The sequence below is a fragment of the Budorcas taxicolor genome, chromosome 3 (genome assembly GCF_023091745.1).
Source record: "Budorcas taxicolor isolate Tak-1 chromosome 3, Takin1.1, whole genome shotgun sequence".
Lineage (NCBI taxonomy): Eukaryota > Metazoa > Chordata > Mammalia > Artiodactyla > Bovidae > Budorcas > Budorcas taxicolor.
In genome coordinates, this window is record NC_068912.1 from 20,255,567 (window position 1) to 20,394,036 (window position 138,470).

The window sequence follows — 138,470 nt, forward strand, 5'->3', positions numbered from 1 at the left end:
AATTTTTTATATTTCACTTTTTCTGTAACTTGAATTTTTAATGACATACTAAATAAGAAGTCTCTGGGCATTTTCCCTTGTGTACTGCATATATGCTGTGAAATGATTCATATTGTGTATATTGGTTTATGTCCACTTGTAAGATAAACATCTGTTTCCAAGTCCAGGGCAGACAGTGCCCTTTCATGTTGTATATACTATGATTTTGTATGATATTTGCTTAGGGATTTTGGAACAGTCCCTTATACTTTCTCCTTGCAAAACATTTATTAACTTTGTTGCTAATTGCACAAGTTTGTCTGAAACAAAGTGGCATTTACCATTTTTTAAAAATGAGGGATGTAACTTGATCTATTTTATCGGTGAAAACATCTGTGTCATTCTGGAAAACATTACTTTGCATTTATTCCAGAAAATTACATTTCTTGGCAATGGGATTATGTATTTGGGTCAAAATTGACTTGAAAGCTTTGTTTGCTTTCCAAGTCACTGACAAAATTTCCTAATAGTCAGGGAGTAGTGGGGAAGGGACAAATGGGTGCTAACCCAATAAAATCCAATATTTAGATATTTGTAATTGTACTTCCTAGTCACCTTTTTTTTTTTTTTAATTTATAGCTGCTTGGATGAACCTTACCACATTTAAAGCCACATAAAAATTTATATGCTATATCTGCACTGCAATCTTGTTTAATAGCTAGTTACCATTACTATGTAATTTTGAAGTACTTGTTACCTTTTTTTACTACGACTTCTTATGTGTCAGTGTATTTCTTTTGAGTGAATGATTTTCTGTTTTTTGATGAATTGGAAATAAAACACAAGAAAGTGGTAACAAAGAAAATTTTAATTTTAACAAATGTAAACAATAATATAGAAATTACATCAAGCTATCTTGGTCGAGATAAACTATATTGATAACTAAATGAGAGAAATGGATCTATGTAATCTTTGCAGTATATACACAACCTATAAGAATTCAAAGATGCTCAATAGCATAATGGGATTTCTGTTAAAACTAGAATTAAATTTACATTAGACAATTTGTGAAAGCTATGTGAAATTAAATGAGTAGATACTTATAAAGCAGTTTGGACCGTGTCTAGCTCAAAGTGCTCAATGCTTCCTGTCATTAGAAAATAAATCTGCACAGTCATCAGTTCTCTACTAAAAACCTCTCACTGTCCCGTTTGATCAAAGGAAGTTATAGTTAATCTGCTTCACACTGCCTCCTGTTTTGGCTGCCGGTACCAGACCAGGAGTTTGGGTGAACTCCGGGAGTTGGTGATGGACAGGGAGGCCTGGCGCGCTGCAGTTCATGGGGTCGCAAAGAGTCAGACACAACTGAGCGACTGAACTGAACTGAACTGAAGCAGACCATAATCGCCCAGATCGTCTCACACTACCAGTTCTATGGTGGTGGTTTAGTCGCTAAGTCGTGTCCGACTCCTTGCGACTCCATTGACAGTAGCCCACATCTCCTCTCTCCGTGGGATTTCCCAGACAAGGATACTGGAGTGGGTTGCCATTTCCTTCTCCAGGGGATCTTCCCCAGCCAGGGATTGAACCTAGGTCTTCTGCAGAGATTCAAAACTTACTCAACTTTTATTGCCAGGGACAAAGTTCCTTAAAAGAGGAAAAAACTAGAAAAGAGTACAAATCTCTAAGTGAACTTTACGCGTTAGCGCACCTAAAAAATATTTACAAAATAAATCTTATGCAGAACGGCCAACCAGGCGAATCCGCCACCCAGGGAAGCTTTTTAGTAAAATTGTTTTTCATTGACGTCACACGATCATTGACCTCTAACTCAGAAGAGGCGGGATTAGGAAGACAGCTGGACTTCTTTCTCGCCCACCCTCCTCCACAGGACGGGCTGGAGGCTCAGTGGCCAGCCCGCCCTCTGATAGATTTTGGATTTCATTGGTCAGTTTTCCCGAGGAGGCTGGCTTTGAGACTGACCCCGCCCCAGAGGCGGGGTCTCTCCGCTGTAGGGGCTGGGGACGGTGGGGGTTGCTGCAGCCGCCATCTTGGACTCCGCGGTAGCGGTGGCGGCAGTACGGCGCCGCGTCTGGGGAGTGGCTCTTCCCTCCCCCTCCCCCCCGGTTCCGTGGCGGCGGCTCCTCCCACTGGGGGGGGTGGTGCGGCGGCAGTGGCATCTACGGCCATGGCGGCGACTACTGCTAACCCCGGTGAGGAGACGGAGGTCTGGGTTGCCTGTAAAGGAGGAGGGGCTGAAGGGGTTGGCAGCTGGGGAGACCCGGGGCTGAGGGGCCGTAGTTGGGGCTGAGGGCGCTGGGACGCGCGGGGGCGGCTATGGGGCGGTGGGGGAGGGGAGTAACCTGGGGGAGGGGCCGGACCCGGGGGAACGGGGGAGACCCGAGGTAGAGGGAGGGAGCAGGTGGGTGCTCGTTGGGGATTCCTTGCCCGGAGTTCTGGTGGAGCGCCAGTCCGCGCGGGGCTGGCCCGCCTGCACTCTTGTGGCGGCGTTCTGGTGTGCGCTGTGCTCTTTCAACACTCTGCCCACTGTGGACTTGCTTGATGCCGAATTACTGTGGGCAGAGTGGCTCGTTTTACTTTAAAAGTAGTTTGGGCTTATAAACGCTGGACCGCGTTGCCATTTAGCTGAGATGTTACTTCCAAACGTTTAGATTTTAAAGTTTCAAAATCTTTGAATTTATACTCAGTTTATTACAAACAAACAAACAAACCTGTACTCCCCCTCGAGGGGGCTAACCTTTGAAACTTGCGTTTATTATTAAGAGGTGCCTCTAGTGTCATAAGCTGCTGAAGGCTGAGGTTTGTGTAGTGTTTGAGTTTCAGGATAAATCTTGCCAACAGCAAGCATCCGGGACCCCAGGTTGAAATCTTGTTAGGTGGGTCGAGGTAGTCTCCATTCTTTAAGTTCAGTTCATGCTGTGTCTCAATGAACGTCTCTTCTATAGTGAGGACTTGAACATTAAAAAAAAATTTAACCAGTCATGTCTCAGATAGAATAGGGTGTAGTGCAACAGGTCTGGACAGATCAGATTTTGAAATCCCTAGTCCCAGTCCTCTTCCCAATACATTACAGTTATTAGTCCCTAGGAAGTATTTCATTTTAGGGATTCTAGTTTACTTTGCTGACCTTGGCCATTTCTTAGAAATCCTTATCTTTGATAGCTTCAGAAAAGAAGTAAGAGGTGGGGATGAATAACTTGAAAATGTAGTGGGAGGGCTTCACTGCTGTTCCCTTGTTAAAATTTAAATGGATTTTTTTCGTGTCTCTGAAAGGCAGCAGTATTTTGCAATACCCCGGTTTTGCTATTACAATTGAATCACTGTGAAATTTACTGTCTTTCCTACCATGTTTCTGGGAACAGAACTATTTAAAGAAGTTAATTTGCCACATGTCAATATCATATTTTAAAATCTTTTTAGTTTTTTCCTTTTAAAGGAAAAGGAGATAAAGTTAATGGCTAAAATTCCATTGCAGGAAGTGCTGTGTGATGGAATAAAATTGGAAAGATGCTATTATTATGGCAAACCTGACCTTGAAGTAAAATGACTTATCTGTTAACTGGGGAGTAAATAAACAAGATTTTAAACTAACACATTGCAAAATACTTATATAACCATAGTCAAGTTGCAAAGCATTTCTCTTATTAAGAGGTGGCGAAGTAAAGTTTAGTGCATATGTCAGAAGCTTTTTTTCCAGCAGTGTGGGTGGGGTTGCTTTATTTTGTTTTGTTTTTTAAAGAACAGTAACCAGAGGGACAATCTCTTAACCACATTTTCATTAGCTGATCAATATCAGCTTAAATCTGTAAGCGGAAAATAGTATTTATTTGTACAGAATGCTTGCTTATGATGGAACAGTTATTTTGTTTATTGCCCTTTGGCAGCCTGCTTCTGCAATTTTTATATTTCTTTTTGATGTTGGAGACTTCTCCCATAGCTTCCAAGTTATTGATCCCAAGTTCAGCCATGATGTTTAAATCAGAAAGTGCATTTTCTTCCTTCAGTTCTCCTTTTGCCTCTTTGTATCAAGAGGAAGAGATCAATTATGGACTTTTGGTAGCCTGTTGCATATGAGGGCCATAAATGTAGGGACACAGGGTGGAAATGTTCTGAGCTCAGTGAGAAGATAGTAAATAGCTTTCAGGTCTGAATTCCTTGTGCTGGTCAAACCTTTTTTTCTTAGGGTCATTTTAGGGACTAGAGACATCATACATGTTTCTTTGAGTTTTTCTACTTTGTCTTTTTGCTAGTTAAGTTTCTCTATGGTTCTTGTTTGTTCTTTTTTTCACATATGTCTGCATAGATTTTTGGTAATAAGTATTTAACTCTTCTAAGCTTCCTTTAAGGTAAGCCTTAGCATTAATAACAATACTTGATCTTTTTAGTTGTGTTTATAGAGTTTGACTTAGAGAGTGTTGGTGGCCTTACAGAGACTTTCAGGAGACCTGGTTCCTTTGCATTTTTTACTATGTATGTCTTAAAATGGTGCTGGATCAAAAGAAGAGTAAGATATGGTTTATACTGTACTGTCTGGGTTATGTTGAAGTAATAGTTCTAATGTGGTGGTGCCTTTTTTCTCTGTAATTGATAATTTTTCTTACTCATTATTTTTTTAATATTTCTGTTTACCATTGGGAAGCAGACGTAAGTGGGTAGGTGGTTCATGAAGTCTTAGGCTATATCTTTCTTGTCTGTGGAATACTAACAGTTTTGAGAAACATGTTTTAAATCATGTGATTTGTAATGCATTGGCTAAGGCACTGGTTGGGAACAGATTAGTTATTTGATTTATACTTCAGCATTCAAACCAGAGATGTGAATGAGTTTTTAGTAGTGCAGGTTTTTCCTCCCTTGATTCTGGTATTCTCTTTAACAGAGACCTCTTTTTGTGCTATTAGGTACCATTTATTGTGGGTGCAGAATGGGTAGAAGGCAAAGGAAGGAATACATGTTTGGGTTTTTAAGGCTGACATTTAGGAAGACTTTTTCTTTTCACATAGTTTTTAACCTCCTTAGATTATAGTTTTAAAGTAAATTAGCTTAATTTTTATCTATTACCTTATTTTTTTCAGATACCGGAAAATAGGAGTTTATGCAGTGTAAAATTAAGATGCCAAGATACTTAAAAAATTCTATTCTATTGCAAAAAACTTTTTCAGAAGTATTTAAATATATTTTACTGATTCAGCAATTGAAAAACAGTTAACATTTTTGAAAAAGAAACGTAGCCCATGTACTTTTTATTTTTAATTTTTAAAAATATTTTTACTTTTTGTTAAATACGTTTTACTTAGCTAGTTATTTTTGGTTGTGCCAGGTGTTTGTTAGTGCATGTGAGCTTTCTCTAGTTGCAGCAAGCAGAGGCTAATCTTTGTTGTGCTGGACTGGCTTCTCACTGCAGTGGCCTCTTCTGTTGTAGAGCATGGGCTTTAGGCACTTGAGCTCAGTAGCTGTGGCACATGTGCTTAGTTGCTCTGTGAGATCTTCCCAGACCAGGGATTGAACCAGTCTCCCCTGCATTGCTAGGCAGACTCTTAACCACTGGACCACTAGGGAAGCCTCTCCACATACTTTTTATGCTATTCGAATTGTGACACCAAACTGAATCTTTTCTGTTTTGTTAGAAATTAAGAAGTAGATACTGCTGCATTCTTGGAACTCTAGTTTTCTTGTTTTTGAAATAGTAGTCTCTCACTTTAGTTATTTGCATTCCAGTCTTACTTCTCTACTCATCACTAACAGATGAGAATAATATGTTGTTTTATGGATGCTTTGTGAAAGTCTTTTGTGGTTCACTGCTGTGGATGACTTTCTTCTAAGATATTAACAATGGGGATTTCCACAGTGCCAAGTGATGGTTGATTTTCAAAAAACTAAATTGCAACACTCAAGGAAACTAAACCCCCTTTCCCTTGATTTTACTTAGGCTGTGACATTTGGGGCATATTTAATTTCAAAACTGGTAAAATTTGAATTCTTGATTGGGGAAACTGTCTTTGAAACCATGGTGGCTCAGCTGGTAAGGAATCAGCCTGCAGTGTGGGAGACCTGGGTTCAATCCCTGGGTTGGGAAGATCCTCTGGAGTAGGGAATGGCTACCCACTCCAGTATTCTGGACTGAAGAATTCCATGCACTGTATAGTCCATGGGGTCGCAAAGAGCCAGACAAGACTGAGTGACTTTCACTCACTCGCTTTTTTCCCTTCAGGCTGTTTACAATGGTTATTTTAAATGTTAATTCCCCTGGTGGTATAGCCCTGTTATAGAGGTGAAAGGGTAACATTTCTGTCAGTGCTATCCAATGTCGCTATGGTTGTATAGCTGATTCCCTTTAACTGAAGGGATGTATTTAAAGCTCTTGTGAAATGCAAGGCCTGAACTCAGTGGAGTTTCTTTGGGCCCATCATTCACAGACAATGATAGGCCCTGCTTGTAGAGCTATTTGTTCTTCAGAATGCTGCTTCACATGCCATGATGATTTGAATAAGTAGACATGAACGAATGTTGAATTTGGATTCAAGATAACCTCTATCATGAAATTTCCCTGGCGGTCCAGTGGTTAAGACTCCAAGCTTCCAATGCAGGGGGCACGAGTTGGATCCCTGATCAGGGAACTGTGATCTCACTGGTTGTGTGGTGAGGCCAAAAAAAAAAAAACCCCTATCATTTTATGTGTAAGGAAACAAACCTAGAGAAAGGAATGGGCACATTTGTTAAACATGTATTAAGTTCTTAGCGTATACCAGGCTGCCCGTTTCCTGTTTTGTTGGCTATTATGTATGTTAGAAACCATCTCTCAGTTTCCAGATAAATCATCTCAGTTTGCATCTGTTTTCATCATTTGTTTTGTATTTGCCTCTTCACATTTTTCTGTAGTTGAGTAGACAAACTAAATTTATTACTTTAACAACTTTTCAAAAAAAGGTTTTTGTTGTGGACCATTTCTGAAGTCTTTATTGAATTTGTGACAATATTGCTTCTGATTTGTGTTCTGATATTTTGGCCATGCAGCATGTGGGATCTTAGCTCCTCAACCAGGGATCAAACCTACACCCATTGCTTTGGAAAGTGAAGTCTTAACCACTGGATGGCCAGGGAAGTTCCTGATTTCAACAACTTAACCACAATTTAATTTTCATGACAGCAGGACCTTTATCTCCCTTGTTCACCAGGGTACCCTACTGCTCTCAGGGGTGTCTAGTATGCTGAGTAAGTATTGAATAAGTGAATGTTGTAAAACCTGGCATTGGAGATTTATATCTTTATGCACTGTTAACATGAAAATACCTTTGAAAGGATAACTAATTAAACAATAACATCATGAATTCATTTATAATAGCTAACATTAATAATTATAGGTCACTTATTCTAAATATATAATCTCACTTAATGCTCATATATATTATCTCATTTAATCTTTGTAAGAATCCTATGAGGTATGAATTAATATTCTTGGTTTTAGATGAGGAAACTAAGGCACAGATCAAATGATTAGTTTGTCTGAAGTCACATAGCTAGTAGGGGTAGAGACAATTTTGGGGGTGGGTAGAGACATTGTGATTGCTGGCGTCCATCTACCCCAAATTTTTTAATAGGCATTTTATATACCGTTTTAGCCGCAGTGGAAAATAGTATGAAGTATGAAGGTTCTCATTTCTTTACATCCTCACCAAAATTTATTGTTTGTGGTATTTACACAGTCAGTATTCTTAACTGCTACATATAAGACTTTCTCCATTGGACTTAAAGTCACTTTCTACAGAAGTGTAGCACAATTGATTCTTTTTAAGGAAGAGGGTGGGGTGTTGTCTTTTTTTGTAAATGAAGGTGAAATACATTTAGCAGCCAGCATAGCACAGTTGCTTGGATGGAGAGATGAGTGCACAGTGCTGAAAAATTTGCTGGAAAAGTTTTGCAGTTCTTAAAATCTTTTCTGTAACATCCTTTATTCATAATTGTTTTTCAGCTCTTTAAATGACTTTAAGGTTCTTACTGGAATCTTTCTCCTGGTTCTTAATAATCTATAATTGTGCCTTTTTGATGAACTTTTTGAATTTGGCTTCAGAAACAGTGCATTGCTCGCTTTTTTTCGCTGACTCCCTTTGTTCCTTAGGCCTGCTCATATTCTTTCTCTTGTTCATTATGCTTCTCCAAGTCTTACTCTTATAACTGGAACTCTTTAGTTAGTAAGCCAATCAACTTCCTTCATTTCTGTTTGCCCATCCACCTGCCTCAATTAAATATTTATTTGGTAACTACTATATCTCCTTCCCTTCATTTATCTTTTCTGTATTGAAGACTGTCCAAAATGTTTATTGCTGTCTTTTCACAGAAGCTTATTTTCTGTATTTTCATTGGTCTAAAAAAAAATCTCTTTTTGAATAATCTGAAAAGTCTCTGATGCTGGGAGGGATTGCAGGCAGGAGGAAAAGGGGACGACAGAGGATGAGATGGCTGGATGGCATCACTGACTTGATGGACTTGCGTTTGGGTGAACTCTGGGAGTTGGTGATGGACAGGGAAGCCTGGTGTGCTGCGATTCATGGGGTCGCAAAGAGTCGGACACGACTGAGTGACTGAACTGAACTAACGTGTTATTTATTATATATATATACACAGGTATATGGGCTTCCCTAGTGGCTCAGCAATGGCAACCCACTCCAGTACTCTTGCCTGGAAAATCCCATGGATGGAGGAGCCTGGTAGGCTGCAGTCCATGGGGTTGCGAAGAGTCGGACACAACTGAGCGACTTCCCTTTCACTTTTCGCTTTCATGCATTGGAGAAGGAAATGGCAACCCACTCCAGTGTTCTTGCCTGGAGAATCCCAGGGACGGGGGAGCCTGGTGGGTTGCCATCTATGGGGTCACACAGAGTCGGACACGACTGAAGCCACTTAGCAGCAGCAGCAGTGGCTCAGCAGTAAAGAATCTGCCTGCAGTGCGGGAAATGCTGGAGACAGGAGTTCAGTCCCTGGCTCAGGAACATCCACTGGAGGAGGGTTTGGCAACCTGGTCCAGTCTTCTTGCCTAGAGAATCCAATGGACAGAAGAGCCTGGAAGTCTACAGTCCCTGGGGTCACAAAGAGTTGGACAAAAAAAAAAAAACAAAAAAAGAGTTGGACACAACTGAAGTGACTGAGCACTGTACAAGTATATGGCCACTCCAGTATTCTTGCCTGCAGAACTCCATGGACAGAGGATCCTTCAAGGCTACAGTCCATGGGGCTGCCGAGAGTTAGACTTGAATGAGTGACTAACACTTTCCCAAGTTTTATATATATGTGTGTCTGTATGTATATGTGTGTATATATAGATATGTAATCACCAGTATTTCTTTCAGATTTGCTGCCCTTCGTAACTTTTCCTTATCTTTTATGACTATCACAGTTTTTCCAGTTCCCCAGGCTAAGTTAGAAGTGTTTGGATTCTTTTATGTTTTTATCAGATTTGTTATCATATCTTGTTTTTTTTTTCCATTAAAAAAAAGCATTTTAGACATATAAGAATATTAAAGCATATAAAACATTTTAACTATATAAAATATATACTTAAAATAGATTTGTTTATTTTTAAATTAATTTTTATTGGGGGTATAGTTGATTTACAATGTTATCTTAGTTTCTGCTATTTACAGTAAAAGTGTATTTGTCATACATATACATATGTTCACTCTAGTTTAGATTCTGCTTATACAGATCATTACAGAGTATTGAGTATCGTTCCCGGTGCTATGCAGTAGGTACTTAATAGTTATCTGTCTTATATATGTTGTTGTCTGTGTTCGTTGCTAGTCGTTTCCAGCTCTTTCGCGACCTGACAGACTCTAGCCCACCAGGCTCCTCTGTCCACGGGATTTCCTAGGAAGGAGTACTTCTGTGCTGTGTGCTCAGTTGCTTCGGTCGTGTCTGACTCTGCAACCCTATGGACTGTAGCCCGCCAGGCTCCTCTTTGCCTAGGGTTCTCCAGGCAAGAATACTGGAGTGGATTGCAGTTTCCTTCTCCAGGGGAGTCTTCCCGACCAGGGATTCAAGCTGCACCTCTTGTATTGGCAGGCGGATTCGTTACCACTGAGCCACCAGGGAAGCCCCATTTATATGTAGCGGTGTGTATGTGTCAGTCCCAGTCTCCCAGTTTATCCCTCCCCTCCTTTCCCCTTTGGTAAGCATAAGTTTGTTTTTTACATCTGTGACTCTTAAAATAAGTTTATTTAAACATATATATTAAAAGTGGTTTTAGTAAAAATTCTCTGTACATTTATTTAAAGACTTGGTTTTACATGATTTGTTATAAAAACAGCAGTATTCTACCCCCTTCTCTGGTGACATCTGTTTTTCTTTTCTTTTAACCAAACTTTTAATTTTTTTATTAAATGTCCCAGAAATAGGAGATACAAGTTTTTAAACTGAAGAAGCCAGAACAATGAACGAAAAGTCACCTACTCAAGACACATTATTATGAAATTTCAGCATCAGATACAAAGAGTATTTTATAAGCTCCAGAGAGGAGAAAATTGATCAGTGAAAAATAATAAGCAATCAGATGGTTTTGCTTCTCCGTACAGTAATCACACTGGGAGATAGATGACAGTGGAGTGATGCCTTCCAAATTCTGAGGGAAAATAATTTCCAAGTTAGAGTTCCATAGCTAGGCAAACTATCAGTGAAGTGGAAGAAAGATATTTTCACATACTCAAGGCCTCCTTTATACTCTTTGCCTGGAACTTCCTAGAGGGTAAGCCTTACTGGTAGATGAGAGTGTAGCAGTAGTGTTAGTCGCTTCAGCCGTGTCCGCTTCGGTGACCCCATGGACTGTAGCCCGCCAGGCTCCTCTGTCCACGGGACTCTCCAGCCAAGAATACTGGAGTGGGTTGCCATTCCCTTCTCCAGGGGATCTTACCAACCCAGGGATCAAACCTGGGTCTCCTGCGTTGTACGCAGATTCTTTTACCGTTTGAGCTACAGGAAGGCCTGTACCAAGAAAGAGGACACATGAATTACAGGGAAGAAGCAGTACAATAGGATACATCCCTTTCACATACATTGTTCTTAGTTTCCCTGTTTTCAGTTTGGTAACCTCACTTTCAGCTTTGCCTGGTGTTCCCCAGGCCAGAGGACCTCTGGTTTAGTTTACACTCTTCCAGAGAATAAATCAATTTTTGACTGGGTTGAGGAGGGGCATTTTCCCTTTTGGAAGAAACAGGGAGAGGATCTGGAAATTGATCTGCTGCTTAAACAGTTACTGAACTAATCCTTATTTTAGATTTCATTTGCTGTCCCCTCTACCCTCCCCCAGAAGCACCCAGAGTCACCAGTTACCAAGTCTGGGGCATTCTGTTATGTAAATAGAGTTGGTTTTTTGCTTTGCTTTTTCCCTACTGGTTTAGAATTCAGTTCTTATGGGTCTACCAAAGGTAGTGGTCCCAGTTTCCATAAATTTATTATTATTTTCTTTCACCCATTTTTTCCCCCATTTATATGGTTCTCTATCTTGTGTAAAATTGTTTTTCTCCTTTATGTAATTTGAGGTGGCTGGGGCAGAAGAGAGTAAAAGTAGGTGTATATACATTTAAAATACTGTTCTTACTCAGAAGTTACGTAGTTTAAAATTTTAGAGGTTCCTTTACTTTTTCATCCTGCTATCCTAATTTAGGCCTAATTTCACCTCATTTTTGGTTAGTCTAATTTGTTTCTCTGCTTCTATTCAAATTTTAAGTCTGTCAGATTGATCTTTTAGTTTATATTTTCTTGTCACTCTAACTTTAAAGATATGTTTTGTCTTTCAGTTGCTTATTGAATCAGATTTAAGACTTCATCTTGACCTTCAAGGCCTCCTCACAGTTGGGTAGCACTTGACATGTTATATTTTCTGCCGAATACATTCTGTGCTTCTTCATAGGCCTGTTTCCCTACAGCTCCTTATAGCTGTTTTCATAACCCCCACCCCCCATTATGATTTGCTCATCTTCTTTTCTGTATATGGGAGGCCTTTTTCCTCTTCTTCACTTTTTCTGAGGTTCAGCTTGACCTGTCTTTCTGAAACTTCCTGGCTGGCTGGTTGGCAGCTTTGTTTCCTTTAGTTTTTCCTTCCTGTTGAGTACCTTCTCTGTGCTAGGGACTGTGTCAGAGTTTAAACCACCTCAGTTATCTTTTCTTTCTCTAAATTTCTCCAGCTCTTAGATCCCATTTAAACCTATTATTGAAAGTATGGAATTTATTTTTTAAGGAAAAATTTTGTTCTTTCTTAGAAAAGTTACATATACTAACTTTAAAATTTGTAGGGTGAAATAGAAAAAGTTAATAGTGTAATATATAAAATAAACTCAGCCTTACTAATAATAGAGAAATCCACATCAAACCAACAATGATAATCATTTTATACCTAGAAAATTAGTAAAACTTTGAAGGATTGCTGAGATCCAGTGCTTTTGGAGCTATGGATAATTTATACCATTGGTGAAGTTCTTAGTTGGAATGACTGAAATGGCAACCCACTCCAGTACTCTTGCCTGGAAAATTCCATGGATGGAGGAGCCTGGTAGGCTACAATCCATGGTGTTGCAAAGAGTTGGACACAATTTCACTGGTTCAGTGGTCTTCGAGAGTAACGGGCAAAGTTTTAAATGTGCTTTTTTAGATTCAGAAAGTCATTTTCAGAAATTTTTTGTTGTAGGTAATCTTGGCGTATGTGCTTAAAAATATACAAGGATATTTGATGAAACATTATTTATGATAGTGATAGCTTGAATGTCATAAGTGCGTGTGTGTGTGTGTGTGTTAGTTGCTCAGTTGTGTCCGACTCTTTGCAACCCCAAGGATTGTAGCCCGCCAGGGTCTTCTGTTCATGGGATTTTCCAGGCAAGAGTACTGGAGTGGGTTGCTATTTCTTTCTCCAGTCATAAATCTATGTTCTGTGAAATACTGTGTAACTGTTAAAACAGAATGAACTAACAGTATTTATTGATGTGATGTACCTTCTAGAATACATTGTTAATTGGAAAATAAAAGTTTCAGAATAAGTATGATATGGTTCCTTTCCCCTTGTTATGTAAAAATTGCTAAGACCCTGTAATATTTAGTGTAAAGAGAAGATCTGGAAGGATTCATAACAAAATGTGAACAGCAATTTCCGTGGCAGAAATTGGGGTATATGTACAAAAGACTACTTTGGACAGTTTGTTTCTGTATTGTTTGAATATTTTGGGGGACTTCTACATCTTATTTTCTGTATACCCATATTTTAATACATTACTTTTGTAATGTAAAAATTAGTAATGGCCATATCAGTTAGCCTTTTTAGTGTTTGATGTATTTTTACAAAGCTCCTGTTTAAGGAGTACTTAGAGTATGTTAGGCACTGTTCACATTTAGTATCTAATCTTCCCTGAAGGTAGGTACTGTTACAGCTGCATTTTACAGATAAACCCTGAGAGATTAAAAAATTTGCCCAAGGTCATACATGTAGTAAGTGGTAACCCTAGGATTGGAATCTAGATTTCTATCACTTTAGAGTTTGAGCTATGTTCTCTCAGATTTTCAGTGCATGCCACACACACAGGTACATGCACATAAATTTTCTTTTTAAAAAATTGGAATCATGCATTTTCTGATTATAAAAGTAATATATGTCTAGTGTAAAAGATAAAACAAAATGGATATGTAGGAAGTCAAATATAGAAGTCTCTAAATGCCATTCCAGAGATAACCACTGTTAATAGGTTATTGTGTAACATTTGCTGTCTCCATTCTAGCCATGAGGTCATCCACACTATTTCTAGAATTTAACAGGCATGCTCTCACCTCCAGGCGTCTGCACTCTGCCTAGGATGCATTTCCCCCAGATACCTGCATGGTTTATTCCCTTACCTTCTTCTGACCTTTCTTTAAATGCTGCTTTTTCAGTGAGGTCTTCCCTCACTATCTAAAATTACTTGAACTTTATATACATCTGTGTTGACTCCACTAGTTTATTTTTCTCTATATTTATCACTATATAACATATTGTTAGATCAAACCAAATGAAATTGCTATTTATCCATTTCTTATCTATAAAATGTCAGCCCAGTTTATATTTTGTTTCTCGATTTATCTTGCTCTTCTACTAGCATGCAGAATTCATAAGAGTTAGGATTTTTGTCTCTTCTTTTTGTTTTATCTCTAAGGCTTGCAACAGTGCCTGACATATAGTAGGCATGCAATAAATATTAAATGAATTCTTCCAGGCTTTTGTTATGCATATAAGCTTATTGTATATAATTTTCTGTAGCTTATGTTTCCATTTTTCCATAGTCATATATGGTGAATAGCTTTCCCTTTCAGTGATGTAGATCCACCTCAAACATTTTTTATATATTAAAATTTTTTTATTATGGGAAAGTACATATAACATAAAATTTGCCTTTTTAACTTTTTGAAAAATTTATATAATTGAAGTACAGTTAAATTACAATGTTGTGTTAATTACTGCTGTACAGCAAAGTGACCCAGTTATACATACATATATATATACACACACACACTTTGTTTAAAACTTTTTAATATATTTATTTTGGCCATGCTGGGTCTTAGTTGCAGAACGTGGGATCTTTGATCTTTAGTTGCAGCGTGTGAACTCTCAGTTGCAGCATGTGGGATCTAGTTCCCTGGGCAGGGATCAAACCCTGACCCCTTGCATTGAGAGCATGGAGTCTTAGCCACTGGACCACCAGGGAAGTCCCTCTTTTTTATATTCTTTTGAACTATTTTTCAGTGTATAGTTCAGTGGTATTAGTATAGTCATGTTGTTGTGTAGTCATTATCATTCTCCATCTCAAGAACTTTTTCATCTTACAAAATTAAAAACTCTAGCTATTAAACAGTAATCCCCTGTTCCACAATTTCTCCAGTCCAGGCCACAATTCTACACTCTATGAATCTGATTATTCTATACAGGTACCTTATATAAAGCAGAATCCTGTAGTGCCTATCTTTTTGTGAGTGATTTATTTCACTTAGCATAATATTTTCAAGATTCAACCATATTGTAGCATATTGTAGAATTTTCTTCTTTTCAAAGGCTGAATAGTATTCCATTGGATATAGATGTTGTATTTTTAAAAATCCATTCATCTTTATCAACATTGAGTTGCTTCTTCTTTTTGGCTGTTGTGACTAATGCTGCTTTGAGCATTGGTGTTGTACAAGTGTCTCTTCAAGATCCTGCTTTCAATTCTTTTTTGTATACACCCAGAAGTGAAATTGCTGGATTATATAGTAATTCTATTTTTAATTTTTTGAGGCATCTTTATTCTATTCTCAATAGTGGTTGCAGGTTTTACATTCCTACAGTGTACGAGAGTTTCAACCCTGTACATCCTTGTTAACACTTATTATTTTTTTCTTTTTCATGGTGCCATTTTAATGGGTGTGAGGTGATACCTCATAGTTTTGATTTGTGTTTCTCTAATGATTAGTGATGTTGGGCATCTTTTCATATGCTTATTGGCCATTTGTGTATTTCCTTTGGAGAAATGTCTGTTCACGTTGTTTGTCCATTTTAAAATTAGGTTGTACTTTTTTGTTGTTGAGTTGCAGTTCTTTATGTATTCTGGATATTAATCCCATATCACATAAATGATTCACAAATGTTTCCTCTCATTCGGTGGGTTGCCTTTTTACATTGTTGATAGTGTTCTTTGATGCACAGAAGTTGCTAATTTTGATGAAGTACAGTTTATCACTTTTTACTTTTGTTGCTTGTGCTTTTTCTATATCCAAGAAATTACCAAACCCAATGTCATGACGCTCTACCCTATGTTTTCTTGTATGAATTTCATAGTTCTAGCTCTTACATTTAGATCTTTGATCCACTTTGAGTTAGTTTTTGTATATGAGTAATGTAAGGAAGGATACAACTTCATTTTTTTTTTCAACTTCACCTTTTTAACATGTGAATGTCCAGTTTTCCAAGAACCATTTGTTGAAAAGATAGTCTTTCCCCATTGAATGGTCATGGGACCCTTGTTGAAAATCATTTGATCGTGGATGTGAGGATTTATTTTGGAGCTCTGTATTCTATTCCATTGGTCTGTATGTTTTATATCAGTGATACACTTTTGATTATGACAGCTTTGTGATGTATCATCATTTTAATGGGGAGTATCCATTATTTCTCTCTATCCATTATTGAAGGCAGTTATAATCCTTGGGCTTGTAATAAAAGACATGCATAAAAGAGGTTTTGTGTTTTGAGTTTAGGTGCAGTTTATTATCAATACAATTTGGAGGTAGATTTTAGGAATAATGAGTAAAATTTTAAAAAATGTATCCAAAGTGGTTCATATTTATACAATGTAGGAATACAGTGAATTATTGTTACCAGTATTTTTTTTTAACATTTCAACATCTATTCAACTTATAATGCTGCTTTTATTTTTTATCATTTCTGTTTTCCTCACTCATGTTTTCAGTGACTTAGTTTTATATTATTTCTTCTATTTCAGGAAAGAAAGTCACATTCAAGAAGTGACTTTTCTATAAATCTGTGAGATTGTGTTGACTGATTAAATATTTACTAGTTTGGTTTTTTTTTTTGTAATTTCTATCAAATGGTGATTTTAATAGAAGGTGCTTGAGTTCGGTACACTAAGAATACTACTTAAGTATGCTACACTTGACATCACACTAAGTTCCTCTTCCATTTAAAAGGAGCTAATCTTAGAAAATTAAATCCAGAGTATTTTGAAAGAATCATGCATCATTATTGTATTAGTTCCTCAGGCCTGTAGTGATGAATTATCACAAGCTAGAGGGCTTAAAACAACAGAAATTTATTCTCTCGCATCTCTGGAGGCTCTAAACCTGAAATGAAGGTATTGGTAGATTTGGTTTTCTCTTTTCTAGCTTCTAGACACATCATCCAGTCTCTGTATCTAAATGTCCCTCTCCTTGCTTTTGTAAAGATAGCATTCATTGGATTTAGAAACCACCCTAATCCAATATGACCTCAATTTTCACTAATTATATCTTCAGAGACCCTATTTCCAAATAAGATCACATTCTGAGTCTCTGTGGACATGCATTTTTTACATTCTTCCACCCACTACAATTTATTGAGCAACATTTATTCCAGGAATTCAAGCATTGGTCAACCTGAGAAAACCTATGTCCGTGTCATTATCAAACTAAAGGGAAAGAAAAATGATTGTATTAATAAATACTTTACAAAAACATTTGTTTCTGATTAAAAAAAAAAAATCCACTCCACTGCAATAAGCAGCCTACTCACTGTAATTAGAATAGCTTCCACTGTCCACAACTAGAGGAAAGCCCACACAGCAACAAAGACCCAGCACAGCCAAAATAAGTAAATGAAGACAGAAAACAAGTATTTTGAAAAGAAGATCTATTATTGGAGCTTCCAATAATGTTAAGATGTTAATGTTATAATGTTAAGATGTCAGTTCTAAGTTAATGTTTAGTCAGTGCAATTCCAATAAAACAACCCAACTTAAAAAAAAAATGAAAATGATTTTTTAAAAAAGAGTCTTAACTTTTTTTTTAAACATGGACCTCTACGACTGGTGAAATCTATTGAAGCCCTTCAACCTCATTGGATCGCTGTGGAAATAAATGAGAGGCACACAAGTTGCTCAGCACAGTGCCTGACACACAGTGAGGGCTTAGAAAAAAATCACTAATTATCCATGCATTCACTGTAAAACCAGGAGTAATACTTTTACTTTGAGTCTTCAAAAGTTCTTGTCACACTTTTGTGTTGCACCCACTCCAGGATATTAGTAAAAACCTCCCCTGGTCTGGGCCAAGTTGGAGCCCTTAGTGAGGAGAGGAAAGACACAGGCATGTGGGAGGAAGCTTTGGTGAGCTGGTGGTGCAGGGCCCTAGGCCCCAGGCTCACCCTGCAGTGTGGCTTGCTGTCCCTATTGAACCCTTAGCATGTTAGTGTATAAAATAACACTATATAGTGTTATGAAAAAATCAATTTTATTAAAAATATAGTTACCAAAATAAGAGAAATTACAAGTTTGTAATGCAGTAATTAATGTTTCTTTATTAACACAATAAGGCCTAGTGACAAGTCTAATAATTACTATATTCTCAAAATTGTATTGAATGTAACAATTCTGGATGTTTGTATTAACTATCATGTGATATGAAAATATCTGATTTCTGTTGATGACAAAGTCACAGATAACTGCTGAAACTACTGTGTTTTACCTTACTTTCCTGATTGAAGGAAATGCTAAATTTCAGTTAATGATTATTGAAAATAAAACTTTTCTTCGTCCCAAGTTTATGAGTAGGTTTTAGCCACTGACCCACAGATCAAGAGCGCTTGCAATAATGCAGTAAATGAAGAAAACTAAATAGTGTATAAGTGTATAAAACTAAATATTGAATAAGGCAAGGTAAAGTAATCATTCCTTACAGATGTAATTATGTATTAAGAAAATAAAAAAAAAAATCCAGTAAACTAAATGCTTTTAGAGAATTCAGTAAAGTTATTTGAGTACATAAACACACTGAAGTCAGTAGCTTTCTTTTATTCTAGCAATAACCAATTAGAGGTTGTAATGGAAAAGATTTCATTCCAAGATATAATAGTATTAAGAGCTATAAAATACCTAAAAATAAGACTTATGTGAGGAAGACTGTAAAATTTTATCAAAGGGCATTAGGAAATGTCTGAATAAATGTAAGATGTACCATATTTCTGGATGATGAAATGCAGTACCATACTACTGTTCCTTCAAAGTTCTTATATAAATTTAATGTAATTTAGTTAACCTTAAGAGTTTTTTTGTTATTAGAACTCTACTTAAATTTTAAATTTCAAAAGGAAGATGAAGTATATGACATTAAAAGCTTTTTAAAACTTTTAAACTTTTTTTGAAATGATTTTAGATTCATATTCAGTTATGAGAAATAATACAGAGATTCTCTACCCTTAACCCAGTTTCCCCCAGTGGTTGTATCTTGCAAAACTATAGTATAATATCATGAACAGGATATTTATATTGGTACAGTCAAGAGTGGAGAAGGCAATGGCACCCCACTCCAGTACTCTTGCCGGAAAATCCCATGGACGGAGGAGCCTGGTGGGCTGCAGTCCATGGGGTCGCGAAGAATCGGACACGACTTCACTTTCACTTTTCACTTTCATGCATTGGAGAAGGAAATGGTAACCCACTCCAGTATTCTTGCCTAGAGAATCCCAGGGATGGGGGAGCCTGGTAGGCTGCCGTCTGTGGGGTCGCACAGATTTGGACACGACTGAAGCAACTTAGCAGCAGCAGCAGCACAGTCAAGATACAGAATATTTCTGTCATCATAAGGGTCCCTTGTGGTACCCTTTTAAAGCAACATCCGCTTTCCTCGTACTTCTACCCTCTCCTTAATCCCCAGCACCTACTAACCTGTTTTCTATTTCTGTAATTTTGCTATTTCAAGAATGTTCTATAAATGGAATTGTACAGTATGTACAATTTCTCCAGTCTTTTGAGTATTACAAATAGAAGTGTATAAACATTTGGATACAGGTTTTTCTATAAATATAAGTCTTCACTTTTCTGGGATAAATACCTGCAAGTGCAGTGCTGGAATTTATGTTGATTGCATGTTTGGTAATCAACCATGGTAGTTTTTAAAGAAACTACCAAACTATTTCCCAGAGTGGCTGTACTATATTATATTCTTACCAGCAGTATATAGTGATCTTTTTTGTATCTTTCCTATTTTTTATTAGTATTATTTGTAGCCATTTTAATAGGTATGTTGTACATCTCATTGTGGCTTTAGTTTGCATTTCTCTCATGTCTAATGACATGCCATACACTTATTTACCATTTGTGCATCACTGATGCAATGGACATGAACTTGGGCAAACTTTGGGAGATGGTGAGGGACAAGGAGGCCTGGTGTGCTACAGTCCATGGGGCTGCAAATTTGGACATGACTGGGCGACTGAACAACAATCTTTGGTAAATTGTGTGTTTTAGACTGTTGCTTTATTACTGTTGAGTTTTGAGAGTTCTTTTTATATTCTAGTTCCAAGTCCTTTGTTGCAGCGTTTTCTCCCACTGTGTAACTTGTCTTTTGATCCTCTGACAGTCTTCCCCAGAGCAAAAGTTCTTAACTTCAATGATGTCCAGTTAATCAGTTTTTCATTTCCTGTATCATGTTTTTGGTACCAAGTCTAAGAACTCTTTGCCTAGTCCCTAGATCCTGAAGATTTTCTCTGAAAGTTACATAGTTTTACATTATACATGTAAGTCCATGATTCATTTTGATTAAATTTGGGGTAATTTAATAAGGGGTAATTAAATTTGGGGTACTTTAATAAAGTAATAAGGGGTCAAGGTTTGTTTGTTTTTTCCCTAAGGATGTCTAGTTGGTCTAGCACTATTTGTTGAAGAGACTATCTTTCCTCCTTTGAATTGCTTTTGCACTTTTGTCAGAATCATTTGGGCGTATTTGTGTGAGTGTTTCTGGGTTCCATTGATGTAAGTGTCTGTGACTCTGCTAGGGTTGCACAGTCTTAATTATTATAGTTATATTAGAGGTCTTGAACTCAAGTAGACTCTTTTCTCCCACTTTGTTTTAGCTGTTATAGTTTTTTAACCTTCCCATATACATTTTAGAATGGTCATGTTTATGTCTTCAAAAATATCTTGGTAGTATTTTGAAAGGAATTGCATTAAACTTGTGTATCAGTTTTAAGAGAATTTATATCTTTTGTTGAGTCTTCCATTCCATGAATGTGATAAGTCTCTCCATTTGTTTAGATCTTTCATTTCTTTCATCAGCATCAGTATACAAATCCTGTGCATTTGTTAAATTCACATTTAATTATTTTTTGAAAGGGTTATGAATGGTTTTATGCTTTAAAATTTTTATGTCCATGTATTAATTGCTGGTATATAGAACCACAGTTGAGTTTTGTGTGCTTATCTTGTATACTGCAGTTTTGCTGAATTTACTTGTTTGTTCTAAGAGGTTTTTTTTGTTTTGGTAGGTTCCTTAGAATTTTCTACAAAGACAATCATGTAATCTGCAAATGGGGGTAGTTTTTTTTTCCTTTTTCATCTGTATGGCTTTTATTTCCTATTCTTGCATTTTTTGCACTGGCTAGAACTTCCCATACTGTGTTTAAATAAGTGATGAGAGTGAACATTTTTTTTCCTCGTTCCCAGATCTTAGGGAGAAAGCATCGTCTTTCACTGTTAAGTATATGGCAACCTGCTCCAATATTCTTACCTGGAAAATTCCATGGACAGAGGAGCCTGGCAGGCTACAGTCCATGGGGTTTTAAAGAGTTGGACATGACTGAGCAAGTGAGCGCATTCACACACCCACACACGTACACAGTGGTAGTTTTTCTTTTTTCCGTTTTTTGTAGATACTTTTGTCAAGGTGAAGACATTTCACTTTAATTTTTCTGTTTTTGTCAGAATAGGTGTTGAATTTTAGGAAATACTTTTTTTTTTAATAGCCCATGGGGTTTTTTTTTTTCTTCACTTTTGAAATTCTTTTTTTACCCCTCCCTGTTGCACTTCCCTCTCACTCTGCAGCAAATACTTTTTATACATAGGCTGATATGATCATTATTTTTCTTCTTAGCCTAGTAATGTGTTGATTGATTTTAAGTGTTTAACCAGTTTGCTTTTCTTGAGTAAATCACATACAGTTACACTGTAAAATTCTTTTGCATATTGCCAAATTGTTTGCTAAATTCTATTTGCTAATATTTTGTTCAGAGTTTTTGCATCTGTTTTCCTAAGGGATATTAATCTTGGGTTTGTTTTTTGTTTTTTTTACTGTCTTTGTTTGGTTTTTGTATCAGATTTATACTAGCTTCATAAGATCAACTGGTAAGTGTTCCCTTCCTCAACTAGTTTCTGGAGGAGATTATGTAACATTGCTGTTCATTCTTTAAATGTTCAGTAAAATTCTCCAGTGAAATCATCTAGACCTAGAATTTTTTTTTTAAGAGTTCTTGAAATATGGATTCAGTTTCCTGGTAATTATGGGACCATTCATGTCACCTGTTTTGTGTTTGGTTAGTTGTTTTGGTTTGTGTTTTTGTTTCTTTTAAAATTTAATTTTTTTACTTGTGTGGCTTTGTGATCCTTTGTTGCTGCATGTGGGCTTTCTCTAGTTCCTCTAAGACACAGGGGCTCCAGAGCACAGCCTCAGTAGTTGTGGCACATGGGCTTAGTTGCCCATGATGTGGAGTCTTCCCAATCGAACGCACATCCCCTGCTTTAGCAGGTGGATTCTTTACCGCCGGACCACCAGGAAAGTTCAGTTTGAGTTTTTTAAGGAATTGATCCTTTTGATCTAAGTTGCCAGATTTATTTAAGTTAGTATTCTCGGTTATCTCTTCGATTTCTTCGGGGTCTGTCTTGATAATTCCTCTTCCCCCCCTGATTTTGGTAGTTTGTGTGTTTTTGGCCTGGTTTGTCAATGTTATTGATCAATTTAAAGAACTCTTTGTTTTATTTATTTATTTATTTATTTTGTTGGCTAAGCAATGTCTCTGCTTTTTATTTTTTTATTTTTTGTTTTTTATTTTTTTTTAAATTTTTTTTTTAAATTTTAAAATCTTTAATTCTTACATGTGTTCCCAAACATGAACCCCCCTCCCACCTCCCTCCCCATAACATCTCTGTGGGTCATCCCCATGCACCAGCCCCAAGCATGCTGTATCCTGCGTCAGACATAGACTGGCGATTCAATTCTTACATGATAGTATACATGATAGAATGCCATTCTCCCAAATCATCCCACCCTCTCCCTCTCCCTCTGAGTCCAAAAGTCCGTTATTCACAGCTGTGTCTTTTTTCCTGTCTTGCATACAGGGTCGTCATTGCCATCTTTCTAAATTCCATATATATGTGTTAGTATACTGTATTGGTGTTTTTCTTTCTGGCTTACTTCACTCTGTATAATCGGCTCCAGTTTCATCCATCTCATCAGAACTGATTCAAATGAATTCTTTTTAACGGCTGAGTAATACTCCATTGTGTATGTGTACCACAGCTTTCTTATCCATTCATCTGCTGATGGACATCTGGGTTGTTTCCATGTCCTGGCTATTATAAACAGTGCTGCGATGAACATTGGGGTACATGTGTCTCTTTCAATTCTGGTTTCCTCGGTGTGTATGCCCAGCAGTGGGATTGCTGGGTCATAAGGTAGTTCTATTTGCAATTTTTTAAGGAATCTCCACACTGTTCTCCATAGTGGCTGTACTAGTTTGCATTCCCACCAACAGTGTAGGAGGGTTCCCTTTTCTCCACACCCTCTCCAGCATTTATTGCTTGCAGATTTTTGGATCGCAGCCATTCTGACTGGTGTGAAGTGGTACCTCATTGTGGTTTTGATTTGCATTTCTCTGATAATGAGTGATGTTGAGCATCTTTTCATGTGTTTGTTAGCCATCTGTATGTCTTCTTTGGAGAAATGTCTATTTAGTTCTTTGGCCCATTTTTTGATTGGGTCGTTTATTCTTCTGGAATTGAGCTGCATAAGTTGCTTGTATATTTTTGAGATTAGTTGTTTGTCAGTTGCTTCATTTGCTATTATTTTCTCCCATTCAGAAGGCTGTCTTTTCACCTTGCTTATATTTTCCTTTGTTGTGCAGAAGCTTTTAATTTTAATTAGATCCCATTTGTTTATTTTTGCTTTTATTTCCAGAATTCTGGGAGGTGGATCATAAAGGATCCTGCTGTGATTTATGTCTGAGAGTGTTTTGCCTATGTTCTCCTCTAGGAGTTTTATAGTTTCTGGTCTTACATTTAGATCTTTAATCCATTTTGAGTTTATTTTTGTGTGCGGTGTTAGAAAGTGATCTAGTTTAATTCTTTTACAAGTGGTTGACCAGTTTTCCCAGCACCACTTGTTAAAGAGATTGTCTTTACTCCATTGTATATTCTTGCCTCCTTTGTCAAAGATAAGGTGTCCATATGTGTGTGGATTTATCTCTGGGCTTTCTATTTTGTTCCATTGATCTATATGTCTGTCTTTGTGCCAGTACCATACTAAAAATATGGAACGCTTCACGAATTTGCGTGTCATCCTTGCGCAGGGGCCATGCTAATCTTCTCTGTATCGTTCCAATTTTAGTATATGTGCTGCCGAAGCGAGCACTGTTTTATTTTTAAATTGTTCTTCTGTTTTACAGTTTATTATTTTGTGTCTTTCATTATTGCTTTCTTTTTGCTTGTTTTGGGTTTATTTTGTTCTTTCTTTTTCCCCAAAGTAATTTTAATTCAGTTTCAGAAAAAAGCTGTCATATGAATTTGGATTAGAAAACATGATAATAAGAGGTTTGGTTTTTCAGGAAACACAAGGAAGAGAAATAACCCTTAGCAGGTTCAATGACAATTTTCTGAATCTTCCTCTTGCATCAAAGCTATACATCTCCCCAAAGCACCTGCTCCAAGAGTTAGTTTACTCTTTTTATCTCTGTATACCTGGGACAGGCTACTTCTCTTCTGCTTCAACCCCTCTTTCAGTCAGAATGTGTGAATGCTAAAGACCTTGAGCTCTGACCAGTGAAAGAACCGTCCTTTAAGCCAGCAACCCACAGGCCAAAGCCCCACTCCCAGTCCCTACAGCAGAGGCCACAAAGCTGACATTGTTTCTACTGTCTCAGTGAAAGTCGCTCAGTTGTGTCCAACTCTTTGCCACCCCACGGACTATACAGTCCATGGACCTCTCCAAGCCAGAATACTGAAGTGGGTAGCCTTTCCCTTCTTCAGGGGATCATTCCAACCCAAGGATCAAACCCAGGTCTCCCGTGTTGCAGGTGGATTCTTTACCAGCTGAGTCACAAGGGAAGCCCTCCACTGTCTCAGGAAGAAGCCAAAAGCTGACCCTCATCATAAATCAAGACCTAACATGAAGAGAGAATGAAGGCTCCCAGGTCCAGAGTAGGCTGCAACCTGGGGGCAAGAAAAGGGAACGTTTGCAGTCATTCTTCTTTAGAAATAAGGGGAAAACTGGACCCCTTCCATTATTGTGGTTCTCTAAGGTACTCTACTGCTAAGCTCCAAGAAGATCTGCAAGCACAAACCTTTTCCTAGGTCCCACATCAAGTGTCGGATCCCATTCCAGGTGTGATACAGGAGAGGGGAGACGAGTGCAAATTTGGCTGGTGATCAGTGCTGGTCCCAAACATACGGGTTTCTCAAGAGACAGGTAAGGTGGTCTGATATTCCCATCTCTTGAAGAATTTTCCACAGATTGTTGTGGTCCACACAGTCAAAGGCTTTAACATGGTCAATGAAGCAGAAGTAGATGTTTCTCTGTAATTCCCTTTCTTTCTTTAAGATCTAGCAGATGTTCGCAATTTGATCTCTGGTTCCTCTGCCTTTTCTGAACCTAGCTTGTACATCTGGAAGTTCTTGGTTTTTGTACTGCTGAAGCCTAGCTTGAAGGATTTCAAGGCTTCATCTTCCGATGTCATATCTTTTTGCCTTTTCATGCTGTTCATGGGGTTCTCAAGGCAATAATACTGGAGTGGTTTGCCATTCCCTCCTCCTGTGGACCACATTTTGTCAGAACTCTCCATTGTGACCCATTCATCTTGGGTGGCCCTGATGGCATGGCCTGTATAGCTTTGTTGAAGCTTATGCAGCTTCATACACAAACCCCTTCATCATGACAAGCTGTGACCCATGAAGCAGAAATGTTAATTAGACCCTGGTGATTGAGGTGTCAACTGAGGTTTTCTGTACCTTTGCTGATTTTCTAATTGTTCTGTGTGTTGTTGAGAGAGGGATGTTGAAGTCTCTCAGCTATAACTTTTCTCCTTTCTGTTCTGTTTCTGTTTAACATATTTTGCAGCTTTGTCGTGCATGTACACCACATGTTTCCTTGCTGGATTGAATCTTTATTATATAATGTTCTGCTTTGTCCCTGGTAATTTTATTTGCTTTGGCGTTTACCTTTCTGTGTTGTTCAGTCACCAAATTGTGTCTGACTCTTTGCGAACCCATGGACTGCAGCATGCCAGGCCTCTCTGTCCCTCACCGTCTTCCAGAGTTTACCTTATCTGTTATTATTAATATAGACACTTCTGCTTTTCTTTGATTAATATTTTACAAGATGTTTCTTTTCCATTATTTTGCTTTCGCCCCACCTACACTGTTCTATTTTAAGTGAGTTTCTTGTAGACAGCATATAGTTGCTGTGTTTTTTAAGTTGCTCTGCCAATCTCTGTTAATTGGTGCATTTAGACCATTTGCATTTAATAAAATTATTGAAGTGTTCGTGCTTAAGTCTGCCATTTTATTTTTTGTTTTCTGTTCGTTTTGATTTTTGTTTCTCTGTTTTCTTTTTCCTGTCTTCCTATAGGTTATTTGAACATTTTTAAAACTTCTAAAGAGTTGCACATGACTGAGCAACTGAACAATAACAACAAATAATGTTTATTAGTGTATCTTCTTGAATAGCTTTTCCACTAATTGCTATAGTGGGCCTTATGTTATATATACATATACATAATTCAGCACAGTCTGTTGATGTCATTTTACCAGTTTGCGTAAAGTGTTGAAATCTTACCTCCCTTTACATTCTTTTATCCTCCCCATTTATAATTTGCCTTAAATTTCTGTATTTACATTTAGAAGCATCAGTGTTGTCATTTTTGCTTCAACCATTATATATAATTTAGGAACTTCAAAAGGACAAGCACAGCCTATTGACTTTTATTAATACAATGTTTTTTTCCTTCTTTCTTGGTGTTCTAAAATTTCTTCTGTTTAATATCCTTTCTTTTTGGAGAACTTTGTTTAGCTATTCTTTAGGATAGGGTTGCTGATGACAGATCCTCCTTAGTTCTCCATCAGCAGAGAATATGTTTATTTTCTGCTCATGTTTGAATGATGTTTTCACTGGGTAAAGGATTCTGGATTGGTAGTTTCTTTCCTTCAGAACTTAAAAAATATTATGCCACTTTCTTTTGGCCTCCATGGTTTCTGATGAAAAATCTGCTATCTGAATTATTTTTCCTCTCTTAAGTGTCATTTTTCTCTAGCTTCTTTCAAAACTTTGTCTTTAATTTTTTTATGTTTAATTGTGATCTGTGTTGAAATGAGTTTCTTTAGGTTTATCCTTTAAGGGTTGCTGAACTTCTTGAATCCATAAGTTACATCTGTCACCAAATTTGGGAAGTTAGATGTTATTTTTCAGCTTTGCCTTCTTTCTCCCCACCAGGACTCAAATGACACAAATACTAGCTCTTTTGTTAGTTACACAAGTCCCTGAGCATCTCTTGATTTTTTTTTTCCTATTCATTTTCTTTCCCTGTCTGTTTTCTCTTCAGTCAGTCAGTTCAGTTGCTCAGTCGTGTCTGACTCTTTGCGACCCCCATGGACTGCAGCACTCCAGGCTTCCCTGTCCATCACCAACTCCCGGAGCTTGCTGAAACTCATGTCCATCGAGTTGGTAATGCCGTCCCGCCATCTTATCCTCTGTTGTCCCCTTCTCCTGCCTTCAGTCTTTCCCAGCATCAGGGTCTTTTCCAGTGAGTCCATTCTTCGCATCAAGTGGCCAAAATATTGGAGCTTCAGCATCAGTCCTTCCAGTGAATATTCACGACTGATTTCCTTTAGGTTTGACTGGTTTGATCTCCTTGCAGTCCAAGGGACTCTCAAGAGTCTTCTCCAACACCACAGTTCAAAAGCATCAATTCTTTGGCACTCAGCTTTCTTTATGGCCCAGCCCTTACATCCATACATGACTACAGTTAAAACCATAGCTTTGACTAGAGGAACCTTAGTCAGCAAAGTAATGTCTCTCTACCTTTCAATATGCTGTCTAGGTTTGTCATAGCTTTTCTTCCAAGGAGCAAGGATCTTTTGATTTCATGGCTGTAGTGACCATCTGCAGTGATTTTGGAGCCCACGAAAATAAAGCCTGTCACTGTTTCCATTGTTTCCCATCTATTTGCCATGAGGTGATGGGACTGGATCACAGATGTTTTCTCTTAGGATTAGATTAGGTGATTTGTGTAGTGTTCTTTCATTTCATGGATTCTTTCCTTTGTTCCCTCCTTTCTGCTGTTGAGCCTATCCACTTAACTTTTAACTTCAATTCATATTTTCAGTTCTGAGATTTCTATTCAGTTCTTCTTTATATTTCCTACATATTTGCTGGGACTATTTTTGCTGAGGCTATTTTTTCATTTGTTTCAACTGTGATAATAATTGCTTGTTGAAGCATTTTTACCGTCCCTGGGTCAGGAAGATCCTCTGGAGAAGGGAATGGCAATCCACTCCAGTATTCTTGCCTGGAGAATCCCATGGACAGAGGAACCTGGCGGGCTATAGTCCATGGGGTCACAAAGTCTCAGACATTACTGAGTGTCTATTATTATTTTTGCCATACTCACTTAAAATCTTTATCAGATAATTCTAACATCTGTGTCATTTCACTGTTAGCATCTATTGATTACTTTTCTTGAATTTAAAATCTTCCTGATTCTTAGAATGATGAGTGATTTAAAAAAAAATTTTTGAAGCCTGGACATTTTTGTATTCTGTGATATTGGCCTTTATTCAAAACTGTTTTATCTAGCTTTCATGATACCACTTTAGCAGAGTGGTATCAATAATGGCGCTACCTTGTTATTATTCAATAGAGATAGAATTCCAGGTTCCCCACTAAGACTATTTTGACACTTGAGGTAGGACTTCTTACTGCTGGATATGGATGGGAGTTACATTTCCCTACATGGTCTCCACTGACACTTGGGAGGGACAGGTGCTCATTTCTGACAGCTGGAAATGAAAATTCCAAGACCCTACTTGGCCTTCTCTGACACAATCCCAGGAGGGGTTTTGAGGTACTTTGTTACAGCCTTGCAAAGACAGATACTTAGGTTCCCCACTCAGCCTTTGCTGACGGATTAAAGGCTGGATCACAGTTTTCCTCTGGTGTTTGGCTGAGGTATAGTAGTAGTTGTTTAAGAATTCTCTGTCCTGGTAACCTTTTCGCTTTGCTGGTCCTTTGTCTAGAGAGACTAAGCCTTTAAGAAAAGGAAACCCAGGAGAACTTATCCCCGTACATTCTTCACATCCTGAAGTCTTTAGCTGGTCTGCTTTCTTCTGTCTACCTTTCAGAATGTTCTTAAGTTTGTTTTATGTATGATGTCTAGAACTTTTAGTTGTGCTTAGCAGGAGGAATAGGGAAAAGTACATCTATTCCATTGTCCTGAAAGCAGAAGTAGTGCATGCCATTTAATAAGCACATTTTGTAAAATAAATTAATGGAGAATGGAGGACTTTCCTATTTGATAACTAAAATGTGCTATAAAAAACACTTTTTATCAAAAGTGTTCAGTATTGACACAGGAGCTGAAAAGTATATTAATATACAATAAAAGTATAGAAAGAGATCAGTTGCTTGTAGACACCCAAAAATATAGTAAAGAGAGTCATTTCAGATAAGTGAGGAAAGGATGGATTAACCAGCAAATGATGTTAGAATAATTAGCTAACTATTTACAAGAAGATACTCAGTGTTCTGCCTTATGCCAGGTAGGCAAAAGTAATAAATTTCAGATGGATTACAAATCTAAATGAGAAACACAAAAGTTTTATAAGGATGTAAATTCAAAGATGGGGAGCTTTTCTAAGCAAAACAGAAATCCAGGAATTATTTAGGAAAACATTGATAAGTTTAACAACATAAAATTGTAAAACGTTATATGTTTAAAGGCTGAGGTAGGTGATGGAAAATATTTGTAATACATAATAGGCATGCATTATTATAAATTGATATCCTTTAATATCTTTTATATACTGATAGATCCTGTAAATTCTTTCAGTTCAGTTCAGTCTCTCAGTCGTGTCCGACTCTTTGCAACCCTGTGAATCGCAGCACGCCAGGCTTCCCTGTCCATCACCAACTCCTGGAGTCACCCAAACTCTTGTCCATTGAGTCAGTGATGCCATCCAGCCATCTCATCCTCTGTTGTCCCCTTCTCCTCCTGTCCCCAATCCCTCCCAGCATCAGAGTCTTTTCCAGTGAGTCAACTCTTCGCATGAGGTGGCCAAAGTACTGGAGTTTCATCTTTAGCATCATTCCTTCCAAAGAAATCCCAGGGCTGATCTCCTTCAGAATGGACTGGTTGGATCTCCTTGCAGTCCAAGGGACTCTCAAGAGTCTTTTCCAACACCACAGTTCAAAAGCATCAATTCTTTGGCGCTCAGCTTTCTTCACAGTCCAACTTTCACATCCATACATGACCACTGGAAAAACCATAGCCTTGACTAGATGGACCTTTGTTGACAAAGTAATGTCTCTGCTTTTGAATATGCTGTCTAGGTTGGTTATAACTTTCCTTCCAAGGAGTAAGCGTCTTTTAATTTCATGGCTGCTTTAGAAAAAGATATATTATTAAGTATAAAAATATCAAAGATACATCAACTCATTGATTTCAGAGGACTAATGTAAAAACACATAATAAGAATGAAATACTGTACCATTTTTGCCTGTCAGTTTTGGTGAAATTACAAAGTATAATATCAAGTCCTGGTGAGGGAGATAGGTACTCTCATATCCTGTTAGTGGGAGCAGAAATTATAGCAACCTTTTTGGAATGTAATTTGACAGTACCCATCATAATTTTAAGTGCTTATTATATACCTGGATACAGTGAATTTCATCTCTAGGAATCTGTTCTAAAAAGCAGAAGAGAATTTAAAGTTGTATGTGTAAATGTTTTATATACTTATATTAGTAAGTATAAATACATTTGCTTATTTGTAATAGTAGATAATTAGTAATAGTAAATAGAAACAATATAAATGTCTGTCAACTTGGGGAATTGTTGAATAAGATATGATATATTCATACACTGTGAGGTTATGAAAAGGGATGAGGCATCTGTCTTGAGTGTGTGTGTGTGTGTGTGTGTATGGATATCTTTGATATGTATTTAAATGCTAAAAGCAACTTTCAGATCAGGATTCTTATTTTTATTAGGAAAAATGCCTCCTCCCCTATCAACACACATGTCATGTGATGATGGCCATATCTGTTGGTTGGCAGGAGACTTGCGCTAAACATGTTTCCTTTCATTGCATCATTTTTCTCTCCAGATTAGCTCATTTTCAGCCTGGAGAAATACCTCTTCTGCTTGGCCACCCTGAAGTTGCTCTTAATTTTTTTCTTTTAATATCTGGTTTCACTTTACCCATACCCAGCTTCTCATTTGTAATCTGTTTTGTATACTTTCTGTATGCTACATTTTCAGGGATTTGTACAAAAACATCAAGAATCGTTGTATACAATATTTTTGGCCTGTCTTATGGACTCTCACATAAGGTTAGTCCCAAAAGGCCATCGGTCATCTTCAGCAAACCCACTGTAATCAAATGTGCCCATTTTTGATCAGAGAGATAGATGTGTATAATCTGAGGGGAAAAATAAGAGATAAACTGAACTCAGCTGTTAAAAATGGTTGCTTCTGGAGTATGAGATTGAATTGATAGGAGAGAGGAAGGATTAAAAAGAGGCGTCATAACAAAGGACTTAAGAGTTTTACTCTATGTAAGTATTTTGAGTATTGGACTTTAGGTGATTTTTTTAATTTTCAGATTGTTCTGCATTTTCTAAATAAAATAAATCAGAGGAGCTAAGTTATATATATTTGTTGCATGAATGAAATATGTAAACCAATTTGTGTCTTTTAGATTAATGTTGGGGAAGGCAATGACACCCCACTCAGCACTCTTGCCTGGAAAATCCCATGGACGGAGGAGCCTGGTGGGCTGCAGTCCATGGGGTCGCTAAGAGTTGGACACGACTGAGCAACTTTACTTTCACTTTTCACTTTCATGCATTGTAGAAGGAAATGGCAACCCACTCCAGTGTTTTTGAGTGGAGAATCCCAGGGACGTGGGAGCCTGGTGGGCTGCCGTCTGTGGGGTCGCATAGAGTCGGACACGACTGAAGCGACTTAGCAGCAGATTAATGTCACTATTACAAGCTTTTAGAAGTGGAGGCTGCAGAATATAGCGCCACCTCTTCCAAACTGTATGAAGTTGGGGCAACTGAAGTAGGGAAATCTTTTTCTAGAGTAAGAATTCAAGAAAAGCAATCTAAAATGTGCATTTGAGTTTTTTGGCGAACTATTGAGATATCATCCATAGCTTCAACCTTTCTTCTAGCTAGTTTGATAGTGATGATGATGATAAACAAGGACAATCTTTCTAAAATCTGTGTTTCTGTTTTTCTCTGACAGAAATGACATCAGATGTACCACCTCTGGGTCCAGCCATTGCCTCTGGAAACCCTGGGCCTGGGATTCAAGGTGGAGGAGCCATCGTCCAGAGGGCTATTAAGCGGCGACCAGGGTAAGCTTGAGTGTAGTGTGTCATGAACACTTCTCCTTTAAACCGCCTAATTTTGTTAGGTACTAAACCCCTTTTCCTAACCCTCTTGCTTCTTTTAACTGCTTATTACACTCCTTTCAGATAACTTTCTTTAGTCCCTGGATTTTTCTTTGTGTGGAATTGATGTTTTTACCTAAGTTGCTTAGAGGCAGTTTTGGTTTTTTTTAAACCAAAAATCTCTGCAAGGTAAAGGACTATAGCTAAGCCCAAAGATTTCACTGTTGCTGAGAAAATATCGTTGCTTTCATTCAGCTTTGTATCTCCATTCTCAGAATCTTTTTGGTAGGCTTTTTACTTTCCTGAATTTAGAGAACGCTGAAATTTAGAATATTTTTCCTTGAAGTTATTGATACGTTGCCCTGTTGGGAATGCAGAGTCCATTTGGTTCCAGAATTATTTATGAAATGCCTAATTAGTGTAAGGCATTGTGTCATTGCTCCTAGAATACAAAGGTAAATAAGGCACAGTTTTTGTCTCTAAGTTACTTATGTTCTTAAAGGGATAATCGTCACACACATAAATGTAATTCAAGATAGAATACTCCAGGTTTGCTAAGAAAGGAACAAATACAGTGCTGTGTATTTCACTGTATGGAAAATCACCATTGGTTGGTAGAGGTTGGGAAAGGCTTCAGAAAAGAGATTGTTTTAGAAAGGCCTGGGAGAAGGGGTAGTATTTTACCTACTTTATATTTTCTATTTTTTCCTTTCTTTTGTTTTAAAAAATTCTGTAGCTAATGTTACACTTAGTCTTTAAGTTTCCTCCTACCTATAGTAATGCAAGAGTGTTCTCTCCCTTAAGATGGTAACAGAATAACATGAAGGCTTGCTGTGTCTCCAAGAAGCAATTAGTTTAGTGAGGCATAGGGTGAATAAGTAATTTACCCAAGGTTTTAAAGCTAGTAAGTAGAGGATCTGTAATGTAAACCTTGAGAGATTAGCTTTAGAGTCTACTCTCTTAAACACAGTGTTAAGATTATATATAATCTTAACAATTAGAATCAGAATCAGTATTAATATCAAAATTAAGAGATTGGCTGAGAAAGTTATATTGAAAGTGTACAGCTATTAGAAGTGGCAAATATGTATTAGTACAGAAAAATGTTCATAATATATTTAGAAAAGAGGTTACAGTATATGTAATATATCAACTCCTATCAGAAAAAAATATGTATATAACACATATGCATAGCCAAAAAACTGAAAGGATACTTATCAATTAGTCTGGAAGATGGGATTATGGATGATTTATTTTTTCTTTTGTTTTTAATTATTTCTATATTTTCTGAAGTGTTTGTAATATTGGTAATGAGGAAAATATATTAAAAGAAATAATACATTTTTTAAAAGAAATATCGGAAAATGTAGAAAGTTAGAAGACTAGTAAAGCAATCATCTTAGCACCCAAATTCATCTGTCATTAGTTTTTTTGCATAATTAATTCTTTATGTGTAGTTATAATCATAATTATATTGGTTTATATAGCCTAGTCTTTTGATCTAATTGTATAAAATAACTCTTTCTCCCATACTGTTACATATTATATAGAAACATAATTTAAAATAGTTACGTAGAAGGATGTACTTAATTTCTATTTTGGGACATTTAAACAATTTTGAAGATATGCTATTATATTGTAATGCTTAATGAGTATCTTTGTACATAAATTTTTTCTGAGTTTTTCTTTAGGATAGAGTCTTAGAAATGAAGTTACTGGGTCACATGAAGTTCTGACATGTGATCTGGGGCTACAGGGAGGAAGAAAAATGGACACTTTCAGGATTGATGCTATGTACTTCATATGTAATCCATTTAGAGGCCTATAATATCAGGTTATCACTCTAATGGAGATGCTAAGATCACGGGGTTAAGGTGGTAACATGAGTTACATTTTAGTTTAGTATAGAGATTAATAGGAGATTGCCTATCTCATTACCTATAATCTTGCCTAATCCCTTGAAATGAAAGTCACCTCTTTTTTCCACTAAGATGATTGATTGTGCTCCTCATATGATGCTTTCTCATTTTCACTTGTATATTTATATTTGTCTAGGAGAAGAAGCCTTTGAGGGCAAATCTTTTGTTTTCAACTCATCTAGTACAGTATCTGGAATGTAGCATGTGTTACATGTTCATTGGATGAATGAAGGAAAGAAACATTATTTAACAACCTTCGGGGAATTCTCTGGTGGTTCATTGGTTAAAACTGTGCTTTCACGGCTGCTGCTGCTGCTGCTAAGTCACTTCAGTTGTGTCCGACTCTGTGCGACCCCATAGACAGCAGCCCACCAGGCTCCCCCATCCCTGGGATTCTCCAGGCAAGAACACTGGAGTGGGTTGCCACTTCCTTCTCCAGTGCATGAAAGTGGAAAGTGAAAGTGAAGTTGCTCAGTCGTGTCCAACTCTTAGTGACCCCATGGACTGCAGCCCACCAGGCTCCTCCATCCACGGGATTTTCCAGGCAAGAGTACTGGAGTGGGGTGCCATTGCCTTCTCTGTTTCACAGCTGAAGGCTCATATTTGGTTCTACCTGGGAACTAAGATTCCACAAGCTACGCAGTATGGCCAAACAAAAACCCAACCTTCCAAGGTCTTAAATCACTTCCCTGTTTTGAGAGATATTTCAGAGAGCTGGTAACATAGCCTAGAATAGACTATAGAAATGAAAAATAAAGACCTGAATTACTTACACTAATGTTTTCCTTGTCCTTTTTGAGTAGATTCCTGCTCCTTTTGTGAGGTTGTACTCTGATGTAAAACTTTGACAAAGGTGGATTGCTACCCTAGGAAAATAAAGGTAGCAAGTAGGCACTCTTTTTAAAGAAAAAAATTATTTATTTACTTGCTAAGTTGCTTCAGTCATGTCTGACTCTTTGCAACCCCATGAATGATACCCCACCAGGTACCTCTGTCCATGGGATTCTCTAGGCAAGAGTTTTGAAGCAGGTTGCCATGCCCTCCGGGGGATCTTCCCAACCCAAGGACGGAACCCATGTCTGCTTGTTTACTTATCATTTATTTCTGGCTGTGCTGGGTTTTTGGTGCTGAGTGTGGGCTTTCTCTAGCTGTGGAGAGCAGAGGCTACTCTCTAGCTGTGATTTCTGGGCTTCTCGTTGTGGAGGCTTCTCTTGTTGTAGAGCTCGGGCTTTATGTGCGCGGACTCAGTAGTTGTGGCACCTGAGCTTAGCTGCCCTGCGGTGTGTGGGATTTTCCCAGATCAAGGATCGAACCTGTGTCCCCTGCATTGGCAGGCAGATTCTTAACCACTGGACCACTGGGGAAGTCTGGTACTCATTTTTGATCAATTTCTTTGCCCAGTTTGGTTCAACAAGGAAGAGGTAGTAAGTATATCTTTGCTTATGTCCACTTCCTCTTTTCCTTCTTCTTTTTAAGTGGGTGTTCAGATAGATGTGGGTTTAGAATTTTTATTTTTTTTTAATATTCTGCATTATCAGTAGGCTTATAATATTTTTTGTTGACTTTCCTCAGATTGGATTTTGATGATGATGGAGAAGGGAACAGTAAATTTTTGAGGTAAGATTGTAAAACTTTATCTAGATTTTTGATATTAAAAATTAGTTAATTATCATTATGACTCATTTTTTCGTCTTTAGACCTAAGGAGAGTCCTTCATCCTAAAACTAAAATTTCCTGTTATACCCTATACAATTTCCAAGCATTCTGGTAATAACTCCAGAGGAAAGTGCTCAATGAGAAGAGAATATAGAATTTATAAGATGCTCTGTATCAGTTACCTATAGTTATATGGCTTAAAAATAACAATGATATATTATTTCTTATAATTCTGTCGATTGTTTTTTCTGCTGATCTTGCCTAGGCTCATTCTTAAGACTGCATTCAGCTGCCTTGTCATCTGGGAACTGGACTCAGATGATAATGCTGGGCATCTCTCTTGCTCCCCTTTTTTTTTTTTGAGAGTGAAAAAGTTGGCTTAAAGCTCAACATTCAGAAAACGAAGATCATGGCATCCAGTCCCATCACTTCATGGGAAATAGATGGGGAAACAGTGGAAACAGTGTCAGACTTTATTCTTTGGGGCTCCAAAATCACTGCAGATGGTGACTGCAGCCATGAAATTAAAAGGTGCTTACTCCTTGGAAGGAAAGTTATAACCAACCTAGATAGCATATTCAAAAGCAGAGACATTACTTTGCCGACTAAGGTCCGTCTAGTCAAGGCTATGGTTTTTCCAGTGGTCACGTATGGATGTGAGAGTTGGACTGTGAAGAAGGCTGAGCGCTGAAGAATTGATGCTTTTGAACTGTGGTGTTGGAGAAGACTCTTGAGAGTCCCTTGGACGGCAAGGAGATCCAACCAATCCATTCTGAAGGAGATCAGCTCTGGGATTTCTTTGGAAGGAATGATGCTAAAGCTGAAACTCCAGTACTTTGGCCACCTCATGTGAAGAGTTGACTCATTGGAAAAGACTCCGATGCTGGGAGGGACTGGGGACAGGAGGAGAAGGGGACGACAGAGGATGAGATGGCTGAATGGCATCACCAACTCAATGGACGTGAGTCTGAGTGAACTCCGGGAGTTGGCGATGGACAGGGAGGCCTGGCGTGCTGCGATTCATAGGGTCACAAAGAGTCGGACACGACTGAGAGACTGAACTGAACGAACTGAACTGATCCTTAAAGAGGGCAGATTTGAGTTTCTTTACATGGTGATGGCTGTAATACAAAGGGCATGTCTCAGTCCAAGTGCTTCTTATCAAGCATCTGCTTTGTATTGACATTTGCTGTTGTCCCATTGGCCAGAGCAAGTCATATGTCCAAGTTCTGACTCAATATGGAAGTGGGCTGCACCAGGTAGTGAATACTGCAAGGCGTAATTAGTTGGGAGGTCATTAATGTTCTAATGTTGCCCTGTGATACTCACTGATTTCTCCTACAGAGCAGGAATTGGAATTTGTATCCTTGTAGTACTGAACCTTCTAGGGAACTGAAAGTGAACTTTTCAATATATTGATGAAGGAGTACTTTCAGAGAAAGAAAATTTCTGTTCTTGCTTAAGACCAGTTACTTGGCTTTGTGGGGTTTTTTTGGTGGGGGTGGGGTGGGGTTGGTGCTGTGTTGGGTTTTAGTTGCAGCATGCAGGATCCTCGTTGCTACATGTTGGAACTTTAGTTCATCATGTGGGACCTAGTTGCCTAACCAGGGATCGAACTCAGGCCCCTTGCATTGGGAGCATGGAGTCTTAACCATTGGACCACCAGGAATGTCCTTACTTCACTTTGTTTTTAAGTCAGGAAAGCAATAAGAGTCAAAAGAATGGACGATAACCTTGACTGCACCCTGCCTTTTTTTTCTTTTCAAAGTTGAAAATGCTACCTAGGTACTGTCTACACTGCAGAGTAACACATATTTGAAAAATAAATACAGGAGCCCTGTTCTTAAAAAAATTTATTTTACTATGTGAGTTTCTGGATTTTACTATTTGAACTAAGTTCTTAAAAGAAATATGAACATACTTTATCACAAAATTGTTAAACAGTGCAAGGTTATATGTAATGAAAGTACATCTTCATTTCACTTCATACCTTCAGAATCCTTCTCTTGAGACTAGTTTCCAGTTTATTAAGTATCCTTCCACGAATATTCAGTGCATATGTAAGTGTATTTAAATGCACATATTTGTGTGCATATATAGTCATTGTCTCCTCATTTTTTGTTTTTATACAGAAGATGCCCGTATTCTAAATTGTTTGCCATTGTTTAGTTTTATAGTGCTTAGTTGAGTCAGTGACATCTGTCTATCTATTATTATTGTTTTTGCAGTATTTAAAGTTAAAGCTAGTGTGTTTAGCTTCTGCCCAGCTGTGGAACACTGCCAGATATTCTCAAAAACAACAACTGTGACTTGGTTACCATAAAGAAATAGTTGTAAAATATTGGAGAAAGCCATTTTCCAAGAGAAGTCTTGAGCGTTAATGAGTGTCAGCAAATGTAAAGACGGGAAAACATTTCAATTTCTATGCAAGAATAGACTTTTTCCACACAGTTCCAGTGCACATTCCTCCAATTAGGAATTCCTAATTATAATAATAGATAAAATAGTAGTAGCAGATGTGCATATTAATGGGATAGAGGTAATCACTAGTCTTATTTATTCCTGTCATTTAGCTCTAGCCCTGAGTCATTGCTTCCATTCCACAAAATCTGGTAGTCACAAACTACACACAAATTTTAAAAGGTTTATTTGTCCTTTCCCCGACCTTAAAAAAAAGTTTTCATAATTGATCTTACCAAATAGGTCATTATGCATGCCCAGGAGAGTCATCACCAAATTTTTTTTACTTGATCATCAGAACTTTTTTTTCCTCTGGCCTCATGGCTTGCAGGATCTTAGTTCCTCAACCAGAGATTGAACCCATGCCCCAGGCAGTGGAAATATAGAGACCTAAACAGGAATTCCTGGTACATTTTTTTAATTGGAATTTTCCACTTTGGTCTGGGAGTGAAAGTCTTACTTGCATTGTATCTGTAAATCTATAAATCAGCTCGATACTTGGTGGATTAACTCAGTCTCCTTGGTGGATGCAAGTTGTAATTTATTACCTCTTTTCATCACTTTGTTCAAGTGTCATTTTGTTATATTCTCCACACAACACTATGAAATAATTTTTAAGAATATGAAGGATTTTAAATTCTACATACAATATCAGAGTTGCTAGTACTAAAATAATGCTTCTCAAACTCAAATGCAGGTACAAATCCACCAGGGGGTTCTTTACAAGATGAAGATTATAATTTGTTAGGTCTCGGATAGTGCCCAAGATTCTGCATTCTTACAGATTCCTAAGGGATGCTGCTGCTTCTGGTCTACTGACCACACTTTGAGTAGCAAGGACCTGGAAGACACATTCTTGAGATTCAGAGTTAATATGCAAATTATAGGTCTCTTTTTTCATTAAGAGTCTGTAGCGTGTGAGCTATAGTGTATTTTATATCTTAGAAACAAACAGTTTGTCCTTGAGCTGAAATTCCACTGCACCTCTGTGTCTACTCTCCAGTTATTTTCAGGGAGAATTTTTGGGGTCAAATTAGTTGAGGATTTATATGGCCTGTGAAGTATAAATTTTGGCTGTAATAGGAATAACTGGTTTAACTGAAAATTTTGTGAGTCTTACCTGTCTCACAAAGCCTCTTTCTGCCCAAAGCGGATGGATTTTTGTTATGTCCTGTGGCAGTGAGAAGAGGAAAATTTAGACCATCTGGAGAAGAGAGTGGTGTTTTCATAGTTAGATTTAACCTCCTTCAACGCATCCTCCTTTGCGGTTTCTGTAGTAGCAAACAGGATTCATCAGCTTGTTAAGTAAAAGTTCTTGAGATGAATGGATTGTGTTTTCTTAATCAAAGAGATACTGTTTGTTGTTTAAATCAAAATTTAAGACTTTCAGAAACTTTTGCACATCAAAGGAAGCCCAGTGGAAAGGTAACATATAGAATGGAAGAAAATATCTGCCAATCATATATCTGATGTGATACTTGCAGAACAACTGTAACAAAAAACAACCTGCGTAAATGAGCAAAGGATTTGAATAGGCATTTCTCCAAAGAACATACACAGATGGCTAAAAGTCACATGGAGAGACATTCAACATTACTAATCATTGAGAGAAATGCAAATCAAAACTACAGTGAGTAGGCCATTAGAATGCTACCAGCAAAAAATCCAGAAAATAGCAAGCATTGGTAAGGATATGGAGGAATTGGAACTCTTGGGCGCTGTTGGTAGGAATATAAAATGGTATGGCCACTTTGGAAAACAGTATGGAGGTTCCCTGAAACATTAAAAACAGAAATATTATATGATCCAGCAGTGCCACTTCTGGTAATATATCCAAAAGAATTGAAAGCAAGATCTTAGAGATATTTGTACACTCGTGTTCACTGCTCCATTTTTCACAGTAACTGAGAGGTGGAAGCACCCCAGATATCCGCTCACAAATGCAATATTACTCGGCCTTAAAAAAGAAGGAAATTTTGTCACTTACTACCACATGGATGAACCTTGAGGGCATTATACTAAATGAAATAAGCCTGTCAAAAAAATAAATACTGTATGATTTCACTTATGTGATGATGTAAAGTAGTCAAAATCAGAGAGACAAAGTAGAGTGGTTGTTGTCAAGAGCTGGGGTTGGGATGGGGACAGAGAGAATGAGAAGATGGTGTTCAGTAGCTATAGAGTTTGTTTTTCAGTGTGAAAAAGTTCTAGAGATAGTTTGTACACCAGTGTGAATATAATTAGTGCGACTGAGCCATACACTTAAACATGGCTAAGATGGCAAATTTGACGTTACATGGTTTTTGACGTAATTAAAGAAAAATAAAACTATCTCTAACCTCGGGAAGGTATTGACAGGGCAGGCAGCTGTGCCCTCATGAGCTCGACATCTTTTTTTGGAATGTTTGGTAAGAGTAAAGGAGACATTAGAAAACAGACAAATAATAATCATGGATTTTTAAGTTCTGTGAGATGATATTATTATCTCTATTGCTTTGTGCTGCCTTTTCAATTGGCTTTTTTGCTGAATATTTTTACCCCTTTCTGGTTCTCCTTTCAGAATGAAATAGATATAACAAGTGTAATACCTTGGATTAATCTTTTTTTTTCTCCTTCAGGTGTGATGATGATCAGATGTCTAATGATAAAGAGCGATTTGCCAGGTAATATAGTAGAGCATCTTGGTCCTTGTTATGGGACCAGGCAATTTAAAAATTCTCTGTTTTAATTTTTTCTCAATGAGAGTTAATTTCTCTGCCCAGTCTCAACTGGAAAATTAGTATTATAATTGTTGTTTATGGTCAGGTAACATGGCTTTCAGACTTATGGTGCCAAACTAATGGTATACTTAAACAGTGTTTTTATGTATGTGATAAATAGCTATACATTGTGCTTGCTGGGTGTCCACAGAAACACAAACAATATGAATTTCTTGGTTGCATTTATTATTAAGTGGATCTACAAAATCTGTACAGATAATGATTTTATTCTTTTAAAGATGACAGCAAAGACACAGTTTACACAAAGAGTGCAGTTTTTATTGAAATACATTTGTTTAAGTTACCTGTCTAGAGCATGAAAAATACTTTGGTTTATATTGAAAAAATCCTCTCAACTCAAATATATTCTGTATATTGTTAAGCAGTAAATTATTTGTTTTTTAAAAATTGAATTTGCAACCACATCAGAAAAGTGAATAATCCAAAATCCAATGCTTAACTAAGCAATTACTACTTATTCATTGCTAATGCTACTGGTCTAGGGCCCATACATTGAGAACCATTGATGTCAAGGGCTAAGCAATATCAGTCAGAGTAGTTTTAAACTACTCTGAAGCAGTGAGATGCCATCATAGGCTTTGAATGAAATGATAATGTATCAATATAAAATGCATATGAATTTTTCTCCAGTAGCTTTATATAGGACTCATTAAAGAGAAGCACTGTAGTCAAGAGGGTAAATGGGAGACCATTGAAACAATAAGACAGTGATAAAATCATGAGAGCCTGGGCTAGAATGGTGGCAATGGCAATACAAAAAAAAAGGAGCAGATTTAAAGGTTTCTGAAGAATTTGTAGTTACTTCAAATCTGAAATAGCTACTTATGAACACTTTAGGATGTGAATCATCTCTCAAATGAGAAGTTAATAGTAGATATTTGGGCAGTAGTTTTTAAAAAACTGCATTAGAAAGTGAAGCCATCAAATAATACTGGTGGTATGGGTTTCACAGTCTCTTGACTGAAATTCCAAAAAGCTATGAAAACATGACCTGAACTGTTTTAGTCTTCATTTGTCTTGCTTAATGTGAATATTTATTTGGGCTTCCCTTGTGGCTCAGCTGGTAAGGAATCCTCCCGCAATGCTGGAGACCTGGGTTCGATCCCTGGGTTAGGAAGATGCCCTGGAGACGGGAAAGGCTACCCACTCCAGTATTCCTGCCTGGAGAATTCCTTGAACTGTATGGTCCATAGGGTCACAAAGAGTCAGACACGACTGAGTGACTTTAAAATTTAATTCAAAATTTAAAATGTGAATATTTATACATTCTGTATTTTATTTGGAAATATTGAAGTAGATAAGGGATTATGGATCTGTATTGGTAGGAGTAGTAATAGTAATTTTAGATTTATTTAACTTGCAAACAACAGAGCTCATTTCTTTGTGGGCTCTTGGTTCCATGACCAGGGATTGAACTGGTACCCCCAGCAGTGAATGTGTGGAGTGCTAACTGCTGGACTGCCAGGGACTTCCCAGAACTCATTTCTTTAAGATTTGTTAAGCTAGTTCACCTCAGATATTCTTGTTTGGGATTCAGTAGAGGGTCTTCAAAAGATGAAATGAATTTTCCCAACTTTTTGAAAAAATATTTGTAGTTTGTTAAGGAATTACAATAACCCAGTAAATATGAAACTTTACTTAATATCACCTTTTTTTCTTTCTCTTGTCAGTATGCATAAGTTTTCAGGTGGTTCTTGTCATTACTGTGTTATTTTTTTGTCTCTTTTTTCCCCCCTGCTGACCATTTTCTACAAACTCTTTGTAGTTGTCATTTTTTAATAGCTGGGTTTTCAGCCTGTTAATATATCACACTTAAATATTTTTTCTTAATCTCTTTATATACATATACTTATGTATATATTTAAGATGGAATTGATTACTGATAAACTGAAATACCAACACCAACTACCAACGTGTTTCATCATTTGCCACAAACCCTTATAGTATTTCAGTTACTCAGAGAAATGTAGTGGTAATCCTTTGTAGCCCCTCCAGGGGAGAGGGAGTTGATCTAGGACCCAGCAACGTTATGGCTTTATTGCAGAGAAACGGGAAAGCGACACAAGAGAAATGTACCACTTCAAGATCAAATCACTGATAGGGGATATACTAGATACCTAGCTCTCAGTTTTATTTATATGATTCTCCGGGGAAACCTGGTTGGTTATTGTGTCTGTGAGCACACGTGTGCTGTATATGTGTTATAGAGAGAGTGTGTTTGTGATCACTGTTTGACTTTCTTAGCATGATTTACTGCTTGATTCTTTTTTTTCTCAGTATAGAAATAGCGTATGTGAATATTACTTTCTTTCCAGATTGGAAGCAGTATGTGAAAATAGTACCCCTTGTTTAGTTCTTATTCGAGTAGTAGGTCTGCTTGGTTTCTAAAGAGATAATGGGCTTTCTGTGCTCAGATTGTGTTCATTTATAACGAATATTGGGCTTGCTTTTATGTTGACCTTTGTCCTGTAAGTTACTTTTCCTTTATTCTGACAGATGGTTTGGTCGAGTACAGCAAGGTTCTTGTCTATATTTCCATTTCTCCCTCTTCTCTGCATCTGTTTTTTCTGTTATTTTCTTCCCTTCCCTTCCCCCTTTTCTCCTCCCTCCTTCCTCTTTCCCCCTTCCTTCTTTCCTTCCCCTCTTTTCTTCCTTCCTCTCTTTTTTCCTCCCTTCCTTCCTTCTTTCCCCCCTTCCTTCCTTCCTTTTTATTTTACATTTAGCTTAGTTCATTAATTCTGTTTTTAGGTCGGATGATGAGCAGAGCTCTGCGGATAAGGAGAGACTCGCCAGGTAGGAAAATGGTGTCTTTTAGCATGATGAAGTGGATGCTGCTGCTTTTTCTATCCTTTTTCTTATTTCTGCTCTTTTCTTCCCCTTTCTCTTCATGTTTTTCTTTGTGGCAAGAGAGGACAATATTTTTAGAAGTTTGTATATGACAGGAACTTTGGCTTCCCCCACCAGAAAGTGGGTGAGTTGAGGCAACATAAGAATTTAAGAAATTGCTATTAGTTTTATAGATTTCTCTTTTTATCTTTATCTTAGCACACTAAATTTCACAGAATAAAAAGCTTTTAGAAACAGTGCAACTGTGCCAGTTGATACTTTAGCAGGAAAATGCTCTTTTATCAGAAAGCCAATAAATATATCTGTGTTTGCAATTAGTTCCTAGTCTTTAGGCCTCAGTATTTACTCCACACACTTCTAGAAAGCTCACCCTTATTTTCCTGGGTACACTTGCAGCCTAGATTACTTTGTCTCAGCAGTACTGGTGTGGCTTTGGTGAATGAATCTTGTGGTTTCTTAGAAAAGCTTAGCAGCCTTGATGTGGCTATTTAAAAGATCAGTCTTCTGGATTTCAGTGTCAGAAACCTGTCAGATACAAGGAAATGGGTGCTTTATGTTTAAGAGTAAAATTTTATGTTTCTCATGCAGAGTAACTAAAATGGACCTACGCTGTGAGACCTATTGTTACCTCTTTCAGCTGAGTCACAATCTCATTTTGCTGCCATTTTAACTTATGCCTGCTAACGCTTTCCTGTTTCAGAAAACTGGTGTGGTATGGTGGGAAGAACACTGCATTCATTGGGAATGGGGGCTGCCCTTGGAAAAGTCAGTTAACTACTGGACATTAGTTTGCTCTAATCATAAAGAAGAGATTTAAGTTAGATTCGTTTTCTTTTTGTTTGTTTTGGCAGAGAACTTTTGTTCAGATAGAATCTTTAGTGGTAATAGAAGTCCGTAAAAAAGATAAAGCAAAGCTGCTCAAAACAGAAACAGGAATGCAGCTGTTGTTTGAGTCTCTCCTTGAAGTATTCCTATGGAAGATACTGAGGAACTATTAGGCTTTTCAGAAATCCAATTTGAAAAACTCTGAATTATACTTTTATAATTATATAATTAGCAGTAATTTTGCCCTGATTGTGGAGAAGGCAATGGCACTGCACTCCAGTACTGTTGCCTGGAAAATCCCATGGGCGGAGGAGCCTGGTAGGCTTCAGTTCATGGGGTTGTGAAAAGTTGGACACGACTGAGAGACTTCACTTTTCACTTTCATGCATTGGAGAAGGAAATGGCAACCCACTCCAGTGTCCTTGCCTGGAGAATCCCAGGGACGGTGGATCCTGGTGGGCTGCCATCTATGGGGTCGCACAGAGTCAGACACGACTGAAGTGACTTAGCAGCAGCAGTTACCCTAATTTTGAGGAAGTCAGTATTGGAGATGTGTTCTGCTTTCCCTGGTGAGATCCAGATTGTCTGTTTTCAGGCCTTTAAGCATCCTGTTCTCCAGTTCACTTTGTCCCAAATTGGGCATCATAAGGGACTTCTAGTAAATGGCATCTTATAAATCTCTTGAGCTCAGTGTACTGGCACTACACCCAGATAGAGAAGCTAGGGCCTTGTCCATTAGGGGGACAAGTAGAACTTCCAATTCTGCCTCCTAGTGTTGAGAATAAGAAAGATACTTAGAACAAACAATATTTTATAGACCAGGGGAGTCTATACTAATCAATTCTCATATCAACTGTGGAGCAACATACTTCTGTTGGAAAAAGTTGGTCATTTTTTGTTTTCAGCCTCTAAAAAGTTGAGTTGATAAATAAATCAGTCAAGCTGAGGAACTTAAGTGAATAAAATCAACAGTTTTAAAGACTGTCATTTCTTAAAACACTTTTTGTTCTGAGGGAGTGGTGATTTACATAGGAAGTGAAGTTTCCAGGAGTTAGATTTGCTGGTATCCGCTTGTACTCTTGTCTACCTTGTTAGTTTCTATTCCATGCTTGCTCTGCATGAGAAGCTTGGCAGACCTTACTCTAACATCTGAGACTTACGCACTACTAAATCTAAGTACTGCATTTCTTCAGCAGCTCACTTGGTATCCATGTCACTCTCTCTGCTCCCAAGTGGCCAGATATGACCACCTGGATGGGGCTTCTCCTCTCTCCCTCCATGCAGGGAAAACCACAGCGAGATTGAACGGCGACGACGAAACAAGATGACAGCCTACATAACAGAACTGTCAGACATGGTACCCACCTGTAGCGCCCTGGCTCGGAAACCAGACAAGCTAACCATCTTACGCATGGCAGTTTCTCACATGAAGTCCTTGAGAGGAACTGGCAACACATCCACCGATGGCACCTACAAGCCGTCTTTCCTCACTGATCAGGTCTCTGGGAAGCACACATGAGGGGGTCTAGAATTTTTTGAAAGTTTTGATCTTTTGGGGGCGGATGCTCATAATCCTGAAGTGTGTGTTATATTGGGAATCAGAGCAGAGCTGAATCTGTAAATTCTTTAAAGGACAGGAATTCAGCTCTGAAGGAAATAGTCAGGTCATAGGAAAGTGAGTTTTGATCCCTGACTATACCATTTATTAGCTTTGGAACAGAAGTGAGAAGAATTGTGAAAACTATTTAGCACGCTTACAGGTATTTTTAGAACTTTACTCATGAATCCAGTCTTCAGGGTACAAGAACAGAATCTTCTGTGGAAGATTGGAATCTTGGGGATGACTGTGTTCATCCCCAGAGAACCAGTTCTTTTCCTTGGCTTTAGGGTTATAGAAGATGAAAGTAATATATTTCTTTTACTTGAAGCAGCTTCCAGTTTTAGTGATGAAAGGAATCTAACAGGCAGTTGTTGTTGCTTAGAGATACGCTCTATTACATTCAATGCACTATGAGAAATAGAAGGTAGGAACATTTCCAGCTTTTCAGAAACTCGGTTTGAATATGAATATGTGAGTAACAGAATACACACATAAGTGAAAAATGAGGAAAATGCATATGGGAAGAAATGCCTTTAAATAACTTATTAACAATTTATATAGGATTAAATATATGTGTTGGCTTCCCCCATGGCTCAGTGGTAAAGAATCCATCTGCAATGCAGAAGACATGTGTTCCCTCCCTGGGTCAGGAAGATTCCCTGGAGGAAAAATGGTAACCTACTCTAGTGTTTTTGCCTGGGAAGTCCCATGAACAGAGGAGCTGGCGGGCTGTAGTTCATAGGGTTGCAAAGAGTCTAACACAACTGATAGACTGAGCACATAGACACACACAAGTACATATATACTAGCAGGATGGCTACAGTAAATAGAGTGTCTGGGCCTCAAAGACCTCAAAGAGTATAAGGTAGCCATGTTCTGTTTTGATTGTTAAAAGTATCACTTATTTATTGCAGAAAAATTCAGAAAATATAGGAAGTACAAGGAAGAAAAAATTGACTGTAATGCCATCCTTTTTCCAGTACTCTTGCCTGGAAAATCCCATGGGCGGAGGAGCCTGGTAGGCTTCAGTCCATGGGGTGTCGAAGACTTGGACACGACTGAGCGGCTTCACTTTCACTTTTCACTTTCATGCATTGGAGAAGGAAATGGCAACCCACTCCAGTGTTCTTGCCTGGAGAATCCCAGGGACGGGGGAGCCTAGTGGGCTGCCGTCTATGGGGTCGCACAGAGTCGGACATGACTGAAGCGACTTAGCAGCAGCAGCAGCAGCAGCAGCCATCCTTTTATTCAGAGGATCAGAAGGAAGGAAGGAATGTGGTTTGGAAGAAAGCAATAAAATTTTTCCAAATAGGATGGTCTATATGAAAGCACATATAACACAGATTATATATATATGTACATTGAAATAGCTAATCAATTTGTACTAACAGAATACATATAGATATTGATTCAGTGGTTTCCAGTTAGGCACTTTTGGTGAGCTATCCAGATACTTTGTGCTGTTAGAAATGTAAAGAATGGTAAGAGGTAGTCACAGATGAAAACATGTGTAAATAAATAAATCATGATGTAAACACAGAATCCAATCCCTATCAGAGGTGCAATAATAAGTCCTGTGTAAATATGTGAAGTGTAAATATGGAAAGCAAAGAATAGGGGAATAATATTGTAAATATTGGAAATAGCTTGATTAAAAGCACCGTGAGAATAATCAGGTTTTATTCAAGGAAAATCAGTTTAGCATGCCCTGGGGCACCTGATGAAGGAATATTTAAGTGTTATGTTAAATAACTTAGATTTTAATTTTTAGGCAATGGGTAGCTATAAAAAATGTGGTAGCATTTTAAGGATGGACTGGAAAGAGTGAAAGCAGGGAGACCATTAGTCTTGGCATGAGATAACTAAGACAGTGATGTTATATTCAAAAATAGAATTGATAAGCTGAGTTATCACTGGAGTGTGAGAGATTAGTTAGATTTTTTAGACCTATACCCTGAGAGGAAGGGGATGTTATTAATCAAGAAAGAGAGTGCTGGAAGAGCACAGAGGATTGTTTTTGAAGAGGGAAATGATGCTGGGTTTTGAAATGTTGAAATTGAGTTGCTGATAGAATGTCTATTTGGAGATGCTTAGTAGATTTTAGGCAAGTCTAGAAATGTAGACTTGGGTATCATTTCATAGCGGAGAAGTGGATATGATTTCTCAGAGAGTATGGAATAAATAGAGGAGAGAGCTTAAGATAGAATGTTGGAAATGCCCGCACTTGAAACTTGAACAGAGGAAAAGGAGCTTAAAGCAGACAACTGACATTTGGAAAGGAGGTAAAAGTTCGAGAATGGTGTCATAGAAGCTAGGCAGAAATAAATTCTAAAGGATAGAATGAACAACACTGTCAGATCTCTAGTGACATTGTGCACAGACTCAGGTAAGAGCACTTGAGTTGCCAGTTAGGAATACATTACTAATAGTAACCTGCTGAAAAAAGATGTCGTGGTTGAGAGGGAAGATTGCAGATAGACTGAGAAATACATAAAAAGTAAGGGAGTAGAGCCAGTGAGTTTAACATTACTCTTAATTTAAGCTTGGCCCTGGAAGATGAGTTGGGCAGAGTTGAGGGAAGTTTTGTATAGCGTTAAGAAAACTTGATCATGTTTAAGATTTGAGGGGAAAGAGAAAATATGAGTACTTGTAGCGCATCATCCTAAGAGACCAGAAAGGGTGAGATCAAGAACTCAATTTTTGTTAATAGTAAGCATTTTTATTATCTGTTTCGAGATCTGAGGTAAAGAGGAGGGAGGTGGATAGTCACATAGACAGACTGATGAACTATCTATTGGAAAAAGCTACCTTGTCAGTGAAGGTGATTACATTTAAGGTACAAAGCTGTGCCGGTGGGTCGAACAGAAGGCCACAGTTGTTTATGGAAAGATACATATGGTCTGAAGGGTCTTCCTTCTTTCCGTAGTAACATTTGTTTTTTTCAAAAGAGTTCAGTATTAACTTGTATTTCTCTTCCTTGGGCAGGAACTGAAACATTTGATCTTGGAGGCAGCAGACGGCTTTCTGTTTATTGTCTCATGTGAGACAGGCCGGGTGGTGTATGTCTCTGACTCAGTGACCCCAGTTTTGAACCAGCCACAGTCTGAGTGGTTTGGTAGCACGCTGTATGATCAGGTGCACCCAGATGATGTGGACAAACTTCGTGAGCAGCTTTCCACTTCGGAAAATGCACTGACAGGTATGAGTTACGTAGATGGGAAATGAATGGCAAGTCCTTTCTTCTTTTTTCCTGAGATAGAAGAGGTATTTTAACGCTTAAATTTTCCCATTTTATCTGGCGAAACTCTTAGAATTTTCTTCTTTCATGAGTATAATCTGTTCTTTTTGTCCACATGCAAGTAATATATTTTGTAGCTCATCCTTAGAAAATGTTTCATTAGTGACAGTGTTTATATAAAAGTTTACTTTAAGCTTAATATTAGTGTAAATATACCATAAAGGCCAAACCTACAATACCACCACCTCCCTTGTCATTTTAAAAGAATTAAATTATCCATGCTTATGTCTCATTTGTATGGGTAATTACTTGATATTTTTTTCTACCAAGTTGTGCTTGGCTTTGACTTTGTACTTGGTTCTATGATGATACATTTTTATTTTAGAGGGGAATGATTATCGTTCAGTATATCAGGTGTTTTTTGTTTGTTTGTATCTGTGCTATTTTTCTGTCTTTTTTTTTGTCCCCCGCTCCCAGCTGCCTCCGTTTAATGTTATTCGGTCCTTTGCCAGAGTTTGGCTGAAGGAAATAAGTCACATCTGCTCCTAAGCAATCTGGAAAAAATTTTAATGTGGAAGCAGATTAAAGCTAGTAATTGAAATCAAATCCATGATGGTCATATTAATGTTGGTATAGCTTTCCCTTCTTTTATGTTTTTATGGATTTCATTTTTCTAGTTCTTCTCAAAAGTTCCCATTTGGTTTCTATATACTATAGGAGGGACAATTTTAGCATGAGACAGATGCGTTTTTCTATAGCATATAAAACTATTCGTTTTTAAACCAATGACATTCACTCTGTGTGTGTGTGTGCGTACATGCATGCATGTGTATAAAAATAATCAGTCCCAAGAATATAACCTTGCTCTTGTTTGCCAGCTCTACCTACTTCTGTTCCTGTCTTCCCTTGCATAAAGTTATTTCCAGTGCTGCCTTTGAACTGAAGCGTAAGATTCATTGATGGGAATCGAGGTGTTTTAGACTTGAAAAAAATCCGTCTCATACTTGGCTTATTCTGTTATAAGCAAGGAGATTGAAGAGCGTGGATATTTACTTAGCTTTGCCTCCAGTATCTCTTCCCCCTCTTCCCTGCACACAAGAATGTACTCCAGACTCTTCTTCACATCCTTTTCAGGGCGTATACTGGATCTGAAGACTGGAACAGTGAAAAAGGAAGGTCAGCAGTCTTCCATGAGGATGTGTATGGGCTCAAGGAGATCATTTATTTGTCGTATGAGGTGAGTGTCAGGATGAGGATTGTGACTTGTCATAGGAAGAATTCAGAGCTGAGGGTTTAATTTCTGGTCAGAGGAGTTAAACTTTTAAAAAAATTTTATTTATTTTAATTGGAGGCTAATTACTTTACAGTATTGTATTGGTTTTGCCATACATCAACATGAATCTAAATCTAAGCTCCAGGTAGATTAAATGTAACTCTCAAGACCCGATTTAGTCATAACACAAAGTGATAAGCAAACTAGTATTTACTGAATTCTTCTTATGATAGATAGGTGCTTTATGTGTCATCTCATTTTCCACAACTGCCCCGTAGAGTAGATTTCAAGGTTACTATTTTGCTGATTTAAAAAAAAATGACACAAAGAAATTGACTTCCCATGTTTGATTCAGGATTTTATTTTAATCCATACTGGTTGGATGCCAGTATCTATATATTTTTCCTGGTGTATTCCAAGACAACATCCATGTACCCAGGCCACTTCTGCCCCCCTCCCTTCCCTTCAGTAGAGATTTAAGACTTTCTGATTCTTTTCACTTAATATTCAACATTTGTAAATTATATACTGTACATTTTAGGATTCTGAAGAAAGGATGGTGGTAGTTTTCATCACAGATAGAGAAGACATCTCTTCATGTTACAAAATAAATTCAGGTTGTGTAATGGAAATTGACTGTTGAGAGGATGCTCATTAGAAGTGATGAGTAGGATATTAAGAAAGGTTTCCTGGGGGTGTTACAAAATTTAATATTATATGGCTTAGTGGTTTGGAGTAGCTTCTAGACCCAGACTACTGGATTTATCACTTATCTTCTGACCTTGAATGGATTAAATGACTGCCTTGTGTTTTTATTTCTTCACCTAATATTGGGAGTTCTATCAGCCTCATAAAGTTGTTACAAAGATTAGATGAATAGATATATATAAAAATGCTTAGGACTTCTCTGGTGGTCCAGTGGTTAAGAATCCACTTGCCAGTGCAGGGGACACAGGTTCGATCCCCGGTCTGGGAAGATCCCACAGGCCTCAGAGAAACTAAGCCATCGTGCCACAACTACTGCCTAGAACCCATGCTCCTCAACAAGAGAAGCGCTGTAATGAAAAGCCCACGTGTAGCAGTGAGGACTCAGCACACCAAAATAAATAAATTTTTAAAAGATGCTTAGAATAGTGCATGACACATAAGATTATATGTACATTTTATTATTAAAGAAATGAGAGAAAGAAAGTAGTGAGAATGGGAGAGAGTGTCCCAATATGTGGACATGGCTATTGCAATGACATACAGAGGAGCAAGGTAAATAATAACGTGATTGTGTGCGTGCTAAGTCGCTTTAGTCGTGTCTGACTCTGTGATCCTATGGACCGTAGCCCTCCAGGCTCCTCTCCTCCCGGGGTCTTCCCAATCCAGGGATCGGACCAGCATCTCTTTAAGTCTCCTGCATTGGTAGGCAGGTTCTTTACGACTGGTGCCACCTGGGAAGTCCTAGATAATAACAAAATACAGCAAATAGATTTTGTTGCAGCATAGTGCTGGAGTCTACAAACCTCAACTCTCTTTGTAAATAAAGCTTTATTGGAACATAGCCATGCCCATTTATTGACATACTGTCTGGCTGCTTTCATACTCTTAATAGCAGAGTCAACTAGTTGTAACAAATGGTTTGGCCCACAGATCTGAAAATATTTGCTGTCTGGTTATTTACAGAAAAAGTGTACTAACTCCTGATGTAGAGAATATCTCCATTTGTAGAGCATATAGAACATTTTGACTTAAAAACTCTGAGACAGTTAACAAGTTTTAGAAATACCAAACCTGACTTCTTTATCTTTCATTGTTAGGAGCATTGTTGCCAATTTTCTGTGTCAAGTTGTATCCAGAGCCTGTTATCTGGCTGTTAAATGATGAAAACTTCTTTGATAGTGCAGCTTTTTTTCCTTAATTTATTGTTTTATTGAAATGTGGTTGAATTACAGTATTGTAGTAATTACTGCTGAACAACAAAGGGACTCAGTGATACATATATCTATGTATACATTCTTTTTCATATTCTTTTCCATTATGGTTTATCACAGAATATTGAATATAGTTCCCTGTGTCATTCAGTAGGACCTTTTGTTTATCCATTCTATATATTCCAGTTTGCATCAGCTAATCCCAGACTCCCAGTCCAAACCTCTGCCACCTTTACCCCCCTTTGCAACCCCCTGTCTATTCTCTGTGTCCCTGATTCTGTTTCATAGATAGGTTCACTTGTATCCTATTTTAGATTCCACATAGAAGTGATATCATATGTTATTTGCCTTTCTTTTTCTTATTTCACTTGGTATGATAATAGCTAGATTCATCCATGTTGCTGCAAATGGCATTCTTTTTTTGGCTGAATAGTATTCCATTTTATATATGTACCACATCTTGTTTACCCATTCCTCTGTAGATGGACATTTAGGTTGCTTCCATGTCTTGGCTATTGTGAGTAGTGCTGCTATGAACATAGGAATACATTTATCTTTTTAAATTACAATTTTGCTGGATCCTATGGTAATTCTGTTTTGAGTATTCTGAGGAACCTCCATACTGTTTTCCACAGTGGCTGCATCAACTTGAATTCCTCCCATCAGCGTAGGAGGGTTCCCCTTTCTCCACATCCTCTCCAGCATTTATTTGTAGACTTTTTAATTATGGCCATTCTGACCAGTTTGAGGTGGTACCTCATTATAGTTTTGATTTGCATTTCTCTATTAATTAGCAGTATCAAGCCACTTTTCACATACCTGTTGGCCATCTGTATTTCTTCTTTGGAGAAATGTCTAAAGATCTGCCCATTTTTTGGTTGTTGTTTTTTTTTTTTTCAAGTTGTATGAATGATAGTGCATCTTAATTGCTTTTAATCTCTCTGTTCATTGAAACAGGTGTGGCAATAGCTCTGTGGATTCAGTCTCCATGAATAGGCTGAGCTTTGTGAGAAACAGATGCAGGTGAGACCTTAAGCAGTAAAAAAAAAAAAAACAACCCAAAGGGATGATCAAGTACCTGTAGAGATCATCACATTTTCAGCTATCTTACTATAGTACTTCCTTCAGCAGCCCTTATCCTCATCCCTCACTTCTCAGTGACATTTTTATTTTTCCTGAACTTCTAAAGCATCTTTTACTCATCCTGTTTAAGGAAGTTACACTCCCACTTTACCTGCTTTCTCCCTGCTGCAGTACCTTTCAGTTGCTTCACTTTGGCAAAGGTAAACAATATGGTGGTCACTTTTGGGTGGGAAAGGTCCAAGTATAGTCATCCTATTATTTAAACACCCAGTAGCCTAAAGTTAAACGTACTAAGCCAGCATTGCTTTTTAAATGATTCTGAGTAAAGTTTTTTCCTGACACTTGTAATTTCTCTAGGAATGGACTTGGCTCTGCGAAGGATGGGGAACCTCATTTCGTGGTGGTCCACTGCACAGGCTATATCAAGGCCTGGCCTCCAGCAGGTAGGAAAGTTGAATAGTGCTTTCTTTCTGGGTGCAGCTTCCTCAGAGTCCAAGAAAGTTAGCTAACATTTTTCATATACCTGTTGCATATGAAATTTGCTTTGGTATAAACTGTAAGAAGATAGGAGAGAAAAAGTGGACTCTTTCCCTTCCATTATGGATTTTCTATTCCAGTTAGGGAGATGGATTTTTCAGACTTGAAAATGACTCAGTATTGGCTGTGTCTTTTACTGGAACTAAAGGTCAAAAGGAAATGTGAGAAAAGTGGTTGGGGTACAAGGATCAGCCTCTTAACCTGGCTGGTCAGAATTTCCAAATCTTAGCAACTTAATTACCTTCCTGCTGGATAGGTATGACTGGGAATTGGGGGTTCTAGAGGGATAGCAGCTAAGAGAGGCAAGGTAGTGTATTTTGGTAAGAGGTTAAAGTTTGAATTTGTAAAAATCTAGGTTTGTTTCTGATGTTGTTTACTAGTGGTGTATCTTAGTAAGTTACTTGACTTAAAAAACCCTCAATTTTCTCATCTATAATCTGGAGATAATATAACCCATAGAGAGTTATTATGAGGATTAGGTTTAGTGTAAGAAAAGAACTTAGCCTAGTGCCTGGCATATGGTAGGCACCCCCAAAATGGTAGTTAAATGTGATAAAGATAAAATAATTTTAAGTTGTAATGATGTTTGAACTTTTTAGATTGTATACTGTATAAACGCTACATTTGCAATATATATGGTCTTTTATATGTCTATGTAGCTTTCAAAGAAATAGTAATTTTTTCTTGGTAAAAAGAGGATAAATATGCAAAGAGTAGCGGGAAAATGGAACCGTCTTCCCTTTCCATATAAAACATTGAAGTCCTGGCTTCTCTCTTTTCCAAAGAAGATAACTATTGATGTTTGGTTTAATTTCATTTTTGATTGTTTGCTTAATCTGAAAGTCACAGGTTAGGCAAGACATCTCTTCTCTTAATGATGATATGGTCACAGAGTGACCAAATACAGTGCCTTCATATGTATTTGGTTTGGCCATCTTAATCTTTTAGAATACTTTGTGTAGGACCTGTGCTTTGTAATTTTTTATAGTTAATGTGAGTATAGTATATGAATTAACGTGTATAAAAATACTTGAAACAGTACCTGATATATATGGTAAGTTCTTTCGGTTATTTACCTTTATTCTTGTCTTTTAGCACTCTGTTGTTTTATACCTAGTCTCATCATATCTGTGTGTGTTTTAAATCTTTACGCACCTAATTTTTGAAGGCAGTTGTGTTTGAGATACACGTTAAACCTTCTAACTTCAACTTCTTGAAGGTGTCTCACTTCCAGATGATGACCCAGAAGCTAGCCAGGGGAGCAAGTTTTGCCTAGTGGCCATTGGCAGACTGCAGGCAAGTATGAATTTTCTGCATTGGTTAATATATCACCCGCATTCAGTGGGAGAAAATCTTCAGGATGTGTTCATGTTATTTTTTTCTTTTGCTCTCTGAATACAAATGAAGCATTCTGAAAATCTCCAAATATTTGAAGGAATGTGGCATTCACACTTAACATTGCTTCTGTTCAATTTAGCAGAAACTGAAGACAGTGAAAGATCTTTTAGAGAGAGAAGTCTTTTCCTCTTTCATACTCTTAGCTTTGCTGAGCTAAATTTTCTATTTCCAACTAATTTCTTTTGCTCCTATACAATGTAAAAGAGTTCTTCTCATTTTTCATTTCATGACTGACAGTAGGGAAATGGAATTATTTTGATTTTTCCTTACAAAAACAGATGTTTCTTGATTACTTGGGAGAATAATTTTCCAATATGAATAATCAATACAACTTAGCTAAATGAAAGTAGGTGGGTTTGGGGTTGAATGAATTTTTATCTTTCTTCACAGAGTTAGTGAAGAGTACATGTGTGGGAGTGGAGCTAGGCCTTATGCCCTATCTGTGATTATCGTTTTTTCCTTTCTGGATGAGTTGTGACAGTTCAGAAATTCCTAAAATTGGGAACCTGATGGGAAGTACATCTGTAAAAAATGGTATCTCTCTTTATCTCATTTTTATCTCTTTACTTTCAGGTAACTAGTTCTCCCAACTGTACAGACATGAGTAATGTTTGTCAACCAACAGAGTTCATCTCTCGACACAATATTGAGGGACTCTTCACTTTTGTGGATCATCGCTGTGTGGCTACTGTTGGCTACCAGCCACAGGTGAGGAGCTGGAGTTGTTTCACCACTGATATTTAGGCCTCTGTTTTCCCTTGGATGTGCTGAGATTATTCATTCATGTAATTCTAGAGATAGTCAAAACATAGCAGCCCTAGCTCAGAAAAAGAGATGATCCTATTCTATTGATAGCTAAGTATAATCTTAACTTCCTACCAAGGTTAGCATCTGAGCTAGAAAAATACAACTTGTGAAACCAGGTGGGAGCAACAGGTATGAATATGTATTTCTTTGTTATTAATGCTATTAATACAGATAATGATGCACTTTATCTAGCTATAATGATATGGCCACCTTTAGATAATTCATATAATCAATCTAGGTGCATAATAACCCATTAAACATGCAACTTTAGCACTAGTTATTATGATTTATTTAGATATCTCATTCTGAAGACCAGATATAACTATATCTGAATTGAGAAATAGGTCGTTACATAAACTTCAAAATTCTAGTCACCAGGAGGGACTTGTGGCTGTGGCTGTGTAAAGAAGCTGGTGAAAAAGAGATCTTGAAAAAGAAGAACAAAGTCATTTACACTTCCTAATGCAGCACCTGTTGTAAAACTGTTGTTAAACCAAGACAGTGTGGTGTTGGTATAGGGATAGTTATTAGATCAGTAGATCAGAATGGAGTCTATTCTCACATTTATGGTCAACTGATCAGCTAATTTTCAACAAAGATATCAAGATAATTCAAGGGAAAAGAAGCTTTTCCAATAGATGGGGATGGGACGATTGGATATTCATGTGCAAAACAGAATAAAACAAAAAGAACTTAGACTCTTACTTCATAGCATACACAGAAGTCAACTCCAAGATGTAAAGGTGTAAGAACCACAGATATAAAACTTCTGGAAGAAACTAGGAGAAAATCTTTGTGATCTTGGGTTAGGCAAAGGCTTTTTTTTTTTTTGCTGTACTGTGTAGCCTGGTGGATCTTAGTGCTCCCCACCAAGAATTGAACCTGGGCCATGGCAGTGAAAACACCGAGTCCTACCCAGCAGACTGCCAGGGAATTCCCTAGACAAAGATTTTTTTATGACACTAAAAACATGGTTCACAAAATAAATTTGATAAGTTGGGTTTCATAAAAGTTAAAATTTGCCCTCCTAAAAGGAGATCATTAAGAAAATGAAAAGACTAGCCACAAATTGGGAGAAAATATTTACAAATCATATATCTGATAAAAGATTTATATCCAAAATATATGAAGAACTCTTAAAACTTATTAAGATAACCAGCCGGTTAAAAAAAAAGAGCACAAGATTTGAATAGACATTTCATCAAAGAAAAAATATGAATAGCACATAAAAAGTTGCTTGTCATTAGGAAAATACACATTAAAACTACAGTGAGATACCACTGTATCCCATTAGAATGGGTATAATCAAAAAATACTGGCAAGGCCATGGAGAAACAGAACCTTCATACATTGTTGGTAGATAAGTAAAATGGTAAACTACTTTGGAAAAATATTTTGGCAGTTTCTTAAAAAGTTAAACACCCACTTACCGTACGAATTAGCAGGTCCACTCCTAAGTATTTACCCAAGAGAAAGAAAGCACATGTTCACAGAAAGACTTATACACGGATGTTCATGATTGTATTATTCGTAATAGCCAAAAAGTGAAAACAGCCTAAATGTCCTTTAACTAATGAATGGATACACACTGTGATATATCCATGTTAGAATACCTATAAGCAATAAAAAGGATATTCTATTGATATTTGGAACAATACAGATGAACTTCATTAAAATATTAGGTTAAATGAAAGAAGCCAGACCCAAGACTGCCTGTTCTATGATTCCATTTGTACAGAGAAGCAAAACTAAAGAAGCAGAAAGCAGATCAGTGGATGGCACAGGGATTGACCTCAGACTGGCAGAAAGGACATTTTAGGGGCAGTGGGTATGTTCTAAAACTGAATTGGGGATAATGGTTGTATAACTATATAAATGTATTATAGACCATTAAATTAAAATTATAAAATACACTTGGAATGAGTGAGCCTATCTAAATTATACCTCAAATCTGTAAAAAATGCAGTTAAAATAAATGTGCAATATCCTGAAAAAGATAATTTCCCTAGAGGTCAGTTATTTAGCAGATTCCAGTTTTTTATGTTTTTTTTTCCCCTCTATAATCCTAGGATAAAAGCAAGAGAAATTAAATCCAGTTCCTCTCCTAACGGGCCAGGGAAGTTAGGTGATCATAAAAGTGTTGATCTTACTTTTCTTTTCCTCTTTTAGGAACTCTTAGGAAAGAATATTGTAGAATTCTGTCATCCTGAAGACCAGCAGCTTCTAAGAGACAGCTTCCAACAGGTAGCTTTTTTTCCTGGTTTGAATTGGAGTAATATTTTTGTCTAATATCTATTATTACATTCATCCAACAAATATTTATTGAGTACTGATTAATCGAGCACTATGGCAGGCCTTGCAGTTTTACACTGTTACTTAACTTGTATTTTTAAGAAACAGAAAGGGACCAGTACTTGGAAATTATGGATAATGTAATGTTCAAGGTGTTTCTGTTTGGCTTTGGCTGCTCAACATCAAAGCGGCCATCTTTAAAGTATTTTAAATATTCTGCACTTAACAGTGGGTAGTAGTTGAATAATTCATTTCACAGTTCTCCTATAGATAAGTAAGAGTTAACTCTTAATTGTAAGCTAACTCTTAATTGTACTTTTTAGGCCCTAGATTCTGAAAACATCTGGTGAATTCTAATTTCAGGACAGACTTGGCTTTAGATGGTACTCTTACTTTATATTAGATGGGTTAATTTCCCTCTTTAAGCCTCACTAGTGTTATTACTGGGTTTCCCTGGTAGCTCAGTTGGTAAAGAATCCACCTGCAACGCAGGAGACCTCAGTTTGATTCCTGGGTCGGGAAGATCCCCTGGAGAAGGGATAAACTACCCACTCCAGTATTCTTGAGCTTCCTTTGTGGTTCAGTCATTAAAGAATGCACCTGCAATGTGGGAGACCTGGGTTTGATCCCTGGAAGAGGGCATGGCAACCCACTCTAGTATTCTTGGCTGGAGAATTCCCATAGACAGCGGTGCCTGGCGGGCTGTAGTCCATGAGGTCGCAAAGAGTCAGACATGACTAACCACAGCACAGCATAGTATTTTTACTGATACAGTAGGCAAATAAGATAAAGCATTTAAAACACATAGCTCAACTTCTAGAGGAAATCAGACAATGGCAGTAAAAAGTGTCTCCTGATTTTTCAGCATCACTTGTTTTATCCGTGCAGAAGGATCACATTGCATTATATGTGCAGTCTTAGAAAAGCTGTTCTGACTTCTGTTGAAACTGTTCAAAGCTAAAGACATGGACTTCTGGCAGTGTGAGAAGATATTGTACAGTATATTTTAAATCCATGAAATTCATAATTCTGACACATTTGGCCACAGAGTTCCTACCATTTTATCACTTGTAGAAAAATGTTTATTCCAAAGCAATGGGTGATTCAGACACACTGTGATCTCAAGGTTTTTATTCTGACATCAGTTGCCGCTGTGATACTAGAGTACTAAGCAAAGGTACTTTTTACTGTGCAGACTAGTTGCTGCTTACTAGTTGCTGATTTCTAGATTTTGATATTTCTTAAGTCTAGATGGATTTATATTTCTTTTTGCTTCTCAGTACATAAATTTAGTTACTGTTTCTAAAGAAGCTTGTTTTCCTTGTTTTCTTCCCATTTTGGTTCTTGCTGTACTTTGTTTCACATTTGATTTTTAAAAGTTTTATTTATATATTTTAAATGTACCATTTTATTATTAAGTGAAATATATCCCATTTTCTGTTATAATTATTTCTCAAACTGTAATATCAGCAATTACTGCCACTCTTCTGTCAACTTAAACACAAATGTTATCACTTAACTTTTGGTTAAAAAGCAATTTATAGTGTAGGTATTTTGAAGTACTGAATTTATACTCTGTTGGTGTAGATACGTACAGCAATAATCAGATTTCAAATCCAGTACTTGGTTTGTATACAAATGTTATTTTCATTGTGTATATATTATTCAGTGAGCACATGTAAGTGTTAAAGATGAAAACATTTTTTTAGATGTTAAGTAAATTTGTTCTTAAAAAAAGGAAAAACACATAGCCTGGGCCTTGGCATATTGTAAATACAAAACAAATGTTAGCCTCTAATATTTTTATTATAAAGGAGGAGGATTCAAAAGATTATTTTCTATTGTGTGAGATCAGAAGTGAAAATAATAAAAAAAATTACTTTCTTTTAAAAAGCAAAATAAAACTAAAGCCATTTTAGTTTTATTTATAGAAACCTTCATGTGTGCTGTGAAAACAGAAATTCTCAGTCATAGTGGTAGAAACTAGGATTGAGGAGCAGCATGTAGGCTGTGTTCAATGTCATTAAACTTTTAGTAAATTTGCTAGATCAGTGTATCTTTAAGGGACTTTCCAAAGGAATTGGGGAAACATAGTCTTTTCTCTCCTGGAAATAATTGTTATTCCTGTTTGACATTGGTGAAAGTGGTCAGATAGCTTGGCACTCTAAGAAGAAACATGGTAAATATACCTCCTTATTATTTAGTTGCTTAATAATGTTTCACTCCCCACATTGTTTTGTTAGTAACATTGCAAGATATTGTTATTTCAAGGACAGTGACACAAGAATCCTAGGATTGTACATGTCTAAAGAAAATTTTTTGTGAGTTTCAACTGATAGCTTGAAAACTTTTTCAGGTGGTGAAGTTAAAAGGCCAGGTGCTGTCTGTCATGTTCCGGTTTCGGTCTAAGAACCGAGAATGGCTCTGGATGAGAACCAGCTCTTTTACTTTCCAGAACCCTTACTCAGATGAAATTGAGTACATCATCTGTACCAACACCAATGTGAAGTATGTACCTTAAAGAACTTTTCCAGTGTTGGAATTTCTCATGGGCCAAGTCTGCTTGGCTACCTACCTCTTCCTTCTCCTTTTCTAGTAGTAAATACCATTAGTTCCACATCTGCCAACTGCTTAGAATTTGGGGTAGTTCATCCAGGTAGAATAAAAAAATTTTTAATTTTTTGTAGGAATGTAGTTGATTTACACTAGTAGAGTAAAATTTTAGCAAACAGTGACTTAGAGACTAGATTCTGACATGCAGAGAGTTTGGTCAGTTGACCTTTGAACATGAGTTTGAACTGCAATGGTCCACTTATACACAGAATTTTTTCAATAGTAAATAATATAGTACTACATGAACCCCATATGGAGGGCTGACTATATAAGTTATACTCGGATTTTTGACTACTTGGAGAGTCAGTGCCCCAACCCCCGAATTGTTCAAAGGTCAATTGTATTTCAATTTTGTTTCAGTCTTGTCTAGAAATAATTTTGTTTTATACATCAGTTTATTGCTCTAGTCTGGCAGATTTTTTTTTTTTTCCTAGAACAGGTGTCTGCAAACTTTCCTGAGACCAGATAGTAAATATTTCAGCATTGTGGGACATACAGTCTCTATTGCAGCTTCTCAACTCTGCTCTTGTAGCACAAAAACAGTTCTAGACAAATGAAATGAATAAAGATGGCTATGTTCCAGTAAACTTCTGTTTACAGAAACGGGCAGTGGACTGGATTTGGCCTGTGGGCCATAGTTTGCTTTAGAGCATAGCTATATTGACTAATTTATTAGTTTCTATTTCTCTATTCTTTGATTGTTTTCTGTTTGAACTTTTTCTCAGCTTTGTAAGAGTTTTATTAAAATCGATTTCGTATACCATACAGTTTACTCATTTAAAGGGTATAATTTTTTTAGTATGTCACAGGGCTGTGTGGGTATTACCACACACAAAATATCTATTACCCTCAAAGAAATCCTGTACTAATTAACAGCATCTTCCTCAAGCCCTGTGTAACTTAATCTATTCTGTGTCTCTCTAAATTTGCCTGATCTAGACATTTCTTATAAATGGAAACACATTTTTGTTTATCCGTTCATTGATTGGTAGATATTGAGTTGTTTACATTTTTTGGATACTAAGAATGCTGCTGTGAACATCTGTGTACAACTTCTTGTGTGGATATGTTATTCTCTTGGGTATATACCTAGGTAGCTCAGCTGGTAAAGAATCTGCCTACAATGCAGGAAACCCTGGTTTGATTCCTGGGTTCGGAAGATCCCCTGGAGAAGGAATATTCTACCCACTCCAGTATTCTTGGGCTTCCCTGGTGGTTCAGATGGTAAAGAATCCACCTGCAATGCAGGAGACCTGGGTTTGATCCCTGGGCTGGGCAAGATCCCCTGGAGGAGGGCATGGCAACTCACTCCAGTATTCTTGCCTGGAGAATCCCCATGCACATATAATCCCTGGGATCGCAAAGAGTCGAACATGACTGAGCGACTAAGCACAGCCCAGAATTTCTGGGTCACATGGTAACTCTATGCTTAATCTTCTGAGAAACTCCCAAACTGTTTTCCAAAGCTGCTGTACCAGTTTGCGTTCTGAGCACCAGTGCTGTATTTTTCTCATCAGCAGTGTATGAGAGTTCAGCCTCTCCACGTTCTTGCTGTCTTTTTTTATTGTGCCCATCCTAGTGGGTGTCAGTTGTCAAGGTACTTCTTTTCCATTTAATCTTTCTGTGTAGAATTGGCCTTGAACCCACTTCTGAAGATCTGATTAGAAATAATTATCAAGTGTGAATAATACCTGGTGACAACATTGAGTCTCTGTATCCTCTAATTCAACTTTTAGGGCTCATGAAGTTTAATTTTTTGTTAATTAATTTAGTATAACAGTGGATTCAGTTAGAAATTTTCATTAACTTAGGACTCAGGTCATTATAGTTGTTTTGGTTTTTTGCATCTTTATATTTCTGAATAACAGCTGTTTTGTGTTTCTCTTTTGCTTAAATTTTGAAATGTTTTAAGTCTTTTTAAGAAGTTGTTTCTGGAAATAATGGCTTTTCCCATTTTTGTGTACTACGGTTTTTTCTACTGTAGTTAGTTTTAATTAATTCTTAATATTTTATTTTGTAATTAATATTCTTTGTAGAAAATTTGGAAAGTATTGAAAATAGTAAAGAGAAGGAAAGAAATTCTCACCATCAAGAAATAGTTTTTGTTAATGTTTCAGTGTGTACTTTCATCAGTTTTTTTACTTAGGCTTTTTTTAAACACAATATATGGATATGCAACATATACATACACACATCCACAACTACTAGGTATTGAATACCTGGAAGGAGTTAGAGCCCAAACAGGATGAACTCTTGGCTATAGGACATAGTTTCTGTTTGTACCATGTTGTTTATAGTGCGAATTATTTGCTGAATCTAAGGTTACAGGTATCATAGGGATTGGGCTTTAAAGGGGAATTTATCAGTGATTACCCCATGTACCAGGGAATCTGTAGTATCTTTTGTACAGAGTCAGATACTTTTTTTTTTTTCTTCCTTGTCTCTACTTTTCATTTTCCCAGAAACTCTAGCCAGGAACCACGGCCTTCACTGTCCAACACGATCCAGAGGCCACAGCTAGGTCCCACAGCTAATTTATCCCTGGAGATGGGCTCAGGGCAGCTGGCACCCAGGTGAGAAATGGTGGAACAATTCTTTATTGAGCAGTGACTAGCCCGGGGAGTGGCAGTCTACAGTCACACTTTTTTGTTTATTTTAAGCCCTTTCCCCAGATCCTTTTTAAAATAACATTTTTCCCCCTATTTTTCTTTTTACTTGCCTTTAACATGTAGGCAGCAGCAGCAGCAAACAGAATTAGATGTGGTACCAGGAAGAGATGGACTAACCAGCTACAATCATTCCCAGGTTAGTATGTCATCTTTAAAGGATGGTGAACATTTCTTTAAGAAGTGTCCCCTAGAGCCAGTTAAAGTGTATGTGTATCTTTATATAAATTTTTGAATTATTGAATTGTCATGTTAAACCTTCATGGTTATTTTTATCATTACATTCCACAGGTTTCTGTTCAGCCTGTAACAACCACAGGGCCAGAACACAGCAAGCCCCTTGAGAAGTCAGAGAGTCTGTTTGCCCAAGATAGAGATCCAAGATTTTCAGAAATCTACTCCAACATCAGTACGGGTATGTTTTTCCTTTATTCTCATTTTAAATTCTCATTTTGATGACTTATTGATGGGCCTGCAGCTGCCCAATCGGTAGTCTCCCAGCATATTTCCACTTAACCCTAATACCTCGTGAATAAATAGGAACTTGCTGAACTAATATACTACAGCCCCTTGACTGGCCCTCCCCCGACTCCTTTTGGTCCACAGATCAGAGTAAAGGCATCTCCTCCAGCACTGTCCCTGCCACCCAACAGCTATTCTCCCAGGGCAACACATTCCCTCCTACCCCCCGGCCGGCAGAGAATTTCAGGTGAGCCCCGTATGTGTGTGCTGCTTTACAGGGCAACTGAGGGATTCAGTTACTGAATCCAGGTTTTATTATTGCCTAGCTTTCTCTGGTTATCTCAGACAAAGCAGTGGAACTTGTTGGCCTCAGATGAGACGAGCTTGCTTTTCTTCCTCCTTTTTCTTTGCACCTGTCCTGCTGCCCTGTTCCAGGTCCCATCTCTGTGTGTCCTGATCAGTGTGATTGTCAGTCTTTTTCGTCTTTTCCAGATTCTGTTATCAAGTTTTCCTTAACCCCTAGGGAGTCGAGGGAATCTAGAGATAGCACTAGATTGTCCTGTGATTCCTAGATTCTGTGATAAATGCACCTTTTTCATCCTCACCTCACTGTTTGTTCACTCCTAGAAATAGTGGTCTGGCCCCTCCTGTAACCATTGTGCAGCCATCAACTTCCGCAGGGCAGATGTTGGCCCAGATTTCCCGCCACTCCAATCCTACCCAGGGAGCAGCCCCAGCTTGGACCCCTAGCACCCGGCCAGGCTTCTCTGCCCAGGTAAACCCTCTCATCTGTCTGTCCCTTGTATTTGTTGTTTGGTTGGTTAGGCTTTTTCCACGTGTAAAATTATTATTGTCTGTCTGAAACATCCTCTCTTGACCGCCCTGTCATCCTCTGTCTTCCAATTTTTACCTTATTGGGAGCAGGAATTGTGTTGAAAAATCCTCATGTAACATATATATATATATGTGTATATATATGTTAAGGCTAAAGCTAATATCCTTTTATATGTTGCTGTGTACTTATATTTGCATAAGTAATATTTTAAATAAAAAAGCCAAAATCAGAAATAAACTCTAGAATTATTATACATGGTATAACCTCATTGTTTAAAAAAATACATAGGAAAATGAAAACTGGAAGAAATTATCCAAAAATGTTAACCATGTGTCTTTGGTGGTAGGATTATGGATGATTATTTCCTTTTTATTTTCCTTCATTTTGAAGATATCCCATGGTGCATATGCATTACTATTAGAGTGAGGAAACTGTTTAGTTACCAAAAAAAAAAAGAGAGATCATTAGGAACAAACAAATGTGGTACAGATTGAATAATAAAATGATGCAAAGTGTGTTTTTCTCTTTATATAATCCTGTACTATTATTAATGCCTCTAGTTTTTGTATAGTTTTACAGTTTATAAAATGCTTTCATTTATGTCATTTTCATTTAATTCTCAACTCTAAATGTGTATACTTTGACTAATTGCATAGTTCTTTGCTTTTTACACTTTATCACAAGTGCCTAAAAATAGTGTCAGAGGAAACTGGGAGTTAATTGGAAGAAATGTGCGATGGGAAATAAGTAATGAGGTTGGCTCCAAAGAATCCAATGATTGACAGAGGGTTAACTCCCATAGGAATGGTCCGTGCAGTAATGTTAATGTTCTGTTTACTCTCTACCCCTTTCTTCCTTTTAGCAAGTGGCTACCCAGGCTACAGCTAAGACTCGTTCTTCCCAATTTGGTGTAGGCAGCTTTCAGACTCCATCTTCTTTCAGCCCCATGTCCCTTCCTGGTGCTTCCACTGCGTCACCTGGTGCAGCTGCCTATCCTAGTCTCACCAGTCGTGGATCCAACTTTGGTGAGTTCACACCAGAGTCAGGGTAACAGGAAAATCACATCACAAAGGAGAAAGGGTTTAGTGTTTAAAATAGTTTGCTTTTGTCCTGGCTGTGCTGACCTGAAGTGAAGTGAAGTGGCTCAGTCGTGTCCGACTCTTTGCGACCCCATGGACTGTAGCCCACCAGGTTCCTCTGTCCATGGGATTCTCCAGGCAAGAGTACTGGAGTGGGATTGGGAAATGCGTGGTGATAGTCCATTTGGAATTGAAAACCTACCTGCGTGAAAAGGACTTTATTAGCATGTGTAACAAAAAGCATGTAAAGTATTATAAATTTAATAATATGCACATTGAGTCTGAATGAGCAAAGGGTCCTTTAGAAAAGACTCTACCTAGAGAAGAAAAATAAATTTGGGACTAGGGTTTGAAATAGAAAGGACAGAGGGTATCTAGGTAAAATTAATGACTTGCATGTGGCTATGTGCTAGTTTCTCCTCTCTAGTGGAGTTAGCAGGTTGAAGTTGTTTATTTTTCATTGCTTTATTTCTAGCTCCTGAGACTGGACAAGCTGCAGGACAATTCCAGACACGGACAGCAGAGGGTGTGGGTGTCTGGCCACAGTGGCAGGGCCAGCAGTCGCATCATCGTTCAAGTTCTAATGAGCAACATGTTCAACAACCATCAGCACAGCAACCTGGCCAGCCTGAGGTCTTCCAGGTGAGAGGGTCTAAAGACTTCAGAAAACCAGAAACTGGGAGAGAAAGAGTCAGGGACGAGAGACAGAGAAGAAAGCATGCATGGATTGAGGTTAGTAAGTGGGAGAAGAGAAGAGACGTAAAAATAGATGTCATTAATTGAGAAGATTGTGAACTTAGTGTGCTGCACTAGACTGTCATTAGTGACGTGAAGCACCACGCGAAGACATGAAAGAAGGTAATTTTGGTCCATTCACGGAGAGCCATATGCCCATTTGATGGTAGTAGTTTAGGCATAAAAATACTGAATACAGCTATAAGGGTCTGTTTACATAAATCCTGAGGGGACTGCAGTAGTTAGTAATCTCAAGTGGGATAAAGGAGGAACTTAGTTTAAAACACAGATTGGAAGAAGGCAAAACAAGGTTTTGGTGGAAAACAAATAGGATAAGAGATACTCCATAAGTATCCAGAGGGGATTTTATGAAATATGACAAGGAGATTTTTCTCCCATTGAGAATAGTGAGGACTAGAAAAGGGGGAGAATGTAGACCTGTAGGGGGAAGGCAGAGAAGGAAGTAGGAAAATAGGTTGTCATCTAAAGAAGTTAGAATTGCTGGGAGTAAAGAAGGCTAAGAGAACTCAGCACAGCAGAAACTCTGGGGCCAGGGGTGATGGTTCAGGGGGATGTTGGGAAGGAGCTCAATAAATGTGAAGGATCAAGGTGTGTGATCCAAGCTTATTCTTTTTCTCTTATTAGGAGATGCTGTCTATGCTGGGAGACCAGAGCAACAGTTACAACAATGAAGAATTTCCTGACCTAACTATGTTTCCCTCCTTTTCAGAATAGAACTATTGGGGTGAGGATAAAGGGTGGGGGAGAAAAAAACCACCATTTGTTTTTAAAAAAGCAAATCTTTCTGTAAACAGAATAAAAGTTCCTCTCCCTTCCCTTCCCTCACCCCTCATGTATACTCCCTTTCCCTTCTGACCTTTCCCTTGTCTTCCTGCATCTCTGAGATAACATTTATAGAAGAAATGGAGTGACTCCTCAACGCTTTGGGGACCCTTTGAAAAATTGAGGCTGGGTTAGGTTAAGAATGTCTTTCCTTATGTCTCCTGACCAGAAATTTATGCAGAAACGATTTGTGCTGGGTCAAGGAGCAGGTTAGAAAACATTCACTATTTCCTTTGGATACTATGGCTTATTTTTGGAAAGAAATTCTTAATAAGGTGAGAGAGAGGAGAAATGTCCTCAATGTTTGAGGACCATGAAACATGGCAGGTGTGATGGGGTTTTTGGAAGTGAGTACAGGTGCTTTTTGCTGCCTGTGAGCAATTCCTCTGGAATGAAATATGAGAAAGAGAGAGTGTGTGTGTGTGTGTGCACACGTGTGTGTGTGAGTGTGCACATTTGTTTCTGTGTTTGTTTCTTTCTCCCTACTAGGGAGTTATGCAAAATTTGTCCCAGATTTTATCTTTGTCTTTCTCTGTGTTTTTCAAAGAGTCCTAAAGAGTTGAATCTTCCAATTAGTTTCCACTTAGTAATGCAGCCAAAGAGTATTTAAGTAAATGTCTTTGCTGCGCTTATTATATCTGTGCCCAGCCACTATGCAGCTGTAAGCAAGTATATGAAGTCTTCTATTGATACGTTTGGTCTCTCATTGAACATATATAGTGATAAAGCTGGGTCATTCCTGCTTTTGGTGCTCTCACCTTGTATGGAACATCTGCATTGCAGAAATAGGCTGGCAAGGTAAACACGTTCAGAACCCCCTACTTGTCCATAAGGGTGATGCTGCATTTTTCTGTCAGAGTCACATATGATGTGTGTTCTCTAGAGGTTATGTCTGCATGGAAACTCAACTTCTTGGATTAGCAGTCCCAGTGAAAATTCTCACTGCTGGAATTTAAACCAAATACCAAGCCTTCTTGCAAAGTAACCTCTTTCATCCCATACTCAAAGTATCCAGTCTGCAAGAACTGAAATTTAGGTCTCTTCTGGACCTATAGTTGCTTCCTCTTTGCTCCCTCTCCAATCTTGAGACTGGAGTTTGCTTTATAGTACAAGTGTAATAAATCCATGTGATAGATGGGACCTGGACTCCCATCCCGACAGGGTCACTTAATAATTAACTATAGCCATATAAATGCGGATACAGGTTACTACTCTCACTCTTTACCTTCCTCAGGTAACAGTCATGTGTATCAGCCTTTTTGTTGTTGTTCACTCGTTTGGCTCAGGCCAGTATCTTAATTGCAAGACTGAATTGGCGAGAAAACATACTAAATGTAGCCATAGGGGACTGAGGCGTGTAGTGGCCTTGGAGAGGGCTGACAGAATGTCATTAGGTTTCCCTCCCTTTTGTCTCCAGTCTGGTGCCAGGTAGTGAAGTGGAAAAGGAGACGGTTTATTTTTTTATTCTATGTGCACACATACAATATACATATATATTTATATCACACTTTAAGAAACCAAAAAGTTGAGTTTCCAATGAAATCCTTGTTTTTTTAATAATCAACTGTTTTTAAATGTGATCAGGACTATAATATTGTACAGTTATTATTGGGCTTTGGGAGAAGGGGAGGGGTGGAGAAGATGCTCTGGGGGTTTTGTTTCTGCTTTTCCTTCAGGGTTTTATTTTTGATTTTTTTTTTCCTTGTTGGCCATTTCTGTACTGCTGGCATCTGTGCTGAGCCTTACAGTGGCAAAAATAATGACATGTAGCAAAGATTTTAAAACAAAATATTTTTTCCTTTTGTAAACTTCCTTGTGTTGTGTGATCTTAATTGCGGCCTTATTATTCCATCCCAGCTCAAAAACAACAAACACCCGCAACCAGTTGAATCCATAACTTGTGCTTCAGATACACAAACATGAAGCACAGTGTGTCTATAATTTCAGGAATCAGAAATCATAGGGCTCTGATCAGTCAGCATTCCTTAGTTGTCCTCCTGATCCTGACTCACTTGGAGTAAAATCATGAGGGACGTCTGACCATGGGATGGGGGTTAGGGGATTGCCCAAGTCCTTGGGAGAGGGGGATAAATTGGGACTTGAGACCAGTAGGGCACTTCTGGATTTAAAGGAATCAGGGATAGGGAAATTTAAACTATTTAGGTCTAGACATTGTTTCCCTCTAGGATAGTATGTTTCATTAAGAAATTTAACCGATGAGCATAAACCTGTTTTCTTGAGGGTCTATGTATGTAACCCAGCTAGAAACTGAAGCTGGATACCATGTATTATTATTTTTGTTCCAAGACCCTCTTTTCCTCTTCCCCCCACATCTGTTTGTGGAAGGAAATGTTTGGGGATGTGGTTTAGGGACTGAACTAGATTCTCATGATCTGTCACATGCCTGGATATTGAGGGAAGCATTTGGAGAAGCTCATATGACTGGCCCTGGATTGGGGATTTTAATAATTGAGACAGATAATGTTCATCAGGCTTTGGCAGTGAAGAAGTCACAAGTGAATTTGTCAGTGCTTATGGCATTGATTCAAGCACTGTCATAACCAGGAGTACTGTTTCTGGTTACTTTAGAACTGATTTCATATGGATTTTTTGGGCATATCCTTCCTCAGCAAAATCATGTTAGTCTGGAAAAGCTATTACCCTGCCTGAAAGCAATGACAGCTTTTAGGCAACAGGTCTATAAAATACAAATGATTTTGGAGCCTGTGACTTCCCTGAGATACTTTTTTCTAGTTTTTTGTCTTCATTTCCTTACCCGTGATGTGAGGGTCAGACACAAATTTTGTATAAAACAGGTTTCAAAGTTGGAGAAATAACAGGAACAGGAAATAATAACAGGAAAAGGGCCAGAAAAGAGATAATCCCTTAGTGTAACAAATAATATATGCTTGTCTATCCACCAAAGAGAAGGTGAGCCCCAACTTGGGTAATAATGTACTGAGGTCTTTTTTGTCTGTCTCAAAGGCAGGCAGTCATGTGAAACTAAATACCTAACTCTCCGCCCTGCCACACATGCTCCACATGCACACAGAGGAACTATACAAATCTGCTGCCTCCTTCCCTCCTCCCTAATCCCCCTCTCTCAGCATTTCTATCTCCACTGCCCTCCCCATCCAAATTTTCCAGCCAGCAGCCAGAGCTGACTTCCGCAATCCTGGTGGAATAAATCCAGCCCCCCCCAGTCATCCGGCCACATTATCCACTCTTCTCTGCTGAGACGAGCCGAGAGAACAGATCCCCATCAACAGGTAACATTTTCAGCTTCCTGGATCTTTTAACCTCTCATTCCTGTCCTCCATTTTTAGGAATTTTAGGAACGTAGTGACTTGTAGATCAAAATGAACTTTATAGGCTTTCTGGAGGAAAACAGTGATGTCCTCCTTTGGTCATTTCCTGGCTAAGTAAAATCTACCTGGAAATCTTTAGGACTCCTTTTATGGTTTATATGTATATATACGTGGTTGTCAGTGAAAGCAATATAAGGCCTTCTTTACCCATCCCTCAAAGAGTGGCCTCAGGGTTTTGTTTTTTTTTTTGGTTGGTGCGGAGGCAAAGGTACTAAAAGGGTTAAGTTACTAGCAGGGAGGAGGAGAATGCAGAGGGGTGGTAGCTCAAGATCTTCCTACTCTTGAGAATCTGAAAAGCCCTAAACACTCCAGATATTAAATATCCTGCTGGACATTTTCCAATGTGCAAAGATTACACAAAAAATTGACAAGTTTAAAAATCATGCAAGCTGTACGACTTGCCGCAGACTAAACTTTTTCTTAAAATGGAGGACATGTGATTAGCAAGACACTACAAGACGTGAACGAAGCTAAAGTAAACTGAAAAGCTGTGCGACTAATGATCACACAGCATTGCTTTTCTGTCTTACGTTCTAACAAACTTGCTTCTGAGGCTTTTTTGTCCTGTGAGGCAGTCCCAGAGGTATTTGTGGGTTTTTTGGTCAGAAAAAGAAAAGCTTTCCCCCCACAGCAGCTGGTTGAGATTAGGACAGTTTCCTGCCTAAGGGAGGAGCAGGAAGAGAAAGGAGGAAGTGCATAAGAACACTGAAGGGATATCTCAGAGAAAATAGGAGATGCTGTCAACTTTTCCCTTGTTCCCTGCTGGCAAGATTAGGAGCAGAATCAAAATTTAGGCAAGGAACAGAAGAATACCTTGAAGAAATGATCAGGAAGGAAAGGCTTATCTCTCCTTTTTGTATTCTCCAATCCCATTCATCTTAACCCTACACCTGTCCATCTCCTCGGAGTCTGCTGGGGACAGTGGAGCAGACAGGTGTTGCTCCCATCCTGATTGTCCATTTTCTTTCCCATTTCTGGTTATCTGTCCAAGTTGTGTGTGTGTGTGTGTGTGTGTGTGTGATCTCCCAAAATACTTGGGACCAGATGTATCAGCATCACATCCAAACCCAGACCCCTCTTCCCCCACCTATCATTTTATCATATGGAAATCACTCTCAATCTTTGTCTGCCTTCCTCATAAAGCCTAGATTTGCTCTGCCTCATGGTCCAGAGGAAGGGGCCCCTAACTTTGGGTTCAGGAACTCCCCAGAATTATTGTGTTGTATTCATTTTTCTGGCAAGAGGAATTAATAGTGGCTTGCAGTTTTTTATTAGCTGGTCATGTGAGTCTATGCTTCCCAAAGATTAAGAACCACCTGTCTGAGCATATGGTTCCAGCTGTTTCCTCATCCCAAATCAGATTAGGAACCTCTGGACAAACAGAAGAGTCTCCCCCAATTATGGCTTCCCAGGTGGTGGTGGTGGTAAAGAACCTGCTTGCCAATGCAAGAGGCATAAGAGACTTGGGTTCCATCCCTGAGTTAGGAAGATCCCATGGAGGAGGAAATGACAACCCACTCTAGTGTTCTTGCCTAGAGAATCCATGGACAGAGTCTTGTGGGCTATAGTCCGTAGGGTCGGCAAGAGTTGGACACTACTGGAACTACCACACATGCCCCTAATTATCCTATTCTCCAGGATGTGGGGGCTCACGGTTCTACTACTGCTGCCTGTATTGAGCTTTGCTCTATACCCCGAGGAGATACTGGACACCCAGTGGGAGCTATGGAAGAAGACCTACAGAAAGCAGTATAACAGCAAGGTGCCTGGGAACCTGGAAGAGAATGTGGGAGGGCTGGAACCCGAGACATCCAACCCTAGCTTCCAAATTCCCTTCTTCAAGTTCAGGATTATAATACAACCAAGCAAACCTGTCCCTGTTTGCAGTTAACATATACTCTCTATTCCTACTCCTCAAGTCATCCTCAATCAAGTCCTATTTTTTCTTTATAACTGTCTTACAGGTCTCTTTTGGGAAGCCTTCTCAAATAATGCCATTAATCCATAAGCAATTTTCCTCTATAAATCAGAGCTTTGAGTTTTATTATTTGCAGTTGTTTATATATTGATTTTTGCATGCTCTTAACAATGCCATGGCAAGTTCCCCAACTAGATGGTAAATCCTCTATGATTATAAATTTAATCTCTTCTAAAAACCTCCACAGTACTATGTAAGTAACTATACACAGGACACAGTCTATGCCAATACTAATTAAGCTCTGTTTAGGTGGATGAAATCTCTCGGCGTTTAATTTGGGAAAAAAACCTGAAGCATATTTCCATCCATAATCTTGAGGCCTCGCTTGGTGTCCATACATATGAACTGGCCATGAATCACTTGGGGGACATGGTGAGTTGAACCTCAGTTCCTGGTCTGTCTGCCTGTTTTATCTTGGTTCCCTGCTTATGCCTGGTCTCTTTCTTCTTTGTCCCAGACCAGTGAAGAAGTGGTTCAGAAGATGACTGGACTCAAAGTACCCGCTTCTCGTTCCCGCAGTAATGACACCCTCTATATCCCAGACTGGGAAGGCAGAACCCCAGACTCTGTTGATTATCGGAAGAAGGGATACGTTACTCCTGTCAAAAACCAGGTATCCTCCTTTCTGTTGGGTATGGGTATGTAAGCTAGCATGATCTCTCCCTTTTTTTGCTGCTTTGTTCCTAAGGTATGAGGGCACCAGAAAGAGATGGGAAGGAATTAAGTTACACCTCCCACTGCCAAGAGAATAAAGCCTATTCTGTTGTTTAACTCATCATCTGTTTTTGTAAGTTTAGGTTGGTTTTTTTTCTTTTTTTCTTTTCTACAAATAGTATTGCTATAAGCACCTGTGTGCATATATACAAATATTTATGCAAAATAAATCTTAAAATTGGAATCAGTAGGTCACAGAATCCTTTCTACAAAAGTTTTTACAATCTTATATTCTTACCAGCCTGAGAATGTAAGCTTTCCCATGATCTTAACAATGCTGATTATATCTGCCAGATGAACACTTGATCTAACATTCATTCAACAACCACAGTTTTTGCAGAACCTACCAGGTATAGTGCTAGACAGTAGAGAGGACTAAGACATAACTTGTGTTCTCAAGAAATTCCCAATCTTAAAAAATAGAACTAGCAGGAAGGAAAAAAATGTATCATCTAGCCAAACATACACCAATAATAATAGCTAGCACTTTTGGGGAGATTATTATTATTGCACATAATAATTCATCCTTTATATGAATTAACTTTTTAAATTCTCATCTCATTTTATTATTATTATTCACAATTTACACATAAAGACAGTGTGGTACAGAGAGGTTTAGTAATTTACCCAAGGTCACTGATCTAGTGTGTTACAAAGCCAGTACAGATGGTCCCTGACTTTTTTTTTAGCAAGATAGTAAATCCTTAATTATTCATCTACATTGTTTTTACAGCAAATATCTTATGCAAATATACACAATTAGTATCATTGTTTCCAACACAATAGTTATATTTTTATAAGTCTTCCACATTTCTATTCCCTATGTACCCAAGACCTACCTTTAAAGAGTATATTTCTTTTATCTGCAGTATTTCTTCATTTGTAAAAGTATTAAAAGAACATGGAAAACTTTTCCTATCCTAGAGTAGTTCTCTGACTTTCTAATGGTTCACCTTATGATATTTTTGACTTCATGATGGTATAAAAGTGATGGGCATTCCATAGAAACTGTACTTCAAATTTAAAATTTTGATCTTTTCCCAGGCTAGCAATATGTAGTATGATACCTTCTCTTGATGCTAGGCTGTGGTAGCAGGCCATGGCTGCCAGCCAGGCACATGGTCCTGAAGGTAAACACAACTACAGCCATTCTGTTTATCACTTTCAGTACAATTATAATTCAGTAAATTGTATAAGATATTCAATATAATTATAATTCAGTAAATTACAGGAGATATTCAACACTAATAGGCTTTGTGTGAGATTATTTTGCCTGACTGCAGGCTAACATAAGTGTTCTGAGTACATGTAAGTCAGGCTGGGCTAAGTTGTGACGTTCAGTAAGTTAGGGGTATTGCATTTTCACCTTACTGTTTTTCAATTCATGATGGATTCATTGATTCATTGAAGTGCTATACTCTGCTTCACTGCAACTAATGGTAACAGTAGTAACAACAGTTATTAATAGCAACAATAGCAATAGAACACTGCAACAAAGGTCAAGTGAAGGGAAATAGGAATACTTCATAGCAAAGGGGATGGGCGCTGGAATTTACAAAATGTGTGAAATTTCATTGGGCAGGTAGAAGAGAGAAACAGAAAGTGAGAACAGCAATTACTGATGATTTCTCTGTTATGCCTCTCAGGGTCAATGTGGTTCCTGTTGGGCTTTTAGCTCTGTAGGTGCCCTGGAGGGCCAACTCAAGAAGAAAACCGGCAAACTCTTAAATCTGAGTCCACAGAACCTGGTGGATTGTGTGTCTGAGAATGATGGCTGCGGAGGGGGCTATATGACCAATGCCTTCCAGTATGTGCAGAAGAACCGGGGCATTGACTCTGAAGATGCCTACCCGTATGTTGGACAGGTGAGACTGTCCCGCACAGTCATATAGTTCTGTAATGGCTTCTCCTTCTCAAGCATGACATTGTGTTCTGGAAACAGTTCCAGAAATCTTGTTTTCTGTTACCCTATTCAGCTTTCTTGATGAAATGATTTCCCACAAAAGGCGAAGAAGATTCCCACAGTCTGGAAGAATTTGTGTGTGTGTTTTAAAATTAATTAATTTTTTGCTTGACGTGGTCTTTTTCTAGTTGTGGTGAGCGAGGCCTACTCTCTAGTTGGTGGCTTCTCATTGTGGTTGCTTCTCATTGCAAAACAGGCTCTAAGACCTGTGGGCTCAGTAGTTGTGGAGCACAGGTTTTAGTTGCCCCGCAGCATGTGGGATTTTCCCAAATCAGTAATCGAACATGTGTCTCCTGCATTGATAAGTGGATTCTTACCCAGTGGACCACCAGGGAAGTCCAGTCTGGGAAAATTTGGGGAGCTTACGCTACCATGGTTCCTATCTGTCTCTCTGCCCTGGAGAAAGAACAGACAGGCTATCCCATAGATCTCTGAGTAGGTCTCTATAACTCTCTATTCAACTCTTCCACTCCCATCAGAAATCTCTAAGCCCACCATGCTAACTTCATGAATCATGTGGCTTTATTTTGTGTGATCTCAATGTGGATTTGGGGAACATTTAAGCAAATTATGTAAGTTAACATGTTAACATGTTTAAAATGAGAGAAAAAAGCAAGTTGCTTCATATTTATTGCAGTTTTAGAGATGAACTCACTTCCTCCCATAAGGTCCTTTATTTATTTATTTATTTATTTATACTTTAAATTTTTATTTTTACTTTATTTTACTTTACAATACTGTATTGGTTTTGCCATACATTGACATGAATCCACCACGGGTGTACATGCGATCCCAAACATGAACCCCCCTCCCACCTCCCTCCCCACAACATCCCTCTGGGTCATCCCTGTGCACCAGCCCCAAGCATGCTGTATCCTGCATCGGACATAGACTGGTGATTCGATTCTTACATGATAGTATACATGTTTCAATGCCATTCTCCCAAATCATCCCACCCTCTCCCTCTCCCTCTGAGTCCAAAAGTCCGCTATACACATCTGTGTCTTTTTTGCTGTCTTGCATACAGGGTCATCATCGCCATCTTTCTAAATTCCATATATATGTGTTAGTATAAGGTCCTTTAGTAATAGGAAGATCTTTCTTATCTAAAAGGAAGAAGATCTGAAGACATTTTTATATACATGGAGTTGATAGGTAATATGGGGCCTTTGCAGCAGGAGCCTTTAAAGAAGGGATTGCAAGTCTGAGTAATACAAATGATGGCTACCGTGTACTAAGCCATGTACTTAGTGCATGTTCTCATTTCTTATAAAAGCCCTGTAAGGCACCCTTATCCTCACTTTATAGGTGAGGATATAGAAGGACATAGACACTTAAGGAGATAAAATGGCATATTCAAATTCACACCTCTAGTTATGTAACAGAGCCAAGATCTACCCATCCGATCTGTTTATCTGCTGCAAATATCCACAGTCTTCTATTCACACGTTCAAGAATTTATTTACTAGAATGTAATATCTAGGAACAGAATTATCTGAGTCTTTAGGTCTGTGCATCTTTAACTATACTAGATGATCTCAAATTGTTTACCAAGGTATTTGGAAAATTTATATTCCCATCTGCATAATATAAGAAATCCAGTTGATTCACAGCTTCATCAATATCTGCATTTCTTTATGAATTGACTGCTTATATCTTTTGTGTGTGATTGTGTGTGTGCTCAGTCGTGTCGGACTCTTAGCAACCCTGTAGACTGTAGCTCCTCTATCCATGGAATTTTACAGGCAAGAATACTGGAGCAGGTTGCCACTTCCTACTCCAGGGATCTTCCCACCCCAGAGATTGAACCCGTGTCTCTTGGGTTTCCTGCACTGGCAGGTGGATTCTTTACCACTGTGCTACCATGGAAGCATTTATATCGTTTGCCCATTTTTAATTAGATTTTATTCTCTTTCTTACTAATGTTTAAAAAATGTAAAAAGATATTTGGATACGAATACTATGTGTATTGGGCTTCCCTGGTGGCCCAGTGGTAAAGAATCTGCCTGCCAATGCAGGAGATGTGGGTTCAGTCCCTGGGTCAGGAAGATCACCTGGAGAAGAAAATGGCAACCCACTTCAGTATTCTTGCCTGGGAAATCCCATGGACAGAGGAGCCTGGCAGGCTACAGTCCATGGGATCGCAAGGGTCGGACATGACTTTGCAACTAAACAGCTATAACTATGTGTTTTCTTTTCTTTCTGTTTATGATGTCTTTCAATCCAGAAAATTTCTTAATTTTAGAAAAATTATTTTTTTCCTTTGCAATTTGAGCCTTTAAAAACCCAATAACAGTGAGTTTTATTTATTTATATTTAGTCATCTGAAATGACATCTGATACAATAAAATGCTCATTAATGTAAATGACTGAACAGATCCATTTCACTGGATACTCAACAATCTACATAGTAAAGTCACTTCAAGACATCCTCATGAAATTTCATGCCATTATTATTTCATGTTATTATTTTTTTTAGTTGTCAGGTATACAAATGAGGAAAGTTGGAGGTTGTACGTGGAAAGATTTTTCTTTAATCTGTATACAGTTTTCATAGGGCTGGTAGTGTAAGATGCAGCATACTAAAGCTGCCCTAACAGATTAGCTTTTTAATTCTGAATACATCAGGCCATTAGTGACATAACCCAAGTGTGACAAAATATTGTTTTAAATTGTTAAATATTTTTTGACAACTTTTTGTTGTCACTTGATATCAAAAAAATTAAATCCTAATAGTATATGCAAAAAAAAAAAACAGATTAATGGTTATAACTTTTTTTCCAACGTTGCTTTATCCAGGCAGCCAATTTAAAGGTTTGTCTAACTATATTAAAAAAATAAATATTATTAGAACTAGTTGTTGATCACTTATCCATTGACAGCTTATATCATTTATTCAGTACTGTATTAACCAGTTTGTTGAGGGATAGTTTAATAACTCGGAAACTCTGAATAAAAATTATATAACATTTGAACCCCTGTTTTGAAATAGAAGGAGCAATTGACTTACAATTTTTGCTCCCCTACCCCCTCAAATGATCTCTTCAGCATTTTAGAGGAATATGCAATAATTTGGGTTTTATAATCAGTCAAAATGAAGAGTTAGCTATTATAAGACATGTGTTCCATTTGTAATATTCTGAATCTTGGACAACTGTTCTCATTATTTTTATTGTATAAAACTGAAAGAACTTCTTACATGAACATGTAAATGAATGGAAAGAGGTTGCGAAAAAACAAAGCTTAAAAAAGAAGGCAGCAGGCAGATAATCCAGTAATTTAAGTTCATTCCAGCCACAATACAAGTTATTTTTACTTTAAAATATTATTACATGGTATCCTTCCAAATCCCTCCTCTAGATATTTTATTGTACTTGTATATCTATGCAATTTTTGGTACTAGGAGGCACCAAGGGTTTGGATTATATGGCAAAGGAATCTAGAGAAATTATTAATACAAGACATTACTATAATCTTAGACTATCATGTCAAATGCTACCATTACTGTTAGTGTTTAGATAAATTTTTTAAGTATTTATTTATTTTTGGCTGGATCAGGTCTTGGTTGTTATGCAGAGGCTTTCTCTAGTTGTGGCAAGCAGGAGCTAATCTTTGTTGCAGTGTACAGGCTTCTCATTCCAGTGACTTCTCTTGTTGCAGAGCATGGTCTCTAGGCATGCAGGCTTCAGTAGTTTTGACACACAGGCTTAATTGTTCCATGGCATAAGGGATCTTCTCAGACCAGGGATCGAGCCATGTCCCCTGTATTTGCAGGTGAATTCTTAACCACTGGACCAGCAGGGAAGCCCTAGATAATGTATTCTTGTAGATGCAACATTAGGGTTTTTGAGGGTGGTCTCTAGGAAAATGAACTGCCAAAAAGAATACACCACTTTGACGTGGGTTGCCATTAGATTCCATGATTCTGGCTTGACAATGAAACACATCATTGTTAACTAGACCTGCAAAACATAATGTTGGAAATTCACAGGCTAAATTACTGAGTTCTTTATTAATTTGTTTTAGTGTCATGTTGTGTGATTTTACCTCTCTCATGAGAGCACAAGGTCAGCCAGAACGCTGCCTGATACAGGTGCATGGGGCCAAGGTCTTCTGTCTAGCTGGGGCTGGGCCTCCTCCCAACACAGGAGCTGCTGCTTCCTTGCCTCCTGAGGATCATACATACTACATTGCCAGAGTTGATTTGTGGGTTTTTTTTTTTAATCTAATTTCAGAAATCTTTATCTACTCTGAGGTAATAAAAACCTTCCTTTTTTAAAGTTTTACAGTGTTTTCTTTCACATTATGTTTTAAAACCACCTGGAGCTGATTTTGGGGCATGGTACGAGGTATACAATTTTCATGTTCTTTAACAATTTTTTAATTTTAATTGGAGAATAATTGCTTTACAATATTGTGTTGTTTTCTGTCATATAATCAGCCACAGGTATATGTATGTCCCCTCCCTCTTGAACCTCCCTCCCACCTCCCACCTCATATTCTTTTCTTACAGTTTCTAAAATGGTGAGAAGAGAACAGACCCTTGGTGGAGACTCAAGTCTGCTGCCATGCACTGATGTCACCCAAAACTTTAACAGACTTTCTCACACCAGTTAACTGCCTTTGCTTAGTCCTAGTCCTCTTTTAACCTTGTTTTTCCAGGATGAAAATTGTATGTACAATCCAACAGGCAAGGCAGCTAAGTGCAGAGGGTACAGAGAGATCCCCGAAGGAAATGAAAAAGCCCTGAAGAGGGCAGTAGCCCGAGTAGGACCCATCTCTGTGGCCATTGATGCAAGCCTGACCTCCTTCCAGTTTTACAGAAAAGGTATGGTGCTGTTCCTATACAGCACAATCAACCTTCTCTCCTGATGTGGACTGGGCAGCTTCCCCAAGGGTACCAGGCATTTTCAGTACTTGTTTCCATAATCAGACTGAGTCCACTAGAGAGAAACAGCTGCCACAGCACAGACCATCTCTTTTGTAAGTCCTCTTAGAAAAGACTGGGACAGGATTCTACAGAGGGTCTCCTGGAGTGGGAGACCCCACAGGGCAGCCCTTGGATTGCAGAAAGCTTCACCTTGATAATTTGTTTCCTAGGTGTGTATTACGATGAAAACTGCAATAGCGATAATCTGAACCATGCGGTTTTGGCAGTGGGATATGGGATCCAGAAAGGGAACAAGCACTGGATAATTAAAAACAGGTAATTACGGGAACCCTGTATTTGTCACTCCCTCACTCTCTTAACACTCAACCTCAACTTCCCAATATTCCTTTTTTTTCCCCTCAAAGAAATTTTTCTCACATGTTTCAATTCTACCTTCCCAATCTGAGGCTATTCATTCTAACATAATGGCCAGACAAGAGTACTAAAGGTACGTGTTGTACAGCTAATCTGTGTTCAAGGTACTTAGTCATGTACACAAATATGTGAGCAGATGTCTGTCTTCAGTGATCTCACAGCCCCTAAAAAAGACAGACCTAGCTAATGTGAGAACATAAAGGAGCACCAAGAGCCAGCAGGAGCTTTGGAATTATATGTATTTTTTCTTTTTTCTCTAATGTGATTGGTTTTTTAGGGAGGTTTCCATCATAAGTCTGATGGTAAGCATTAGGGAACAATATAAACAATGTAATCCCTTTGTGTAGCTTTTTGCTCTTAGGATAGACAAATATCAGAGTTGGGCAGAGATTTTGAAGTCTGGGAAGATAAATGCGTTTCAGAAAGTAGATATGAGCACCAAAAACAAAATTAGTATTTCCTTCTCTATTATTGGGAACAAATAAAACTACAGGGCCTGTTGGCTCCCTATTTCTCTTTAGCTCCTTATGACTTTATGGATGGGGTGCAGGTTTATAGGAATTATTCTTTTCCTTTCCTCATTGATCAATACCAGCCTGGCAGGAGCACTGATTAAACTTTCTGTCCTTGATGCCCTCCAAAGGAGCAGGCATCCTAGACTCTGGGGAGTTCTCAAGTTCGGCATGCTGCCTGGAGGGCTGGCAGGATGGAATGTGAGGCTGGGAATAACTTTTTAAATCACAGTCCGAACTAAGGGTGAGCCTGTGCACCTTCCTAAGAGGGTATTCCTTCTCCCACAGCTTCTGTCTTGTGTTCTTCCTTTCTCTTTTCTCAGCCCAGGCACTAACCCTGTCCTTTCTTTTTGATCAAGTGGTAAGTTCTACATCCAAGAGAGCTGGGAAGAATAAAGGACATGCCCAGGCAGGATCAGGGTCATTGGGAACCCCTGGATAAGGGAACAGGGGTAGGGTAAATTGCTTAAGTAAATGTACCAGGTAACTGGTGAATTTTCTGGTTGGGAGAAAAAGGACAGTAAACTTATGAAGATAATTTAGGAAGATATATAGACCAATGTCTCCCCATTCCCCTGTCTTTGTGTCTGCCTGTGTCTTTATCTGTATCTAATCTTCCAGCCTTTCCACTTGTCTCCTTAGCAGTCTCATCTGTTCTTATGGCTTCATTCATCTCTGCTGTGATTGTTCTTCAGGTGCTCAGTTTGTCTGACTCTTCGTGACCCCATGGACTGCAGCACATCAGACTTCCCTGTCCTTCACTATCTCCCAGAGTTTGTACAAACTCATGTCCACTGAGTTGATGATGCCATCCAACCATCTCATCTTCTGTTGCCATCTCTTCTATGGGTTCACTCCCGAACCAAAATCACCAGCTTCAGCCTCTCTTGCCTCTTTCTTATGCTCTAGACTCACGTTTTCAGGATAATTCATCATAAAACTCAAGTTGAATGATGTCACTCTCCTAATCAGAAATCTTCAGTGTCTCCTCCACTATCATGGGCCAGAGAGTGAAAATCTTTAGCCTGGCCAGAAAGATCCCCTTAACCTAATCTCCCACTATACCCTGTCAGGCACCCTGTTCTTCAGCTGTATGATTTTTTTTTAATTGGAGTATACTTGATCCACGGTTCTGTGATAGCTCTGGGTGTATGGCAATTAGCTACATGATCTTAACACATATCCCATGCTTTCCTGCCTCTATTACTCATTTCACTCTCACCTGCTGGCTTCCTGTTTCCACACGTCCAAGTTCTATCAGCCTTTGGGCTCAGCTCAGCCTTTGGGCCACCTTTTGTTAAGCCCTTTTTGATCCCCTTGAGCAGAAACAATCTCTCTTGTAACACTATGCCTTCTCTCCATTTCTTGACTTTAAAAGTCTTTAAAGGTAAAAACTGATTTATTTATTTTGGTAAACCATCAAAACCTAGCACAATACTCAGTAAATGTTTTATTGAATAAACTGAGGGTACTAAGTATTTTCCTTGCTTGGTCCTACAGCTGGGGAGAAAACTGGGGAAACAAAGGCTATATCCTCATGGCCCGGAATAAGAACAACGCTTGTGGCATTGCAAATCTGGCCAGCTTCCCCAAGATGTGACTTCCACCAGCCAACCCCATCCTGCTCTTCCATTCCCTCCACAATGGTGCAACATGCTTATGTACCTTGAAGGAAACTGGCGTGCCTTTCTTGACACAGATGTGGTGACACAGAGATTGTCCGTTCAGTCTCCCTGTTTGTGCTTCAAGTGACACTCCTACTCCTTTCTTCTCTTCACCCAAGGTCTTTATGTTTTCATTGTTACCACAGTAGAATTTCCCTAATAGATATGCACTCTTAGGCTAAGAGATGTGACCAGCACCTGCCCTGACTGTGTTGTTCTGAGACCAATGCTGTATAGAGGCTAGGGACCCTCAGAGAGGCTAAATTCTCATTCACAGGGACGAGTTAGCTTTAACCACTTGAGAGGACTAAGGTGACCTGACTTCTCAGTCTCCATGTTTACCTCTCTATCTTCCAGGTAGAAATTCTACCCCATTAATAAATCTATTCACAAATCTTTGGTGCAAGTTTACATGATACAACAAATGTGTTTTCTTTTTCCTTCTTTGCATTTTTAAAGAAAACTGTGTTTATCGCTTGTCTATAATTTAATAAATAGCTGTTTAGTAAACATTCATTTTGTGTCAGATACTGGGCGAGGTGGCTGGAGACAAAAAAATGAATGAAACATATTCCTTATATATGATGTGTTCACAGTTGGGAGATTCTGTTGCATAAACAATTCATCCTAATTCATTTATTTGTTTATTCCTTCCACTAACATTTTTTAGTGCTTACTTGGTATTAAGAGTTGTACTAAGTATCAGGGATTAAATGGATATAAAAAGATTTCAATATTTAATTCTATCTGTATGGAGACCAGATTAAGTGATACATGAACCTAGGTCTTGAAAAATATCTTTCTGTGGTTCGAGAACCTAAACTTTTGCTTTTACCAAAAGAGGAAATTGAAACTCTTTATAATAATTCCTAAACAGTATCAGTTTTAAAAGAGCTTAGCTGGCTAATAGTAAATCAGCACAATGAGCTTTTGGCATTTTTCACAAAATGTTTTTTGAGCATCTGTTATTACTACTAGAAAGAGTTCACATTTATTGAACACTGACCATGTGTCAGGCACTACTTTATTTCATGCTGTGCAAAAACCATTTATTTTTGTGTGTCAGTATTTATTACCATGTCATTTGCAATGTATTCAAAGCTACCAGGCTGAAATAAATTAGTAAGATGCGGCCCTGACTTCTATGAAAGTTATAGACTAGTGACAGACATAAAAACAACTAATAATATCAACCATAATTAAATAAATACAAACTGTGGAAGCTCAAGATTGAGTCATTCATTCTTAAAATATTTTAGATGCAGTTTCATTGAAAACAAAGCTTTGAAATATCTGAATGTGCAGAGAAGACTGGGGATTGAGGGGGATGAGGGAATGGAGAGATTGGGCGTGATGTGAAGAGTTGGATTAGGTGAGGCTGAAGGTTCTGGGTAAACACCAAGAGAGATGTATGTGTGTGAATGATAAGGGCTGCAGTGGCTGCAAGTATGGGGTGTAAACACATATACATGGTAGAGCTGAGGAGAGAAAGTAGTTTGGAGGTGAGTCCAAGAAGGCCTTGAAAGCATTTGGTGTCCCAAGAAGCTCATACTTTATTCTAGAAACATTCAGGTATTTAATTGGCATCAAATATTTTTGAGTAGGAGAAGGACACAATCAGATTTTTTTTTTTTAATGTTAGCAGTGCTCCTCTGGCAGTGCTGTAAAGAACAAATAACAGATGAGGAACAAAATGGAAATGCAAGAAAATGGAAAGTCAAGATTTAGGAGACACTGCACATACTCTAGGGCTTCCCAGGTGGCACAGTGGTAAAGAATTCACCTGCCAATGCAGGAGACAGAAGAGACACTGGTTTGATCCCTGGGTCAGGAAGATTCCCTGGAGTAGAGGAAATGGCAACCCACTCCAGTATTCTTGCCTGGAAAATTCCATGGTCAGAGGGACCTGATGGCTACAGTCCTTAGGGTAGCAAAGAGTCGGAGATGACAGCACACACACACGTACTCTATTTCTTCTAAAAAAAAAAAGAATATTTAATGGAAGCATAACTCCTGAACTTTTCTGAAGCTCAGGTGTTAATTTGGCGGATTGGGAATGTAAAACGGCATTCAGACCCCAAGAATAGTATATTGAAATGTGTATGCATGAGTGAGCACATTCAGTAACCTGCATGTAGTCTCTGTGATGCTTTGTAAAGACAAGCTTGAGAGAGGTCTGACTCCTCTCGAGGCAAATCTACACACTTCTAGTATTTTGATTTTTTTTTTTTTTCTTTCTGCCTGAAGAACATCCTTTAAAATTTCCTTTTGTATGGCTGTATGAGCAAAAATTTATTTTATTCCTCTATGTATTTGGGTTTATTTCTAGATTTTCTATTCTGATACATTAATATGTATATCTGTATTTAACTGGTTTCATACATTTTATAATGTTTTAATATCTAGTCACACTAGTCTTCCCCTATTACTCTCCTTTTCTAGATTTTTTTCCTGAAAAGTCTTATTTCCTATTTTTTCCATGTGATCTTTAGAATTAGCTTGCCAAATTGTCTAAAATTCTGCTGGTATTTTTATTTAGATGGTATTAAATTTATATCTGCAGGGAAAACTGACTTCTTTATAGTATTGAATCTTCCTATCTAAGAGTAAGAGGTGCCTTTATATTTTGTCAAATGTTCTTTTGTGCCCTTCTTATAGATATTACCCATTTCTTGCTAACTTCTTTTCTAGTGAGTTTACCTTTTATTATTATTTTGCACTTTAAATGTGGTCTTTTCCAATATAATTTCTGATTGGATGTATATTTGAAAGCTGTTGATTTCTCTTATATTAGTTTTTGTACTCAGCTACCTTACCTTGAATAGACTTGTAGAGCCACCATTTCACGTTCCTACCTGAATGCTGAGTGTTCACTTCTTCACTTCCTCACCCTCTCTGTATTGTCTGATGCCAGCTGTCCTGGTGGATGTGAGGTGGGTCTCAGTGTGGGTTTGATCTGAGTTGCCTTGGTGACTGATGCTGTTGAGCATCTTTGCATCGGCTAAAGAGCCATCCAAATGTCTTTCTTGGTGAACTTACAAACTTTTGCCCATTTTTAATTGGGTTATCTTTTATTTAGTCCTAAGAATTCTTTATATATTTTGGATACAACTCCTTTATCAGATGTATGATTTTCAAATATTTTTTCCCAGTCTGCAAATTTTCTTTCCATTTTTAAATTTTTTAGGCCATGCTGTGTGGTGTTTGGGATTTGGGATCTTAGTTCCCCAACAAGGGGTCAAACCCGAGCCCCCTACATTGGGAGTCTTAACCATTGGACCACCAGGGAAGTCCCTTCTTTTCAATTTCTTAAGAGAGTCTTGAAATACAAAGGTTTTTACTGCTGATTAAATGCAGTTTAGCAGTTTTCCTGTGTATAGACTATGCTTTTGGTGTCATGTAACCTTCAGCAAACTAGTAATAGGGGGAAACACCTTCAATTTGAATAAGAACATCCACAAAATACTTACAGGTAACATTATACTTTGGAGAAGGGAATGGCAGCCTACTCCAGTATTCTTGTCTGGAGAATGCCATGAACAGAGGAGCCTGGTGGGCTACAATCCCATGGGGTTGCAAAGAGTAAGACACGACTGAGCAACTAACACAACAACAACCACCTCACCTTGAATTCTCTTTTGGTTTGTACTTTTTGCGGTTGATTCTTTTGATTTTGGGGAGAGGTTTTTGAGCATGTAAGCATATCATCCACAGAAGTCAGTATTACCATTTTCTTTCCAATTTTACCTCTAATTTCTTTCTTGTCTGTTTACATTAGATAGTATCTCCAAAATGATGCTGAGCAATAGAATTGATAGGTCTCAACTTAGCACATCATTATTTTTATAGATGTGTGAAATTCCCTTATAAAGATGTATCTAATTCATGTAAGTAAACTTCAGTAAATGAATATCTATATTGTTTCCAGAGTTCTGTTACAAGTCATACAGTAATTAATGATTGATATTTTGACACAAAGTTTTTAAATTACTGTAAATCAAGTCTGTAATTATATTTTTTATTTCTTTCATAATAACAATATTAGCTAACATTTAAATGCTTTACCTACCCTTATTATTGCCATTTTACAGACTTCAAATAGCTTCTGCAAGGTAACCTAGCAAGTAAGTGGTTGAACCAGGATGCAGACCAGGTCTGTTTTGTTTTTCTTTCTCCTTCTACATATTTTATTATTTTTATTTTTAACTTTGTTATAGAACATTTTAAACATATATATGAAAGGAGAAAGAGAGAGTGATAGAGTGAATCCCTGTATACATCACCCCTGTCAACAATTACCAACATTTTCCAATCTTGTTTCGTCTATCCCTTCTCATTTTTTTCAGTGTTTTAAAGCAAATCCCAGATATCACTTCATGAATACTTCATTATACATCTCTAAGTGAGAAATTTTTTAATATAACCACCATGCCATTAGTACATCCAACAAAATTAATAGTTATTTCTTAGTATCATTTAATATTTAGCCCATTTAAAAACCTCTCCAATCATTTAATGGTGTTTTTTTTACTGTTGGTTTTCTCAAATTAGTATCCAAACAGTTTTATGCATTGCATTTATTTCCTAAGTCTCCAGTATTCATTGACAGTCACCTCCTCACCCTGCCCTCTCCCCACACACACCTACTTTTTTCTTGTAATTGATTCCATGGAGAAGCCAGATCATTTGTCCAATAGAATGTCTCATACTCTGCATTTGGCTGACTGCTTGCTCTTTTGGAATCCAAGGTCCTAGTGCTCTTAGCTACTACAATATTCTCTATTTCTCATTATCTTTCATGAATGTTGTGAGGAGGATATGAAAATTTTCAAGCGACAGCCCATTGACTTTCAGTGGCACAGATATTATAATACTACTGGGCAGTTTTATTCTTTAATAGTACACATCCTTCTTGCTGAATTTTCAGGCTCTAATACTCTTGAAAAACCTTCAAATACAGCTTAGTTTGTCCATGGACTTCAGGAATTTGATTCTTCACTTCTGGACATTTATAGCCTTAAGTCTGCTTTCCTGTGACAACCTAAGAAAAAACATACAAGGTGAAAGTTGTGAGTTACGTTTTATTCAGGGACCTTACTGAGTACTATAGCCTGGGAAACAGCCTCTCAGTTGCTATAAGGGAACTGCTCCAAAGAGTTAGGGGGAGGAGCAAATATGTATATGAATTTTCTTAGCTGGGAAATACACATAGTCAAGCGTACATCTTGGCAAAAGATTACTGCTAACTACAAAGAACAGGTATCTCAAGTTAATAATTTTAGTGCTTTTCTATATATGGAAAAATCAATCAGTCAATCAATCTTCCTGACCTTGTGTTAGACATGACACTATAAATATAAGCAACAACAATGAAATAAATTTGACTTCATCAAAATTTGGAACTTTTGTACATCAAAGTATCACTCAAGAGAGCCAAAAGACAGCCCACAAAGTAGGATAAAATGTCTGCAAATCATAAATCTGACTAAAAAAACTAATATCCATAATATATAAAGAGCTGCAACTCAACAATAGAAAACAACCCAATGCAAAAATGGGCAAAGGATTTGAATGAGCTTTTTTCCAAAGATGTACAAATGGTCAATAAACACATGAAAATATGCTCATCACCAGACTTCAGAGAGGGCTTCCCTCATAGCTCAGTTGGTAGAGTCCGCCTGCAATGCAGGAGACCCTGGTTCGATTCCTGGGTTGGGAACATCCCCTGGAGAAGGGATAGGCTATCCACTCCAGTACTGTTGGGCTTCCCTTGCAGCTCAGCTGGTAAAGAATCTACCTGCAATGTGGGAGACCTGGGTTTGATCCCTGGGTTGGGAAGATCCTCTGGAGAAGGGAAAGGCTACCCATTCCAGTATTCTGGCCTGGAGAATTCCACGAACTTGTATAGTCTATAGGGTTGTAAAGAGTCAGACACAACTGAGCTACTTTCACTTTCAGCCTTTAGAGAAGTACACATCAAATAATGAGATACCACTTCACACTTATTATGGTGGCTATTACAAACAAGCAAAAAATAGCAAGTGTGGGAACAATGTAGAAAAATTGGTACATTGTTGGTAGAAACATAAAATGCAACTGTTGTAAAAAGTAAAATATAGAGTTACCATACTGCTCGACTCTAGGAATTTTACTGTGAGATATACATCAAAAAAATCGAAAACATGGACTCAGATACTTGTGTACTAATGTTCTTAGCAGCAGTATTCACAATAGCAAATGGTAGAAATAAAGTATGCATCAACAGATGAATAGACAAACAAAATGTGGTATATATATACACAATGGAATATTATTCAGCCTTAAAAAGAAATGAACCATTGATACATACTACAACATGGAAGAACAGTGCAAACATGATAAGTGAAATAAGCCAAACACAAAAGGACAAATGATTCATTAAATGCCTTATATGAGGCATTTAAAAATAGACATTCATAGAAACAGAAAATAGAATAGACTAGAAGTATAAGCAGGGGCTGGCTGTGTTCAGTCACTCAGTCATGTCTGACTCTTTGTGACTCTGCCTGCCATGCTTCTCTATCCATGGAATTTTTCAAGCAAGAATACTGGAGTGAGTTGCCATTTCCTCCTCCAGAGATTCTCCCCAACCCAGGGATCGAGTCAGTGTCTCATGTCTCCTGCATTGACAGGTGGATTCTTTATCACTGCACCATCAGGGAGTAGGGAGCAAAATCCTAAGTTATTGTTTAAAGCGTACAAGTTTTCTGTTTGGAATGATGAACAGATTCTAAGTATGGGAGGTTATGAGTATGTTGGGAAAAGGAAAATACTGGAACTCTTTGTACTTTCAGCTCAATTTTGCTGTGACCCTAAAACTGCTCTAAAAAATTAAGTCTACGTTTTAAAAAAATTTCTGGAATTAGATTGTGGTGATAATTACACAACATTGTTAATTTACTTAAGGCCACTTAATTGTATACTTAAAAATAGCTAAAATGGTAAATTTTATGTTATGTATTGTTTACTAGAATTTAAAAAAAGAACCAAGAAGAGAAGTTCTAGCAACTATTTAAAGCTTTATTATCTAGCCATGTGATTTTGAATTAAACATTGCTCCATGTTTAGTAATAACCGTTTTGTTGTTATTCCTGTCTTTTCTGTTTCTCTTACAATCCATATTAGAAAATTCTGTGTCTCTGTCTTCAAAATGTGATATGTCTGGCCACTTCTCTACCTCAGCCACAACCCCTACCCGCAGTGTGACTCCCTGTCGCTTCTCACCCGGATTCTGTGGTAGACCACCATGCTGCACACTCTGTGCTGTAGCTGCCCTGTAGTCTGTTCTCTGGGCAGCAGGTCATACCACTCCCCTGCACAAAGCCCTCCCGGTGAACTATCGTGTATTGAACATGCCAGACACTGCTCTAGGACAGTGACAAAAACCTATGACCTCATGGAGCTTATATTTTGGTGAATTTAGAATACAGTACACATTCTTAAGTGACCTACAAGCATGATATGGTCCCAGGTTACCTCTCTGACTTCATTTTAGCCCATGGCCTTGTGGAAAACAGTTCTGTAAACAAGATTAGAATTCTGTTAGAAATGAAGTAAGGGGTGAGTAGTTGTGGTTAAAAAATATTCATGCTTATATTGAAAAAATGCTTACCAAATTTCCCTCCCCAGTGAGACAACCTATGATGTTATCTGGATCCTGTGTTCAGGTTCAAGATCAAGAGTTTTGACTGATGTATGTTGTCTTCCTCATCAAGTTTGGATATGGCCCCTTGAGGTCTGGCAACCAAAACTTGTCTATATCTAACATATCTAAAAAATATTGGAGAAAAATAGATAACTACAATGAAAGTCTCTGGAAAGGAGAGAATTGGATGAAAAATAGAACAGTTACTGTTGATCCATAGCATACATTATACCCAGTGGGGCTGAAGTAAGGAAGACTCCCCCTTTGGTGGTGGTGAAGTGAGTTTCTTGACCATCCAATTGGCAACCACCAAATTTGTTCTCTCCAGGGATCTTCTTTATTGCCACCATGGCCCCTTGTTCTTCCTGCTAGATAATCTTGCTTGTTCTTATTCTTCATGGCTATACCAGAGGTGGTGGTGGTTGTTGTTTAGTTGCTAAGTCATGTCTGACTCTTTTGCAACCTCATGGACTATAGCCCACCAGGCTCCTCTGTCCATGGGATTCTCCAGGCAAGAATACCGAAGTGGGTATTTCCTTCTCGAAGGGATCTTCCTGATCCAGGGATTGAACCTGTGTCTCCTGCAGTGCAGGCAGATTGTTTACCACTGAGCCCCCTGTAGGTATGGGGTAAATGCTTTTCTTGAGACTGACTACTCAGCTTTAGCTGTGGTACAAGTTGGGAGCCTAGAAAGGCAATAAACTGATAGGCCTGGGGATTCTTTGTCAAGTTTCTATAGCAGTTCAGTAGCCCTTGGTTCAATTCCTCCTGCTAGTTCCCACAGCCAAATATTTTTTTCCTAGTCACTATAACCAGAGGATGCAAAGTTCTGATAGGCTAGCCTTAGGTCCTACACCCACCCCTGGAGCTGGTAGGGGAGTTGCTTTTCTCTTAACCCAATGTGTGTGTGGTGGGGGGGGGATAGGGGGTGGGTCCCCGTTTTATCTTATCATTATTTTTTTTTAGTCCATGGGGTCACAAAGAGTTGGACACGACTGAGCAACTAAGCATGTGAGCTAGTATGACTAGGCAGCCTATCTATTGATGGGTGGGGCTGTATTCCAGCCTATGGGGTTGCAGAGAGCCAGATATAACTTAGACAACAGCAAGACTCTTGAGAGTCCCTTGGACTGCATGGAGATCAAACCAGTCAATCCTAAAGGAATATTCATTGGAATACTGTTGCTGAAGCTGAAGCTCCAATACTTTGGCCACATGATGCAAAAAGCCAAGTCATTGGAAAAGACCCTCATGCTAGGAAAGATTGCAGGCAAAAGGAGAAGCGGGCGACAGTAGATGAGATGGTTAGATAGCATCACCCACTCAGTGGACATGAATTTGAGCAAACCCTGGGAGATAGTAAAGGACAGGGAAGCCAGGCATGCTGCAGTCCATGGGGTTCCAAAGAGTTGGACACGCTTTAGCAACTGAACAACAATACATACAATCATTTTCAAGCAGATTATATGCACACTAACATGTTCTTTTCATCAGTGCATTGTTAAACTAAGAATGGAGAAGTAACATATTAAGGAGAAATAATGGGAGACCTATGTTTCTGAATAGATTGAACAGCAACAGAAATAAAGGAAATTAGAAGATTCAAACAGTTCAGCTCTTTTAATCAGCCAACCAGCTTGCTGGCAACAAGGCAAGTCTTCTGTTGAGAAAGATCCTGTGGAGTAGGCTTGTGGTTGCCAGTGACCTCTGTCTTATCTGTAGCTGCAGTAGGAAGTTGCTTGTTCTTCATTTTTGCTTTAGCCATGTTGCAATTCCCAGAATCGAAGTATTTTTGTCCTTTCTGCAATCATTTTCTTAAAAAATCTGAACCTCTAGGCTTTTGTCCCAGATGAGGATCCCTTGCTATTAATTCTACTTTTTCAGCTTTCTCTGGACTGATCACTTTATCTTCCAATTCCTTCTGCTCCTCTGTGGAGGCTGCCTCAGAGACTTCCTTGAACATATTGCTTCTTCCCCCTTGTCCTGCTCTGCCCCATTTCAAATAAAGATGATATTACCACAGAAGGGGAAATGATGGCTAGGTGAAATAGACAAATAATGTACACTGTAAGACATGCTTTAGCTCTAGTATTCTCCACCCCTGTAGAGAAGACAGATGTTGCTCACATCTGTTGCTTGTGATACATTTCCATGGGTACACTCACCAAATAATGTGAGTGTACCATAAACTTCCCTTTCCTCCCCCAGAAAGCATACTGGAATGTACATATATTCTATCAAAGTGATGCTATTACAGAGATAACCTGAATCTAATTAATTTTAAATGTATCACTTGTAAATTTTGGTACTTTATTATTACAGACAAATTTCTGAGACTAAGTTGGAATTGATTATAACTCATCAAGTGTGTCACAATTGTTTTACATTTGTTGGAGGAAGGGTCTCATTTTTGGTACCCCAGTACTACTAAGTAATGTCTTGTTTTGATATCTTGGTAAAATTAACCTTCTTTCTTTGAGCACACATTGCCAAGTGACCAAGGTGGGGACCCAAGACAAGGGGGGATGTCTACTGGATCAAATATATTCTACACCAAGCAGATAATTACACAGGAAGTATTAGAAATACTATAGATTTTCAATTAAAAATGCCTATTTTCCTTGGTGATTCAAGAATCCTATTTTCTTTCTTCAGAAAATGTAAACTGGATAATTTTGACTTAGAGTTAATTAATTTTCTAGTCTCCCATACTGTCCTAAGTATGAGAGTATATTGGACCATGTTCCCATGGCATGTGGGATCATAGTTCCCCAACCGAGGATCAAACCCATGCCCCCTGCAGTGAAAGCCTGGAATTTTAACCACTGGACCTCCAGAGAAGTCCCTATTAAGTGTATTCTTCTTACCTTTGTGTACTTCTGGGACAGAAGGGTCAGTAACAACTGAACTATTTTAACTATGGAAATAATGTCTGTTATTAAATTCCCAGTACAAAATTAATCACTTGGCTAAATTAACAGAGAGTAAAACTAGCATTCAGTTCAGTTCAATTCAGTCGCTCAGTCATGTCGAACTCTTTGCGACCTCATGAATTGCAGCACGCCAGGCCTCCCTGTCCATCACCAACTCCCGGAGTTCACTAAAACTCATGTCCATTGAGTCGGTGATGCCATCCAGCCATCTCATCCTCTGTCGTCCCCTTTTCCTCCTGCCCCCAATCCCTCCCAGCATCAATTGGTATCATCCTAAAAGTCAGAGTCTTTTTCTGTAAAACTATGTAAGATAGTTCCTCAGAGAAACTTGAAGCAGCTGACTTTCAGAATGCATAAGCCTACGAAGTGGTGACTTAAAACCTGGAGAAAGCACTAGGCTTCCTTATTCTGCTTTCATTTCCCTTTTTGACATCATTCAGGAGATGTTTCCTCATCTGTGATGGAAGGGAGGCAGCAGGCTAGGGATTTAATACTGTACTATTGCAGATTTCCTCTCTTAAAAAAAAAAACTAGTTAAACGTGCAACAAGTATGCCCCATTTCAAAGGAGACTACGGTGCAAAAATCAAGTTTACAGGTTTGGAAGGTTGCAGGGTGAGCTTCATTTTATAACATGCAGCAAGTGTACACAAGGGTAGACTTATGGAATAATGTATTCCCCTAATGTTTTTAAATAGTATGTTTGTTTATAGACTTTTATATACCAGGAGGGGAGCAAAAGAACAGACAACCCTAAGGCTGGCTAAAAAGCCTCAGAAGACATGGCCAAATGGGTGATGCATCAGAAGTGAAGATAAAACATGTAGAAGATGATAATTAGAAAATTAATCTGATAAATATTTATTAGTTTTTGCTTAAACATGTATTAAAACAATACAAAGATAAGTAAGACAGGATTCTGTATTCTCAAGTCAACATAATATGAAATGATCTTATGTGATGGAAATAGAGAATAAGTTCAGAATTGCATGGTACAGTTTGTTTCTTAAAAGTATATAGAATATATGTATAACTGAATCATTTTGCTGTACACCTGAAACTAAAACAACATTGTAAATCAACTTGTCTCTAACATACAATAAAAATTAAATTTAAAAAGTATATAGAAATGAAAAATGGTGAAGTAGCCAGAGAAGACTGGGAAAGGCAATACTTGGGAAGTAGAACTTGCAAGGTAGAGAGGCCAAGGGGTGGAGAGAGCCATTTCTGAAAGACACAAATGACTGTGTAATGTGGGGCCTCACAAGACCAACTTGACTCCAGCAGAGGGTGAACATTTCTAAAAATCTACTCTTAATTGAGTAAAATGCTTAAGAATGGATGAGATTGTGAGACAATGCAGCAGGCTACAGAAAGCATTTGTAAAAATGGTGTGATAAAAATGCGTTTTAGGACTTCCCTGGTGGTCCAGTGGTGAAGAATCTGTCTGCCAATACAGGAGACACAGATTCCAGTCCCTGATCCATGAAGACCCCACATGCTGCAGGGCAATTAAACCTGTGCACCACGGCTTCTGAAGACTGCTTGCCCTCGAGCCCGTGCTCTGCAACGAGAGAAGCCACTTAAGAAGCCCAAGCATCGCATCTAGAGAATAGCCCCCTCTTGCCACAACCAGAGAAAGACTGCGTGCAGCAACAAAGACCCAACACAGCCAAAAAATAAACAATAAATAAACTTTTAAAAAATGTGTCTTAAGAGAACAGGGTAGTGATGTACACGCTGAAACTGCAAGGTAGATTGGATTGAAGGCTGTTGAAATAATTTAAATCATGTCAGTACATATTTATTGAGTTCCTACTGTATCATTGCATTCTATACTGTGGAGGATACAAAAATGAGTAAGGTACACCTAGTTCAGTTCAGTTCAGTTCAGTCGCTCAGTCGTGTCCGACTCTTTGCGACCCCATGAATCGCAGCACGCCAGGCCTCACTGGCAACTCCCGGAGTTCACTCACACTCACATCCATTGAGTCAGTGATGCCATCTAGCCATCTCATCCTCGGTCATCCCCTTCTCCTCCTGCCCCTGATCCCTCCCAGCATCACAGTCTTTTCCAATGAGTCAACTCTGCATGAGGTGGCCAAAGTACTGGAGCTTCAGCTTTAGCATCATTCCTTCCAAAGAAATCCCAGGGTTGATCTCCTTTAGAATGGACTGGTTGGCTCTCCTTGCAGTCCAAGGGACTCTCAAGAGTCTTCTCCAACACCACAGTTCAAAAGCATCAATTCTTCGGCACTCAGCCTTCTTCACAGTCCAACTCTCACATCCATACATGACCACAGGAAAAACCATAGTCTTGACTAGACGGACCTTAGTCGGCAAAGTAATGTCTCTGCTTTTGAATATGCTATGTCGGTTGGTCATAACTTTTCTTCCAAGGAGTAAGCGTCTTTTAATTTCATGGCTGCAGTCACCATCTGCAGTGATTTTGGAGCCCAGGAAAATAAAGTCTGACACTGTTTCCACTGTTTCCCCATCTATTTCCCATGAGGTGATGGGACCAGATGCCATGATCTTCGTTTTCTGAATGTTGAGCTTTAAGCCAACTTTTTCACTCTCCTCTTTCACTTTCATCAAGAGGCTTTTTAGCTTCTCTTCACTTTCTGCCATAAGGGTGGTGTCATCTGCATATCTGAGGTTATTGAGATTTCTCCCGGCAATCTTGATTCCAGCTTGTGTTTCTTCCAGTCCAGCGTTTCTCATGATGTGGACTTCCCTGATGGCTCAGACGGTAAAGCGTCTGTCTACAATGCGGGAGACCCAGGTTCGATCCCTGGGCTGGGGAGATCCCCTGGAGAAGGAAATGGCAATCCACTCCAGGACTATTCCCTGTAAAATCCCATGGACAGAGGAGCCTGGTAGGCTACAGCCCATGGGGTCACAAAGAGTCGGACGCGACTGAGCGACTTCCCTTCACTTCACTCTGCATATAAGTTAAATAAGCAGGGTGACAAAGTACACCTAATTTCTGTACTTAAAGGACCAACTGGTACATTTGTATGGCCCAACCGGTTATTTATATGTCCAATACACAAATAATTGTGAGATTAGATAGAGAAGAGAATGATGAATGATTTTTCTGGTCTCAGAATCTATGAGTTTGCCACAACAGAGCCTCCAAGTACTGTAGAGGCTCAAAAAGAGACATTAAGCTAGGGATAAAGAAAGGTTTTTTGGAAAGAGATATCTTTTGAGATGGGCCTTGAAGGAGAAACAGGCAGTGATGGGGGAAGAAAATTCCAGACAGTGGGAAGCAAAATGAATCGTTGGAGAAGTACTACTTTAAAACTGGGTTCAATCCCAGGTCAGCAACCAGCTCAGCAATCCCAGGTTTTGAAAGGCAAAATATACAGCCTATCAGAACTTGAATTTCCCTTCTGTTGAGTGAAAGTGAAGTGAAAGTCGCTCAGTCGTGTCCGACTCTTTGCGACCCCATGGACTATACAGTTTATGGAATTCTCCAGGCCAGATTACTGGAGTGAGTCGCCTTTCCCTTCTCCAGGGGATCTTTCCAACCCAGGTCTCCCGCATTGCAGGTGGATTCTTGACCAGCTGAGCCACAAGGGAAGCCCAAGAATACTGGAGTGGGTAGCCTATCCCTTCTCCAGGGGACCTTACCGACCCAGGAATCAAACCAGGGTCTCCTGCATTCCAGGCAGATTCTTTACCAACTGAGCTATAAATGAAGATAATAATCGTCCTACCTCACAGCGGTGAGAAGATCAAATAATAATATACAAAGAGTATAGCACATTGGAAAAGGAAGTGGCAACCCACTCCAGTATTCTTGCCTGGAGAATCCCATGGACAGAGGAGCCTGGTGGGCTAAGATCCATGGGGTTGCAAAGAGTTGGACACAACTGAAGTGACTTAGCACGCATGTACATAGCACATTCACTGGCATATAATTGGTGCATCCAACAAATGTTAGCTAGGACTGTTGTAACAACAAAGTGTGGAAAAAGTGCAGAGGATAATAAGCATAAATGTCCTTGAAACATGAATAAAGATAGCTGCTTTGAGTGTAAGATTTATGTATGAGAAGAGCTGCCTTAATCTGACTGCTATAATAAAATACCATAAACTGGGTGGCTTATAAATGTGTGTGTGTGTGCACTCCATCTTGTCCAACTCTTTGCAACCCCATGGGATTGTAGCCCACCAGGCTTCTCTGTCCATGGGATTTTCCAGGCAAGAATACTGGAGTGGGTTGCCATGCCCTCCTCCAGGGGATCTTCCTGACCCCGGAAATGAACCCATCTCTCCTGCATCTCCGGCATTGGCAGGCAGATTCTTTACCGCTGATCCGCTTGGGAAGCTTATAAACAACCAAAATGTATCTCCTCACAGTTCTGGAGGCTGGGAAGTCCAAGATCAAGATGCTGGCAGATTCATTGTCTGGTGAGGCTCCCTTCCTTGTTCATATATGGCTGTGAGTGAACACATGGTGAGCTGTGTCCTCCAAGATGAAAGGGGTAAGGAAGCTCTCTGGGCTGGGAGTGTTCAACATAAACCTACCATGGTTTGTCATATTAGAAAAGAGTCCATAAAAGAGCACTAATGTCATGCCAAATATAGAGATTCAGGACTCAGAAGCCATTTTGAATGTTTTCACTGACTGAAGATGGGACAATATGAGAAACATTAACTATTAAGCTGCATTGAATTGAAGCACATAAAATATGGTTAAACCCATGAATTCATAATGATACAAAAATAATTTAAAGGTTTGCAAGGTTCAGACTGTATTTGGAACTCAGAATAAACTATTTTTTTTAATGTTTAAGATAGGGAAATATAAATACTGCCATGTTTGAGAACATTAGATATAATAATGGTATTGGAATTTTATTTATTTCAGAGTCTTTATCTTTTAGAGATACACACTGATATATTTACATGTGAAATAATCTGATGTCTAGTATTTGGTTCAAAATAATCTGGGTAAGTGGGAAGGTAAATAAAGCAAGACTGGCCACATATTGATAATTGTTAAAGCAGGATAATGGTCTCATGGGGCTCACTTTACCATATCTCTGTGTTTATTTATGTCTAATTGTCCACAATAAAAGTGTTTAAAAAAAAAAAAGCTAGATGCATATAGCTGATTTTGCTGTACAGCAGAAACTAACACAACATTGTGAAGCAATTATACTCCAATAAAATTTTGTAATAAAAAAAGCTAAATGACCATAAGCATGTAAATGTCTACTACAGATAAGAATATTCAACATTGTAATGATCTTGAGTCTCCACAAATTTATAATATGTATATTGAACATATTTATGATACATATACCTTCTCTAGTGCCTCAGATGGTAAAGAGTCTACTTCCAATGCGGGAGACCCAGGTTTGATCCCTGGCTGGGGAAGATCCCCTGGAAAAGGGAATGGCAACCCACTCCAGTATTCTTGCCTGGAAAATCCCACGGACGGAAGAGCCTGGTTGGGCCCCCATCCTTGGGGTCACAAAGAGTCCACACTAACACACTCACTCCCTCATGATATATATAGTAATTCAATATAAATATCAATTTAAATAAACTGACAGAAATTTTCAGAAAGCTTGATAAACTGATTTTTAAAACTCATGTGGGAAAGTTAACAGGCACAAAACATTAAGACAACTTTGATAAAGAAGAATAAACATAAGAGTGACCCACCCTCTTAGACATCAAAACATATTCAAAGCTATTTTAATTAAAACCCTGTGTTACTGAGGGGGCAATAGGAAAGAGAACGCATTAGTGAGCTCAGAAACTGACCCATGTATAAATGGGAATTCTCATCTGGGTGAGAATTAGACAACAGTAGATCATGGATGTGGAGAAGGCGATGGCACCCCACTCCAGTACTCTTGCCTGGAAAATCCAATGGGCGGAGGAGCCCGGTAGGCTGCAGTCCATGGGGTCGTGAAGAGTTGGACATGACTGAGCAACTTCACTTTCACTTTTCACTTTCATGCATTGGAGAGGGAAATGGCAACCCACTCCAGTGTTCTTGCCTGGAGAATCCCAGGGACGGGGGAGCCTGGTGGGCTGCCGTCTATGGGGTCGCACAGAGTCAGACATGACTGAAGCGACTCAGCAGCAGATCATGGATGAGTTGTGTTGAAAAGAATAAAGCGGTTTTTCCTAGGAAATCACGGAGGAAACCAGGAGTACAGGAACTTATTCTTAATCTCTTCATAACTAAAATTTTCCATCTGAAAGTTGCTGTTTTTAGGTAAATTGAATAATCAAAATGATGAGACTTTAAAGAGTAAACTTGTACTCATGTTATTTTGCTGAGTTTGTTCTATTGATCTCTTTTACTGGGGGCTCTTTTTTGTTGGTTTACTGTACCCACTTTGTCTCCAAAACCATAGTGAGAGAGCTGGAGGTGGCACGCTTACTTAGATTTTAAATGAAACTGAAATGAAAGTTCACTTCCTCATTGTGGATGCCTCATGTGACAAGTTCCAATTTCTTTTTAAAGTCACTTTAGCTGAAGTCTCACTGCTGCCTTTGAAAACTTTGGAGAGAGCCCACCGTCAACATTCTTAGTCTGGGAGCACCTGCTTATTCTGTCACGTATGTACTGTCTGTTCTTTTTCTCCTACTTGGTCCTTAAACCTTACATTGGTGTTTTTAGCTTGCTCTGCCTGCCAGGTTTTACATCGTTTCTTTGAGGAAGTAAACAATCATTCTCGCTCAATTTACCTCTTTTTTTTTTGACTAAAAAGAATCCATTTTTGAAAAGCTTAATGTTGGCTTGAATATTTCAATCCTGAGGCTAACACATAGCTTTCTTTGGACTATAATTTGAAGATTTATATGGTTAAAAATACAGCTGTTTTGAATTAAAAAGGAGTGGAAAAGAAAGTAGAATCCAGTTTGAGGGAGTTAGTCACTGAATAATCTCTTTGTATTAAATATAGAAGTGACATTTTCAAAAGTAGTTAACGCTTCTTTTTGAAGCAGATATTTTGATTTTTAGGGATAAAAAGGTAAAATGATCCAAGGATGTGAAAGTAGTACATAGGAGTTGTCTTTTTAACTACCTCTGAAGGTTGTGGATATTTGAATAGACCAGTTAAGGAGAGCTTGTGTATTCAAAATTTACCAAGATAAACTGATTTTTCAAAGGTTTGCCTTCTTCTTAAATATTATTAATATTTTGGAACAGAGAAAAGAGGATTTCCCTTGATTAGATTTGTTGTCAAATCCTGTAAAGTCCCTGCTTCCCTCATCTCCACATCCTCCCAAATTCGGATGTAAATTTGGTTTACCAGATATCAGGAAATTTTTTGGAAATCAAAATGCTATTTAGAATTGGAAGTGGCATTTTAGACAAAGACCTGCAGTTACTCCCTGTCAGTATATAATCCAGGTTTCCTGCATGATTCTGATTTGTAACATTGTCTCTTTGAGACTCTGCGCTGCTTCTTGTTGTTGAAAAAAAAGTACAGTCACATTAGATGCAGCTAATATTGAGTCTTCCGGTGTCCTCTTTCCTTTAACAGAATGAAATGGCTGGTGTGGGCACTCCTGCTGTGCTCGTCTGCAATGGCACAAGTGCACAGAGACCCCACTCTGGATCATCACTGGGATCTCTGGAAGAAAACCTATGGGAAACAATACGAAGAAAAGGTGGATAGGCTGCCGTTTGAGCAATTTGCTTTTACTTAAGTACCCTTACATGTTCTTTAAAAAAAAAAATTTTTATTTATTTGACTGCACCAGATTTTGGGGCTTCCCAAGTGGCTCAGATGGTAAAGGATGCACCTACAAAGCAGGAAACCCGTGTTCAATCCCTGAGTTAGGAAGATCCCTTGCAGAAGGGAATGGCAACTCATTCCAGTACTCTTGCCTGGAAAATTTCATGGATAGTATAGGAGCCTGGCAGGCTACAGGCTAATGGGGTCACAAAGAGTCAGACACAACTAAATGACTGTCACCAGGCCTTACTTGCGGAATGTGAACTCTTAGCTGTGGCATATGTGATCTAGTTCTCTAAGTAGGGATCGAACTCTGCACCCCGCCCCTGCACTGGGAGCATGGAATCTTCACCACTGGACCACCAGGGAAGTCCCTCCCCTACATATTTTGACAAGCAGTGTCTTCAGTAAATGTTACACACTCATTTTCTTACCAGATTCTCTTCTTGGCCCTACAATTTCATCAGGAAACAAAAATTTCCTGTTTTTAGGGCACTTATATTCTAAAAGGAGAGACAGAAAAGAAGTAAATAAATAAGCAGATATATAATGGAGATGAGTTTGAGCAAACTCAGGGAGATAGTGAAGGACAGGGAAGCCTGGTGTGCTGCCATACATGGGATCGCACAGAGCTGGACATGACTTAGCCACTGAACAACAATATGACGCAAACAGTGGAAAAAAATAAAACAAGACCTAGGGGGTTGGAAGAGGGTCTTCAGTGAAGGCTGTGAGGGGTTGGGAGTGATTATCTTACACAAGTGACAGTATGGTCAAGGAAGGCCTCACATGGGAAGGTCCCAGGCCAAGAGGGAAAGAGTGCACGTTTGAGGAACAAAAAGACCTGACTTCAGTCCCTGGCACAGAGAAGCACTGGCAGATGTTATTTCTTGACTCTCGCTTCCCACTTTGTACTTTTGTTTTTATTTCTAAACATACTTCTTAATTGACTTTAATACTTAACCCTGGTGCTTCAAATAACTAAGTCCTAAAACTATGATGATCTAGTCACTAAGTCATATCCAGCTCTTGCGAACTGCCAGGCTCCTCTGTCCATGGGATTCTCCCGGCGAGAATCCTGGAGTGGGTTGCCATTTCCTTCTCCACCTAAAACTATAATATATGAGTTTGTAAGCAAAGATTATATATTAATTTATTTATTTGATGTGATTTTTGTATAAAAATGCCCTGAGTTGTTTTCTTAGTAGTGATGAATTTCACCCTCACCCATTCCCCTTTATGGGCAAGGGTGAAAATTACAGGCCTCTAATTTCCATGTTAACCAAAGTTAAATGTGCAGTTAGCACCACTGTCTGGTTAAATGAATGTTATCTTACTTTGTAATGATTCTAGTCCATTAGGAGGAGTGAAAGCGACTTTTGATTAGTACCCCACTATTAAAATCTCTCTCACAGTTCTCCTCTTTTTTTTTCCTTTCCTATGCTTCATTAGATTTGTCTTTATTTTATTTTTCACTCTAGTGGTTTGGAAGTGTATCTGTATATGTCTTTTACTAGGATAACAGTAAAATCTTGCTTGAAGGCAAAGGAACTGCTTAAACTTACTACCTAGACTTACTTACTACTTAGAACCAGCACTCAGGCCTTGGTTCTAACACTCAATGAAATTAGATGAAAAGAGTTGTTGCTGACTGCTCACTGGGCTATGGCTTGTTGTAAACTATGGCCTTGTGGGTGGAGGTGGGGGTCAGCGATTCTAAGAGGCACCATGTATATTGCATTCTATGTAAATTAAGCTCCTGGAGGGCAAGAAAATCAGTAGCCTGAATAAGAATTTATGCTGGATAAAATTAAGATAATAGGACCAAAGTTATTTTTTAAAGTATGAATAATGGAATGACATCTACATGAATGAAAAAGAAATTGTGAAATGTATTAGAAATCCAATTAGAAACCTCAGAAATGAAAAAATAGAGTTATTGAAATAAGAACTTAGTAAAAGAGGTAAACTCCAAACTGGAAAGAGCTGGATAGAATCAGATCTGGAAGATAGTACTGAGGTACTCACCAAGAAGGCAGCACACAAAAATAAAATGGAAAAACTATGAAAATGTGGATAAGAGAGATGAAAGAAAGTTTGAGGTGCCAAATACATCTGATGGAATGATGATGCAGAAGCAATATTTGAAGGGATACTGGTTGAGAATTTTCCAGATATGGAAAAAAGAATGTTCCTGAATCCTCTAGTCGAAAGTGCTTTCCAGTCAAAAATACTACACAGAGGAAAATAAAGAAACCCATACCCACAAACATGTAGCGAAGCTGCAAAATATCAAAGAGAAAAAGAAAATCATATAAGTTACCGAAATTAGAAACATTACAATAATTAGACTGACAATAGACCTCTAATCTACAATAATAGATACCAGAAGATAATTCAGAAATACCTTCAAATAACTGAAGAAAAACAGCTATAAATTTATAATCAGACTAAACTATTTTTCAAGAGTGAGGGTAGGGACTTCCCCGGTGGTCCAGTGGCTAAGACTCCCTGCTCCCAATGCAGGGGGCTCCGGTTCAATCCCTGGTCAGGGAACTAGATCCCACATGCCACAACTAAAGATCCCACATGCTCTAACAAAGATTCTGCAGGATTTTTTCTAAGACCTAAGACAGAGTGCAGTTAAATAAATAAATAATCAATTATATATATATTTTTTTTAAAAAGATGTTTTAAAAGGCCTATAATGATTAAGTGAGTTTAGTACTTACAAAGAATATACTTCAACAAATTGCAATTTCTAAAAAAAAAACTTTCTAGCATATTAAGGAAGTTCATTGTACATATCTAAAATGATATTAATCACCAAGAGAGCAATTAAGAGGAAGAGTTAAGATTGGTGTGCAATTTTTCCATTACACTTATTTATTCATATTCATTTATATGCATGCTCCCAGACAGATCCACATTTAATGGAATGCTTCATAATACGTATATTTTCATTATTGAACACATTTGCGCAAGATTCAGTATAATGATTTTTTTTTATTTTAGAATGAGGAAGTAGCACGGCGTCTCATCTGGGAAAAGAATCTAAAAACTGTTATGCTTCACAATCTGGAGCATTCAATGGGAATGCATTCATATGAGCTAGGCATGAACCACCTGGGAGACATGGTAGGTAAATTATAAATAATCCTACATTCATCTTTGGGTAAACTGGATTTCTGTCTCCCCAAAGGCAATTTGAAGGTAAACAACAAAGGAATGTTTTATATGTATATGAACATAAAATTAGAAAATAGAATTTAGGGACATAAGAATTTGCAGATTCCTTATTGATCTACACTGTGACCACTTTCCTTAATAAATCCCTTCTTTAGGGGAATATTTTAAACTCACAGACCACAGTTAATTTTACTTTTATTAATTCTAGAAAATATTGCCTAAAGCCTACTCACAACATTTTAGAATACGTTACCATACTTATATAAATCTAAACTGATAATGTAATATGGTCCACCTGCTTTCTTAATGGGGGAGTGTGGGTATTAATATAAAGTAACCTTTCACTAGTTGTTAGATTCTGCTCTATCTTACAAAAAATTTTCACTGTGGCCAAAATTAAGAATAATAGTACCCTTTGGAAGGGAACACCCTAAGTGGATTAAATGCAGGAATCTTTTACCGTTCTTTGTCATAAGCAAAATCAGTTTAGTCCACTTTTTAGAGAACCCTTCTTATAAAATTCTGCTTTGCTTTGAAAGAAAAATATACCTCTCTGTAACTTTTAGGTTTTTATCTTTTCCTCTTCTCCTTCCCGATGTCTGACTGGGATGCTAACGGCAAAGTGTAGGACTAAAGAGACCTGGATAATTCACCTACCAGATAGTTACCTATGTTAGTCACAACTACCACTGATTTTTCTCAGTTAAACATATTCACAGTTATAATTTTCAAGATATTGACCAGAGGATATAAGTGAAAGGACATATGTGTATATCTTTGTAGACAAGTGAAGAAGTGATATCTTCAATGAGTTCCTTGAGAGTTCCCAGCCAATGGCCAAGAAATGTCACTTACAAGTCAAGCCCTAATCAGAAATTGCCTGATTCTCTGGACTGGAGAGAGAAGGGGTGTGTTACTGAAGTGAAATACCAGGTGAGTATTATCATCTTAGGCCTCTGTACCTCAGGCAGAGGTCTCTCTTCCTTAAATACTTAGTCTAGCTGTATCATTTAGCAGTGAATCTCATAGTCCCTTAGGTTACTTTCTAAATGTGTTTGCTATTCTTATCGTCCCAACTACACTGTGACCTTCTGAAGGGCCTGGACCACACATCATACTTTTCTTATTTCCCATAGTGCTGAGAATACCAACAGTTAGAGTCATTTTTGACTAAGCGAAAAACTGTGAACTTAGCAAATAGGTCTTTAAAAAAGACTTTTAGTGTTCATACTATCCATCAACTGCACTGGACCCTCCACCAGTCAGTTACTTGAGAAATAGTATCATATGTGTGAGAAAATTTCAATCAAAAAGTTTATTCCTCCATCTCACTTAGGAATTTCAGGGTTGATAGAGAGGAAATAACTAAAGCTAAATGTGACCTGTAAATTGTACCAGTCAAGTTAGTTCTTGACTAGGCTTACATTGCTAAGATAAGAAATATGGGCTTTATAAATGTGTTCCTATATTTTTGTATTTCCTTTAATTTGCTTATAAAAAAAGCTACAAAAATCCTAAATTAATTAGGGATAACTAAGGATAAAAGGCTTTTTAGGTGGTGGTGCTGGTGGTAAAGAACCTGCCTGCCATTGCAGGAGACACAACAGACGCGGGTTCAATCCCTAGGTTGGAAAGATCCCCTGGAGATGAGCATAGCAATCCACTTCAGTATTCTTGCCTGGAGAATCCCATGGATAGAGGAGCCTTGTAGGCTCCAGTCCATAGGGTTGCAAAGAATCAGACATGACTGAAGCAACTTAGCACACAAGGATAAAACATATATATCACCTTGGAGCTCAGGATAAGGGAGAAGAATCAATGTCCTTCAAAGTTGCCCCAAGCCTGTGACCAAAGAAAAATATATAAATTAGGAAACGAATGATACTGCTAATTTCATAATTCTTTTCCATCTAGATATTTTTCTTTCAACTAGTTTTGAGTTTCTCAGTGAAATTCTCTAAAACTTTGAGAAGACCCAATAACTACCCATCTAAGTGTTCACTATAAATATTAATAATTTAATGAGCTCCTTTCTCTGAGTGCTTACATTTCAATGGGTGATGTTAGTTTAACCAAAAGCAGACTGAACTTGCTTCCTTCCAAGAGACAGCCAAGTGGAATGAGAGGAGGAGAGGGAGTGCAGTTATGATGTGGCTCAGGCCCCTGTGCACCTTTTTAAACTAAAGCAGCTTTGTGTTTTTCTATTTATGCTTCCTGGTAAAATAACTTATGATCAAAAAAATTCTACAGCTAAAAATGTCCAAAAACTGCTACATTTGGCAGGAGGAAGGGTGTTTTAGGTCAAGGGAATCATCCTAGTTCCTCTCAAAAATCCCTTTCCTGTTGGCATCTATCTCCTCTATTATGGGGTAAAAATAGCTGGTATTTGGTACATGCTCAGTAAATACTATTTCTTAACATATTTGAATATGGCAATTATTCCGTGAGGTCAGCCATTCATAAATATTTATTAAAGTTAGACCTTGTTCCGGAGAACAATCATTGCCATGGTCTAAGGGGAGGGGAAACGGTAGAGGGGGAGGTTTTCCTGAACTGATGAAAGTGCTGACATGTTGGGAGTTGCGCAGTTTGCATTATGGAAGCCATCCTTGCTAACTATGATTGCCCTTGCGACTTTGTCTCTGTTGTAGGGTGCCTGTGGGTCTTGCTGGGCTTTCAGTGCCGTGGGAGCCCTGGAAGCACAAGTGAAGCTGAAAACAGGAAAGCTGGTGTCTCTGAGTGCACAGAACCTGGTGGATTGCTCAACTGTAAAATATGGGAATAAGGGCTGCAATGGCGGCTTCATGACAGAGGCTTTCCAATATATCATTGACAACAATGGCATCGATTCAGAAGCTTCCTATCCCTACAAAGCCATGGTGTGCCTGCAAGTTAACTTTTTGTGCTGCCCCTTGACCTTATGTTATCCCTCCAACTCACTGTACTAAACTTATCACCAAGCCGAGTGCTTGAGAAGCAGTGCTGCGTGGTATGTATGTGTGTGTGTATGTGAGAGAGAGAGAAGGAGAACGAACCTCAATCAAGAATCCCTAAATTCTTAAGAGTTCTCTTTCTTATGCAGCAGCCTTCTTAATTTATCAGTGGCACAATAATTTAAAACCAGCAGGTGGAGTTCATGCTTAAAAATGAATTTTCAGCAAACCTTCCTTAAAATTCTTTGTATATCTGCCTGGTATTTAAACTTTTTTGTCCTCCAAACTCCTGTGCTCAACCTTATTCTCAGATCATCAACCACACAATTCTTCTACCTTACTAAAAAGTGAAATAATGCTTTCTTCTTCCTTCAAGTCTCACCACACGTTTTGTTAAATGATATGACAGAAAATTTAGAAAAGATAAAAATATCACTCAAACTCTCCTACCTTAACCACTATTATTTTGGTTTATTTCTTTCAAGTTCTTTTTCCTATAAGGCATTTTTAAAAACCTAGTTGTATACACAACAAACGTGAATTTGCAACTTCCCGGTTCTCACTTGAGATATGGTATTTTTAAACCAATATTTGGGCTTCCCTTGTGGCTTAGAGGTAAAGAATCTGCCTGTCAATGCAGGAGACATGGGTTCAGGAAGATCCCCTGGAGGAGGGAAAAGCAACCCACTCCAGTGTTCTTGCCTGGGAAATCCCGTGGACAGAGGAGCCTGGCCACCTACAGTCCATGGGGTCATAAAAGAGTCAGCCACGACTTAGCAACTAAACAATCAAACCAATATTTAATCTGCAGATCATCTTGCAGGCATTATACCATCAGAAAGATTTTAAAACTCTAGACTAGAGTCTTAATGTAGTGTTTCCCTAACAATCCACCTAGAATCTGAGAGACTTTACCCTGGCAACTTTTGTACACATGAAGATGTTCACAATTTAAAGCAATAGAATAGTTCTATATTTCCTCCGTTACTGGTGAAACATAGAGCTATTAGGATTTAGAAGATTTTATATTTCTTTTTAAAAAAATAAGAAAGAGCCTTAGATACTTGAAAGGATGAATGAGGAAAGAAAACATATTTGCAATCCAGATCTAGGATACTGTCAATTTATAAAGAAAGTTGAAGTTCACTTCTTTATCTGACTTATCCTTTCCCCACAGGATGGAAGGTGCCAGTATGATGTAAAAAATCGAGCTGCCACATGTTCAAGGTATATTGAACTTCCCTTCGGCAGCGAAGAGGCCTTAAAAGAAGCCGTGGCCAATAAAGGACCTGTGTCTGTTGGTATAGACGCGAGACAGTCTTCTTTCTTCCTCTACAAAAATGGTAAAAACCTAGACATATTACCCTCATGCTTTATACTGCCCTCGCACTGGAGGAAAGAATGTCCACCTTCCCTATCACTCTGCCTCTGAATGCTTAGACTAGGTTAAATGGAATCCTCCACCTCATTTCACTTCATATACGTATTTTTACACCCAGTTCTAATTAGTAAAATAAGACTTGAAAAAATTTACTAAGACTGCATGCCAGGTCCTATGCTAAATTCTTTCTGCACATTATCTCATTTAATCCCCATGTGTGCTTGTTGTTCAGTCGTGTCCGACTCTTTGCGATCCCATGAACTATAGCCTGCCAGACTCCTCTGTCCTTGGAATTTTCCAGGCCAGAATGCTGGAGTAAGGTGCCATTTCTTCCAACGGGGGAGCTTCCTGACCCAGGGATCAAAGTTATACCTCTTGCGTCTCCTGCATTGGCAGGCAGATTCTTTACCACTAGTACCACTTGGGAAGCCCCTTAATCTTTATAATAACCCTATTTACAGGTGAAAAAAAACATGTCTTAGACAGGTTAACCTACCTAAAGTCATACAGTCTGCAGGTGGTCACCTGGGATGAGAAACTGTGCTGCCTGAGTCCAGAGCCTGAGCGCCTAGCCTCCGGGTCCACTGTGGAGTGTAGGGGCAGCACAGCAGAGTACCTGGAAGCTGCCCACTAAGCACAGAACATCAGACTAAACAAACTAGAAGGTTATCATCCTGTTTTAAAGCCTCACCTTAAAGATCATTTAATTCAGTGAAGGATGAAAATGCATAAGAATTTAGGAATATCTACAAAGAAATACAATAATATAAGTTAAAAAAATATTAGGGCTCTTCCCCAGTGGTCCAATGGTTAAGAATCTTCCTTGCCATGCAGAAGATGTGGGTTTGATCACTGGTGGGGGAATTAAGATCACATATGCCATGGAGCAACTGAGCCCGTGAACCACGACTAGAGAGTCTGTGCACCCCAACAAAAGATCCCATGGGCTATGACGGGGACACGACACAGCCAAATAGATCATTTTTTTTAAGTGGAAAAAGGTGGCAGTTCATCAAAGGAGCTTTCTGAGGGAACTGTGATTAACTTGATGCCAAACTTTGTGAAACCAAAAAGCAAACAATAGAAAAGCCCAGTTGTGACAACTATAGCATTGAGAGCAAAGAACCATGAACTCTAAATAGTTTAAGCATGAGAGTATATATTCCTCACATATATCCAAAACTGGCTAATAAGATAGTGTCACATGCCACTTACTCTTTTTCTTTACTCATGTGTTATTCTCAGGTGTCTACTATGACCCCTCCTGTACTCAGAATGTGAATCACGGTGTACTAGTGGTTGGCTATGGTAACCTTAATGGGAAGGACTACTGGCTTGTGAAAAACAGGTAATGTACTCATACTTTAATGTATATTTAATTAAAATTGGTATCTGGACACAGGCACTTCTCTGTATCTTAATTTCTCCAAACTTAATATGTCCAGGGAACCCAGTACCCTCCTCACCATTTTGTTCCTTTTCAGAACTTCCCATCTCACTCAAAGGCAACACAACACAACAGAGTTACCCCGTTAGATACTATGAATTTGTCTTAGATCCTCCAGAACTAATCAAGCAAGAAGTCAAATTAATTGTATGTCATGTCTGTTCTTGATCCTGCTCCCTCTCCACTTCTTCTATTTATTGCTCTAGTTCAGAGATCTCTTGCCTGGACTATCCCCGTAGCTTTCTAGCTGGCCTCCTTTATTTAAAAACCATTTTTTTAAATTAAAAATTCTTTTGTACAATTTTTAGAAGTTACTTTCCATTTATAGTTTTTACAAACTATCAGCTATGTTCCCCAGTTGGGGTAATACATCCTTGAGTCTGCCTTACACCCACTAGTTAGTAACACCCACTCCCCCGCACCCCCACGGAAAACCACTGCTTTGTTCTCACTATCTGTGAGTCTGCTTCTTTTATGTTATACTCATTTGTTTATCGTATTTTTTAGATTACACATTTAAGTGATATCATATAGCATTTATTTTTCTCTGGCTAACTTATTTCATTCAGCATAATGTCCTCCAAGTCTACCCATGTTGCTGCAAATGATGAAATTTCAATATTTTTTATGATTAAGTAGTATTCCATTCAGAGAAGGCAATGGCACCCCACTCCAGTACTCTTGCCTGGAAAATCTCATGGATGGAGGAGCCTCGTGGGCTAGTCCATGGGGTTGAAGAGTCGGACACGACTGAGCGACTTCACTTTCACTTTTTACTTTCATGCATTGGAGAAGGAAATGGCAACCCACTCCAGTGTTCTTGCCTGGAGAATCCCAGGGACAGAGGAGCCTGGTGGGCTGCCGTCTATGGGATCACACAGAGTCGGACACGACTGACGTGACTTAGCAGCAGCAGCAGCAGCAGTATTCCATTATACATATATTCTTGATTGCTGAGCTGCTTCAGTCATGTCCCCCTCTTTGAGACCCTATGGACTGTAGCCTGCCCAGCTTCTCTGTCCATGGGATTCTCCAGGCAAGAAAACTGGAGTGGGTTACCATTTCCTCCTCCAAGGGATCTTTCCAACCCATGGATCAAACCCACATCTCTTTGGTCTCCTGCATTGGCGAGACAGGTTATTTACTATTAGCACCACATGGGAATCATCTGTTGATGGGCATTTAGGTGGTTTCCATGTCTTGGCAACTGAAAATATGCTATGAATATTGGGGTGCATGTATCTTTTTGAATTAGTTTTTGCTTTTTCAGGATTTATACCCAGGTCTCCTTTACTCTTAAATCTGTCCCATATACTACTTTCAATCTGGTTTGTCTAGACTATAAGTTTAGAATTTTATCTCTTAGAACCAGTGTGAGATGAGTGTTCCTGAGTAGAAAAGACAAGTCACCTCTGTTTGGTCCCTACCTGTCTGTCAGCCTCAGTTCCTGGCAGTTTGTCTCACACTTTTCATTCTAGATTATTGAAACATACACAGTTACAGTTCCTATTCATATCATTTTATCTTCAATATCTTCGCATCTTGCTTGTTTTGGTCCCTCTGCCTGCAATATCCCTTTCCCTCACTTGGTTTATTCCTTCTTTTCCTTCAAAACCAGCTTAGTCATTATCTATACCGGGAAGTTTTCCCTAAATCCTTGGGCAGGGCAAAATGTCTTTTTTTTTTTTTTCTATGCAAATAAACTGTCCTTTGCATTCTAGAGTATTTTACACAATATATTTAAATTGTTCATTCACCTAACTATCACCCAAGTATTCTATGTATGCCTCTGGGGCAGAGATTATGTTGTGTCTTTGAATTCTTAGCACAGTATGTGGCACCCAACAGCCCCTCAATACATGCATTAGCAGTCTTCTCCAACACTACAGTTCAAAAGCATCAATTCTTTAGCTCTCAGCTTTCTTTATGGTCCAACTCTCACATCCATACATGACTAGTGGAAAAACCATGGCTTTGACTAGACACATCTTTGTTGGCAAAGTAATATCTCTGCTTTTTAATATGCTATCTAAGTTTGTCATAGCTTTTCTTTCAAGGAGTAAGTGTTTTTTAATTTCATGGCTTCAGTCACCATCTGCACTGATTTTGGAGCCCCCCAAAATAAAGTCTGACACTGTTTCCATTGTTTCCCCATCTATTTGCCATGAAGTAATGGGACCAGATGCCATTATCTTAGTTTTTTGAATGTTGAGTTTTAAGCCAGATTTTTCACTCTCCTCTTTCACTTTCATCAAGAGGCTCTTTAGTTCCTCTTCACTTTCTGCCATAAGGGTGGTGTCATCTGCATATCTGAGGTTATTGATATTTCTCCAGGCAATCGTGATTCCAACTTGTGCTTCATCCAGCCCAGCATTTTGCATGATGTACTCTGCATTTAAGTTAAATAATTCAACCCCTAGCAGCCCTCAGATGTTTACGGAAAATACACAGTCTACAAATCATAAATAAACAAAAAGGTACTTTTCTACCTTTTCCACCTTGTGGCTCACAAGGAATACGGTAGTCTTTGCATAGCCCTTTGGGAACTAGTTGAAGTGATTAATATCTTGGTTCATTTAAAACCTATTCACAGCACTAATCAGCTTGGGTCCAAACCAGTGATAGCTTTTTTAAATGGAGCAATACTTTCACTTCTATATATCTTATTTACTCCCTACAGTAGGTATGCTAAATTCTCTTCTCTACTGAAGTTTCTTCTTGAAGATCATACATCTTTTATTAGAGTTTTAATTCAAAACCTCTTCTCAGCACTTGCTAATTTAATAAGCATTTACTAGGCATCTTACAATGGGATAGATAGTATCTAGGCCATGGAAATACAAAAATTCGTAAGAAGTTATCCTATTCTGTAAGGGCTCACAGCCCACTCGAGAATTAGAACAACAAAATACAATACATCATGATATGATATGTCTAGATTTTAGAATAAACTCAAGGGAAAATTATTCTCTATTTTTAGTAATACATTACCATCTTCAGATTATCAAAGCCTTGGTATCATCTTGTGCTCTTCCTTCTCTCCCTAAACCCACACAGCCCTGTCCTTCAGGCCTCTGATCACACTTTATATGGATGGGTTTTCTCTTTTCCTTTGCTAATGACATTATCTAATTCAGATTCAATTCACTCAGCTGTGGAAATTTCTTCTTAAAATATGTATCATCCAAACCTATGGTAAAAATTATAAATAGTCCACCATTTTCATCAAAATAAAGCCTAAACTTCTGGCCAGTCATTCAAGGGTCTCCACTAAGTGACTTCAAACATAGCCTTCTAGACGTTTCTTCCACTATATTTTCATGTACCCATACTCACATTCTGGCCACAGTGAACCACTTTCTCATCATTCCCTAAATGCAGAGACACTTAGCTATTTCTAATTTGTTACTTATGCCATTTCATCTTTCTGAAATGCCCTTAAAGCCCATTGCTGCCTATAGACACCCCACTGTCTGTGGTCAAATGGGCACCCTCATACATTCTGGTGGAAGGATTGTAAAATTTTTACAATTCTTCTTGAAAGCAATTTGATAATATGAATCAAGAACTTTCTAACTGTTCATATTCGTCATCCAATTATTTCCATTTCTTGGAATGTATATGAAGAAAATAATCCTGAATTTGGGGAAAACTTCATACCTGATTTATGTAAATGTAGCATTTTTTTCTTTAATAGTTAAAACTAGTAAGCAACCAGAAATACCTAAAAATAGGTAGTATTAAATAAATTATGATATAATCAGCCCATGTATTAGAAATTAGAAATCATTATCAGTAACTGAATAAAATAATTGGAATATATGTTTAAATGGAAAAATATATATAAATATAATATTTATATTCAGTATAAGTATTAAGTTTATAGCTCATTTCTCTGATATATATTATATTAAAGGACCAGAAAGAATTATACCAAATGTTAATGAGGACTGGGGACTTCCCTGGCAGTCCAGTGAGTTAAGACCCCATGCTCCCCTACAGGGGATGCTGGTTCCAACCCTGGTCAGGGAACTAAGATCCTATATGCCATGCACGGCTAAGGAAAAAACTGGGATCCCAAATGCCTTGTGGCACAGCAAATGTTCAGTTCAGTTCAGTCGCTCAGTGGTGTCCGACTCTTTGCAACCCCATGAATTGCAGCACGCCAGGCCTCCCTGTTCATCACCAACTCCCAGAGTTGATCCAGACTCACGTCCATCGAGTCCGTGATGCCGTCCAGCCATCTCATCCTCGGTCGTCCCCTTCTCCTCCTGCCCCCAATCCCTCCCAGCATCACAGTCTTTTCCAGTGAGTCAACTGTTCGCATGAGGTGGCCAAAGTACTGGAGTTTCAGCTTTAGCATCATTCCTTCCAAAGAAATCCCAGGGTTGATCTCCTTCAGAATGGACTGGTTGGATCTCCTTGCAGTCCAAGGCACTCTCAAGAGTCTTCTCCAACACCACAGTTCCAAAGCATCAATTCTTCGGCCCTCAGCCTTCTTCACAGTCCAAGTCTCACATCCATACATGACCACAAGAAAAACCATAGCCTTGACTAGATGGACCTTAGTTGGCAAAGTAATGTCTCTGCTTTTGAGTATACTATCTAGGTTGGTCATAACTTTTCTTCCAAGGAGTAAATTGTAGCTTCTATTATAGCTATTTCTAAAAATCATGCTCTGTTCACTAAAATATAAACTCCTCAGTGGTAGAATAGTCTCTTGCTCCTGTTTATATCTTCATTTCATACATTGATTCAACAAACATATATTGAGCACCTACCATGCACCAAGTATAGTGTTAGACAATGAAAAATACAGCCTTTCTCTATCATCCTTCAAGATTGTTTTTTTGGCGGGGGCGGTGCTTCCCTGATAGTTCAGTTGGTAAAGAATCCCCCTGCAATTCAGGAGACATCAGTCCGATTCCTGGGTTGGGAAGAGTCCCCTGGAGAAGAGAAAGGCTACCCACTCCAGTATTCTGGTCTGGAAAATTCCGTGGACTCTAGAGTCAATGGGGTTGCAAAGAGTCAGACATGACTGAGCAACTTTAAAAAATTTTTAAAAAAATCCCTCAAGATACTCATGCTCTAAAACGTAGAGTCAAGGAAACAGGCAGATACAGGTGACCATCCCAATAGAATGTAATAAATGCTAAGATGGGGGTATGCGTCCATTGCAGTGGAAGCACAGAAGGGTTCCTGGCCTAGCCTGAGGAGTCTGGGAAGGCCTTTTAGCCAGATTATTTGACTGAATCTTGAAGGAGGAGAAAGAAATAGCCAGACGAAGAAGGGTAATCAGAACAGAGGAAGGTAAATGTGCCAAAGTCCAAAACTGAGAGAAAGTAAATGAGTTGAGAACACTGCAGCCTGTTAGAAAGAGATGTGAGATAGGAAGGGAAAAAGTTATGAACAACCACAACAATTGCTGGCCCAACAAAGACAGCTTGGACATAATCATGAATTACAGGCTCCACAGAGGTTTACTCAAACAAAGCCCTCTTAATATTATCAAACTTGTTCTTAATGCTCTCCTGAAAGGTTAGATTCTATGTGATTTCCAATGATACCAAGTTAACCTTCAGTAGAAGAATGTGGAGGTCTTCCTCTAATTGGCCTCTTCTTTTTTTTATTTTCCTGTTGTTTCTACTTAATCTTTTTGGTATGTATATAACACTGTTCTATGTTCCTGAATTTTTCTCCCTTTCTGGATATAAGTATTTAGCTCCTTTTTATAATACAGTATAGCATAATAAATAAAAGCATTAACTTTGAAGTCAGGGAGACCTTACTTAGAATTTACTGTCTGTGTGACCTTAGGCAAGTTATTTAACATCTTATTTAATATCTTGAATAAATTTCAGTTTTCCCATTTGTAAAATGGGACTAATAGTCTCAAGATTACTATAAGGATTAAACAAGGTTATGTAAAACATTTATCACATAGTATCTGGCACAGATCATGTATAATAAATCATAGTTATTATTTTTTATTATTCCTCCTTTAAATTCCTATTAAGAGAATATGATCTGATATAGAAAACTATGCCCTCAGCAATATCCCAATGTAAATGCAGTTATAAGTTTTACAGAATGTTTTCATAATGTCTAGCAATATATGTAAATGACTTAATACCAAAATATACTTGAGTAAAAATTATTTTATGGGAGCCAAAATAATGTAAAATACCTGATTATAAACCCTCTGATGGTTTGACTGAATCCAGGAATAAAGCTAGAGCGTATAAGTGAAGAATGATTAACTACATATTTCTCCAGGGACATCTCCCTAAATATTAGGCACTAGAGATTTTTGAGGTTAAACTACCTAAGAAGATCCTTAGTTATTTGGATAGTCTATGTTGCCAATGATGGGCAGATCTATAAATTTAGAAAGCTAGCTGAACTAGAGATACAACTGCTATGGACTTAGAAAAACTTAGGAGCCTGACAAGGACACATTGGTCAGACTGCCCTCAAGATGGACCAAGATTGTCTTTGCAGAAAAAAGGGAGGAGTTTTATTTAATATGCAGATCAATGAGAAATGGAGGCTCCACAGTTATTGGGCATAAGACAACTTTGACCTGAGGAAAAAGTTAAAGGTATTAACTATGTACCCAATAGATCTTTAAACACACATGTATTCACATACACACAGTCATGTAAACATACACACCAAAAACTAAGTACCCAGGATGCCTTGAAGCAATACCTGGTGACCTCTCTAAGATAAACAGTTGTGAAATAGATGGGCTTCTAGGTAATGCAGTAAGTTGATGGAGTAGGTTGGGAGTGGGTACAGAAATGACTCCTCTTTATCCTTCCTGCTAAGTCACTTCAGTCATGTCTGACTCTGTGTGACCCCATAGACGGCAGCCCACCAGGATCCCCCATCCCTGGGATTCTCCAGGCAAGAACACTGGAGTGGGTTGCCATTTCTTTCTCCAATGCATGAAAGTGAAAAGTGAAAGGGAAGTCACTCAGTTGTGTCCAACTCTTCACGACACCATGGACCGCAGCCTACCAGGCTCCTCTGTCCATGGGGTTTTCCAGGCAAGAGTACTGGAGTGGGGTGCCATCGCCTTCTCCGTCTTTATTTTTAAGTTATTAAAATGTAAGCTAGGAAAAAGGAATACTCCATTTTCCGTCACTGAAAACTTGTCTGATCTTTCAAGAGATCCTGACTTTCAGTGTAGAGTTAGGGTACAGGTTTTACATGAAACATTATAAGAATCTATATTAAATTCATACATACTGCCTCTTCTCAATGGAATCAAAGGCTGAAATAAGATCTAAAAGGAAAAAAGTTACAACCTAGTGATTTTTCTCAGAAATTTCTATATAAAGAGATTAAGAATATGCTTATTGATTTATAACTCAAGACAGGTATTTATTACACCATTTCACTGAAATCACTCTTGCCCAGATTGCCACTCACCTCCATCTTGCCTCATTAAACACTTTTCAAGTCTCATCTTACCTGCCCTTTTAATGTTTGATGTATAATTTCTCTCTCTGTTCTGAAACTCTTTATTTAACTTCTAGAGGACCGCATTCTTCTGGCTTTCCTCCTCCTCTGCTTCACAGTCTCTTGAGTTCCTTAGTTCCTTTTTTTACTTCTTACTTCTAAACATTAGACCTCAGTTCCCTATCTCTCTCAGCTCACTCCTCAGATGATCTCATTTAGTCTCATGGTTTTAAACATCATGTATGTGCTGAGGACTCTTACCTTTATAACTTGAGTGTTAGACTCCGTGTCCAACTGTCTACCATTTGACCTCTTCACCTGTGCGTCTCTGCTGCTGCTGCTGCTGCTATGTCGCTTCAGTCGTGTCTGACTCTGTGTGACCCCATAGACGGCAGCCCGCCAGGCTCCCCCATCCCTGGGATTCTCCAGGCAAGAACACTGGAGTGTCTCTAGGCCTCTTTAATTTAACATGTTCAAAATAGAACTCTTGACTCTCTGCTACTGCCCCAATTTCCTCCATCTTGGTAAATGCCAACAGCATTTACTCCAGGCCAAAACATTAGAGCCATCTTTTCTTTCTTCATATGATATCCTACATCTAATCTATCAGCAAATCCTGTCATTTCTACCATCACTAAATTACCCCAAATCGTATTACGTCTCAATACCTCTACTGTTACCACTCTAGTTCAAGCCACTGTGCATCTCTCTTGGTCTACTGCAATAATCTCCCAACTGATAGTCACTTTCCCTCTCCTTTGCCTATAGTCAATCCTCTACATAGTAGCCAGAATGATCTTTTTTAAATCAAAAAAACAAATTTTATTACTCTTCTACGCTAACCCCTCTCATGGCTTCCTCTACACTCAGAATAAAACCCATGATAAGTAAAGCATGACATTATCTGGACTCAACCTGCCTCTCCAACCACCTCTCCAAATCCTTTCTCCTCTCTCACTCAGCTTTGGGTACATTAGACTTATTGCTGTTTCTCAGACATAACAAGATTATCCCCAGCTCTTTCCCCAGGTCTTTGCATCACTTGTACCTTCACTTTTCTTAGGTCTTTGCTCAAATATTTCCTCAGATAAGCATCCTCTGACTATATTATCTAAAATGTAGCCCTGGGGAATTCCACGGCAGCCCAGTTGTTAGGACTCGGTGCTTTCACTACTTGCCCACGTTTGATACCTGGCCAGGGAACTAAAGTCCTACAAGCTATGTGGCACAGCCAAAGAATAAAATAAAATATAGCCCTGACTCCCAACACTTTGCATCCCCTTACCATTTATTTTTCTTTATACTGAAAGAAGGTGACAGTTTTAGTCGCTCAGTCATGTCCAACTCTTTGGAACCCTATGGACTGTAGCCCACCAGGCTTCTCTGTTGATGGAATTCTCTAGGCAAGAATACTGGAGTAGGTAGCCATTCCCTTCTCCAGGTTCTTTTTGGTACTTATATCATATTACATATTTCTTTGATTATTGTATGTTTCCCCTGTAGAATGTATATAGGCTTTAAAAAGACTTTGTCTACCTTGTTTACCTCCATAATCCTAATGCCTAGAGTAGTGTCTGGCACAGCCTAGAAAGTTCAAAGCTGTAATTTGTCAGAAAGGAAATCAGCATGTATTTTAGAAGGAATTTCTGATAAGTTAGTGTCTATAGTATGGAGGGAGAAAGTAGAGGGACCAAACACCCTATTTTGTTACCAAGACGTTTTCCAGGCCACAAGACTTTGTGATTTTGTAAAATGCTATTTCTTTATTATTACTTATTTACTTTATTTTTGGCTCTGCTGGGTCTTCATTGCTTTACACGGGCTCTCTCTACTTGCAGTGAGCGGGGGCTGCTCTTCCTTGCGGTGGGCAGGGTTCTCACTGCAGTGGCTTCACGTGTGGAGCACAGCCTCTAGGGCACCTGAGGTTCAGTAGTTGCAGCACACAGGCTTAGCTGCTCTGCAGCATGTGGAATATTCCAAGACTAGGGATCAAACCCATGTCCCCTGCATTGGTCAGTGGATTCTTATCCACTGCACCACCAGGGAAGCCCATAGGATTTTATTTTTAAAGCCAGGACAATCCTAGGCAATATGGAACTGTTACTCACCCTAGGAAAAGCACTACATATTTTTGAAGGGGTTGGATTCCCCTTTGAGTCCAATCAGATGGACTTATACTTGGATAAAAACAAAAACAGCCATCTCTACTTGTCGAGCATTTACTACAGACACTGTGCAAGCACTTTAAATACATTTTCTCATTTAATTTCTAAGGTAATCTATAATATAGGCATTTTATCCCCTTAACACAGGATAGGAAGCTCCTGATACTGGGAGAATTAAGAAACTTGCCCAAAGTTGAACAGTTTGAGTGAAAGGTCTATAGAATTAATAAAAGTAAACAACTTGGTAAGGACTGAAATGAACATTTGGAACTGATCTTGCACAATTCTGAAGACAAAAATTTGTCCTCAAATATTTATCTAGCTTGAGGTTTTTAATCAGTTGTATTTTTAAAAACAGAGTTAGCAGTACTCAGCCAAAAAGAGATCTGGGATGTTCTACAAAGTTGGGCCAGTTGACCTTCTCTGGGACTGGGGCTGAATTGAATTGGATATTGAATGGGATCAGGGACTGATCAATCTCACTGACTAAGTTCATATTACTAGTCATAAGAGCCTCCACTCAACTTTCATTACCAGAACTTAAGTCTAAATTCAGTTTATCTAAAATTTTTACCTATTTTTTAGGCAGTAAAAAGATCCTGGATGTTCTGGTTTGAATTCCATTCCCTTATACTACCTCACTCACAGGAAGAATGTAGAGAAAAGGATAGTTTAAAAGTTAGTATAGGCTTTGGCATAAAAGCCTAGATTTGAACCCTTGCTTTGCAATTAACCACTTGCATGACTTTGGGCAAGCCACTTTACCTCTGCCTGTTTTTTTCTTTAGTAAAAAGAAGATAATATACCTACCTCATAGGATGATGATTAAATGAGATAATATATGTTAAGCTACTTAGCACAGAGTAAGTGCTCAATAAGTGGTGGCTATTGATACTAATAATAGCTTAGCCAGAGTTTATTATTGCTTTTGCTTTTCAAACTGGATACTGAAAACCTGCATCCATTGATGAGAGGTGACAGTGGAGTTTGGATTTTATTCTCAAGGTATTAGGGAGGCATTCAAGAATTTTAAACGGGAATGGCAATAAATGAAAGAAATCAAAAAAGGAGCCCAGTGAGTTCTCTGGAGGTCCAGTGGTTAGAACTTGGTGTTTTCACTGCAGGGCCCTGGCTGAATCCCTGACCAGAGAACTGAGATCCTCCAAGACATGTGTATGACGTGGGTGCTCAGTCGCTCAGACATGTCCGACTTTCTGGGATCCTTTGGACTGTAGCCCTCCAGGCTCCTCTTTCCATGGGATTTCACAGGCAAGAATACTGGAGTGGGTTGCCATTTCCTTCTCCAGGGGATATTCCTGACCCAGGGGTCAAACCTGTGTCTCCTGCATCTGCTGCTTTGGCAGGCAGATTCTTTACCACTGAGCCACCAGAGAAGCCTGTGGTGAGGCAAAAAAAAAAAAAAAATGCCCATAAGAGAGTTTAAGAAAGAGTGATCAGAGAGAGAAGAGAAAATCAGGATACAGTAGTATTTTAAAGCCAAGAGGGAAGTGAGGTGAGAGTAGTGAAAGTGAAAATCACAGTTGTGTCCTACTCTTTGTGACCCCATAGACCATACAGTCCATGGAATTCTCCAGGCCAGAACAGTGGAGTGGGTAGCCTTTCCCTTCTCCAGGGGGGTCTTCCCAACCCAGGAATTGAACCCAGGTCTCCTGCATTGCAGGCAGATTCTGTACCAGCTGAGCCACAAGGGAAGCCTGAGATGAGAGTAGATAACTGTGTTAAATGGTACGAGAGAAAGAGAGAAATAACACCTGAAGATCGTCTAGTGAATGGCTGATACATAGAACATTTAAGGCCTATTGAAGAACAGCTACTTTAAATTTTGCCACTTGTCTTCTTCCAATAAGCCAGCATGTCTTAGTTTCTCCACTGCAGGCAAAAACACAACCTTCCTTTGAGTACTGAGCAAAAATTTGCAACAACTTCCCTTTGCCTAGGGAGTTAAGCAAGTTCCTCAGTCTGCTGTTCTATGCTCTGTATAACTTGGCCCCATACCAACCTTCTATCTTCTTTTCCCACTGGTTTCCTAAGGATGTTTAATTTTCCTTTCAACTGAATTCCTTGCTGCTCTTCAAATAAAATCACAGTATTCTAAGCTTTTATTTGTATGCTAGTTATAGCACAGTTCATACAGAGTATGAATTTTGCCTTATATTATAATTATCTGTATAATTATAATTATATAATTATAAAATCTCAGAATAATAAAGAACCTCACAAGTCATTTCTCTTGCAAGGATTTTGTCAATTTTTTTACTAGTATGTGAAAAAGGGAGAAAAAAATATTTTGGTGAATCTTTCATATATCTAAATTTATTTGATTCAAAGGACTATCCTTAGAGATCATGTCCCCTCAAGTTTTGTTTTTGGTGTTAAAATTTCCTTTCTTTTACAATATGATGGTGATAATAAAGAGTTTTTCTTTTTAATGTCTGCTGCTGCTGCTGCTGCTGCTAAGTCGCTTCAGTCGTGTCTGACTCTGTGCGACCCCATAGATGGAAGCCCACCAGGCTCCCCCGTCCCCGAGATTCTCTAGGCAAGAACACTGGAGTGGGTTGCTGTTTCCTTCTCCAATGCATGAAAGTGAGAAGTGAAAAGTGAAAGTGAAGTCGCTCAGTCGTGTCCAACTCTTAGCAACCCCATGGACTGCAGCCCACCAGGCTCCTCCATCCATGGGATTTTCCAGGCAAGAGTATTGGAGTGGGGTGCCATTGCCTTCTCCTTTTAATGTCTAGTACTTGCTAATTTAAAAACTGGTAACTTTATGTCAATCTGCAAAAGTTTTTGAAATTCTTAAAGTCCGTGAAATGTTAAAGTCATGAACCACTGATCTCCTCTAACCCTTATCTGACCCAGAAATTCCCTCTCTAGCAACATCTCTAACAAGTTATGTAAACCTCTGATTGAACGCTTCCAGTGCCAGGGAGCTCATCTCCTCCCAAGGTAGCATATTCCATTTTTTTTTACAGATTTAACTGTAAACAAGTCTGAGCTCCACTTCAAAAAGGTGTTTGAGAGCTACTCTTTTAGAAAACTCCTGTCCTATGCCTTTTCCCTAGTGATCTCTCAAAATATTTCTGCATGACACTCTGAAGAAATTGAAGTTTGATAGGAAGTCAGCGACTTTGATCCTGTTATACAAAAATACTTCAAGATGGGGCCTTGGAAAATATAATAAAACTCATTCTATGCAGAAGCAGGAGGATTTATAGGTTTGTAATGAAACATATTATTTTCCTAGGTATTAAATTAGGTACTAATCTGTTCAATATAGCAATAAAACCTATCAAACCATCCTTTGAAAATTGCCTGAAAGCACTGGGGAAATTATTATATATTATGCTGTTCTAATTTTGCTTTATAGATTCTCTTATATAATCACTTTAGGAGAAAAGCAATCTAAGATTGAAAATTGATAATGCGATTTGTTTATATTCATTTGTAATTTTGTGTTACTTCTTTTTCTAAAGCTGGGGCCTCAACTTTGGTGACCAAGGATATATACGGATGGCAAGAAATAGTGGAAATCACTGTGGGATTGCTAATTTTCCTTCTTACCCAGAAATCTAGAGGACCTCTTTGTTTTATAACAATTCAAGAAAAAAGAACCACTTTCTCACAATTTAATTTTACCTGCTGTAACAGTAGAAATAAGTGTGATATGATCAATATATATTTACTGTACTAACAGAAAATATAGCTTGATTCATCTACTTTTTTTAGCTTTGCAGATCTTGGGGAAAAGTTTGCTAAGTAAATTAATAATGTATAATAGATATAATTGTATGAACGTTAGTCAACTGAGACAATCTGTCGTGTTTATCACTCTCTTCTTTGTCCTTTTAAGTTCCCTAATATGCTGTTGAAACTTGATGGCATATAGATGCTTAATAAATATATATCTTTTCAACTCTGTATCATTACCACATACCATTCTCTTTTATTCTTAAGTAACTATTATAATCTGTTATAAGAATATGAATTGTATGCTGGTGATGTGCTATGGCAACTTTATGGAAGAAACTATTAGATTATTAATGTCCTGAGATTGTATCTTTGCACATAAAAGGATTCAGTAAATATTTTAAAATCAGCAATGTCAAAGAAGACAAATGATAATGAGACAATCTATTTTCAAGCACTTTGTAAGAATTATTTTATTGATCAACAATAAATATACTAATTCAAATTATTTTTACCTAAGTCATTAGCAATTTGGCCAGTACCTTTTGGGGGCAAAAAGTCAACCTGAATAAATAAACAAACTGCATTTCTTTAAAATAATGCATTGCCCATATTTTATCTAATTTGGATTGATATTCCTCACACCTGCTCCAGATTAAGAGACAGTTCCTGAAGAGGTAGCAGGAACTTTAAATTGTCTAAGTTCATGTCTATGATATGAAAAATGGATGGGATGATGTCATCCGTATATCATAAACTGAACTTAAACTAATCTTTGGTTCCCTTGTCACAAAGTACACTTTAAAGAAAAAGAATTGCTCACTATAAAAACATGGTAGTAACATATGACTATCATCAAAACTGTAGAAAAACATTGTAGTTTAAAAGTATTTAGTTGACAGCACCTCCCTGGTGATCCAGTGGCTAAGACTCTGAGCTCCCAATGTAGGGGACCTGGGTTCAATCTCTGGTTAGAAAACTAGGTCCCACATGCCACAAGTAAGACCCTGCCCAGACAAATAAATAAATAAATATTTTCTTTAAGTATTTTTAAATTTTTATTTGCCCACAATTTTTCAAGCACTGTAAATGGAACAAAAACATAGGTTCTTAATCTTTGTCAGTTGATTAAACCTATGGGTACCTTCTCAGAAAAGTGTTTTTAAATCCTTAAAATAAAATTCATAGGATTACAAAGGCTACTGATTATATTAAAATATAGTTCTTAAAATTTCTGAATATAAATTTGTGCTATAGAAATAAACATGCTTCTTTTAAAATGCATTAAATAACAAGAGCTCACGACTATCTTAATTTTGAAATAGTGACAAATATAAATGATATTTGAAGGTATCTGAAAAAAACTGTAATATGGTATAGAAATACCTGAGTTTTCTTTTAGTGACAGAATTACAAGTATTATTATTACTGTGGTTTATGGACTGTGTTCAGAATTGAAGGAAATGCTTTCAATTAGAGATTACTGAAAATAAAGGTATCATTTTTTTTCTCCATAAAAATCCACAAATTTTATGAATTCTATCCATAGATCCTTTAGGAATCTGTGGATCCTAGGTGAAGAACCTCTGAACTAGTAAGTAGAATAATGAAATATATAACAAAAATCTTTATTGTATGTCTAACGCAAAGGGGAATTTTCAGCCATAAGTAATTTTAAACTTACAGAAATAAAGAGCCTTTTTTAAAAAATAAAAAGCTTACACAAAGGAAAGTTCAAATCAAAAAAAGAAATTAAAAATATTCTGGAAGCTGTATATAGGGTGATTTGAAGAAAATAAAAAGAATAGTAGCTAGAAAATACTATAGTAAGTATACATGTGTGGTGATAAAAGTGAAAGTTACTCAGTTGTGTCTGACTCTTTGTGACTCCATGGACTGTCCTTGGAATTCTCCAGGCCAGAATACTGCATTGGGTAGCCTTTCCCTTCTCCAGGGGATCTTCCCAACCCAGGGATCGAACCCAGGTCTCCTGCATTGCAGGCAGATTCTTTACCAGCTAAGCCACAAGGGAAACCATAAGGAAAACCCAAGAATACTGTAGTGCGTAGCTTATCCCTTCTCCAGGGGACCTTCCCAACCCAGGAATCAAACCGGGGTCTCCTGCGTTGCAGGTAGATTCTTTACCAACTGAGTTATGAAGGAAGCCTATGGTGATAAAACCCTGGACAAATGTAATAACTGTGAAAAAAGGAAAAAATTAGAAACAAATCGAGAACAAAGAGCACATCTAGGATTTAAATGGATAATAAAGGTGAAGAAACAAAAGTATTTAAGCATTCCAGAACTAGGAATCCACTGAACAATCCCGTTAAAAACATATAAGAAAGGGGCTCCCCAGTGGCTCAGTGGTAAAGAATCCACCTGCCAATGCAGGAGACATGGGTTTGATCCCTGGTCCAAGACGATCCCACATGCCACAGAGCAAGAAACCCTGTGTGCCACAACTACTGAGCTCCATTGTAGAGCCCGGAAATCAGAACTACTGAGCCCATGTGCTACAACCACTGAATCCCCTGCAGAGAGCCATACTCTGCAACAAGAGAAGCCACCACAATAAGAAGCTGGCACACCACAAGGAAGAGTAGCCCCCACTCATGCAACTAGAGAGAAGCCCGTCCAGCAACGAAGATTCAGCACAGCCAAAAATCAACAAATAAAAATTATTTTTAAAAATATTAGAAAAATATGAAGACAGACATTATTTCTTTGAAAAGAATGATCCTTTCCTTACTCTTCTCTAGACAAGAATCTTGTTGATGCTTCATATACACGTTTACACTCTAACTTACATGTCTATCTTTAAAAACAAAAATAAAAGCAGCTCTTAAGCATACAATTCTTCTGTGTATTCTTGCCACCTCTTCTTGATATCTTCTGCTTCTGTTAGGTCCAGACCATTTCTGTCCTTTATCGAGCCCATCTTTGCATGAAATGTTCCCTTGTTATCTCTAGTTTTCTTGAAGAGATCTCTAGTCTTTCCCATTCTGTTGTTTTCCTCTATTTCTTTGCATTAATCACTGAAGAAGGCTTTCTTATCTCTTCTTGCTATTCTTTGGAACTCTGCATTCAGATGCTTATATCGTCCTTTTCTCCTTTGCTTTTCACCTCTCTTCTTTTCACAGCTATTTGTAAGGCCTCCCCAGACAGCCATTTTGCTTTTTTGCATTTCTTTTCCATGGGGATGGTCTTGATCCCTGTCTCCTGTACAATGTCACGAACCTCATTCCATAGTTCATCAGGCACTCTATCTATCTATCAGATCTAGTCCCTTAAATCTATTTCTCACTTCCACTGTATAATCATAAGGGATTTGATTTAGGTCATACCTGAATGGTCTAGCAGTTTTCCCTACTTTCTTCAATTTGAGTCTGAATTTGGCAATAAGGAGTTCATGATCTGAGCCACAGTCAGCTCCTGGTCTTGTTTTTGTTGACTGGACAGAGCTTCTCCATCTTTGGCTGCAAAGAATATAATCAATCTGATCTCGGTGTTGACCATCTGGTGATGTCCATATATAGAGTCTTCTCTTGTGTTGTTGGAAGAGGGTGTTTGCTATGACCAGTGCATTTTCTTGGCAAAACTCTCTTAGTCTTTGCCCTGCTTCATTCTGCATTCCAAGGCCAAATTTGCCTGTTACTCCAGGTGTTTCTTGACTTCCTACTTTTGCATTCCAGTCCCCTATAATGAAAAGGACATCTTTTTTGGGGTGTTCTAAAAGGTCTTGTAGGTCTTCATAAAACCGTTCAACTTCAGTTTCTTCAGCATTACTGGTTGGGGCATAGACTTGGATAACTGTGATATTGAATGGTTTGCCTTGGAGATGAACAGAGATCATTCTGTCATTCTTGAGACTGCATCCAAGTACTGCATTTCGGACTCTTTTGTTGACCATGATGGCTACTCCATTTCTTCTGAGGGATTCCTGCCCACAGTAGTAGATATAATGGTCATCTGAGTTAAATTCACCCATTCCAGTCCATTTTAGTTCACTGATTCCCAGAATGTCGATGTTCACCCTTGCCATCTCTTGTTTGACCACTTCCAGTTTGCCTTGATTCATGGACCTGACATTCCAGGTTCCTATGCAATATTGCTCTTTACAGCATCGGATCTTGCTTCTATCACCAGTCACATCCACAGCTGGGTATTGTTCTTGCTTTGGCTCCATCCCTTCATTCTTTCTGGAGTTATTTCTCCACTGATCTCCAGTAGCATATTGGGCACCTAATGACCTGGGGAGTTCCTCTTTTGGTATCCTATCATTTTGCCTTTTCATACTGTTCATGGGGTTCTCAAGGCAAGAATACTGAAGTGGCTTGCCATTCCCTTCTCCAGTGGACCACATTCTGTTAGAAGCAGAAGTTATTAAGAAGAGGTGGCAAGAATATACAGAAGAACTGTACAAAAAAGATCTTCACGACCCAGATAATCACGATGGTGTAATCACTAATCTAGAACCAGACATCTTGGAATGTGAAGTCAAGTGGGCCTTAGGAAGCATCACTACGAATAAAGCTAGTGGAGGTGATGGAAGTCCAGCTGAGCTGTTTCAAATCCTGAAAGATGATGCTGTGAAAGTGCTGCACTCAATATGCCAGCAAATTTGGAAAACTCAGCAGTGGCCACAGGACTCGAAAAGGGCAGTTTTCATTCCAATCACAAAGAAAGGCAATGCAAAAGAATGCTCAAACTACCGCACAATTGCACTCATCTCACATGCTAGTAAAGTAATGCTCAAAATTCTCCAAGCCAGGCTTCAGCAATACGTGAACCGTGAACTCCCTGATGTTCAAGCTGGTTTTAGAAAAGGCAGAGGAACCAGAGATCAAATTGCCAACATCTGCTGGATCATGGAAAAAGCAAGAGAGTTCCAGAAAAACATCTATTTCTGCTTTATTGACTATGCCAAAGCCTTTGACTGTGTGGATCACAACAAACTGTGGAAAATTCTGAAAAAGATGGGAATACCAGACCACCTAACCTGTCTCTTGAGAAATCTATATGCAGGTCAGGAAGCAACAGTTAGAGCTGGACGGAACAACAGACTGGTTCCAAATAGGAAAAGGAGTACGTCAAGGCTGTATATTGTCACCCTGCTTATTTAACTTATATGCAGAGTACATCATGAGAAATATTGGACTGGAAGAAACACAAGCTGGAATCAAGATTGCTAGGAGAAATCTCAATAACCTCAGATATGCAGATGATACCACCCTTATGGCAGAAAGTGAAGAGGAACTAAAAAGCCTCTGGATGAAAGTGAAAGAGGAGAGTGAAAAAGTTGGCTTAAAGCTCAACATTCAGAAAACGAAGATCATGGCATCCGGTCCCATCACTTCATGGGAAATAGATGGGGAAACAGTGGAAACAGTGTCAGACTTTATTTTTTTGGGCTCCAAAATCACTGCAGATGGTGACTGCAGCCATGAAATTAAAAGACGCTTACTCCTTGGAAGAAAAGTTATGACCAACCTAGATAGCATGTTCAAAAGCAGAGACATTACTTTGCCGACTAAGGTCCGTCTAGTCAAGGCTATGGTTTTTCCTGTGGCCATGTATGGATGTGAGAGTTGGACTGTGAAGAAGGCTGAGTGCCGAAGAATTGATGTCTTTGAACTGTGGTGTTGGAGAAGACTCTTGAGAGTCCCTTGGACTGCAAGGAGATCCAGCCAGTCCATTCTGAAGGAGATCAGCCCTTCAGGGATTTCTTTGGAAGGAATGATGCTAAAGCTGAAACTCCAGTACTTTGGCCACCTCATGTGAAGAGTTGACTCATTGGAAAAGACTCTGATGCTGGGAGGGATTGGGGGCAGGAAAAAGAAGGGGACGACAGAGGATGAGATGGCTTGATGGCAACACTGACTCGATGGACGTGAGTCTGAGTGAACTCCGGGAGTTTGTGATGGACAGGGAGGCCTGGCGTGCTGTGATTCATGGGGTCGCAAGGAGTCGGACACGACTGACTCCTCTTTCACTTTCATCAAGAGGCTTTTTAATTCCTCTTCACTTTCTGCCATAAGGGCCACGCCACTACCAATATTCAATTCATCCTCCTACTAGCCAGAGTGAGCCTTTGAACATACAAATTAGATAATATCATTTCCAATTGTAATCATTTAATATCTCCCATTACACCTTTAAGGAGGCACAAATTTCTTAATGCAGACTATTCAATTCTGCATATCCTGGCTTTCTTTTCTCATCTGGAGACAGTTTTATATATTTGCTATGCTTTTATCATAGTGGCCTTCCTTCAGTTTCTGAAGTATTTTCTACTTTAGGGCCTTTGCAAGTATTATTTTCTCTGCCCAAAATACTTCTCCATACCCCTTTGCTGGTTGTAACTCAAAAGACATTTCCTCGGCGAGATCTTCCTATCTAAATTAAGCTTCTCTGCTCTTGACTTTCTCAATGAATTCAGTGTTTTTCTGCCATAACGCTTACATCAAATTGTAATTACGTGTATATTGATGTATGTTTCTCAAGAGGCAGGTCAGGTGGTCTGGTATTCCCATCTCTTTCAGAATTTTCCACAGTTTATTGTGATCCACACAGTCAAAGGCTTTGGCATAGTCAATAAAGCAGAAATAGATGTTTTTCTGGAACTCTCTTGCTTTTTCCATGATCCAGTGGATGTTGGTAATTTGATCTCTGGTTCTTCTGCCTTTTCTAAAACCAGCTTGAACATCTGGAAGTTCATGGTTCATGTATTGCTGAAGCCTGGCTTGGAGAATTTTGAGCATTACTTTACTAGCGTGTGAGATGGGTACAATTGTGGGGTAATTTGAGCATTCTTTGGCATTGCCTTTCTTTGTGATTGGAATGAAAACTGCCCTTTTCGAGTCCTGTGGCCACTGCTGAGTTTTCCAAATTTGTTGGCATATTGAGTGCAGCACTTTCACAGCATCATCTTTCAGGATTTGAAAGAGCTCAACTGGAATTTCATCACCTCCACTAGTTTTGTTTGTAGTGATGCTTCCTAAGGCCCACTTGACTTCACATTCCAGAATGTCTGGCTCTAGGTGAGTGATCACACCATCGTGTAGGAGAGCTTAAACAAGAAGACAGAACACAAACTTGTCCAAAGAGAAAAAGTCAATATAAGTCAGTACCTGGATAAGAAGTCACCTAAGCAGCCATTCTCATAAAACTAACATATATCACATCCATTCTCCTAAGGGTTCATTTATATTTACCTGTAAGTCATTTGTTCTCCTCTAAGTTCCCCTCTGTCTCTCTCTATCCCCTATTAAGATGGCATATTAACTTCACATTCTAACCACATCCTTGAGTCACATTTCTTTATGAATTCCCATACAAATATATATAATTAAATCTGTGGGGTTTTTTTTTTCTATTGCCAATCAGATTGTTGTCAGCTTAATTTTCAGACCCCAAGTATTAGACTAAGAGGGTAGAGGAAAAGTTTTCCTTCCCTAACAATTTCAAATAACAAATAAATTGTATAAAAATTGATCAGTAGAATATAGATATGTGTATGTTGGCAGTGCTTGTGTAATATAGTTAAGAATTTATCAGTTTCTAGACAGCAAAAATGCTATGTTCCCTGGAGTACCTAACAGCTATTATTAAACAATTCAGAGGCATATGCAAAATGGTACTATGATTAACACTATGCATAGTTGAAGATTGTTTTATGGTGAATATGGTAAGAGCTGAACTTCTTAGTCTCAATCAACATTTTAAAAAGCAGTAATAGATTTATCAAGAGCCTCACTTTAGGCTCAGTTTTATCAATAGTTTAATCAAGAGCCTTTTGATGAAAGTAAAAGAGGAGAGTGAAAAAATTGGCTTAAAACTCAGCATTCAAAAAACTAAGATCATGGCATCTGGTCCCATCACTTCATGGCAAATAGATGGGGAAACAATGGAAATAGTGACAGACTTTATTTTCTTGGGCTCCAAAATCAGTGCAGATGGTTACTGCAGTCATGAAATTAAAAGATGCTTACTCCTTGGAAGAAAAGCTATGACCAACCTAGACAGTATATTAAAAAGCAGAGACATTACTTTGCCAACAAAAGTCCAGCTAGTCAAGGCTATGGTTTTTCCAGTAGTCACGAATGGATGTGAGAGTTGGACCATAAAGAAAGCTGAGTGCTGAAGAATTGATGCTTTTGAACTGTGGTGTTGGAGAAGACTCTTGAAAGTCCCTTGCACTTCAAGATCAAACCAGTTAATCCTAAAGGAAATCAGTCCTGAATATTCACTGGAAGGGCTGATGCTGAAGCTGAAACTCCAATACTTTGGCCACCTGATGTGAACATTGGAAAAGACCCTGATGCTGGGGAAGATTGAAGGCAGGAAGAGAAGGGGAGAACAGAGGATGAGATGGTTGGATGGCATCACCAACTCAATGGACATTAGTTTGAGTACGTTCCAGGAGTTGGTGATGGACAGGGAAGCCTGGGGTGCTGCGATCCATGGGGTCACAAAGAGTCAGCCACAACTGAGTGACTGAACTGAACTAACTGAATAGTTTTACGTCAATGATAATTATTTTAGTTGTTTCTTCTAGTATTTACCTTCTGATAGATTTGTATTGCTATTTCTTACTTATCAATTTTAAATGATATCTATATGCTTATTATTATGGTAGTTGATATTTTAGATCTCTTGCGCCAACACCACCCATTTCTCCACTCTCATCCTCAAAGCAGAGTCACTGATACAGTTGATTAAACCAGTAGTTAGATATTGCATTGAAGGGGTTCAATGTGCCAACCCTAAATGTGCCACTCTGGTGTATTGCCTATTTTGAGTTAAGGGCACTTGAAAAACAGTGACTGCACAGAGGACATTCTGATCCTTCTTCTTTTTCTTAAAAGTAGGAGATCAAATTCCCATAGGAAAGATGTCCTTTCTCTACCAGAATGAAAGAAACATTCTTTATCAAGGACATGCTGAAATAAATCTGTACAAACTTTGTTTAACTAACCCTCACCTTCCTAGTCATTTCTCTACTCATTTAACTATCCCAATGCATCCCCTGTTGGGAGCCAGCGTGAGGAACTCCGCCCATGGCAAAGGTCATGAGGAAGGAAGCCTGGCATACGCAAAGGAGTGATCAAGCCTCAGGAAACCCCCTGTTCCTGAGCTTCTACCCCCAAAACCAGAGTACTTTACGGGGAGCTCTCCCCCATAACCATTTCTCTCAGAGAAGGAATTAACTTGCAGCTCCAGTTAATAAAAATTCCTGGGCATGACAACAGTGTTTCAACTTACGAACTCTGAAGTTTCTCTGGCCTGCCTGATCAGGCTCGTCCGGCCGCATGTGATTGTTTACAGCCTCCCAACTGTGAGAGGCACGGGATGTTTTAAAACTTTCTAAATACAGACTCTTTTGAGAAGTTAGAAGATCATTAGTATAGTATAGTGGGTTGATTAGGAATTATATTGGTGAAGGGTTTTTTCATTTGTCATGCCAATAATTACTGCTAATTCCCTGCCCTGGGTGTGACAAGGACGTCTCAGGTCAAACCTCTCTTCTGACAGACTAGCTTGTGCGACAACCTCTCAACCATAAACAGCACAGAGAGTTTGGAGTATTAGCATAGGGCTTTTTTCATTGATGAGTCAATGATTGCCATCAGGCCTCCATATCCTTAGGCACCTGGGAATATATTAATCAATGTATTTGGAATATAGAAAAGGAAATATAGTAGTTTTTTGATGTTAGCAATACTAGACTTTTTGAGTTAATGAATCTTCTCTTTTATAGATCTCTTTTATAGTTATAGATCACTGTACTTTGTTATAAATCACTATGCTATGTAAAAATGTAACTTTATCATTATCTTAAGACAAAATAGATCTTAAGGGAAACACTGGCGAAGGGTTTACATTTGTTGAGCCAATATTTGCTGCTAAATCTCCATATTCCTGCCCTTATAATGAATATAACTAGCATATAGGAGAAATAAGTATTAACCTTTCAGATTAATCATGTTAAACCTTAGGTTAAGTAAATTCCTTTCTTGATTGTAACTCACTACACCCTCACCCTATAGGAATGCAACTTTATTTGGAGGGTGGCGCCTGATTTAAGAAAAAATCACCCCTGGAAAAATAAGTTTTCTGGTTAACTGACCGGTGTCAGAAAGGGCCATAAAATGTCAGCAGACCTCATGGCTAAAAGATGATGAAATTCATAAGACCTTTGTATAATTTTATATGAAGCACCTGATTGTGACAAGGGTCAGGACTGCTGACCCCCGCGTGACTCTGTATTCATCCCTATGTATAACAAAAAGATATATAAACAAACATGAAAAATAAAGAAATCGGATCAGTTTCTGGAAAGACTGATTCTCCCGTGTCGTTTCTTTCTCGCTCCCTGTTTTCCTGGCTGAATTCCCATCTGAAATGTGGGTACTCACCAAGCCTGCTAATTCTGCCTGGGCTTCTGAGATCGGACCAGGGAGGCCTCAGTGCCTCCTCTCCTTTGGGAGAATGGAAAGATGCCTGTGGCCTACGTAGGTGGTGATTGGTATTCCATGTAAACCAGTTGTTCAGCCTCTTTTCTCCACTAATTCTCCTACTACACTATCTGTTTCTAATCTCCCTCTATATCTGGACGCCGATTTTTCCAGGACGCCAATTCCGTCCCCACCTTCGAATTACCCTGGATCCACCGGGGCTGGATCCCGGCAATCCCCCCTTTGCCTAGTCACATTTTCACAGTTTTACTACTTGCCACATCAATACATAAGCATTCAACTCTGCTTCTTTGGGTCCTCACTTTTCTTCTGAAGACTCCCATGTACCTGTGAAAAACATATAATTAAAACTTGTATGTTTTCTGCTGTTGATCTGCCTTCTGTCAGTTTAATTCATAGGCCCAGCCAGACACTCTAACAACTCTAACAGAGGAGAAATTATTCCTCCCCTACAACATTGTTATGATTCTAACATTCACAGATGAGCTATTTACTTTTTCACGTTTTTTTGTTTTTTGTATAGTTGTTAGTGACTCAAAAATAAATTTAATATGAAGCACTGTATCATAGGGCTTTCCATGTGGTGCTAGTGGTAAAGAACCTGCCTGTCAATGCACGAGATATGAGACTCAGTTTCAATCCCTGGATGGAGAAGATCCCCTGGAAGAAGACACAGCAACACACTCCAGTATTCTTGCCTGGAGAGTCCCATGGACAGAGGAGCCTGTCAGGCTACAGTCCATAGGGTCACACAAAGTCAGACACGACTGAAGCGACCTAGCACACATGCACTGTGTCCTAAAGTTAATATGTCATCATTAGATGGTCTAGTGACTGCCCATCTGCCAGCACTGAAATTACTTGTGAGCTCATCTCAGGAAACCAATTTTACCCTAAAATAGAGTAATACTTGTGTTATCCTCACAAAATTCTTGGAAGAAGCAAAATAAAGTAACAGAAAGATGAGGTAATGAATGTGAAAGGTCTTTGTAAACTGTTGACCTGAAACAGACTGCCAGATATTTTTCCAGCAAAGATGAGTTTATTTGGGATCAACAGAAAATTGCAATTCCAATGGTTTGCAACCAGGGCCAGCCATGTGCAAATCCTTAAGTAGCATAGGGAGGACAATGCTTTTACAGAGAGAAACTGGAAGTTGGGAAGGCCACGGTAAGCAAAGATTCTATGACTTTTCATTGGCTGAATCCCTGTAAGGAAAGAAGTGAAGTACTTCTTCCTATTGACCTCTGCTGTCTCTCAGGGCATGAGAACTCTCCATTCTGATCTCCCAAATTCATTTAAGTGAGGCTTCTGTTTAATTTTTTACAAAACATTAAGTGTGAAAGTGAAAGTGAAGTCTTGTCCGACTCTTTGCCACCCCATGGACTGTAGCCTACCAGGCTCCTCTGTCCATGGGATTTCCCAGGCAACAGTACTGGAGTGACACGACTAAGCGACTTCCCTTTCACTTTTCACTTTCATGCATTGGAGAAGGAAATGGCAGCCCACTCCAATGTTCTTGCCTGGAGAACCCCAGGGACGGGGGAGCCTGGTGGGCTGCCGTCTATGGAGTCACACAGAGTCAGACACAACTGAAGTGACTTAGCAGCAGCAGCAGTACTGGAGTGAATGGCCATTTCCTTCTCCAACATTAAGTGTAAGGGAAATAAAAAGCAAAATAATCAGACCAGGGGATTTTCACTATTTTTGACCGTGAATACAGAGTTCTAGTCTTCATTCCTCTCCGAATTGACCGTGAGAAAAGCTTTTCATATCTAGGGTGGCTGTTTTCTAACTGGTAAGGCAGGTAGACCTACCAAAGACTATGAATTACTAATATACATCTACACTACTGACACTACTTGGATATATGCTGCTAAGTCGCTTCAGTCGTGTCCGACTCTGTGCGATCCCATAGACGGCAGCCCACCAGGCTTCCCCGTCCCTGGGATTCTCCAGGCAAGAACACTGGAGTGGGCTGCCATTTCCTTCTCCAATGCATGAAAGATATATATAACAATCTGCAAACTAAGTTTGTATTACTAGACAATCTTTAACTACCTACCAGCTCTGAGTATTATTTTGCTTCTAAATGAGACATTAATTACACTCAAGCTATTACTGTCCCCACAGCAGACACAGCAAAGTAGAAATATCTAGATAGGAGACTGCTAGAGCAACTGTTTCCTGAAGACACAGGAGACTGTAAGCTGGGAAGGCACGCAATATGTGGTAGATCCCGTAACAAAATCAAAAGTGTAAAAACAATTAGAAATTAACATGATTAATTAAATGGCTGTTGAGAACACTTTGTTCACTGTAAGGCGGTTATGTACAACGGGAGGGCTTGGCACACACAATGAACCTTCCCCGCGGGCACGTGGCTTTTGCGAAGCCTGAGAAGGAAACCTTCAGACTCTCGGGTTTCCCAGCGAGCCTTGCGCTGCTCTTGGCGGGAAAGGTGACCTGAATCTGGGGTCAAAATCTACTGTCTCGCCTGCGCAGGCAACCGTTGAAGGAATGGGCATGCGCGACAGACGGAGCGCGTGCCGTTTCTTTCCGGTCTCCTGGTTGCTGTCGGCAGGACTCTCAGACGATACGTAATACATATTTGTTTCGTTTTTGTTTTCATTCTTTTCGTCTTTTGCTTTATAATGTCTTCTCCGTTACCTCCCATCTACTTTTAAATTTCTTAAGATCTTAGTGGTGAAACATTCAGGGGAGGGAGAAAATGTATACCTGCTTTTTTTTCACAGAGGTTCTTGAAATTAGGTGAACTCTGGCATCCAGTCCAGGCCTGATAGGATAAAAGTAAATGTTCACGGTAAATAGACTCTTCCGTGAATTCTTCTAGATGAATTGTCTGGTTAAGAAAAATGAAATTGGGACCAAAAAAAAAAAAAAAACCCTCAAAACTTTTATCAAAGAAATGAGAAATCTGAATCAGTCCAAAAAATCTAAAATATGTTTTACTGCTGTTTTACGGTTGTTCCACTGCTGCTGCTGCTGCTGCTGCTGCTGCTAAGTCGCTTCAGTCGTGTCCGACTCTGTGCGACCCCATAGACGGCAGCCCACCAGGCTCCCCCGTCCCTGGGATTCTCCAGGCAAGAACACTGGAGTGGGTTGCCATTTCCTTCTCCAATGCAAAGTGAAAAGTGAAAGTGAAGTCGCTCAGTCGTGTCCGACTCTTCGCGACCCCATGGGCTGCAGCCTACCAGGCTCCTCCGTCCATGGGATTTTCCAGGCAAGAGTACTGGAGTGGGGTGCCGTTGTTCCACAGAGTAGGACAATATGTTATGTCCAGAGCCATGCTCAAGTTCCGGGAAGGAAAGTTACGTGGTTTGGTCATTTGGAAACTACCAATTTAAAACAAAAATTAAAAGATTATTTTAAAGGATTTGGCAGGGGCAGTTTTTCATTACCTACCTGTGCAGTGTTATCAATGTTTGAATACTGCGAAGTGAAGAAAATAGTAGACTGCTTTAAAAAAAAAAAAAAAAAAAGGCACTCTTTTAAAGCGCTTTCTTAATCCCTTAAAAAAAAAAAGACTTTTAAAGAGCTTTCTTAATAACCCATTTTTGTGTCAGGCTTG

At 38.6% G+C, this 138,470-nt stretch overlaps 3 protein-coding genes and 1 non-coding gene across 7 annotated transcripts; 3 read left to right on the forward strand and 1 right to left on the reverse strand.

The window, feature by feature from the left end:
• Nucleotides 1-2,035: 2,035 nt before the first annotated feature.
• Nucleotides 2,036-70,077, forward strand: ARNT (aryl hydrocarbon receptor nuclear translocator). Of its 4 annotated transcripts, none has more exons than XM_052637988.1 (22): nucleotides 2,036-2,192; nucleotides 32,255-32,366; nucleotides 35,894-35,938; nucleotides 41,056-41,100; nucleotides 43,966-44,010; nucleotides 46,174-46,387; nucleotides 49,475-49,688; nucleotides 50,862-50,964; nucleotides 53,877-53,942; nucleotides 54,360-54,445; nucleotides 55,759-55,835; nucleotides 56,511-56,645; nucleotides 58,914-58,988; nucleotides 61,393-61,544; nucleotides 64,112-64,222; nucleotides 64,382-64,454; nucleotides 64,607-64,730; nucleotides 64,922-65,024; nucleotides 65,405-65,552; nucleotides 66,475-66,637; nucleotides 67,167-67,333; nucleotides 68,072-70,077. In XM_052637988.1, exons 1-22 carry the CDS (start codon nucleotides 2,168-2,170, stop codon nucleotides 68,159-68,161), a joined length of 2,373 nt encoding a protein of 790 aa, XP_052493948.1. In that variant the 5' UTR covers nucleotides 2,036-2,167; the 3' UTR covers nucleotides 68,162-70,077. The 4 variants fall into 4 exon arrangements, with proteins under 4 accessions (XP_052493948.1, XP_052493949.1, XP_052493951.1 ...); XM_052637989.1 differs by having other exon boundaries at nucleotides 55,774-55,835; XM_052637990.1 differs by lacking the exon at nucleotides 2,036-2,192 and adding an exon at nucleotides 25,187-25,200.
• LOC128045918 (U6 spliceosomal RNA) lies at nucleotides 24,041-24,147 on the reverse strand. Its single transcript, XR_008199240.1, has one exon. It is a non-coding gene; the product is annotated as a U6 spliceosomal RNA (small nuclear RNA).
• A 1,311-nt stretch (nucleotides 70,078-71,388) lies between the features above and the next one.
• CTSK (cathepsin K) lies at nucleotides 71,389-84,961 on the forward strand. The gene is made up of 8 exons (XM_052636959.1): nucleotides 71,389-71,538; nucleotides 73,276-73,399; nucleotides 73,865-73,987; nucleotides 74,073-74,228; nucleotides 75,976-76,194; nucleotides 80,955-81,120; nucleotides 81,393-81,498; nucleotides 83,610-84,961. The coding sequence occupies exons 2-8, from the start codon at nucleotides 73,277-73,279 to the stop codon at nucleotides 83,707-83,709; spliced, it is 993 nt and encodes a 330-aa protein (XP_052492919.1). The 5' UTR covers nucleotides 71,389-71,538; nucleotide 73,276; the 3' UTR covers nucleotides 83,710-84,961.
• A 15,926-nt stretch (nucleotides 84,962-100,887) lies between these two features.
• CTSS (cathepsin S) lies at nucleotides 100,888-124,841 on the forward strand. The gene is made up of 8 exons (XM_052637336.1): nucleotides 100,888-100,983; nucleotides 101,916-102,042; nucleotides 105,126-105,248; nucleotides 106,083-106,232; nucleotides 107,951-108,178; nucleotides 109,410-109,575; nucleotides 110,859-110,961; nucleotides 124,184-124,841. Exons 2-8 carry the CDS (start codon nucleotides 101,917-101,919, stop codon nucleotides 124,281-124,283), a joined length of 996 nt encoding a protein of 331 aa, XP_052493296.1. The 5' UTR covers nucleotides 100,888-100,983; nucleotide 101,916; the 3' UTR covers nucleotides 124,284-124,841.
• The last annotated feature ends 13,629 nt before the right edge of the window (nucleotides 124,842-138,470 follow it).

Excerpts from the sequence above, each read along its gene's own strand:
- CTSK (XM_052636959.1), top strand. The coding sequence starts at position 73,277 with ATGTGGGGGCTCACGGTTCTACTACTGCTGCCTGTATTGAGCTTTGCT. Across the intron at positions 73,400-73,864 it reads GAAAGCAGTATAACAGCAAG|GTGGATGAAATCTCTCGGCG; the intron begins GTGCCTGGGAAC and ends AGCTCTGTTTAG. Across the intron at positions 81,121-81,392 it reads CTTCCAGTTTTACAGAAAAG|GTGTGTATTACGATGAAAAC; the intron begins GTATGGTGCTGT and ends TTTGTTTCCTAG.
- CTSS (XM_052637336.1), top strand. The coding sequence starts at position 101,917 with ATGAAATGGCTGGTGTGGGCACTCCTGCTGTGCTCGTCTGCAATGGCA. Across the intron at positions 102,043-105,125 it reads GGAAACAATACGAAGAAAAG|AATGAGGAAGTAGCACGGCG; the intron begins GTGGATAGGCTG and ends TTTTTATTTTAG. Across the intron at positions 110,962-124,183 it reads TACTGGCTTGTGAAAAACAG|CTGGGGCCTCAACTTTGGTG; the intron begins GTAATGTACTCA and ends CTTTTTCTAAAG.
- ARNT (XM_052637988.1), top strand. The coding sequence starts at position 2,168 with ATGGCGGCGACTACTGCTAACCCCG. Across the intron at positions 46,388-49,474 it reads CGTCTTTCCTCACTGATCAG|GAACTGAAACATTTGATCTT; the intron begins GTCTCTGGGAAG and ends TTCCTTGGGCAG. Across the intron at positions 64,731-64,921 it reads CTACTCCAACATCAGTACGG|ATCAGAGTAAAGGCATCTCC; the intron begins GTATGTTTTTCC and ends TTTGGTCCACAG.